The 144,179-nt window shown below is 35.2% G+C and overlaps 1 protein-coding gene and 1 non-coding gene across 2 annotated transcripts; one reads left to right on the top strand and one right to left on the bottom strand.

Annotated features, from left to right (window-relative positions):
* Positions 1–56,772: 56,772 nt before the first annotated feature.
* LOC139894741 (small nucleolar RNA R71) lies at positions 56,773–56,878 on the bottom strand. The gene has a single exon (XR_011775226.1). It is a non-coding gene; the product is annotated as a small nucleolar RNA R71 (small nucleolar RNA).
* A 13,631-nt stretch (positions 56,879–70,509) lies between these two features.
* Positions 70,510–137,751, top strand: LOC139887616 (uncharacterized). Its single transcript, XM_071870692.1, has 6 exons — positions 70,510–71,180; positions 127,146–127,347; positions 127,406–127,506; positions 136,142–136,278; positions 136,368–136,379; positions 137,384–137,751. Exons 1-6 carry the CDS (start codon positions 70,510–70,512, stop codon positions 137,749–137,751), a joined length of 1,491 nt encoding a protein of 496 aa, XP_071726793.1.
* The last annotated feature ends 6,428 nt before the right edge of the window (positions 137,752–144,179 follow it).

Raw genomic sequence — 144,179 nt, 5'->3', positions numbered from 1 at the left:
AACAAACCATAACCTTTATTTCATAAATAAAGGTTTAAAAAGCTTTACGTAGATTATCAAATAATGATAATCTAAAATATCCTGTTTACACACGACCATTACATAATGGTTTACAATACAAATATGTTACATCGAAATCAGTTTCTTGAATGCAGTTTTTACACAATATCATACAAACATGGACTCCAAATCTTGTCCTTATTTTAGTATGCAACAGCGGAAGCTCTTAGTATTCACCTGAGAATAAACATGCTTTAAACGTCAACAAAAAATGTTGGTGAGTTATAATTTTAACCTATATATATCAAATCGTAACAATAGACCACAAGATTTCATATTTCAATACACATCCCATACATAGAGATAAAAATCATTCATATGGTGAACACCTGGTAACCGACATTAACAAGATGCATATATATAAGAATATCCCCATCATTCCGGGACACCCTTCGGATATGATATAAATTTTGAAGTACTAAAGCATCCGGTACTTTGGATGGGGTTTGTTAGGCCCAATAGATCTATCTTTAGGATTCGCGTCAATTAGGGTGTCTATTCCCTAATTCTTAGATTACCAGACTTAATAAAAAGGGGCATATTCGATTTCGATAATTCAACCATAGAATGTAGTTTCACGTACTTGTGTCTATTTTGTAAATCATTTATAAAACCTGCATGTATTCTCATCCCAAAAATATTAGATTTTAAAAGTGGGACTATAACTCACTTTCACAGATTTTTACTTCGTCGGGAAGTAAGACTTGGCCACTGGTTGATTCACGAACCTATAACAATATATACATATATATCAAAGTATGTTCAAAATATATTTACAACACTTTTAATATATTTTGATGTTTTAAGTTTATTAAGTCAGCTGTCCTCGTTAGTAACCTACAACTAGTTGTCCACAGTTAGATGTACAGAAATAAATCGATAAATATTATCTTGAATCAATCCACGACCCAGTGTATACGTATCTCAGTATTGATCACAACTCAAACTATATATGTTTTGGAATCAACCTCAACCCTGTATAGCTAACTCCAACATTCACATATAGAGTGTCTATGGTTGTTCCGAAATATATATAGATGTGTCGACATGATAGGTCAAAACATTGTATACGTGTCTATGGTATCTCAAGATTACATAATATACAATACAAGTTGATTAAGTTATGGTTGGAATAGATTTGTTACCAATTTTCACGTAGCTAAAATGAGAAAAATTATCCAATCTTGTTTTACCCATAACTTCTTCATTTTAAATCCGTTTTGAGTGAATCAAATTGATATGGTTTCATATTGAACTCTATTTTATGAATCTAAACAGAAAAAGTATAGGTTTATAGTAGGAAAAATAAGTTACAAGTCATTTTTGTAAAGGTAGTCATTTCAGTCGAAAGAACGACGTCTAGATGACCATTTTAGAAAACATACTTCCACTTTGAGTTTAACCATAATTTTTGGATATAGTTTCATGTTCATAATAAAAATCATTTTCCCAGAATAAAAACTTTTAAATCAAAGTTTATCATAGTTTTTAATTAACTAACCCAAAATAGCCCGCGGTGTTACTACGACCGCGTAAATCCGGTTTTACGGTGTTTTTCGTGTTTCCAGGTTTTAAATCATTAAGTTAGTATATAATATAGATATATAACATGTGTTTAGTTGATTTTAAAAGTCAAGTTAGAAGGATTAACTTTTATTTGCGAACAAGTTTGGAATTAACTAAACTATGTTCTAGTGATTACAAGTTTAAACCTTCGAATAAGATAGCTTTATATGTATGAATCGAATGATGTTATGAACATCATTACTACCTCAAGTTACTTGGATAAACCTACTGGAAATGAGAAAAATGGATCTAGCTTCAAAGGATCCTTGGATGGCTTGAAAGTTCTTGATGCAGAATCATGACACGAAAACAATTTCAAGTAAGATTTCCACTCGAAATAAGATTGTTATAGTTATAGAAATTGAATTAAAGTTTGAATATGATTATTACCTTGTATTAGAAAGATAACCTACTGTGAGTAACAAAGGTTTCTTGATCTTGGATGATTACTTGGAATGGATTTAGAAAACTTGGAAGTAAACTTGCAATCTTGGAAGTATTCTTGATTTTATGAAACTAGAACTTTTGGAACTTATGAAGAACACTTAGAACTTGAAGATAGAACTTGAGAGAGATTAATTAGATGAAAAAAATTAAAGAATGAAAGTGTTTGTAGGTGTTTTTGGTCGTTGGTGTATGGATTAGATATAAAGGATATGTAATTTTGTTTTCATGTAAATAAGTCATGAATGATTACTCATATTTTTGTAATTTTATGAGATATTTCATGCTAGTTGCCAAATGATGGTTCCCACATGTGTTAGGTGACTCACATGGGCTGCTAATAGCTGATCATTGGAGTGTATATACCAATAGTACATACATCTAAAAGCTGTTTATTGTACGAGTATGAATACGGGTGCATACGAGTAGAATTGTTGATGAAACTGAACGAGGATGTAATTGTAAGCATTTTTGTTAAGTAGAAGTATTTTGATAAGTGTCTTGAAGTCTTTCAAAAGTGTATTAATACATATTAAAACACTACATGTATATACATTTTAACTGAGTCGTTAAGTCATCGTTAGTCGTTACATGTAAATGTTGTTTTGAAACCTTTAGGTTAACGATCTTGTTGAATGTTGTTAACCCATTGTTTATTATAACAAATGAGATGTTAAATTGTTATATTATCATGATATTATGATATATAATATATCTTAGTATGATATATATACAGTTAAATGTCGTTACAACGATAATCGTTACATATATGTCTCGTTTCGAAATCATTAAGTTAGTAGTCTTATTTTTACATATGTATTTCATTGTTAATACACTTAATAATATATTTACTTATCATTTAACATAATTAACCAAGTGTATCAATATCTTAATATGATTCATATGTACCTAGTAAGACGTTGTTATAACGATAATCGTTATATATATCGTTTTCGAGTTTCTTAAATTAATAGTCTCATTTTTATGTATATAACTCATTGTTAAAATACCTAATGAGATACATACTTATAATAAAATCATGTTAACTATATATATAACCATATATATGTCATCGTATAGTTTTTACAAGTTTTAACGTTCGTGAATCACCGGTCAACTTGGGTGGTCAATTGTCTATATGAAACCTATTTCAATTAATCAAGTCTTAACAAGTTTGATTGCTTAACATGTTGGAAATACTTAATCATGTAAATAACAATTTCATTTAATATATATATAAACATGGAAAAGTTCGGGTCACTACATATCGAGCACTGTAATGCTATGGATATTATGAGGAAATACAAGTGTTATTCTGCAAACATTACTCGGTAATATCTATCCTTTCTTTTATTAATTTATTATAATATTCTTGTTTGATGTTTATGATTTATTAATATTAGAAATGCTTGTTGCCATGATGTGTGAGTAATTGCTTAATTATTTGCCATGATTTAATAATGTTATTTAGGGATGATTATCGTTTCGTACTCGCTTTTTGTCTATGATATTAAACCTCGTTATTATTGTCCTTCCACCAATAAACGTGATTAAAACCTTTTATAAAGTCGATAATTATTAAGTAATTAATTATCCGTGTTTATACATTGGTCAATGTATGAACCCATCAGAAATACTATAAAGTACATGGGGAATTATCGTAGGACCAGATCAAGACACTGGTCAAGAGTATAAGACTCGAGAAAATACTGTTGCTACAGTAGAGTACAGTGTTGATGTACTATAGGACCACTTGAGCATGGTTAAGGTTAGAAGCTATGGAACCACTATAAGTCTAGTACATGGTGGATAACTAAGGGATTTATTGGGTAGATTTAAGTAAGGGATGGTTTAAGTCATAAATGGGAGTTTAACGCACTACAATACAAAGCTTATAAATCTTTAAGGATGACCGAGAACTATCAGATGTTCTAATTTGTCTACAAACCCTTAGATTTTACCAAACCATTGGCAGAAAGGAATTCGAAACACAATCATAGCCACTCATTTGGGTGATACACTAAGGTGTTAAGAAAGGTTGGATATTATCTATATAAGACTATGCTACTTTATTCGTGCTTCCAAGGTATGCATTGCATCCAAGATGGGCCGCTTATATCCTTAAACCGAATAAAGCGTCGGGAGTTGAGCATAGTCCATCCGATCAGAATCACGATAGCCTAGTTTCTCGTAACATGCTAATCGAGAAATCAATTAGTAGGGAATCTAGTGTTTACACCAAGGTATATCTAACCAATGAGTGTCTCGCAATCATCCCGACACTACGTTATCTTAAATCATGGTGAACCACGTCTTCTCTGTCCTTAGCTATTGCATGCTAGCTAGCTTATTTTAATTATATTGCTTTAATATCTTAATTACAATTATAAATCAAATCAACCCAACTATTGTCTTTACACAATTTGATATTCCGGATAAAGTGGTGTCTAGAATAAACCGGTTGGACTTGGTTGTTGGATTTTCCGAACAGTCGCCAATTTATTGGGACCAAAAGGATCATGCCTCTCCACACAAGGTGTACATGGCCACTAGTCTTGGATATTAAATTGTGTACAAACCAAATCTTAATTACTGAATTATCTGAATAAGCTCCGTTTCAAATTCGATCGCTCAAGGAACGACCCTAGGTCATATTTGCCTTTGCTAACCCATTGGAAGGAATAATAAATTTAGGCCCAGCATATATAAATTAAACAATCAACTTCTTCTGTTGATATCCTGAATTGACGTTTTGCGACCTAACGACACCGCATAAATAAACCGTCTGATTCGGGCATATCATAGGAGTAGTTAATTTTTGGCGCCGCTGCCGGGGAGCGGTAGTACGAATTGGAGCCTGTTTAGATTAGTTAGTTTTTAAGAGACCCTTTTCACTAAGACTAGCTTTGTCAGAAGTTCTTCCTTATTAGTAAGCCTTTAGGATGGTTTAACCTACTTAGACTTCTAAGAATTCTTCCGACACATCCTTTCTTCTATCCGATATCATATATTGTACCCATCCGATGAGATCCACACTTATCTGCCGATAGTTCGACGATGGCTACACGCATCACTCTCGTTGACATCACCAAACCCTCGTTAGAAGGACAAGGAGGACCAATACTCTCTCCAGAGGTTAACGGAGCATCTTTTGTGCTTAAGCATAGCATCATACAACTCATTCTGAATCACTGTCTATTCCATAGATTACCAATTGACGATCCCAACTCTCACTTAGATAGATTCCTCTCCTTATCCACCTCATATAAGCAAAACGGGGTTGAACAAGATGTATTTCGTCTGTGTAACACCGGCCATTTTTTTTTTAAACACACAGCGGAAGACTTTATTTACAAACACAATATATGTCACGTCATTACATTAATCATTGTAATTACGTTTAAGTTTACACAATGGTGTTACGTTATTACAAAACATTATTTATACAAAAGTCCACATCATAGTTGGGTTGTCAAACATGTCTTCTGCATCCGCACCCATCCCGACTAGCAGTACCTAAACCTGCAACGGGAGAATATGTGGGGGATTAGCGCACCGCTAAGTGAATGGAATCTATCTAATAGATATAGCTTAAGCCACACACAAGCTATATACTAACAACAACACTTGATAACTACCAACGAGCATACAATAAGACAATACGAGGATCGGTGGCTTGTACGAGCACACGACTCTCAGCTGATCGGGCCTGAGTCTACCGATAGTCCCTGCTACTCAATTCACAGTATAGTTATCCAGATGCAGGGGATGCATCATTCACACTATACTTCACAATCAGTAGCCTATGGACCCAACCTCTCCTAGGCACGATTGACCTCATACGGACTCTAACCTCTCCTAGGCACGGTCTCGAGTCCCCAGTCTCCCTAGGCCCGACTGGTGCCATTCACACAGTGTACACATAATTCACATACAACATTAGGCCTACTATATTATTACTACATGGCAATTTCTACACTATGCATGGTAAAGGAGTCAATCACAGTAGCATGATATGCTACTTAAACTCTATCCGGAGATAGACCCACTCACCAATTACCAGCAACTGCTCAGTTATTATTTCTGAGCTTCCTCCTTGTCCTTATCTCCTGAGAACAGCAAAAACCAAGTTAGAATAGTGTTCCCATCAAGATTAGACACACTGATAGAGAATTATAGCAAATTAGTAAAAAAAAAAATGCGTCCGCTAAAATTTTCATGCTTAACACTTGTGCACTTTCAAAATTTACAACTTTCAAAATTGACATCCTGAACACCAAAATATAAACGGGCAGCATAACGGCTAGAAAAAGGCACTTTGGTAAAACATTCTGCCCTGGACACACAGTCGGTCGACGGACACTGACAGTCGGTCGACTGTCGACACAACCGGTCGACTGACCTTACCAGTCGGTCGATTCACTTGGTATTACATCAATCGGCCGAAGGTAAATTTCAGTCGGTCGGTTCACTCAACCATCGGTCGGTTCACCCTCAGTTGGTCGACTGTCGACCGACAGTCGGCCGACTGTGTTCATCTTCCTCAGAAACTGAACAAAGGCTACGGACTTCACGATGAAATCCTAAAATCTCGATCTAGAGCTCGTTTTAAACACTAAAATCGACCACAACTTGTTCACTACTTGTTATAGACTCAAAACCCACAATAATTTGACCATAACAACACTTAAATCACTTGTTTTGACACAAATTCAAGCTTTTTACAAAACTCACATAAAACCATGAATTTAACAACAAATTGAACACAAAAACACATGTTACTTACCTTAATAGACTCAGTAATCTGTAAGAAACAAGATGGTATGAACAATTGAGCTCTAGAACACAATTTAGGAATCTAGGGTTAGAGATAGGAGATGAAGTGGGTACGGTTTGGTTTAGGAAATTTCTAGAGGGAGGAAGAAAATGAGAGGAAAGGGCAGCACAATACACTTATTTGGGGTTAAAACACCATACCCCACAACACACGGGTATTTATCAGTTATCTGATATCTTTTGCACAAGATTAGGTAACCCAAACGAGGTCCAATTAAAATAAACAAACCTGATCTGGGACCCTTGTCACAATCTGGTCACAACAAAAGTATAATAAAACACTGATAAAATAATTAAAATAAAAGCACTTAAAACTTAAGCACAAACCCTAAGGGCAAAATAGACAACTTACAACTAGCACGGGTTTCAGTCTGTTGCAAATCCACTCCCCTTAAGGAGATTCCGTCCTCGGAATCTGGTCTTGGTCAAACAAATGAGGGTAGCGGTTTCTCATCAACTCTTCCATTTCCCATGTAAGATTAGAACCCAAACTATGTTTCCACTCAATCAACACCATCGATATCTCTTTATTTCTCAACTTAGTCACCTTTCGTTCAACTACACGGACCGGCTCTTCCACCAATTTCTTATTCAAATCGACCCTTAAATCTTCTAAAGGAAGAAGTTGCATTTCATCATCGACTTTACACTTATGAAGATAACACACGTTAAATGTATTATGAATACCGGCTAACTCTGGCGGAAGATCTAACACCACAGTCTGATCATTCAACACTTCACTGATTGGAAATGGACCAATAAATCTTTGGTGCTAACTTACCACGTTTACCGAATCTGATAACCCCTTTCCACGGCGAAACTTTTAGATACACTCGTTCACCCACATGAAAGGTTACCGGACGTCTACGCGGATCAGCATACATTTTCTGCCTATCTCTAGCGGCTTTTAACTTTTCTCTCGCAATTGCAACTTTTTCAGCTATCATTTGAACAATTTCGGGACCTGCAAACTATTTCTCCCCGGCTTCTAACCAACAAGTTGGAGTTCTGCAACGACGACCGTACAACATTTCATAAGGCGGCATCCCTATACTCGAATGATATGAATTATTATACGCGAATTCGACCAACGGTAAATGTGTATCCCACGAACCACCGTATTCTAACACACAAGCCCTTAACATATCCTCCAAAGTCTGTATCGTTCTTTCACTCTGACCGTCTATCTGAGGATGATAATCTGTACTTAAATTCACACGTGTACCCACATTCTGTTGAAGACTATTCCGAAAGTTTGACACAAATCTGGAATCTCTGTCTGAAACGATCGATAACAGCACACCATGTCGACTAACTATTTCCTTCACATACAAATCGGCTAACTAACTTAACGAAGTTGTCTCACGAGTAGCAAGAAAATGAGCACTTTTAGTTAGACGATCTACTATTACCCAAATCATATCATGTCTTTTCTGAGTTCGAGGTAATTTGGTCACAAAATCCATCGTTATATGTTCCCATTTCCACTCTGGAATCTGTAACTGACGTAACAAACCATAAGGTTTCTAATGTTCTGCCTTCACTTGAGCACAAATGTGACACTTTTCGACATAACGGGGGATATCTGATTTCATTGTTGGCCACCAATACACTGTTTTCAAATCATGATACATCTTATTACTACCCGGATGTACTGTCAATCTGGATTTGTGAATTTCCGTCATGATTAAATCCCTCAAATCTCCAAGCTTAGGCACCCAAACACGATTGTTTAAGGTCTTTAGTCCACGTGAGTCATCAATTAAGTCCACTTTTCGTTTGATCATTTGTTCAGATTTAATATGTTCGTCCTTCAAAACACAGGCCTGAACGGTTCTTAAGCTGTTAATCAAATCTGGAGTTATATTCAAACGAAGGAATTTTATATTTTCACTTGACTTTTTACGACTTCGCGCATCTGCAACCACATTTGGCTTACCCGGATGGTATTTAATTTCACAATTGTAATCTTTGATCAACTCTTACCACCGTCTCTGACGCATATTCAATTCTTTCTGTGAGAAGATATATTGCAAACTCTTATGATCTGTACAAATAACACAATGAGTTCCATACAAATAATGTCTTCACAGTTTCAAAGCAAACACTACTGCAGCCATTTCAAGATCATGAACTGGATAATTCTTCTCATGAACTTTCAACTATCACGAGGCGTAGGCGATTACTTTATCTCTTTGCATTAATACACAACCCAATCCAGCATATGACGCATCACAATATATCACGAAGTTGTCTGAACCTTCTGGTAAAGCTAACACTGGTGCCTGACACAGTAGCTGTTTCAAAATCTGAAAAGCCTTTTCCTGTTCATCCGTCCATCGAAAGGCTACATCTTTACGAGTCAACTTAGTCAACGGACCCGCTATTTTAGAAAAATCTTTGATAAACCTGCGATAATAACCAGCCAATCCCAGAAAACTCTTAATCTCAATCGGAGTCTTCGGAGAATTCCAATTCATTACCGCTTCTATCTTTGTCGGATCAACTTTTATACCTTCAGCACAAATCACATGACCCAAAAACTGCACTTCACGTAACCAAAATTCACACTTTGAAAATTTTGCAAATAGTTGCTCACGTTTCAACAAGTTCAAAACCTGTCTCAGGTGTTCAGCATGTTCACTCTCTGTCTTTGAATACACTAGTATATCGTCTATGAACACAATCACAAACTTATCTAAGAACGGACGACACACTCTATTCATTAAATCCATGAAGACTGCTGGCGCATTCGTCAACCCAAACGGCATGACAAGAAATTCATAATGACCATACCTAGTACTGAACACTGTTTTCGGTATATCTGATTCAGCAACACGAACCTGATGATACCCGGATCGTAAATCTATCTTGGAAAAGAATGAAGCACCCTATAAGTTATCGAACAAATTGTCTATTCGAGGTAATGGATACTTATTTTTCACTGTTCTTTTGTTCAATTCACGATAATCAATACATATACGCATTAACCCATCTTTCTTTTTAACAAACAATACCGGAGCACCCCACGGTGAAGAACTCGGTCGGATAAACCCACGATCTAATAACTCTTGAATCTGTGACATCATTTCACGGATTTCAGACAGCGCTAATTGGTATGGAGCTTTTGCAACTGGAGTTGTTCCAGGAACCAACTCAATCTTATATTCAACTTCCCTTACCGGCGGCAGGCCTGGTAACTCATCTGGGAACACTTCGGGAAATTCTGATACTACTGGAATATCGGCCACTGTTCTCTTTTCTTTCTTCGCATCGATCACATACGCAAGAAACGAATCACAACCCTTTGCCATCGACTTTTTTGCTTTCATCACGGTTATCAACGAAAAATTATACCCGCCCCGCTCCCCCCGGGCCACAACACGGGTTCCATCGGTCGAACGAAAGGTAATCATTTTCCTATCACACTTAATATTAGCCCTAAGCGAGTTCAGCCAATCCATTCCTAATACTACATCAAAGCTAGGAATAGGTAACACTAAACAAGTCACCGGGAAAGACTTCCCTTCAATCTCTATACAAACCCCAGACACATATGTTGTGACGGGTGTGATCTTACCATCGGCTACTTCTACACTAACCGGCTTGGGTAACAGAGTAACTGGTAATTTCAACTTAGCACAGAAATCTAGGGACATAAAACATCTATTGGCACCACAATCAAACAATACGCGAGCAGGTATTGAGTTGATTAGAAACATACCGGTGATCACTTTGTCGGTTGCCACAGCATTCTCAACCCACATCTGAAAAGCTCTAGCCTCTGCTGTTGGAGGGTTCTTCCTCTTCTGCCCACTCGAGGCAGTTGACCCTCCGGCTGATGCCGAATGCGCCCCTGAACCTACCCCGGAACTACCACTCTTGGACGGACAACTAATTGCACGATGCCCTGGTTTGTGACAACTCCAACACACACTATTCGGATACGGGCACGCTGAAGACTCATGCCCAAAACACTACACTTTAAGCATCTTCTTGTAGCCTCAGAACACTGACCACTGTGAGAAGATCGACACGTGTGACACCAATTCCCTTTACCTGATCCAAACCCAGAACTACTCTGACCACTTTTACCCTTCGATTTAAACCCACTAGACTTCTTGGATTTAGATCCTGATTGACCAGATACTTGCCCACCTTGTTGTAGCACATTACCAAACATTCTGTTTCTGGCGGCCTGAACATCACTTTCTACCATCTTAGCCATCACAACCGCTTGAGACAACCATGTAGCCGTTCTAATAGTTGTTTGGTACTCTGGCAAAATGATATTAACAAAATGCTGTATACGAGACGCTTCGTCTGGCACCCACTGTTGTATAAACCTCAGTTTATCCATATACTTCTCTACTACCTCGTCGATCATCATTTGAGGTGTCATCTTCATTTCAAGAAACTCAGTCTTGATTCGGTTCATATCAAATGGATTACAATATTGTTCACACACCTTCCCATGAAACTGCTCCCATGTGATCATACTCACTTGCTCTTTTGGTATACTGGAAATCAAAGAATCCCACCAAATCATAGCCCTACCTTTCAACAATCGAATAGCATATGTCACTTTCAGCTCAGGTTCACACTGGCACGCTTCAAATACCCTTTCAATTTCTCGCAACCAATTGAGAGTTACAGTCGGATCAGTACTTCCAGAAAACTCGGAGGGTTTGCAATCACAGAAGTTCTTATAAATACACTTTTTAGGTGGTTGCATGTAATGTTGTTGAAACATTTGCATTTGGTACGGGTTCATCATCATGGGATTTTGGTAAGTAAAAGTGTTTTGTGGTGGCATATAGTATTGGTTAGGTATTTGATTCTGAAACTGGTTCTGGTGCACATTAGATATCGTTTGGGATTGCGCAGTTGGGAATCCAGGTGGTGTATCATCATTTCCAGAATGCCTCGCTAATTCAAGCTCATTAATTTTGTCTTCAGCCTCTTTTAGCTTACTTTCTAACTGAAGGATGTAACTATTCTGATCATCATCAGACTCAACACCCTCTTCTGGTCCTCTAAATGTTCTGGGGTTGGATGGGCCAGTTGCGTTTCTATCAGCCATACCTGTGCTACAAAACAGCTTACACAAAAGCTTAGTGGATAACAGTTAGTTCAATCACAACTAACACACGTATATCCTATTTTCACTTAGCCCCCACTCCCACTGACATTTTTGACTTGCCTCAGGGTTTGGGAACAAAACACGCGCACGTACTTGCTGCCAAACCATGCTCTGATACCAACTTGTAATACCGGCCATTTTTTTTAAACACACAGCGGAAGACTTTATTTACAAACACAATATATGTCACGTCATTACATTAATCCGTGTAATTACGTTTAAGTTTACACAATGGTGTTACGTTATTACAAAACATTATTTATACAAAAGTCCACATCAGAGTTGGGTTGTCAAACATGTCTTCTGCATCCGCACCCATCCCGACTAGCAGTACCTAAACCTGCAAGGGGAGAATATGTGGGGTATTAGCGCACCGCTAAGTGAATGGAATCTATCTAATAGATATAACTTAAGCCACACACAAGCTATATACTAACAACAACACTTGCTAACTACCAACTAGCATACAATAAGACAATACGAGGATCGGCGGCTTGTACGAGCACACGACTCTCAGCTGATCGGGCCTGAGTCTACCGATAGTCCCTGCTACTCAATTCACAGTATAGTTATCCAGATGCAGGGGATGCATCATTCACACTATACTTCACAATCAGTAGCCTATGGACCCAACCTCCCCTAGGCACGGTTGACCTCATACGGACTCTAACCTCTCCTAGGCACGGTCTCGAGTCCCCAGTCTCCCTAGGCCCGACTGGTGCCATTCACACAGTGTACACATAATTCACATACAACATTAGGCCTACTATATTATTACTACATGGCAATTTCTACACTATGCATGGTAAAGGAGTCAATCACAATAGCATGATATGCTACTTAAACTCTATCCGGAGATAGAACCACTCACCAATTACCAGCAACTGCTCAGTTATTATTTCTGAGCTTCCTCCTTGTCCTTATCTCCTGAGAACAGCAAAACCAAGTTAGAATAGTGTTCCCATCAAGATTAGACACACTAATAGAGAATTATAGCAAATTAGTAAAAAAAATGCGTCCGCTAAAATTTTCATGCTTAACACTTGTGCACTTTCAAAATTTACAACTTTCAAAATTTACATCCTGAACACCAAAATATAAACGGGCAGCATAACGGCTAGAAAAAGGCACTTTGGTAAAACATTCTGCCCTGGACACACAGTCGGTCGACTGACACTGACAGTCGGTCGACTGTCGACATAACTAGTCGACTGACCTTACCAGTCGGTCGATTCACTTGGTATTACATCAATCGGTCGGTGGTAAATCTCAGTCGGTTGGTTCACTCAACAATCGGTCGGTTCACCCTCAGTCGATCGACTGTCGACCGACAGTCAGCCGACTGTGTTCATCTTCCTCAGAAACTAAACAAAGGCTACGGACTTCACGATGAAATCCTCAAATCTCGATCTAGAGCTCATTTTAAACACCAAAATCAACCTCAACTTGTTCACTACTTGTTATAGACTCAAAACCCACAATAATTTGACCATAACAACACTTAAATCACTTGTTTTGACACAAATTCAAGATTTTTACAAAACTCACACAAAACCATGAATTTAACAACAAATTGAACACAAAAACACATGTTACTTACCTTGATAGACTCAGTAATCTGTAAGAAACAAGATAGTATGAACAATTGAGCTCTAGAACACAATTTAGGAATCTAGGGTTAGAGATAGGAGATGAACTGGGTACGGTTTGGTTTAGGAAATTTCTAGAGGGAGGAAGAAAATGAGAGGAAAGGGCAGCACAATACACTTATTTGGGGTTAAAACCCCATACCCCACAACACACGAGTATTTATCAGTTATCTGATATCTTTCGCACAAGATTAGGTAACCCAAACGAGGTCCATTTAAAATAAACAAACCTGATCTGGGACCCTTATCACAATCTGGTCACAACAAAAGTATAATAAAACACTGATAAAATAATTAAAATTAAAGCACTTAAAACTTAAGCACAAACCCTAAGGGCAAAATAGACAACTTACAACTAGCACGGGTTTCAGTCTGTTACAGTCTGTATCTGTTCCACTATTCCTTAACTCTTCATGCAAAAACCTGGTTCGAGGGGTTAGAACACAACTCTATCACCTCATGGGAGGAAATGGCAACAAATTTCTTAATCAAGTACTTTCCACCATCAAAACAAATCAGACTTAGGATTGATATCGTAAACTTTCAACAAGCACACGATGAATCACTCTACACTGCATGGGAAAGATTCAAACACTTGCTTCGAAGATGCCCAAACCACCTTCTTGAGAGCTCTGTTCAAATTTTGACCTTTGACGATGGTCTAAATCAGAACAACAAGTCTACTCTTGATGCTATTTCTCAAGGTAACTTCATGAAATTCACTGCTGACGAGGCCTGGAGATTGATCGAGGAGATGAGCATGCACCATCACAATTGGAACACGGAAGAGCACATTTCATTAGCAACACCGCTTTATGACTCTGATCCTATCGAAAATAAAACCATCAAATTTCTCTCGGACTAAATAGAAAACCTCACCAAAGAAGTTGGAGAGCTAAAGAAACTCCCGCAACATGTGTCTCAAGTGCAATTATGCCAGAATTGTACTAAACCACATCCGGCCAAGGTATACGAGGCTGAATGTGAGGACTCTGTTGTCTACTTCGATAAGATCCTAGCTCATCCACACAACCCACCCACTAAACCCACTACCCCACCAGAGACAATTCTAGACGATATCCTATTGCGAATCATCCACATGATCACAACAAGACAAGATGCAGCTGACTTAGTCATGACTAATCACTTGAATAGTCTTGAAAATCAAATAAGCCAGCTAAATCAATGTCTCGATTCTCTAGGTTGTCATAAAAATGACTCAAATGAGATGACCCATCCTAATCCATAAGGACGAATATAATAACATATGATTACATTGCGAGGTATTTGACCTCTAAATGATACATTTTTACAAACATTGCATTCGTTTTTAAAAGACAAACTTTCATTACAACGAAAGTTGACACGCATGCATACTATCTCATAATATATCCAAACTATGAATGACTTATTATTAGTCTTGATGAACTCAACAACTTGAATGCAACGTCAAATTACCAGAATACCTCTGAAAAGACCGAGTCATCAAGAAAAATATTCTCTTGATATGTTTAGAGTTTAAGTAGAATTCAAAAGTCGTGTAACATGGCACATGATGACGTTATGATATGTGAATCATTACGTTCCATTAGAACTCAGCATGACTTACTGTAATATAATCACGTTGATCAAGTGTCATTATATTATACTAAATCATGCTTCAGTTCCCAACACTGCTTCAAAACATTCATACTTTAAATCTCAAAAGTTTCAGAATTTAGAAACTAAAACAGTTTCTTTTATGATGTAACACAGATAGCGCGAAAAGATAAAAGATTTCAGATAAGAATAGTTATGTAAATATCTTCAAAAATATGGAGGATATTTATAATGAAAGATAAGATGATATCATAGAATATTTAAGATAAGAGGATGATGAAGAATATTGTACGTAAGGGTTTAGAGTCAGGAGCAAGGTATTCGTTAATGACTTCAGCAGATACTGAATCATTTAGATTATTTGAAGGTAGGTTTAATATTTGTGATTTATCCACAGCCTCCTTCATGGTCTGTTCAATCCGTTTTTCAGTTCCGAATCTTCTCTTTTTCTGAGCTTTTCTAACACATTATTCTTTATTATCAAACTTTTGACAGTTACGGTTATCTATAGTTTATGCTGCTTCATTCAGTTTTTTTTCTAAATTCGGAGAACTAGTTCGCAGTTTAGGGCATTTTTCAGAAACTTCACATTCAAAGTATGTAAGTCTTGGAGATAGATGTTATTTGTATATATATATATATATATATAACTGTTGGCGTGGAATTGCTGCGAAATTCGAGAATAATGATTCAAGATTTTTGGTATGGCAATTACCTTTACAAGATGCAGATGAGTACATGATAGGGTTTCAATGAATAAATATAGTGATTGTTCGGAGAGGCTTGAAGATCAATGTAGTTGTTGGTAAGTTTACTGCTAATGTGGCGAGATATAAAAGGTTCCATGGTAACGATGATGAAAGGGTAATCGTTATAATAAGGCTTATTCGAATGAACAATTGAAGTTGGTTTGCTCGAGCTGTGACAAAACTGTCTATTTTTTTTAGGAGGGATTGAAAAGTTATTTTAGCTAACAAATGCCAAAGGGTCTGACATGGATACGTGTTAAACTATGACTTTGGTTTCAAGAGTTTTTCAGGTACATAACTGTGGGTAACATGTGATTGGATCATCATCTCGATTGTTCATTATTTGAAGTGTCTTCAGGAATTTTGAAGGGTTTGAACATAGATTGTAATCATTAATATTCATATGATGTTCTAGGATGATACAAATTTTTTTTTCTGGGTTCTATGAATAGAATTGATGTTCTAGCACAGTTTTGAAGTCAAAGTATAGCTTTGAAAGATGTAGAAATCTAAGAGTGATGTCTTCTTGTTAAATCTTGACTTGGATTTTGATTTGTCAAAATCAGAGTATTTAATCAAATTTGGATGGATGTGGTTGTTTTGATTTCTATGAAAGAATGTACATTGTTGTGAAAGTAGTGAGTATAGTTGAAGATTTGCTGGATCAGAATCGGAGAATGTAACATATTAATTGTGAATTTTTATATATCTCTCGGGTATTACCTACCCGTTAAAAGTTTCAAAAGTAATGTTTTGTACAAGAGAATTTTATTACAGTATTTATGAAAATATATGTATATTCTCTTCAGATGTAATATAGATTTGATGAGTTAATTCCAAATTAAGCTCATTTGATCTTAGGCTGGAATTAGAAATGAATAATCTCTATCATTAGAGATTACATAATCTTCACAGAGTATTTCACTACTGTGATCAATACTTCATTATTTATTCTTATGAATATTTCCTTAGTGAATCATGTTGATGCTCATAGAACTCTTGCTAACTTCGCAAGGTACGAATGATGTTTTCTAGTAAGTTTGGAGTATATCGAAAGTGTAAAATCAAACATGTAATTGAATAATACACTTGGATTATTATGAAACGGAATTCATTGAGTTGAAATAGAGATTGTGGTTAATGATAGTTAAGTCATTAATCGAAGGATTATAGCATATTAGTATTATGAATTTAACTGGGTAGTACCTACCCTTTTTCAATTCATACATAATAGCTTAGTACGAAAAGATTTATGATGGTTTCAAAATTTATATATATAAGGTATACATATAAATTCTTCAGAGGAATTAAGTTAGTACTTCATAATTTGTTGATACAATATAATCGTTGTTGATTCGTAATGATGCCCACAGTGATTCTTGAACTGGCAGAGCTTGTGATGTTATAGGTGCTACTAGTGCTGATGATGCTGACGGTACTGCCGGTGCTGTTTGTATAACAAGTCTAGCTTTGTAAATCGCGCATCATTCTTTTGTGGGTTTATACTCTCCCTTCTATCATCATCATTCATTCACTCGTTTGATTTACGGTTAGAACTAGAATAAGTAATCTCTAAAACTTTTAGAAATTACATATTCTCTGCAGAGTATTTCCTCGATGAAGTTATGAATCAATACTTCATCGTTTGTTGTTGTTGGTACATCTTGGTATTTACGGTGCGTATGATGTTGATGCTTGAGGTACAGATTTATGATGTTGAGGTGTGGGATGCGGGTGTTGTTGGTGGTGGTAATGATTCTGTTGATGTTGATGATGGTGGTACTGTTGCTGCCGGTGCCGCTGCTGGTGTTTGTAACCTTTGCACCATATTCTCCAAAGCCAGTACCTGAGCGCGAAGCTCGTTGACTTCTTCTATTACTCCGGGATGATTGGTGGTTCGGACGAGAGGGTGAATAAGATCTAGAATGTGAGATAGTATATAATCGTGATGAGACACTCTGGAAATGAGAGAGAAAATGGTGCTTCGGACAAGTTCGCCGGCAAGCGCTTCAGGTTCTTCGCCAAGTGGGCAATGTGGTGAATGGAAGGGATCGCATTCTTCTTGTCTCCAATGATTAAGTAGACTACGAACCCATCCCCAATTCATCCAGAATAGATGATGGCTAATTGGTTGATCCATTCCAGTCACACTGCTTTCAGAGCTCGAGTGAAACTCCATATCGAAATCCGAGGAACTTGAACTAGTGGTGAGTTCCATTTCGTACGATTGAATAAAGGATTTTTCGATATGAACTGATTTCTGGCTATCGGATGGTATTCTAATTACATAGAATATCTATATGTATATAAAACAAAAGATTTCGTAGATTACGGAGGTATTTACGGAATATGTCAGGCAAAGTTTATAGTAACAGATACCCTAAGATATGAATTTTGTCTATACACTATTTATGCAATTAATGCAGTAAGATGTGTCTAGACTAAGAATGATAAGCATGTAATTTCCGACAAGAATGATAAGCAAAAATTTTTGACATGCAGACACGGTCGACGTCCAGACTCACTAATGCATCCTAACAACTATCGGTTAGACACACTAATGCAAGACCTGGTTCGCTAAGACCACCTCTCTGATACCACATGATACATGTGGGGACGCATCCCAATCAGTGCCTTCCCAGCTAACCGCCTGGTGACCACTGAGCGTACCTCAGACACTGATTTTACAGCCCTGCCTCTCGGCAAAGCCAACCATAATCGGACCGCGAGGAGTAAGAGCCAATGCTTCGTCACAGGTAACACTGTGAGAACCCCCTCTATGATTAAGCCGACGAGACAGCTTAAACCAGCTCTGATACCACATGAGACGACCCGTCCTAATCCATAAGGACAAATACATTAACATATGATTACATTGCGAGGTATTTGACCTCTAAATGATACATTTTTACAAACATTGCATTCGTTTTTAAAAGACAAACTCTCATTACAACGAAAGTTGACACGCATGCATACTATCTCATAATATATCCAAACTATGAATGACTTATTATTAGTCTTGATGAACTCAACGACTTGAATGCAACGTCTTTTGAAATATGCCATGAATGACTCCAAGTAATATCTTTAAAATGAGCTAATGCACAGCGGAAGATTTCTTTAATACCTGAGAATAAACATGCTTTAAAGTGTCAACCAAAAGGTTAGTGAGTTCATTAGTTTATCAAAAACAATCATTTCCAATAATATAATAGACCACAAGATACTCATATTTCGAAAATAATCTGTGGAGGTCTGCTCACTGCTGTAAAATCATTCATATGAAAAACACCGAAATCTCACCAACGGTAGCTAATGTATCGTGCAATGCAAAAATTTCTCATCGAGGGTAGCTAATGCAAAACAATCTCACCACAACGGTAGCTAATGCATCATGCAATGCAAAAATTTCTCACCGAGGGTAGCTAATGCAACCAAGATGCAAAACAATCTCACCAATCGATAGCTAATGCGTCGTGCAACGCAAAAATTTCTCATCGATGGTAGCTAATGCAATCTTTATAGAAATCGAACCAATAATCAAGATGCAAAATAATCTCACCAATCGGTAGCTAATGCGTCGTTCAATGCAAAAATTTCTCACCGATGGTAGCTAATGCAATCTTTATAGAAATCGAACCATTTCGGCAACTAATGCATCGTGCAATGCAAAAATATCTCACCGATGGTCGATAATGCAATCTTTATAGAAATTGAACCTCTGAATCCAAATAATTCTATCATAGAATGTAGTTTTGAATACTTGTGTCTATATCGTCAAACATTTATAGAAGTAGTTCATGTATTCTCAGTTCAAAAATATATCTCAAAAGCATTTAATAAAACATTTATAAAAGCAGCGCATGTATTCCTAGTCCCAAAAATGTAAAGAGTAAAAGGGAGTCAAATGAACTCACAATACTGTATTTAGTAGTAATTATGCATATGATGGCATTGAACAAGTGCAGGGTTGGCCTCAGATTCACGAACCTATATTAAGCATATATATTTATATGTTGGTCAATAACTGTCTAATAATTTAGGTCAAGTCGTAGTGTATCAAAATCCTAATGCTCGAGATTATCATGCAAAAGTCAACAAAAGTCAATTTGACCCAAAATAACTTTCAAAAACTACACATGTTTATTATATAACTTAAATATAGTCGTATATATATATATATATATATATATATATATATATATATATATATATATATATATATATATATATATATCAGATTTTATTATAATAAATAATACAAACCATTTATTAAAAAAATTTATATTAAAGTTTATATATGATAAAAATATACTTTTTATATATCTCAAATAATAAAATTTATACAGTTTACTCAAAATCATAAATATATAGTGGTATGTACTATTAATGTAATTATATTACGTATGGTAAGAATATCTCTGTATCACATATTTATAAAATAATATTGATAATAATAATAATAAGTAAAGTTGTATTATTTTATAATAATAATATTAATTATTTTTAATAATAATAATAATAATAATAATAATAATAATAATAATAATAATAATAATATCAATATTTATATTTACTAATGATAATAATAATAATCTTGATAATAAATAATAATCTTTTGTAGTAATACAAATGTTATAATAATAATAATAATAATATTTCTGATAAAAATATTATATTCATGTTAATGATAATAACAATAATAATAATATTGTTGTTATTAATAATATTAATAAAAATGATAATTTTAATAAAAATATAGGTTTTAAGATTTATAATGATATTTTCAAACAAACATGATAATTTTTATATTAATGATACTTTTAATAATAATAATGATAAAAATAATAAAATAATAGTTTTTATAAAAATGTTAAACTTTTAATAATAACTATTGTAATAATAACAATAACAATTTTTGTGATAATACCTATGTTGATAACGATAATAATAATAATAATAATAATAATAATAATAATAATAATAATAATAATAATAATAATAATAATCAGATAATAATAATGATGATAATAATGATGATGTAATAATAATAATAATAATAATAAAATTAATAATAATTCAGTTGGCTATAACTTTTAATCTATTCATCAAAACCATACGATATCTAAATGAAAAGTTTATAGTTTTTCGCCAGCTTTCCAACGACATGCATATCATATATCCTATCTCAGCAACATACGTATCAAATTCAGGTTTCATCATAAACTATCTAACGATGAAATTAAACATACAAGTATGCATAATCCTATATACTCGAGCACTAGTCAGGGATACACTATTAATATGTAAAAGATAAGATACGAGTGCTCAAGTATCAATATTGAGATTCAATATTGCAGGAAAATACGTAGACGCAACGGAGATGATAAACATTAGATTTGACTCAAGAGCATAACCCCCGAACTATACCTATAATCTCCTTAGCTATAACCCATAATTTCCTTAGCTCTAACCCGCTCGAAAACCCATTTTGAAATAACTTGTTCATAACCCCGTCGTAATATTTTATGTATAATATTTATTAATAATAATAATAATAATATAAATAATAATTATATACGAGTAATAGATAGATGAATGTATAAGTGTGTTTAGTAAACTGAATTGTTCGCGTTTTATAGATGTTTCCCACCAAACCTTCCCATGCGATCGCATGGGATTTAGGCTCCATGGCCATACAATCGCATGACCTCTTCTGCCAGCTCATTCCCACTTCTTGATGGCTGCCGACATCATTAAATAATATATATATTAATAATTTATATAATTATTTATATATTATATAATATTCATGTGCATGGTTAACTTGAAATTTTTGTTCCGAAATCTTGTACGTTGAAGCCCGACTTAGGTCCTAGCTCTGGTTTTTCGAACGACGTTTTGTACGCTGAGAAAACTAGTACTTTATGTTTCGTGACTCGTACCCTTGTCAAAATATAAACTTAGATTACTAATAACTATATCACTAAAGATGTATCTTAAACATTTGAGTGTTTTTTTTCATTTGCTTCTATAAATCAATGTCTCGTTGGTTATCAAAATATATATTTTAAATCAAACGTTTTATGACTAAGTTATTATTTTTATCATTTTTGTTATATATATATATATATATATATATATATATATATATATATATATATATATATATATATATATATATATATATATTCATTAAAAATATAAATTTGTACATATTGTACGTAATTGAAATATTTATTTAATAATATAATATTTAGTTTTTTTCAAAACTAATTATATTTTAAAGTTTGTTTTAAAATCGTTTAGAAAAATATCATAACACATAACGTTTACACTTTAAAACTTAATCTGATATTATTCATTTATGTGTTAGTTTTTATCTAAATATCAATTGAATCAAATAACCAATGTTACTATCATTTTCTTAACTAATTTGAAATCATATGCATAAACACGTTTTAATACACGTTGCAAGTTATTTACATAATTAGTTCTAACAAATAACATTCCGTCTTATGTATATATTCAAATTTATTCTTTAAAAGGTTTCATCTATATCATAAAACGTTTTCAATATTATGAAAACTAAATAATTATCTTATCAAAAGACACGAGGCAATTATTGCATTGAAAGTTAAGCAGGAATCTCCACTAACCTTTGTCCAGTTATCGTTAATTGACACATTTGTTCTTACATGTAAATTACTTCACCATTTATTCCAAATACCGTTAAAAAGGAAAGGTTTCCTAAATCAAAGTGGACCTCTCAACAGAGACTCGTAATCATACAATGTATCTGATAAATCAATCATTTGATATTATCTTCTAATTCCATCGATAATCATATTGAAACAAATACGTTCATGTAAAGTATTATACGTTTAATACTTTGTTAACATTCTCAAGTTATAATATATATACATATACATACATATACATATTCATATTCAATTATATAATGGTTCGTGAATCGTCAAAATTTGGTCGAGGTTAAATGAATGTATGCACACAGTTTAAAATTCTTGAGATTTAACTTAACAAACTTTGCTTATCGTGTCGGAATAATATATAGATAAAGTTTAAATTTGGTCGGAAATTTCCGGGTTGTCACATCAAAGGTGGCACATAGCCAACCTTCAGTTTCTTTTAAGGAGAAGAAACTAACTAATACCAGTTCGGTAGTAGTAATTTAGTCATCACCTAAACCTACTAGGAAAATACCCATTCCATTTTCGGGCCGTCTCAAGCAAAGACATAACAAGATGAAATCTTTCAAGCTTGATGGTAAATTTTTGGACACTGTGTCTAAAAATCCTCATAGTAAAAAGTATTTTAGGAAACTCCTATCAACCAAGGATAAGGTACCCGAAGTACCCAATGTCCCGCTGAACGCGGATTATTCAGCCATTCTCTTAAAATACACTTCCTGAAAAACTAGGGGATACTGAACGATTTACCTTTCCTTGTTCTATCTACCAATCTGGTATTATCTATTCTCTCACTGACCTTGGTGCCAGCATCAATCTCATGCCTTACTCACTTTTCAAGAGACTCGAAATTGGAAACCTTAACCCTACCAAAATGAGCATCCAGCTAGCAGACCAATCCACTAGATATCCTAAGGGAATAGCTGAGAACGTCATGGTTAAGGTCGACAAATTTCTCTTTCTGACTGACTTTGTGGTTATGGACTATAAAGAAGACATGAAAACCCCTATCATCTTAGGAAGGCCTTTCATGAATACAGCCAAACCGATCGCTGACGTATATTCACGGACTATCACCTTGAGAGCCCGTGGAGAAGAAGTCACTTTCACGATCAACGAGTCTGTATGTCCTTTTGATGGGAATGCCAAAGTAAATACCATCTCCACTAGGAAAGTCACATTCTATTCCGAGAATGAAGAGAAGAAGATAGAAGTAGAAGACAAGAAGAATAACCACTCCACACTAACCCAATCTTCACTCCCACTTTATTTTGATCTTTTAATGACTTGAGAGGATTTCGTTCTAGAAGAACTCTCTGAACCAATTATACTTGAAGCTCCCGACTGGAGTGACGAGGAGGTGGATGAAGAAATTGAAATACAAAGCCCGGATGAGAAGAAAGAGATGGAGGATTCTAGCACCGAAGTAGTGGTTAATATTGCTACCATATTGGAGACGTCAATGGACATCGTCCCACCTCCATCCTCAGAGTACAACATTACGACCAACCTGAAGTCACAAAGAAGAAAGACGGGTTTTGCGTCAGGTCTACCCTATAAACCATCACTCAAATACATAATGACATACACATCATGGAGTGATGAGGACCCGTTTGACCAACCCGCACCAATCAAGGAGGTAAAAGAAGTTGATAGCTTTGTTATACCTCAAGTTAAATAAAGCAATCACTTCAAACCACCCTCTCCTCTCATTGGACGTACCTTATTCTATGTCCGCTTCAATCTCATTGGTATGTTCCAATATTACCTCTTGTGTCTACTGATGGATGCAAGGGAGCCACCTAGATTTCCTGAGAAATAAGGCTAGAGTCAGGCTCGAGACTCGAACAAAAACAAGTTCTTCTCGGGAGGCAACCCGTGTGTTTATTTTTCTATAGCTTTAGTAGTAGTTAGATTAGGATAATAAAGGTTAATTGAATAAGTGAAAAGTGAAACTTAAAATATTATTTTCAACGTTTCTTAGGACGAATTCACTTCTCCTACTTGTCTTGAGCTTAAATGCACTATTTGCTACATTATTTCAAAAGTCTTAAAATTAAAGGCAGTCGACACTTTAAGTGTGGGATTAAGCTTTTTAGTCATACACTGATTTGTTGAATTTTCAAAACCTAATTTTGAAACCCTCAAGTTTTCAATTACTTTTTCATCAAAATGTAAATCAGTGAGTCTATGGCCTAAAAGCTTAATCACCTGTCTAGATTTGATCTTTTCCATTTTTACAAGTAACAGACAGTTATTGATGCTTGTGGTGGAGACTCTTTGAATAATGATGAAACGACAAGAAAACTCGTTGATTATTTCATTTCAAGTATTGGTGGATGTTGTATGGAGGATGAGAACACCCTAATGAGCTCGAGTACACTTCAAGAAGACCGATTTGAATCCAGCAGAAGATGGTTCCGACTCTGTCTATCTTCAGATCCTCAGCTCACAACCGCACCCAAAGGGAGTATTTTGTTTCTTTCTCTTCGTGTATTTTGCATCATTATATCCTTAAACTATACCCAATCCCAAACTTATCACTAAGTGTGGGATTCCAACCCAATATTGAGTTTAGATACATTTTCTGACATGTTCAAACTCTAAGTGTGGGATTTTAGGTTCCTAAAATCTAAGAATGAACATTAGGGACAATGTTCCTCAAAGTGTGGGATAGCGGTATAGTACACCGTAATTAGCTACGGGATGCTCGGAAAATGTTCTTAACTTAAAATTTTACTAAGATTTTCGAGTATACCTACTATTTAGATTCTTTGTCTTCAACGTAAATTTTTCAAAAATTTTGACTAAATGATACTTTCTGAAAAAGTACTTTCGTAAATCAAACGTGTTTGTTCTAAAATTAAGACAAATGAGGACATAAATTTTCTTAAGGATGAACAAATTCTATAAAGGAGCATTGCATGACTAAGCATTGTCGACCCAATATAATTGCTGTGAGGCACTCCAAAAATGGCCCAATAAGCATTCATTTTTAATATTTCACTATCTTTTCTGTTGAGAATGCCGATGTTAGCATTTAGAGTTAGAACTTGACCTTGACATACATTTCGAGGCCAATGGTTAGTAAGCATCATACGTGGTGTAGGTGCGATACTCCTTCTAAAATCATTCTGAATAGAGAAGACAAAAACCATCCGTTTCCACTCCACGCATTTAAACCGACCAACTCACACCAAAGAGTTGATGAATCAGAAAATACTCACCCCTAAAATCACTATCAAATACGTTAACCTTTCCACCCTCTTTCCTTTCTCATTTCCAAAATCTAAAAATTCAAAGATATAGATTGACCAAGTTTATTTCAAACACTTGTCGAAAAATTTCAAAATTCCATACTGTTTTTGATAGGTCAAAAAGACCAATTTCTGGTGAAATACCTTTCTCTCTAGGCACAAGAAGAAATAGACAAAGTTATAAAGATGGGATATAAAAAAATAAAAATAAAATATAAAAAAAATTGATGAGCAAAGTCTCAAAAATAAAGAAGAGAAAAATCTTCAAATAAAAGCATATATCCCCAAGAAAATGAAAATTGTGACCCAGGAGGATTGCAGAAAAAAAGTAAAGTCTTCAGCACCCTCTAAAGGAACTCTTCAACAAAAATAGAGTACTATCTTTCCTAGAAAAAGTATATCCTCATGAAACCAAAATTTATCAAATCTCTCTAAATTTCAATGATTCGAAATCACCCATTTCGCCATATCAAAACCTTCGCTTTTCTCCGCAAAAACCTTTAAAACCATTCTTCCTCTTGAAAGAATGATTAAGGAGAAGATCAGTGCCGTCCTTATCTAACCGGTGGAGATTTGATTCTTGGTCAAGCCTATGACAATACTTGCAACATGACTGGCTATGAGAGAATTCATTTCATAGATTGATAGGGAATCCCAAACACTTGAGTGATTTGAGTGACCCGTATAAGGAATTCAAGTCATGTAACCTCCCCTCATGCTTGCAGAGATAGTTTCTACCCTTTTAGAAGATGGTTTGTCTGATCTTGCTCTTATAATAAATGAAAAGCCACTTGAATAATAGAACGAAAACCTCAGAAGCACCCTTGAACTCAAAAAAAAAAAGAGGTTTGCTTGAGGACAAGCAAAGTCTAAGTGTGGGATATTTAATATCGGCTAAATAGTCACGTTTTTACCCCGATATTAGCCCCCATTTATGATAAAGTAATTGACTTTTTCATCTAAATAAGCATTTATTTGCTTCATTTGGTAGATTATGTCATTACAAAGGCTATGTTTCAAGAATCACTAAAAACGGATGAAAAACGAGGAAAAACAAGCAAAACTGGCTAAGACGATTAACTCGCGTTTAAATAACTTATTTTATAATTTTTGGAAAAGTTTATTTACTTAATCTCATGATTTAGGATATTTAATTACGAATGCGTGGGTGCAAGAATCGTCAAACACGGAGCTAAAACGAAGATTCTAGAGCGAAAACGGTGAAAGACAAGTTACGATCCAGCAAACGGCTTGCCATAAGGAAAAACGGCCTGTCAACAAACAGGCACAAAAAATGGCTTGCCTTAGAAAACGGGCATCGAAAACAGCCTTGGCAAACGGCTTGCCAAACGGTCTGCCAGGGGTTTTTCAGCCATTTAATTATAATTTTGCCACCAAGCATTTCCTATAAATGGGGTTTTTATCTCACCATTTCAACACACACCATTTTTCACTTCTCTCTCTAAAACATCTCTCTATAGTCGCTCTCTAGTGATCTATAGGAGATTAGTTCTCTCTCTACTTTCTCTCTCTAGTTTCTAGAGAGAAAAGTGCAGAGATTAGGAAAATAATTATCTCTCTATTATCGCTCTCTAGTGATCAATAGGAGATTAGTATGTAGTTAGTAGTAGAAGCTATCGAGCACTGTAACGCTATGGATATTATGAGAAAATACAAGTGTTATTCTGCCGACATTACTCGGTATTATCTATCCTTTCTTTAATTAATTTATTATAATATTCTTGTTTGATGTTTATGATTTATTAATATTAGAAATGCTTGTTGCCATGATGTGTGAGTAATTGCTTGATTGTTTGTCATGATTTAATAAAGTTAGTTAGGGATGATTATCGTTTTGTACTCACTTTCTGTCTATGATATTAAACCTCGTTATTATTGTCCTTCCACCAATAAACGTGATTAAAACCTTTTATAAAGTCGACAATTATTAAGTAATTAATTATCTGTGTTTATACATTGGTCAAGGTATGAACCATCAGAAATACTATAAAGTACATGGGGAATTATCGTAGGACCAGATAAAAACATTGGTCAAGAGTATAAGACTCGAGAAAATACTGTTGCTACATTAGAGTACAGTGTTGATGTACTATAGGACCACTTGAGCATGGTCAAGGTTAGAAGCTATGGAACCACTATAAGTCTAATACGTGGTAGATAACTAAGAGATTTATTGGGTAGATTTAAGTAAGGGCTGGTTTAAGTCATAAATGGGAGTTTAACGCACTACAATACAAACTAAGCTTATAAATCTTTAAGGATGACTGAGAACTATCAGATGTTCTAATTTGTCTACAAACCCTTAGATTTTACCAAACCATTGACAGAAAGGAATTCGAAACACAATCATAGCCACTCACTTGGGTGATACACTAAGGTGTTAAGAAAGGTTGTATATTATCTATATAAGACTATGCTACTTTATTCGTGCACCCAAGGTATGCATTGCATCCAAGATGGTTCGCTTATATCCTAAAACCGGATAAAGCGTCGGGAGTTGAGCATAGTCCATCCGATCAGAATCACGATAGCCTAGTTCCTCGTGACATGCTAATCGAGAAATCAATTAGTATGGAATCTAGTGTTTACACCAAGGTATATCTAACCAATGAGTGTCTCGCAATCATCCCGACACTACGTTATCTTAAATCATGGTGAACCACGTCTTCTCTGTCCTTAGCTGTTGCATGCTAGCTTGCTTATTTTAATTATATTGCTTTAATATCTTAATTACAATTATAAATCAAATCAACTCAACTATTTTCTTTACACAATTTGATATTCCGGATAAAGTGGTGTCTAGAATAAACCGGTTGGACTTGATTGTTGGATTTTCCGAACAGTCGCCAATTTATTGGGACCAAAAGGATCCTGCCTCTCCACACAAGGTGTACCTGGCCACTAGTCTTGGATATTAAATTGTGTACAAACCAAATCTTAATTACTGAATTATCTGAATAAGCTCCGTTTCAAATTCGACCGTAGGTCATATTTGCCCTTGCTAACCCATAGGAAGGAATAATAGATTTAAGCCTAGCATTTATAAATTAAATAATCAACTTCTTCTGTTGATATCCTGAATTGACGTTTTGCGACCTAACAACATCGCATAAATAAACCGTCCGATTCGGGCATATCAAGAGTGAATGCAGTTAGAGTTTTGCAAAAGTGAGTCTCCCTTGAGTGAATCTTGTAACCATCTATTTATAGGACCCTATCTCCATTTGTACGGACATGTTTCTTGTTCGTACGGATGTCTCACTCATCCATATAGATGAGAGTCATCCGTACATGTGAAAATCTCATCCTTACAGATGATGCGGAACATAGGTTTTTGAAATGTCCCGTTCATATTGATTATAAACGTTCCATATTAATTGATTTCGTCGCGAAATTTTAAGCAGTTGGAGGTGTTTACGTATCTTCTGGAAATAAGTGTGGGTATTTCTTCTTCATCTGATCTTCTCGTTCCCAGGTGAACTCGGGTCCTCTACTAGCATTCCATCGAACCTTAACAATTGGTATCTTATTTTGCTTAAGTCTTTTAACCTCACGATCCATTATTTCGACGGGTTCTTCGATGAATTGAAGTTTTTCGTTGATTTGGATTTCGTCTAACGGAATAGTGAGATCTTCTTTAGCAAAATATTTCTTCAAATTCGAGACATGGAAAGTGTTATGTACAGCCGCGAGTTATTGAGGTAACTCAAGTCGGTAAGCTACTGGTCCGACACGATCAATAATCTTGAATGGTCCAATATACCTAGGATTTAATTTTCCTCGTTTACAAAATCAAACAACGCCTTTCCAAGGTGCAAATTTAAGCATGACCATCTCTCCAATTTCAAATTCTATATCTTTTCTTTTAATGTCAGTGTAGCTCTTTTGTCGACTTTGGGCGGTTTTCAACCGTTGTTGAATTTGGATAATCTTCTCCGTAGTTTCTTGTATTATCTCCGGACCCGTAATTTGTCTATCCCCCACTTCACTCCAACAAATCGGAGACCTGCACTTTCTACAATAAAGTGCTTCAAACGGCGCCATCTCAATGCTTGAATGGTAGCTGGTGTTGTAGGAAAATTCTGCTAACAGAAGGTGTCTATCCCAACTGTTTCCGAAATCAATAACACATGCTCGTAGCATGTCTTCAAGCGTTTGTATCGTCCTTTCGCTCTGCCCATCAGTTTGTGGATGATAGGCAGTACTCATGTCTAGACGAGTTCCTAACGCTTGCTGTAATGTCTGCCAGAATATTGAAATAAATCTGTCATCCCTATCAGAGATAATAGAGATTGGTATTCCATGTCTGGAGACGACTTCCTTCAAATACAGTCGTGCTAACTTCTCCATCTTGTCATCTTCTCTTATTGGTAGGAAGTGTGCTGATTTGGTGAGACGATCAACTATTACCCAAATAGTATCAAAACCACTTGCAGTCCTTGGCAATTTAGTGATGAAATCCATGGTAATGTTTTCCCATTTCTATTCCGGGATTTCGGATTGTTGAAGTAGACCTGATGGTTTCTAATGCTCAGCTTTGACCTTAGAACACGTCAAACATTCTCCTACGTATTTAGCAACATCGGCTTTCATACCCGGTCACCAAAAATGTTTCTTAAGATCCTTGTACATCTTTCCCATTCCAGGATGTATTGAGTATCTGGTTTTATGAGCTTCTCTAAGTACCAATTCTCTCATATCTCTAAATTTTGGTACCCAAATTCTTTCAGCCCTATACCGGGTTTCATCTTTCTGAATATTAAGATGCTTCTCCGATCCTTTGGGTATTTCATCCCTTAAGTTTCCCTATTTTAAAACTCCTTGTTGCGCCTCCTTTATTTGAGTAGTAAGGTTAGTGTGAATCATTATATTCATAGCTTTTACTCGAATAGGCTCTCTGTCCTTTCTGCTCAAGGCGTCGGCTACCACATTTGCCTTCCCCGGGTGGTAACGAATCTCAAAGTCGTAATCATTCAACAATTCAATCCATCTGCGCTGCCTCATGTTCAGTTGTTTATGATTAAATATGTGTTGAAGACTTTTGTGGTCGGTATATATAATACTTTTGACCGCATATAAGTAGTGCCTCCAAGTCTTTAATGCAAAAAAAACCGCGCCTAATTCCAAATCATGCGTCGTATAATTCTGCTCATGAATCTTCAATTGTCTAGACGCATAAGCAATTACTTTCATTCGTTGCATTAATACACAACCGAGACCTTGCTTTAAGGCGTCACAATATATCACAAAATCATCATTCCCTTCAGGTAATGACAATATAGGTGCTGTAGTTAACTTTTTCTTCAATAATTGAAACGCTTTCTCTTGTTCATCCTTCCATTCAAATTTCTTCCCTTTATGCGTTAATGCAGTCAAGGGTTTTGCTATTTTGGAAAAATCTTGGATGAATCTTCTGTAATAACCAGCTAGCCCTAAAAATTGGCGTATGTGTTTCGGAGTTTTCGGGGTTTTCCACTTTTCAACAGTTTCAATCTTTGCTGGATCCATCTGAATACCTTCTTTGTTCACTATGTGACCGAGGAATTGAACTTCTTCCAACCAAAATGCACACTTTGAAAACTTAGCGTACAGTTTTTCCTTTCTTAACAACTCTAGCACTTTTCTCAAATGTTCTTCATGCTCTTGGTCATTCTTTGAGTAAATAAGTATGTCATCGATGAAAACAATGACAAACTTGTCAAGGTATGGTCCACACACTTGGTTCATGAGGTCCATGAACACAGCTGGTGCGTTAGTCAACCCAAACGGCATAACCATAAACTCGTAATGACCGTAACGCGTCCTAAAAGCAGTCTTTGGAATATCATCCTCCTTCACCCGCATTTGATGATGCCCAGAACGTAAATCAATCTTCGAATAAATCGACGAGCCTTGTAGTTGATCAAATAAGTCGTCGATTCTCGGTAGTGGGTAGCGGTTCTTGATGGTAAGTTTGTTCAACTCTCCATAGTCGATACATAACCTAAATGTATCATCCTTCTTCTTGACAAACAAAACAGGAGCTCCCCATGGTGATGTGCTTGGTCGAATGAAACCACGCTCTAAAAGTTCCTGTAACTGACTTTGTAATTCTTTCATTTCGCTGGGCGCGAGTCTGTATGGAGCACGAGCTATTGGTGCAGCTCCTGGTACAAGGTCTATTTGAAATTCAACGGAACGATGTGGGTGTAATCCCGGTAATTCTTTCGGAAATACATCGAGAAATTCTTTTGCGACGGGAACATCACTGATGTTCTTTTCTCCAGGTTTAACTTCCTTGATGTGTGCTAGAATGACGTAACAACCTTTTCTTATTAGTTTTTTCGCCTTCAAACTACTAATAAGATTTAATTTCGCATTGTTCTTTTCTCCGTACACCATTAAAGATTTTCCCTTTTCACGCATAATGCGAATCGCATTTTTGTAACAAACGACCTCTGCTCTCACCTTCTTTAACCAGTCCTTGCCAATTATTACATCAAAACTCCCTAACTCGACTGGTATTAAATCAATCTTAAACGTTTCATCACCCAGTTTAATTTCTCTATCCCGACATATATTATCTGCTGAAATTAATTTACCGTTTGCTAATTCGAGTAAAAATTTACTATCCAAAGGATTCAATGGGCAACTTAACTTAGCACAAAAATCTCTACTCATATAGCTTCTATCCGCACCCGAATCAAATAAAACATAAGCAGATTTATTATCAATAAGAAACGTACCCGTAACAAGCTCCGGGTCTTCCTGCGCTTCTGCCGTATTAATATTGAAAACTCTTCCGCGACCCTGCCCATTAGTATTCGCCTGATTCGGGCAATTACTTCTAATGTGGCCCGGTTTTCCACATCCATAACAAACAAAGGCGGCATTACTTGTTTCGCACTATTTGTTCCTTTAGTTCTGTTAAACTTTGGTCCGTAGACCTCACACTTTTTCGCACCATGGCTAGTTCTTTTACACTTGGTGCAAAATGTCGTGCAGAACCCATTCTGGTGGTACTCTTCACACCTTTGGCATTTTTAGTTTTTGTTGCCGTTGTTGTTATTGAGGTTGTTGTTGGGATTCTTATTGTTGTTGGAACGGTTGTTGTAGTTGTTGTTGTTGTTGGGACGTTTGTTGTAGTTATTGTTAGGATTGCGGTTATTGTTACGATTGTTGTTGCGGTTGTGGTTGTAATTGTTGTTGTTGTATTGGTGACCCTTGTCACTAGTTTCTTCCCACTTTCTCTTAAGTAGTTTCGTGTTGGCTTCTTCGGCCGCCTGCTCTTTAATTCTTCCCTCAATTTTCTTGAATCCTTACTGGTAACCCTTTTACAAATACGTCGATCTTCTCTTCTTCATCTTCGAAAGCTCCCGGACACAATAGGCACAACTCTGTGAATCGTCGTTCATACGTGGTAACGTCGAACCCATGTGTTCGTAACTCTCTAAGTTCTGCCTTGAGCTTATTGACTTCGTTTCTAGGACGGTACTGCTCGTTCATTAATTGCCCTTGAATGCCGACCACGGTAGTGCCAAAGCAGCATTTTGTCCTACCTGTTCAAGATAGGTGTTCCACAACGTTAACGCAGTACCTGTGAAGGTATGCGTAGCGTACTTAACTTTATCCTCTTCAGTACACTTACTTATGGCAAACACCGATTCGACTTTCTCGGTCCACCATTTCAATCCAATTGGTCCTTCAGTTCCATCAAATTCCAAAGGTTTGCAGGCAGTGAATTCTTTGTAAGAGCATCCTACACGATTTCTTGTGAAATTAGTTCCACTGCTAGATCCAGAGTTATTGTTATTTTGCATCGCAGCCTGTACTGCGGCTATGTTTGCTGCAAGGAAAACACGGAAGTCTTCTTCACTCATGTTCAAATTCTGACGAGTCGCCGGTGCTATTTCCTTCAAAAATAGCCAAAAGAATTGAGTTAATCATATAGAATTTAAGAGTAGTCAATAGTATTTCGTAGCATAATATGAACTCATTTATAAAAGTTTTTTCTTCATATTAGCGTTTTATAAGTTTAAATTCGGGTACTACCTACCCGTTAAGTTCATACTTTGTAGCTAATATACAATTCAACTACTACAATTCCATATGAAAAACGAATTATAATAATACATCACATATAAATATTCTTCAAACTTACAACATCACTATATTACATATAACATGAAATATAGTACACTTTGATACAGGACAATTTTGAAGATAAATCTAGTTAATACGCAAGTTGTTCAGCAAAGGAAATAAAGACACGTAATTCATAAGTCCAGAAACAAGTCATGCATTCTGGTTTTACTAAGACGACTTCCCATCCTTGGTCTTGTGAAAAATAACCGTTATGACCATTGGCTAGGCAGCATGTTGTAATGTCGTCAAAAGGACGAGGGTTTCGTAATGTCCAACAGCCCCGTAATAATCTAAAAACCTTGTTTCTCACCCCAACTACTGAATCCGTCACTTGTGGGAAGGTTTTATTTAAAAGCTGCAATCCGATGTTCTTTTTCTCACTTTGGTAAGAAACGAACATCACTAACCCGTAAGCATAACATGCTTCTTTATGTTGCATGTTAGAAGCTCTTTCTAATTCACGAAATCTTATGTTGGAATATGTTGAGTCAAAATAGGTTCTTAACCCGTAGCGTAAAATTGCATTTGCGTTCCCCGCATTTAACGCTTTAAAGAAAACACGGCGTAACTTACGGTCTCCCTAATGTGATATACCCCACCTATCAAAGGAAAGCCTTTTATAAACTAAGGCATTTCTGGAAAGTCTTTCAAATGTTTGACAAGTTAATTTCATAGTAACTAAATGTGCTGATGAATTCTGACTGACTCTAGACAAGATTTCCTCAATCATATCCTCTGGTAGGTCTTCTAAAATATTTGGTTGTCTACCCTTAATGTCCATTTTGTTTTTATACTGTAAAATAGACAAGGATTAGATTCGTAAAAGATAATTAACAAACAATACAAGCAATTTTTACATAGAACATAAAAGTACAAGCACACTACAATACATATAATACACAACATGATTACAACCCTCTAATCTGAATCACTGGTTTCTTCTTCTTCAGACTTGGTTCGTTTTCCTAATTTTCTAGGAATATATGGTGTTCCTCTAATACGAGCCGTCGTTTTCCACAATGGTTTAGAAAAACCTGATGGTTTAGAGGTTCCCGGGTCATTGTTACATTTTAGGAAATACGGATGTTGCCGATACATATAAAGTTCATCGGGGTTGGAATCGGGTTTATCTATTTTTATACCTTTTCCCTTATTATTTTCTTTCGCTTTATTAAATTGGGTCGAGGTAATTTCTATAACATCATCGAAATCCTCATCGGGATCCGATTCATCGAAAAATTGGTAATCTTCCCAATATTTTGCTTCCTTGGCGGAAACACCATTGACCATTATTAACTTTGGTCCGTTGGTTGAGGATTTTCTTTTATTTAATCGAATTACTGTAGGTATCGATATTTCTTCCTCCGGAACCTCTTCTTCTTCCGGTTCCTCCTCTTCCGGTTCTTCTTCTTCCGGTTCCTCCTCTTCCGATTCCTCCTCTTCCGGTTCTTCTTCGGGAATTTGTGAATCTTCGCAAAATATATTCGACTCTTCATTATTATTAGGTGAGTCGATGGGATTTGTACTAGTGGTAGACATCTATCACACAATATCAAACACATTAAGAGGTTAATATATCACATAATATTTACATGTTAATAATATATAGTTTCCAACAAAAGTGTTAAGCAATCGTTTTTAAAGAAAACACGGTCGAAGTCCAGACTCACTAATGTATCCTAACAAACTCGATAAGACACACTAACGCAAATTTCTGGTTCTCTAAGACCAACGCTCGGATACCAACTAAAATTTCCAATTCATATTGATTATAAACGTTCCATATTAATTAATTTCGTCACGAGGTTTTGACCTCTATATGAGACGTTTTTTAAAGACTGCATTCATTTTTAAAACAACCATAACCTTTATTTTATCGATAAAGGTTTAAAAAATATTACATAGATTATCAAATAATGATAATCTAAAATATACCGTTTACACACGACCATTACATAATGGTTTACATTAAGAATATATTACATCAAAAATAAGTTTCTTGAATGCAGTTTTTACACAATATCATACAAGCATGGACTCCAAATCTTGTCCTTATTTTAGTTTGCAACAGCGGAAGCTCTTAATAATCACCTGAGAATAAACATGCTTAAAACGTCAACAAAGATGTTGGTGAGTTATAGGTTTAACCTATATATTATCAAATCATAATAATAGACCACAAGATTTCATATCTCAATACATCCCATACATAGAGATAAAAATCATTCATACGGTGAACACCTGGTAACTGACATTAACAAGATGCATATAGAATATCCCCATCATTCCGGGACACCCATCGGACATGATAAAATCGAAGTACTAAAGCATTCCAAATACCAGAATGGGGCTTGTTGGGCCCGATAGATCTATCTTTAGGATTCGTGTCAATTTGGGGGTCTGTTCCCAAATTCTTAATCTACCAAGCTAAAAAGGGGCATATTCGGATTCGATCATTCACCCATATAAAGTAGTTTCATTTACTTGTGTCTATTTCGTAAAATATTTATAAAATTGCATGTATTCTCATCCCAAAATATTAGATTTTAAAAGTGGGACTATAACTCACTTTCACAGATTTTTACTTCGTCGGGAAGTAAGACTTGACCACTGGTCGATTCACGAACCTATAACACATATGTACATATATATCAAAGTATGTTCAAAATATATTTACAATATTTTTTAATACGTTTTAATGTTTTAAGCTTATTAAGTCAGCTGTCCTCGTTAATAACCTACAACTAGTTGTCCATAGTTAGATGTACAGAAATAAATCGATATATATTATCTTGGATCAATCCACGACCCAGTGTATACACGTCTCAGGCTAGATCATAACTCAAAGCATATATATTTTTGGAATCAACTTCAACCCTGTAGCTAACTCCAACATTACTGCATATAGAGTGTCTATGGTTGTTCCAAATAATATATATACATGGGTCGATATGATATGTCAAAATATTTGCATACGTGTCTATGGTATCCCAAGATTACATAATATATTAGAATACATGTATAATACAATATGAGTTAGCTAGGATATGATTAATATAGATTTGTTACCAATTTTCACGTAGCTACAACAAGTAAAAATATCCAATCTTGTTTTACCCATAACTTCTTCGTTTTAAATCCGTTTTGAGTGAATCCAATTGCTATGGTTTCATATTGAACTTAAGTTTATAAATATATACAGAAAAAATATAAGTTTATAGTCGGAAATACAGGTTACAAGTCATTTTTGTAAAGGTAGTCATTTCAGTCGAAAGAACGACGTCTAGATGACCATTTTGGAAAATATACTTCCACTTTGAGTTTAACCATGATTTTTGGATATAGTTTCATGTTCATAATAAAAATAATTTTCCCAGAAGAACAACTTTTAAATCAAAGTTTATCATAGTTTTTAATTATCAAACCCAAAACAGCCCGCGGTGTTACTACGACGGCGTATGTCCGGTTTTACGGTGTTTTTCGTGTTTTCAAGTTTTAAATCATTAAGTTAGCATATCATATAGATATAGAAAATGTGTTTAGTTGATTTTAAAAGTCAAGTTAGAAGGATTAACCTTATTTGTGAACAAGTTTAGAATTAACTAAACTATGTTCTAGTGATTACAAGTTTAAATCTTCGAATAAGATAGTTTTATATGTATGAATCGAATGATGTTATAAACATCATTACTACCTTAATTTTAGTAGGTAAACCTACTGGAAATTAGAAAAATAGATCTAGCTTCAAAGGATCCTTAGATGGCTTGAAAGTTCTTGAAGCAGAATCATGACACGAAAACAAGTTCAAGTAAGATTTCCACTCAAAATAAGATTGTTATAGTTATAGAAATTGAATCAAAATTTGAATATGAGTATTACCTTGTATTAGAAAGATATCTTACTGTAAATACGGAAGATTTCTTGAGGTTGGATGATCACTTTACCATATTGGAAGTAAGCTAGCAAACTTGGAAGTATTCTTGATTTTATGAAACTAGAACTTATAGAATTTATGAAGAACACTTAGAACTTGAAGATAGAACTTGAGAGAAATCAATTAGATGAAGAAAATTGAAGAATGAAAGTGTTTGTAGGTGTTTTTGGTCGTTGGTATATGGATTAGATATAAAGGATGGGTAATTTTGTTTACATGTAAATAAGTCATGAATGATTACTAATATTTTTGTAATTTTATGAGATATTTCATACTAGTTGCCAAATGATGGTTCCCACATATGTTAGGTGACTCACATGGGCTGCTAAGAGCTGATCATTGGAGTGTAAATACCAATAGTACATACATCTAAAAGCTGTGTACTGTAGAGTACGAATACGGGTGCATACGAGTAGAATTGTTGATGAAACTGAACGAGGATGTAATTGTAAGCATTTTTGTTAAGTAGAAGTATTTTGATAAGTGTCGTGAAGTCTTTCAAAAGTGTATGAATACATATTAAAACACTACATGTATATACATTTTAACTGAGTCGTTAAGTCATCGTTAGTCGTTACATGTAAATGTTGTTTTGAAGCCTTTAGGTTAACGATCATGTTAAGTGTTGTTAACCCATTATTTATTATATCTAAAGAGATGTTAAATTATTACATTATCATGATATTATAATGTATTAATATATCTTAATATGATATATATACAATTAAATGTCGTTACAACGATAATCGTTACATATATGCCTCGTTTCAAAATCATTAAGTTAGTAGTCTTGTTTTTACATATGTAGTTCATTGTTAATATACTTAATGATATTTTTACTTATCATAATATCATGTTAACTATATATATATCCATATATATGACATCATATAGTTTTTACAAGTTTTAACGTTCGTGAATCACCGGTCAACTTGGGTGGTCAATTGTCTATATGAAACCTATTTCAATTAATCAAGTCTTAACAAGTTTGATTGCTTAACATGTTGGAAACACTTAATCATGTAAATATCAATTTCATTTAATATATATAAACATGGAAAAGTTCGGGTCACTACAGTTTTAACTTTTACAAACTTAAACTTCATTAACTTGCAACACAATAGCCATGTAAAGCATTCAAGTCAATCAAACAAACAATAACCGATGTTCATTTATATACGAATACATATAATAAACTACTGACTTATACGTCATATGCATGATCACATTTAAAATAAAATAAGTTATTCACTAATTATCTATATATCTAATAGACAAAATCCTGTAGTACTATTCATCAATAGTAACTAGGAGTATTTTCGTCATTTCACTTTTTTTTTTATCTCCAACGATAAAAGAAGCAACTCTCATAAAAGAACCAACCATTCAATGTTACCAAAAGATGTCGAAAAAAATTCTTTTTTACCAAAAAAATCAACTAACCTTTTTATTTTTTATTTTTTTTATTTTCCTTTTCTTCCTCAACGATAAAGGAGACAACTTTCATAAAAGGAATAACCCTTCAATCCTACTAAAAGATGTCGAAAAACATTCTTTTTTACAAAATAGATCAACTAACTTTTAAAAAAAACAAAAAAAAAACGAACGCTAAAAGAAGTAACTTTCACAAAAGGAACAACCCTTCAATGTTAGATGTCGAAAAAAAATTCTTTTTTACAAAATAGATCAAGACTTTTCCTTTTTTAACTCGCATTCAAAACGGAGCCCTCAGCGCGAAGCGAGGGCTCCACAACTAGTTATTAACATATAACATATAACACATCCCAACATATATGTAAATTACCCCCTTCTTCTAAAACTCAAAGTTATGAATAATATACTTACAAACTTTTACAAATTGCCACATTTTCCCATTTTTCACTAATTAATCACGAAACTTTTCATTTACTAAATCAACCACAAAATTTTTCACTTACTAAAAATCAACCAATAACTTAAATAACTTTTTATTTACTAATCAACCACAAAAATTTTCGCTTATTACAAATTAACCACATAACTTAAATCAACACAAAAATTTTCGCTCTTTATAAATCAATCATAAAATTTTTCACACTTTTTGCAATTCAATCCGATAACTTTCCACTTTATCATTCATTAATCTTTTCACTTATTACAAAGCAACCGCATAACTTTTTACTTTTTAATAACCATTCATTCCAGTTATTATTATTATTATTATTATTATTATTATACAGTTTTTTATTAAATGATTTGTATCAATCTTCGTTGTACGCCTCACTTTATGGATGGGCATGTGGATCCTTCCTCTCGATAAAACAGAAAATAAAACAAAAAATTTGTGTATAATTACTTTATCACTTTTTACAAATCAACAACATAACTTTTTACTTATTATAAATCAAACACATAACTTTTCACTAATTACAAATCAACTATTAATATGTTGTTTTTATTATTAACTAGTTTTTTATTATTATTTATTATTATCATTCATTTATTATTATTATTATTATTATTATTATTATTATTATTATTATTATTATTATACAGTTTTTTATTAAATGATTTGTATCAATCTTCGTTGTACGCCTCACTTTATGGATGGGCATGTGGATCCTTCCTCTCGATAAAACAGAAAATAAAACAAAAAATTTGTGTATAATTACTTTATCACTTTTTACAAATCAACAACATAACTTTTTACTTATTATAAATCAAACACATAACTTTTCACTAATTACAAATCAACTATTAATATGTTGTTTTTATTATTAACTAGTTTTCGAACCCTCGCTTCGCGCTGGGGGTTCGGATTCCAATGTATTTTATTGTGTTTAGTTTGTAAAATTATTTCGTAGCTAACGATCATGTCGTTGAAGCACAACTCGAGTCGAACTAAAAGGTATAACTCGTCAAAGACTTAAATGTTATTTTAAAGATTTAAAAATTTAACGCAATTAACTCGTTATCTTATATTAACACTTCATATGATTTAAGAGTAAGAGATTTACTGAGATATATCCAAAAAAATACTAAATAATTAAAAAATAATAATAAAACCCATATGTGTTTGTTCTTAATAGATGAAAATAGTTATGGAGCCTGCGAGTGAAAAATCAACGTGTATGAAAAGTACCTCAAATATTTAGCGTTTTTAAAAAGTGTCCGTTTAGCGTATAGTTAGTGACATTGTGTTCGTAAAATTATTTCGAGTTTAACGATGGTGTCGGAAAAATTTAACTTGTTGCGAGCGAGAAGATATGACCCGTTGAATATTTGAGTAGAGTTTATTTATGATTTTTTATGAAAATGGTGATTTGACACTTTACCCCCTGTTTTGGGGTTGATTTTAATTTTTGAACAAAGTGTGGGGGTGTTTGTGGTGAAATGGAATTTAGCTAAAAGGGAAAGAAAAAAAAAAGGGTGAAAAGTTCAAAATACCCTTAGTAATATTCATCATTTTTGTCTAATAGATAGTAACGTAACATATATATATATATATATATATATATATATATATATATATATATATATATATATATATATATATATATATATATATATATATATATATATATATATATATATATAGTTTTTATTTATTTTATTAAATAGTTTTCTCAATCGTCGATGTATGTCTCATTTTATTGATGATGCATTTGATTCCTTTTCTCTCGACAAAACAATAAGTAAAACGAAAAATTGGTGAGTAGTTACTTTCTAACTTCTTACAAGTCAACCATATAACTTTTTACTTATTCAAAATCAAACAGATAACTTTTCACTTATTAGAAATCAAACTATAATTACTATCTATTAAAGATTTTCTTAAAAATACATTAATCAAAATGTGATTAAAACCCACAACCAAACTCCACTCCACAGTACACTCCCATCTACTTTTGCTCTAGTCTTAATATTTTGGTTATATTTCATTCTCGTGACCCTTTTTGGCCCAAACTGAACTAAAGGCCCTCATATAATATATACCAAAGAAAGATCAATTATTTAGTATTATCATTTGCAAAAATTGAGAGTAACGTTCAAAAATGATTTAGTAGATTTTAATATTTAAAGCTTACCAAAATCAATTTTAAAATTGAATTGCAATTGAATGTTACTGTCAGTGACGTTACCAGGATTTTTTTTACCGGAGGTAAAAAAATTTAAAACCGTAGCATTCTTTTTAGACAAGATATGGAGGTTTTGGGACAAAAAATGGAGGTTTTTAGGCAAATTATGGAGGTTTTGGGGCAAAATTTGAAGGTTTGTAGGCAAAATTTGAAGGTTTGTAGGCAAAATTCGAAGGTTTTGGGGTAATTTGGAGACTTTAGGCAAAATTTGAAGGATTTGGGGCAAAAAAAAAAAAAATTCCACCGGGGGCAAAGTCGAAAAATCCAAAATTTTTAAATTGAAAATTGCAAATCCACTGGGCGCGGCCGCCCCCGCTTGTCCCTTATAAAATCGCCTCTCGTTACTGTTCATAAAATTTCTAAATGAGTATATATAGAATATAGAATTTATTACAGTAAGAATTTCCAAACACAAAATAACACGACCAAACACCTATATATATAGATGCTTAAAATATGACTCAACTCTTATTTCTCAAGCACGCTCCCCACAAGTCCATCCACGAATCACGATGATTTTAAACCAAAAAGCTCAAAACAATGATTTTAACAAGACTGAGGGGTGCGCGCTACATGGCTTGAATTATTGATTGCTATTCTATAAAGATAACGATTGTCAAAGTATTATATAGTTCATCAATGACACCAGCTAAAAAAAACTTTTTTTGTAAAAGGGGATTAATTATTCCAAACGCCAATTGCAATAACATAAACATCAACGTTAATTTGCCTTACTTCTACAACTTCACCCTTCACCATTTACAAAGAGAACCAATTGATCACAATATGCGATTACAACCGTTATTGACTACACATCGAATGTTAATTCTATGCGATTACTATAGTTATTTACTGCACATCATATTTATATGACAAAGCAGTGCAGGGTGTAAAAGTTACCAAGAGTCAGCTGTTAGTTGCGAACATTATTTACATCCCAAAATATACAATTGTTACAAACATGCGATAATTTACACGTTAAATTGTTCTACGATCAGAAACTTACAAGTACAAACGTGCAATTATTTACACGCTAAATTGTTCTACGATCAGAAACTTACAAGTTCATAATTGGTACACATCAAAAGAGGAAGATGCCAAATTCATACATACACTAAACAACAATCAGAAAACCGGGTGTGTGTGATCAAGCATATGTAAATACCTGAGTTCTTCATGGATGAAGGAGCGTTTGATAAGCATGTGGATAGCCAAAAGCCTAAACATTAAAACATAAGCAAGAGTCACAAACATAGCAACAAATACAAAAACAGATTTTTTCTGTTATTTATTTCTAGAACTAAAACTATAACACGAACATTTTTAACTTGCAATGCATTCATATACATTGTATAATTTCTTTCTAAGTAATACAAAAAACTGAGTTGTATCCATGAAAAAAGTTGTACCATTAATCTAGTTTGTTGAAGCTTGGAAATAATATGATGTGCAGCATAGTTGTGAAACTTTCGACCCATGTTCTTGCTTCTGGAAGCCCACAAACTCAACTTTATTCATTTGAAATCAGTAAATAACACAAAGAAAGTAAAAAAACACTGTAGTTTTCAGAGACAGCCTAATGTAAAGGCCATGAGTGAAGAAGCTTGTGAGTCATTATGGTCGCATAAACAAATTAACCACAATTAAGGGCGTTAGAGAGGAATACAAAAAAATTCAAAGACAATAAGCAAACAAAATGTAAATTTAAAACTTTAAATTACCTGAAAACAACACAATAAATCGTAACAGGCTGCAAATGGAAAATTTCAAGGTTCAGATCTAGCAGTGTGTCTTCGAATTTTGTTGTGTACCTGTTATAAATTGTTGAAAAAATAGTTTAAAATTTTAACATACCTATAGTCTGCCCAATACTGATTACCTAACAATTTATTATAAGAAGTAGTAAAGTAAATATTAATAGACCTGGAAAATTCAGGCACATAAACATAAACAGTCACCAATGTCATTGTAAATTTGTAATACCCCGTTACTACTACAAAATGAAAATCAATATGAGAAACAGAAATAAACTACCAAGTAACATATTCAGAATATATAACATACACTACCGAAATAATATACAAACATGACATTACCTTCATTTATATGCAGTACTACACTAACATGTATTTCATTGCCAATCTAACCAAAAGATGAATCAGCACACATTCACTTCTTCATGGCTTTTTTTTTTTTAAAGTAACCAAGGTTAGGTTGTTCATACATAAACTTGATGACTCGAGCACACCTTTGCGTTGACAAGCGATTGAAGCACCATACTTTTGATACGCGTAGCTAAAGCGACCCAACATATATAGATCCCACTGAACACAACATCATTCATTGCTATCCATATCGCCTATAAGGTTGCTGACCTAACACTTGCTATCAAACATTTCATCCCTCGTAAACATCTAAAATCACTAATGACTTGTGAAAGCTACAGTTTTGACCTTTTTACATATAGTAGACAATCGAAAGTAATCATTCATCTCAAACAGGTAATGTTAAAAGTTCATTTTATATGCATAAACCTTATTATCTCTTTCAAATTAAACAATAAATTATGGTATTACTTTCCTAGTATAATGACTTAACTCTAAAGTTAGTTAAACACTTTAAGCAACAGATTGAATAAATTTTAAAACAGTTAACTCATAAATCAATGTACCTCACATTCAAATAAAAAAGATCAATTACCTGTAGCCATCTAATTAAAGGTTGAGGAACATAAGTTATTTCTCACCTTCAATTCAATTTCAGTTACCTGCCGCTCCTATAATTCCATTTCAACGTTGCTAAGACAGAATTTTCAATTATCAATAATCAAAACTTTATGAACAAACAAAAATCAGACAATTTCTATTAAATGCCAAAAAACTTATTGTTCAAAACAGTCATTAAACCTTATGAACGAATCACGAATTGGTATTCCCCATCGAAAACTGAAAAATTATACAACGCTGTACAAACAAATGTGAGATTTAAATCTTGATTCGTCATCTGATTTAAGAATCAATAATATGAACCCTAATTTCAGATTCAAGAATTAATCGATAGTTTGCCCATCGAATTGTTATCTGATATACGAATCGTTATTATGAACCCTAATTTCATATTCAAAAAATTAATCGATAGTTTCCAAACCTCATCTTCATGATGAAGAAATCGGATTCATGATAATGCCAAACCATAATCTGCAAAATCGAATATCAAAAAGTATAAAGACTTTTGATTTGAACGTTTATGAATAATGAATTAGATACAACATTGATATTGCTCCATTTATATACATTTCTTGTCGCATTATCGATCTCATTTTTCTATGTTTCATGCTTGTTTGAAGATTTGTTGCACGCATTTGGTGAAGATTGAGTTCTTTGAGTTCGTGAAGATGTATATTCAATTATTGAAGATTTTAGTGACCGGAGGATCATTTATGCTTTGAAGATATAGTTTGGAATGATTTTCGTGAAAGTTTGGTTGAAGATTATCGAGCTCGGTATAGGATAATTTGGATCTATTAAGCTTTTTGCGACATGTGGTGATTTATTGCGTAGAAGATTGAACTTTGTTCTTGTAACACTCTAATATTTATTGTACAGAGGTGTAAATAGAGTACATGAATGTGAGTGACATTGTGTAAAAAAATAGAGGTCAGAGACTGAGCAGAGCATTGTGCACTCAGTGCACACCTAAGGGTGCGCGTGGCGCACTGTTTACTGTAGCCGAAATCTGTTTCTTTTAATGAGATATTTTGGAAGGGCTTTTTGGTAAATTCACTTGGGGACAAGTTAAAGGCCACCAGATCAGTTTGTGGAGTGTCATAACTCCATTATCACCAACCTTATCCTATTCACTTCAATTTTAGAGAGAGAGTGAGATTCTTGTGTGAGAAAGCTCAAGCAAAGGAAGAAAGAGCTAGTTTTGGGTCTTAGCTCGAGTTATAAAGTTGTTCATCTCCTCTCTAGCTACATTTTGGTTGTAGTGATATGTTCTAACTTGGATTTCCTTACTTTGATTTATGTATGGGTTAGGGTTTGGGTAAATGGAGAACATAAAATCCATATTTGGTGATTTTGAGTGTTCTTGGGTAAGATCGAGTCATGAGGACTCAAGAATTGCTAACCTAGGGTTTTGAAATGATAAATGAGTTTATGAGTCATAATTGGTTAGTTAATTACTAGCACACCTAGTTAATAAAATGAATGGGTATTATGTGGGTTAGTGGATGACCCGAAATGGGTGTGTTGGCTTTAAAATGGTCAAAAGAGTAACGATTGACCTAGTGGGGAAAGAAGGGTGTGAAATACCCTAAATGTGTATTAGTTAGTGTGGTTGGACCTTAATCACTAGCTTTTAGTGACTTATGATGGTCTTGACCTTAAATGGTCGGTTTTGATGTAAATGGGGCATTTAATGCATTTAAGTCATTAAATGCACATGAGTTAGTTGTTGGTGATTATTCCAACCAGTGTGTGTTGATTGAATACTTATTGTATTAGGTACTCGGCTTTGAAGCATTCGAAAGTATAAAATTGTCACCAAATCGTTAAGGTGAGTGGAATAATTATATATGTATGTATATGATTTATTTATTTGTGGAGTATGGGTTAAAGTTCGATGTTGACGATACCATATCCTAGAGTATATTGTTTGATCGTTTTAGAGGAGGGTTAAAGTTCGATGTTGACGATACCTCAAGTATGGATTTAAAGTTCGATGTTGACGAAGCCATACCACTATTGTAGTGACATTGGATGAGGGTTTAAGTTTGATGTTGACGATACCTCATATGTGGGTTTAAGTTCGATGTTGACGATACTACATTAACTAGGACGGATGGGAATATAAGTTCGATGTTGACGATACCATTCGTTGGGCTAGCCTCGGAATTTGAATACTTGGATGTTGTGAACATCAATGTTTGTGTATTGTGGCGTAGCATATTATATTGTCTGTGTTATATGCTATTGTTATACTAGCTTGCGTTATCGGGGACTTAGTGTTATACATTATGTGGGTATGCTAATTATATTGCTAGTATGTATGCTGCAAGTAATTAAGTTATATATGTATATGTATAATTATTGCATTCACTAAGCTTTGCTTACCCTTTCGTTGTTTATCTTTTTATAGGCTCCGGCGGAGACAAGGGTAAGGGCATTCGTATGGATTAGAGATCCCGCTTTGTTTGTAGGGGACGCTTTTGGATGTTATAGCTTTTGCAGTTTGACCGAGATTTGGGTAGTTTAACCCCCAAACACCATGCTCATAGTGTCGTTTGGAATTTAAACTCTTATGGTCGAACTTGTATGTTTTGAACAAAACTCGTAAAACGGCCGATGTGGGCCCCGTTTTGCAAAACTTGTTTTTTGATTGAAATGGGTTAGTTTTACATATTATAACATGATGTGAAAAGCGTTTCGTCTAAATATGTCGGGAAGTGGAAGATCTTTAATCAAAAATTGAAACTTTTGGACAGCGGGCTGCCAGACTATGTGCGCGCCGCGCACATATGAGGTTGCGCGCCGCGCACCCCATCTGTATAAAAAAAATAATTCTTATTTCGCGTGTTCGATTGTATATTGGGTTGGGTTGTTACAAGTGGTATCAGAGCATGGTCTAAGGGATTTAGGCGACTTGAGATAGGTGCCTAGACTTAGACTTTATTGTGTATGCGCGTTATGTGGGACTTGTAGGAGACGGGTCGGACCTGGGATTGGTTAGTGCCTAGGTTTAGGTGAACTAAATATGCGCTAATTGTTTTGTGTTATGTTTTTGCAATCATCAAGCGAAATAGACGTTGTACTAGCGAGTTAATGCCACGTGCTCGCGTAACAATGATTAGCTATCATTGTTACGGGTTCAAATCGTGACAAGCAAGCGATGTACGACGATTGTTGAGCAAGATGGGGCGGTGAGGTGAATATGTATATGCGACATGTCTTTTCGTTCGTCGTTTAACCTATTTCCATTTTATAGAATGAAGATGAGAAATGGACACGACACCAATGAAGGAGGTACGAGCGAGGACCTCGAGTTTACGGCCAAGGTTGAGTTCATCATTAAAAAGCAAAGAGCGAAATTCCTTGACGATGTCCGAAAGGTTTTCCAAGAATCGGTTGATGGACAAGTAACCGAGCTAATCAATGAGCGAATGAATGCCGCAATTGAAGAGGCATTAGAGGCTAGAAACATTCATCCTCGGGGTGAAGGGGGTGATGGTAATGGTGGATATGGAAGGCGAGACTTCCATTACAAAAATTTCAAGGATGCTCAACCTCCTATGTTTAATGGAGTGAGGGATCCATTGAAAAGCACATGTTGGATCTCCGACATCGAGGGAGCTTTCCGTACCGCGGAGTGTCCTCCCGAGAAAAAGACGAGATACGGTTCTAGCATGTTACGTGAAGAGGCCAAGTTGTGGTGGGACGATAAAATTAAATTTTATGGTGAAGAGCAATGCATGAGTTTGACGTGGGAAGAGTTTAAAAAGGAATTTTTCAAAGAATACCGAACTCCTTCCTACCTTGATAAAATTCGGGACGAGTTGCACAATTTGCGACAAGGTTGAATGGACTTGGTTACCCTCAAGTCGACCTTTTTGGAAAAGACTCGTTTTTGTCCGGAGTATGTTGGCGATGATCACAAGTTGATGCTAGATTTTTATCGTACACTAAGCGATGAGTTAAAGCGTAAAATTAGTCGGGGAATGGCTAAGTCTTTTGAGGAATTGTTTGAGTTAGCCCGGGGCTTCGAACCGGAAGTACCAAAGCAAAGCGATTTCTCTTTCTCTAAGAGAAAATTTGAAGGTTCGAGTCATTCGAACTTTTCCAACAAGAAAAGCAAAAAGGGTTCCGAAAGTGTGAATAGTGCGAAGAAGGGTGGTTTCGGGAACTTTATCCCTACTTGCTACAATTGTGGGGTATGTGGTCATTTGTCTCGAGATTGTACAAAGCCTCCTTCGACAAACAAGCTCACTTGTTTTAATTGTAACAAAGAAGGACACCGAAAGTCGGAGTGTCCCGATTTGAACACCGATCAAGTCAAAAGGCTAGAGAAAGCGGAGGGTACGGCTCGGGGGCGAAACTATTTGATGACTAATGACGAAGCCAAGCAATCCAATGAAGTCGTCTCAGGTACTTTCATGGTTAACTCTAATCCGGCAAGGATCCTATTTGATAGTGGTGCTAACTTATCGTTTGTTTCTCCAAGATTTGTGTCTAAGATTGATAAACCGCTAGCTAAGTTAAGTCATCCGGTAGAAGTCGAAATAGCGGATGGTAAGACGGTGCTAGGGGTTGATGTTTGTAATGATTGTGAAATTGTGTTTGGTTTCGAAACGTTTAAAATCGATCTTATCCCGATGACCTTGGGTGAATTCGATATTGTCGTTGGTATGGATTGGCTCGATCGTCATAGAGCCGATATTGCATGCCATGAAAAATCTATTCGTGTGAAGACCCCAAGTGGGGGAGAGCTAATTATTCATGGAAAGAGACGGAGAAGACTTGTGCCATTATGCACTTATGCACGGGCACGTCGTTTTCTTGTTAGTGGTGGCATGGCTTTTCTTGCTCATGTAGTTGATACTCGTGAAGAGCCACCATCCATTCGTGAAATTCCGGTGGTTAGTGAATTCGAAGACGTTTTTTTGGATGAATTACCGGGTGTTCCGGCGGAAAGATAAGTTGAATTTCGCATTGAGTTGGTTCCGGGAGCTACTCCCATTGCTAAAACTCCTTATCGTTTAGCACCAATGGAAATGCAAGAGTTGTTAAATCAAACCCAAGAATTACTTGAAAAGGGTTTTATCCGACCGAGTGCTTCGCCATGGGGCGCTCCGGTTTTATTCGTGAAGAAGAAGGATGGTAGTATGCGGATGTGCATTGATTATCGTGAGTTGAGCAAGGTGACAATCAAGAATCGTTATCCATTGCCTCGGATTGACGATTTGTTTGATCAACTCCAAGGCGCGACATACTTTTCTAAAATCGACCTACGGTCCGGCTATCACCAAATGCGGGTCCATGAGGAAGATATTGAGAAAACGGCCTTTCGAACGCGTTACAGGCATTTTGAGTTTGTAGTTATGCCTTTTGGTCTTACGAATGCACCGGCTGCATTCATGGATCTTATGAATCGAGTGTGCCAACCTATGTTGGACAAGTCGGTAATTGTGTTCATTGATGACATACTTGTATTTTTGAAGAGTATGAAGGAACATGAACATCATTTGCGTGGTGTGTTGAAGACGTTGCGGAAGGAGAAATTGTATGCAAAATTCTCCAAATGTGAATTTTGGCTAAGGGAAGTTCAATTCCTTGGCCATATTGTGAACAAAGATGGTATTCAAGTAGATCCGGAGAAGATTGAGACGGTAAAGAGTTGGGGACTACCGACTACGCCTACGAAAATCCGAAGTTTTCTCGGATTGGCCGGTTATTATCGTCGGTTTATCCAAGACTTTTCTAAAATCGCTTCTCCTTTGACAAAGTTAACGAGAAAGAACGCGAGATTTAATTGGGAAAACGAGCAAGAAATTGCTTTCCTATTGTTAAAAGAGAAGTTATGTCAAGCTCCGGTTTTAGTGTTGCCGGAAGGTGTAGAAGACATGACGGCTTATTGTGATGCTTCTTTAAATGGGATCGGTTGTGTTCTAATGCAACGAGGTAAAGTCATCGCGTACGCCTCTCGACAATTAAAGGAACACGAAACGAGATATCCGACTCATGATCTTGAGTTGGCGGCGGTTGTTCATGTGTTGAAAATTTGGCGCCAATACTTGTATGGTGTCAAGTGTACGATTTATTCGGATCACAAGAGCTTAAAACATCTTTTCGATCAACGAGATTTGAATTATCGTCAACGTAGATGGATGGATGTGGTGAAAGACTATGATTGTGAAATACTTTATCATCCGGGAAAGGCGAATGTGGTCGCGGATGCGTTAAGTCGAAAGAGTCAACATCCGGCGATATGAGTAGGATCGTTACGCATGATTATTACTAACTATTTTCTTGTAAAGCTTGGCGAGACTCAAATCGAAGCTTTTGTTAACAATAAGCATGACGAACGAATCGTGGGACAAACGGAGTGTATTACCTTAGGTCCGCATGGTTTGTTATCTTTTCAAGGAAGAGTGTGGGTGCCTAAAATGAGTGATCATCGACGAGTGCTACTTGATGAAGCACATAAGTCAAGGTATTCCATTCACCAGGGCGCGATGAAAATGTATCTTGATTTGAAGAAAGAGTATTGGTGGCCGGGCATGAAACGTGATGTTGTAAAGTATGTTGAACAATGTGTCACGTGTTTGCAAGTTAAGGCCGAGCACCAAAAGTCGTATGGTAAGTTGCAACCGTTAGAAATTCTGAAATGGAAATGGGAGCACATTAGCATGAATTTCATTACAAAGTTACCAAAGACGTCGAGAACCCATTTTGATACGATTTGAGTGATAGTTGATCGTTTGACGAAAAGTGCTTTGTTTCTTCCCATTCGGGAAACGATATCGTCGGAGATTTTGGCTAAATTATTTATCAAGGAGGTGATATCGAGACACGGGGTTCCTATATCTATTATTTCGGATCGAGATACTCGTTTCACATCTCGATTTTGGAATAAGTTTCATGAAGATATGGGTACACAATTGAGAATGAGCACGGCGTACCATCCGCAAACGGACTGTCAAACCGAACGTACGAATCAAACATTAGAGGATATGTTACGGGCGTGTATTATTGATTTCGGTGGTAGTTGGGATGAGCATTTACCCTTGGTGGAATTCTCGTACAATAATAGTTATCATACTAGTATCGGGATGCCACCTTATGAGTTGCTTTATGGGCGGAGGTGTCGAAATCCGATTTGTTGGGGCGAAGTGGGTCAAAGAGAAATTGAGAGTACCGATTTGGTTTTAGAGACGAATAGCAAGATTGAGACGATTCGGACTCATTTGAAAGCGGCTCAAGATAGACAAAAGTCGTATGCCGACAAACGTAGGCGATTTATTGAGTTCCAAGAAGGCGACATGGTGATGCTTAAGGTTTCGCCATGGAAGGGTATTATTCGGTTTCGAAAACGGGGTAAGTTAGCTCCTCTGTTTATTGGGCCATTTAAGATTTTAGATCGTGTTGGTGAAGTTGCCTATCGTTTGGAATTACCCAAAGAGCTTGCAGGGATCCATAATACATTTCATGTTTCCCATCTCCGTAAGTGTCTTGCGGATGATTCTTCATGGATGCCATTAGACGAAATTGAGCTAACAACAAGTTAGAGTATGTTGAGGAGCCGATTGCTATACTCGATGAAAAGGTGAAAAGGTTGAGGAATAAAGTGGTGAGAACTTATAAAGTTTAATGGCGTCGTAGTAAAGGTTCCGAGTTTACATGGGAGCCCGAAGAGTTTGTATTGGTTTATCTTCCCTCTTGTCATGCGGCTTGGGTCGCGAGGACGCGCTCCGATTCATGTGAGGGAGAGTTGTAAGACCCTAATATTTATTGTACAGAAGTGTAAATAGAGTACATGAAGTGTGGGTGACATTGTGTAAACAAACAGAGGTCAGAGACTGAGCTGAGCATTGTTCGCTCAGCGCACACCTAAGGGTGCGCGTGGCGCACTGTTTACTGTAGCCGAAATCTGTTTCTTTTAATGAGATATTTTGGAAGGGCTTTTAGGTAAATTCACTTGGGGACGAGTTAAAGGCCACCAGATCAGTTTGTGGAGTGTCATAACTCCATTATCACCAACCTTATCCTATCCACTTCAATTTTAGAGAGAGAGAGTGAGATTCTTGTGTGAGAAAGCTCAAGCAAAGGAAGAAGGAGCTAGTTTTGGGTCTTAGCTCAAGTTATAAAGTTGTTCATCTCCTCTCTAGCTACGTTTTAGTTGTAGTGGTATGTTCTAACTTGGATTTCCTTACTTTGATTTATGTATGGGTTAGGGTTTGGGTAAATGAAGAACATAAAACCCATATTTGGTGATTTTGGGTGTTCTTGGGTAAGATCGAGTCATGAGGACACAAGAATTGCTAACCTAGGGTTTTGAAATGATAAATGAGTTTATGAGTCATAATTGGCTAGTTAATTACTAGCACACCTAGTTAATAAAATGAATGGGTATTATGTGGGTTAGTGGATGACCCGAAATGGGTGTGTTGGCTTTAAAATGGTCAAAAGAGTAACGATTGACCTAGTGGGGAAAGAAGGGTGTGAAATACCCTAAATGTGTATTAGTTACTGTGGTTAGACCTTAATCACTAGCTTTTAGTGACTTATGATGGTCTTGACCTTAAATGGTCGGTTTTGATGTAAATGGGGCATTTAATGCATTTAAGTCATTAAATGCACATGAGTAAGTTGTTGGTGATTAGTCCAACCAGTGTGTGTGTGTTGATTGAGTACTTATTTTATTAGGTACTCGGCTTTGAAGCATTCGGAAGTATAAAATCGTCACCAAATCATTAAGGTGAGTGAAATAATTATATATGTATGTATATGATTTATTTATTTGTGGGGTATGGGTTAAAGTTCAATGTTGATGATACCATATCCTAGAGTATATTGTTTGATCATTTTAGAGGAGGGTTAAAGTTTGATGTTGACGATACCTCAAGTATGGATTTAAAGTTCGATGTTGACGAAGCCATACCACTATTGTAGTGACATTAGATGAGGGTTTAAGTTCGATATTGACGATACCTCATATGCGGGTTTAAGTTCGATGTTGACGATACCACATTAACTAGGACGGATGAGAAAATAAGTTCGATGTTGACGATACCATTCGTTGGGCTAGCCTCGGAATTTGAATACTTGGATGTTGTGAACATCAATGTTTGTGTATTGTGGCGTAGCATATTATATTGTTTGTGTTATATGCTATTGTTATACTAGCTTGCTTTATCGGGGACTTAGCGTTATACATTATGTGGGTATGCTAATTATATTGCTAGTATGCATGCGGAATTGGGGTGAGTGATGCAAGTAAGTAACTTATATATGTATATGTATAATTATTGCATTCACTAAGCTTTGCTTACCCTCTCGTTGTTTATCTTTTTATAGGCTCCAGCGGAGACAAGGGTAAGGGAATTCGTATGGATTAGAGATCCCGCTTTGTTTGTAGGGGACGCTTTTGGATGTTATAGCTTTTAGAGTTTGACCGAGATTTGGGTAGTTTAACCCCCAAACACCATGCTCATAGTGTCGTTTGGAATTTAAACTCTTATGGTCGAACTTGTATGTTTTGAACGAAACTCGTAAAACGGCCGATGTGTGCCCCGTTTTGTAAAACTTGTTTTATGATTGAAATGGGTTAGTTTTACATATTATAACATGATGTGAAAAGCGATTCGTCTAAATATGTCAGGAAGTGGGAGATCTTTAATCGAAAATTGGAACTTTTGTACAGCGGGCTGCCAGACTATGTGCGCGCCGCGCACATATGGGGTTGCGCGCCGCACACCCCAACTGTATAAAAAAAAAATTCTTATTTTTCGTGTTCGATTGTATATTGGGTTGGGTTGTTACAGTTCTTTTGCGCTACCATGCTCCAGGAACCAATAGAACAGACTTGTAGACCGCCAGTCCACTGAGCAAAATCATTAACAGAAGTCACCTGGTCCGACGGTCCATTTTGGTCCGACGGTCCAGCATCAGCTTTTAGCTTCGATAGTCAAAATGTGGTCCGGCGGTCCACTTTGGTCCGGCGGTCCACTTTGGTCCAGCGGTCCACGACGGTTTCCAGCACTATTTAAAGCATTTTTTTTGGCCATTTGAAAGGACATCATCTCCACTTTTCATCTACACTTCGTGTTTCCAGCCATTTTTGGGCAATTTTTAGGGTTCATAACATATATCTTTCATCTTTAATTTGCAAGTACTCAAACAATTGTTGGATTGATTCATCTTTACAATTGGTATTGATCTTTATTACTCTTTATTTATTTAATCATGGTTTATGCATCTTTTGATTCCATGCTTGATTTATCTTTTGCTATGCTAGGCTAAAATCTTAGTGTGTTCACTTGATTGTAAACCTTTGATGGTGGATTGTTAATAATATGTAATATTGTTGCGTTATTTGACTTTTGATTGTGTGTTCAACCAAAGATCCATCGTTGCTAGGGTTTGATATTTTACTCCAATTACATGAGTTGTTGAGTGATTAACGAGAGTTATTTCACAATATATGACTTGTGCTTCAACACCACTGGTGATCTAGAGAATTATATGAATATTACCGAGAGATTGGTATATAAGTGTAATTGGTGATTGGTTGATATTGAAACCTTGCAATTGTGTAATTGTATACGGTAGCCCGTTGTGATTTATGGTTCTACGAGAGTAGAACTGGGTTGAGTCTCACAATCATTAGTCGGGTATAGTTTGACTAACAGGGAATGATCGACGAGAGTTGATTAATTCTTGTTGGTTGAAGTCGCGTGATTATTTGGCCAGTAGTCATAAGACTATATACCGTTAACAAAATAATCGATTTAATTCTTATACAATCCACGTCGAAGGGAATCATTCAAGTGGGCACCATTTCCTTATTATTGTTTATCGCTTTACTCACGTATTTTTATATTGTCAAAATCAATACAAAACTCCCCCTTTTCTACTACAGTAATATTACTTGATTATCGAATTCTGAATCACATTACTCCTTGTGGATCGACCGGAACTACTTTTAACTACCTACATATGACTGAGATTCGTTGCCCATTTGTGTGTTAGTAAATTAAAATGTTTTTGTCCCATCTTTATAAGTATAATAAACGCACATCAACTTTTGGCGCCACTGCCGGGGAGTTCGGTGTTTTTAGAATTTTATTATCTATTTTGTTACTAGATCCTTTCGTTGGGATTTATCCCACGAAAGTTACTTTTTCTGTTTACGGTTTTCTTGTTTGTGCTTGTGATCTTACAGTTAGGTGACAAGGTTTATGCCCCGTTTGCCTAGGGGGAACTGGTAGAACCTCATCCTGAGCCGGAGAGAAAGTTTCATAAGGATACCAAGAAGACCAAAGCTCAAAAGAAGAACCAACAACCAAAGGGAAGTCCTAGTGAACTAAAGAAAAGATTGAGACAGAATCGGAAACAAGCGGTCCCACTCCTGATTTGGAGCTAACAGTTCACGAAGAAACATTTGAAAAAGAAGAAGAGGAAATGGCAGAGAATCCATATGATCAACCGATGTGGACCACGCGACAAACTGCACCTCCGGCAATTTTACCCATCATTCGAAGGCCCGACATTACGGCCCAGACTTGGGAGGTTAAGAGTCAATTTTTTCGTATGTTGCGTGAGAAGTTGTTTGATGGAAGGACCAACAATAATCTGATTGAACACATGGAACAATTCGAGGATTTGTGTCAATTGTACAAGAATCAAGGAGTAACTGACGATGCTTTCAAATTGAGAACTTTCCCGTATTCCTTATCAGGTGATGCTAGTGCATGGTTGAAATCTTTGCAACCCGACTCCATTACTACATTTGCTCAATTGAGGGATAAGTTTATTTCGAGGTATATTCCACCGGCTAAGGCCAAAAAGTTACGAATGGATATTAATTCCTTTGCGCAGAAACATGATGAATCACTTTATGAAGCTTGGGAACGCTTAAAGCAAATGTTGAGAAATTGCCCGCAACACGGGTTACAAAAAGGGAAAATCGTCCAAACTTTTTATCGAGGGGTCGATGAACATACACGAGGTATTCTTGATTCTTCAACGGGTGGTGTGTTTTTGTATAAGTCTCCAAACCAAGCTTATCAATTGTTGAAAGACATTTCCGTTCATACATTTGAATGGACACCTTCGAGGGATACACCGGTTAGGAAAGCGATTGCTAATGTGGTTTCGGAGGATGATAGTGGTGAGACGATTGCTTCATTATCTAATCAATTCAAAAAGTTTGGAAAGGACATTGAGAAGTTAACTTCAACGGTTGTCGCTATGCAAGTGGGGTGCGAAACATGTAACGGGCCCCATCTCACTAAAGATTGTGATGTTAATGATCAACCGATGATGTCCGATGCAAATTTTCTTGGTTATTTGAAAAAGAGGGATGTGACATTTCAAGATTTTCCGGGTTATCAAGGTGGTAGCTCTAATTATCAATGTGGTAGCTCTAATTATCAAGGTGGTAGTTCAAATGCGAATCAAGCTACGAACACGGGGTTCCAAGGTAATCAAAAGACCTTTGCATTTCAAAGAGGTGGACCGCCAGGTTTCCAAAACTGAAACCAAAATCAACAACAATACCAACCACCCCGACAACACTATCAACCATCCGTAGCCCCAACCCAAAAACAATATCAACCACCTGTAGCCCAAACCCCGTATACTCAACCCGTTCAACCCCAAGCCCCGAAGAAGGATAGTTTAGAAGATTTGTTGAGAAGTTATATGATCAAGATGGATGAGAGGAATGAGTTGGTAAATCAACAAGTGTAACGACCCGACAAAATCGCCATTGACGGCACCGGCTACTTAGGTCCCATTACGTGGTCATAAGTCTTTAAAATGACGTTTGACCGAAAATATGTCGCATTCATTTCAAAAGTTAAGATTTGTTTCCAAGTTTACAAGAATCGTTCATCCAAAAGTTACGTTATAAAGTTATAAGTACAATTGAAATCTATGCGACACGATTTAAAAGTAGCCAAAAGATGCTCCATGTATGCATGTATATACTCGACATCCAAGCAAGTATCAAAAGAAATGAGCGGAAGCATGTATCACAAAACGTTCAAGGACCTGAGAAAAACATAGAAATCTGTCAACGAAAACGTTGGTGAAATCATAGGTTTAAGTAAGTAAGTACAAGTGAACCACAAGATTTATTACATTGATATAATAGTAATACATTCCAAAAGTTTGTTTCATGAGCACCCAATTATCAATGTTTAACATTCCTTCCATAGAACCCCATCACAATAGTGTTAGAACATACAATGTTTCTCGAAAATATATTTCATTCGTAAACGGTAGCGAACCGTTTGAATGAGGGTTTGTCAAACCCATATGGCCATATAACATAAGTTCTCGCTTACACCCGGCAAGTGTAACTAATGATAATCGAATTGAGGATTTTTGTTCAAACTCGTATGTAGAATGTTTGTTTTCCTGTACTTGTGTTCACTTAGTAAAAAGAAACGTTTATGTTTTCTCATCCCAAATGTAAGTTCAAAAGAGTAAAAGTGGGACTATGATCTCACCTTGAGTGCACGTATGAAAAGTACTTCACAAAGTAATGTGTGCAAAGAACAATGCTAGTCTTGACCTAAACAAATAGGTTGTATCAATAACGGTAAACGCGATAGGTCAAAGATGTTCAATAAGTCCTATGGCTCGTTACGACTCGATTATGTAGCATGTGGATCAAATTGTCAAGTTTCATGCAAGATACAAGTATAGAAACAAATTAGAAAGATTGCATAATCATTTGGTTAAGTTTGACAAGAAGTCAAACTTTAGTCGGTCAAAGTCAACACGTTCGGGTCGGGTCCCGAACTATTTTTCTGAGGTTTTTATTCATATATAAGCATGTTAGAACAAGTCTCATGTGAATCGGAGGTCCATAGCGTGCCAAACATTTTTTTTATTTTGACCAAGGAGGTCAGAACCTGGACACGCCTTATGTCGCGCCGCGACATAGGCTGACCGCGCCGCGGCACATAACGTGTGCTGGTGCCTGGTTAGTTTCAATTGTTCAAGTCTTTTTCCGAACTTCGATCAAACACAAATCACAAACCGTAAACACTTATGACACGCATTTTATATCGTTGGAAAGCTAATTTGACAAAGAACACAACTAAACACATTTCATCAACCAAAAATATCATTTGCAATAACCGAATTTCCAACATTTAATGCTCAATTAATGCTCAAGTTCATAAATGCACAAAATAGGATTCGGGAATTAAATGCATACATACGACACGCCATTTCGTAGGTAATCAAGCATACAATCTAACTAACCACTTACCAATCACAATTCATGGCATTCAATACATTAAATGTTCACATTCAATTCTATCAAACCCTAACCAACAACATCAAAATCACTAATCATGTTTATGAAGTTTTCTAAAATAACCTACACATCAAATTGAAGCTAGTGATGTTAGGAACACATTTAATACATGCATTTATGACATTTAACATCATCCACACAACCAAATCACCAAATCAAACACACTAAAATTTATGTTCAAGCTTATTACTTCAAATAACAAAATTGAACATATAAATCATATATTCATGTTAGACTTGAGCCGTAGACACTAATTAACAACTTTATAAGTTAAAAACATCAAGAACACAAAATCTAGTGATTTTAGAAAGTTACCCAAACGTAATGAAATCGATATGGAATCGAAGAGGAAGTTGCAAGGATTCCAAATATGTAATTTGTTTTGCAAGACACCCGCTAGCTTGGATTTAGATGATGATTCTTTGAAATGGGTAATTGAAAGAAAATGGAGAAGTAGTGAAAGAAAAGGAAAATGAAAATGAAAAAGAAAGGGGGTGGGGTTGACTAGTCAAATGCTAGTCACCTCTTTGGCTCTTTGGCGAAACTAGTCCCTCGAGTTCGGTTGCGGGTGCGTGAATTACCTAAACGAGATATTTTTAAAACGCGTAACAACAGGAGACGTTATAAACATATAACGGAATTTAAATAGTTAAACGGAAAAGTAAGCGGAAAAAGGTGGGATATTACATTACCTACTCCTTAAAAGAAATTTCGTCCCGAAATTTAAGTAGGCGTAGTAGTCGTTGTTTCTTCCTCGGGATCTTGCGTTTCCAGAATCGGGAATAAGTGAGGGTATTTCTTTTGCATTTGATCTTGCCTTTCCCAAGTAAACTCGGGTCCTCTTTTGGCATTCCAACGAACTTTGACAATCGGGATTCGGCTTTGTTTCAATGTCTTGACGGAGGTGTCCACAATTTCAACCGGTTCCTCCACAAAATGAAGTTTGTCATCAATAGTAAGTTCCTCGAGAGGGATGACGATAACAGGTTCGGCAAGACACTTTTTCAAGTTAGATACATGGAAGGTAGGATGAACGGAGCTCAATTGGGGCGGAAGATCTAAACGATACGCAACGGTTCCAATACTCTCCAAGATTTCAAAAGGACCAATATACCGAGGATTTAATTTCCCACGTTTTCCAAAATGAATGACACCTTTCCAAGGTGCAACTTTTAACATGATGCGGTCACCGACTTGAAATTCAAGGTCGTTGCATCTTTTATCGGTATAGCACTTTTGACGACTCCGGGCCGTCCGAAGCCTATCTCGGATTTGAACGATCTTCTCGGTGGTTTTGTGAATGAGTTCGGGTCCGGTGATTTGTACATCGCCTACTTCGGCCCAACAAAAAGGGGAACGGCATTTTCGGCCATATAACGCTTCGAATGGGGCGGCTTTTATACTCGCGTGATAACTATTGTTGTAGGAGAATTCGGCGAGAGGTAAGTGCTTGTCCCAAGCTTTTCCAAAATCAACAACACAAGCCCGTAACATGTCCTCTAAGGTTTGAATTGTGCATTCGCTTTGCCCATCGGTTTGAGGATGATATGCGGTGCTCATGTCTAAACGCGTTCCCAACGCTTCTTGCAAGGTACGCCAAAATCTAGAAACAAAACGGCCATCTCGGTCGGAGATAATCGATAAAGGTACACCGTGTCGGGCTACGATCTCCTTGATGTAAAGTTGTGAAAGTTTCTCCATTTTGTCGGTCTCCTTCATGGCGAGAAAGTGTGCGGATTTGGTGAGACGGTCAACAATAACCCAAATGGTATCATAACCGCCCGTTGTCTTTGGTAACTTGGTGATGAAGTCCATCGTTATTCTTTCCCACTTCCATTGCGGGATTTCGGGTTGTTGAAGTAACCCGGACGGTCTTTGGTGTTCAGCTTTGACTTTGGAACATGTTAAACACTTGGAAACATAAGTAGCTACGTCCCTTTTGATGTTTGGCCACCAATATTGTTGTTTAAGGTCGTGGTACATCTTATTGGAACCGGGGTGAATCGAGTATCGTGACTTATAGGCTTCATCTAAAATAAGACTTCGTAGGTCCCCATAACTAGGCACCCAAATCCTTCCGGCTAAATATCGGAGTTCGGTTTCCTTAGTTTCGAATCGAGAGATGAGAATGTTCAAGAGCTCGTGTGAAACGTTTTCATCCTTGAGAGCTTCATCTTGGGCTACCCGGATTTGGCTATTAAGGTTTGTGTGGATGGTGATGTTTAAGGCTCGGACACGAAGGGGCACCGCTCTTTCCTTTCGACTTAAGGCATCGGCTACTACATTTGCCTTTCCGGGATGATAACGAAGCTCGCAATCGTAATCGTTTAAGGTTTCAATCCACCTTCGTTGTCTCATGTTTAGTTGCTTTTGATTGAAGATGTGTTGGAGACTTTTGTGATCGGTAAAGATAGTACTCTTGGTTCCATAAAGATAGTGTCTCCACATTTTAAGTGCAAAGACAACGGCTTCGAGTTCAAGATCATGTGTCGTGTAGTTTCGTTCATGAATTTTGAGTTGTCGAGAAACATAAGAAATGACTTTCGTTCGTTGCATCAACACACACCCAAAACCATGTTTCGAGGCGTCGCAATACACAACAAAATCATCGTTGCCTTCGAGAAGTGACAAGATAGGAGCGGTGGTTAGCTTCGTTTTCAAGATTTGAAATGCGGATTCTTGTTCGGTTGCCCAAACGAATTTTCTTCCCTTATGAGTTAACGCGGTTAGAGGACGAGCGACCAAAGAGAAATCTTTGATGAATCTACGATAGTATCCGGCGAGACCCAAGAATTGACGAATGTGAGTAGGAGTAGTAGGAGTCTCCCATTTACTAACGGCTTCGATTTTCGTTGGATCGACTTTAATACCTTGGTCACTTACAACATGACCAAGAAATTGAACTTCCTTTAACCAAAATTCACACTTGGAGAATTTGGCATAGAGTCGTTCTTGTCTTAAAAGTTCAAGCACAAGTCGGAGATGTTCCTCGTGTTCTTCTTTGCTTTTAGAATAAACCAAAATATCATCAATGAACATGATAACGAATTTGTCAAGATACGGTTTGCACAGGCGGTTCATAAGATCCATGAACACCGCCGGTGCGTTAGTGAGACCAAATGGCATGACAAGGAATTCATAACTACCATAACGAGTTCGGAAAGCGGTTTTGGAGACATCTTCCCCCTTAACCCTTAATTGATGATAACTTGAGTGGAGATCGATTTTTGAATATACACAAGACCCTTGTAGTTGATCAAAGAGGTCATCGATGCGAGGAAGAGGATATCAGTTCTTAACCGTCAATTTGTTTAGTTCACGATAATCAATGCACATTCGTAGGGATCCGTCTTTCTTTTTAACAAACAAAATCGGAGCGCCCCAAGGTGAATGGCTAGGTTGGATAAAACCACGATCAAGTAGTTATTGGATTTCACTTTGCAATTCTTGCATTTCGGATGGAGCGAGTCTATATGGTGCACGTGCTACGGGTGCGGCTCCCTGAATAAGATCGATTTGGAATTCAACTGGTCGGTGAGGTGGAAGACCCGGCAATTCATCGGAAAATACACCGGAATAGTCACTAACAATTGGCACATCATCGATGTGCTTCTCATCAGACTCGACTTTCTTAACGTGAGCAAGGATCGCAAAACAACCCTTACGGAGTAGATTTCTAACTTTAATGCATGAAACGAGGTTGAGTCCGATGCAACTATTATCGCCATAGACGATCAAAGGTTCACCATTCTCGATAGGAATTCGAATTGCGTTAAGATCACAAAGGATGTGAGATTTCGTTTTGGCTAGCCAATTCATACCGATTATTACATCGAAGCTTCCTAGTTCCATGGGTATCAAGTCAATTTCAAACTCATTACCCAAAATATTTAACGTACACCCCCGGTAATATGTGTCGGCACTCAATAGTTTTCCGTTGGCCACTTCAATGGTATAAGTGGTATCTAGTGGAAGTGGTGGAGTGTTAAAAGAATGAATCAAAGTCTTGGATACAAAGCATTTATCGGCACCCGAATCGAATAAACAAGTAACATAAGTGTTGTTGAGAAGAAACGTACCTGTGACTAATTCATTGTCATCTCGGGCTTCCTCGGTGTTGATGTTGAAATCTCGGCCGCATGTGTTGGGGTTATCTTTCTTCTTCGGGCATGCATTTCTATAATGGCCCATTTGGCCACATTCGTAACAAGTGCCCGTTTTTGGTGCATTGGGCCCCTTTCGAGCGATGGGGGCGACACTTTTACACTCATTGGCCTTATGACTAACTCCTTGGCACCGATAGCAAATTAGCTTGCCACATTCGCCAAAGTGATGTTTGTTGCATTTGTTGCAAAGAGGTAGGTTTCCGGCATAACCCTTCTTGCCGTCGGAGGTGTAAGGCTTCTTGGCAAAGTTGTTGTTGCTTGATTGGGGGGTTTCCCACTTTATTTTGTTGTTACTCGACTTATCCTCAGCTTTAGGTGCCGGCACTACAATTTTGTCCACCGTTTCTATCAACTTGCAGGCCATGTTCAAAGCTTCTTGATGATTAGTGGGTTTGGATGACATTACCCCGTGTTTGATGCTCTTTGGGAGACCATCCATGTAAAGTTCAACCCTTAAAGCTTCGGGGTTCACAAGGTTTGGGCACATCAAGGCTAGTTCGGAAAATCGTTGATTATAAGCCTTGAGATCGTTTCCGATCGCTTTCAAAGTTCTTAGCTCTTGTTCGAGCCTTCGGGTTTCTTCACGAGGGAAATATTCGACGATCATCTTTTCCCTTAAGTCAGCCCAAGAGAGGGCGTGAGCTTCATCGGTACCCACCGATTGTACATACATGTTCCACCACGTGAGGGTGGCACCGGCGAAAGTGTGAGTGGAGTATTTGACCTTGTCTTGGTCCCGACAACCGCTTATGCTAAAAACAGCTTCCGTTTGTTCGAACCATCGAGTGAGTACAACCGGTCCCCCGGTTCCATCAAAAGTGTGAGGTTTGCACCCCATGAAGGCTTTGTAGGAGCACCCTTCGCTTGAGTTACCGGCTCCATTGTTGTTGTTGTTGTTATTGTTATTGTTGTTGGTGGAGTGATCGGCCATGGCCGCCTCTACGGCGGTGGCTACCATTTGTTGTAGAGCTTGTTCAGGAGTCTCATGGCATGGCACACGACGAGGAGGCATTGTTCCTTCAAAACACAAGAATACCGTTGATTAGTATTTTCAATAATACTAATCATGATATGGAATAAGGATAGAGAGAAATTTTCCTTGACTCGCCTTAAATTCTTTATGTCATAATGTCAGAATGTTCATATAGTCAAGATGGCGCGTCAACTAAATCAAGTAACGTGAGATTAAGGTTGAATAAGAATTAGATATGATAGAAGAGTTCGAGTATAATGCACAAGTAGTCAAGTAATTCCTACTTCAAGTCTATATGCCTGTTGTAGTCTAGACTCACTAATGTACCCTATAACTCGGGGTTGACACCAATGAACTCTAAATCCCTACAACCAACGCTCTGATACCATCTATAGTGACCCTACAAAATGGCCATTGACGGCGCCGGCTACTTAGGTCCCATTACGTGGTCATAAGTCTTTAAAATGACGTTTGACCGAAAATATGTCGCATTCATTTCAAAAGTTAAGATTTGTTTCCAAGTTTACAAGAATCATTCATCCAAAAGTTACGTTACAAAGTTATAAGTACAATTGAAATCTATGCGACACGATTTAAAAGTAGCCAAAAGATGCTCCATGTATGCATGTATATACTCGACATCCAAGCAAGTATCAAAAGAAATGAGCGGAAGCATGTATCACAAAACGTTCAAGGACCTGAGAAAAATATAGAAATCTGTCAACGAAAACGTTGGTGAAATCATAGATTTAAGTAAGTAAGTACAAGTGAACCACAAGATTTGTAACATTGATATAATAGTAATACATTCCAAAAATTTGTTTCACGAGCACCCAATTATCAATGCTTAACATTCCTTCCATAGAACCCCATCACAATAGTGTTAGAACATACACTGTTTGTCGAAAATATATTTCATTCGTAAACGGTAGCGAACCGTTTGAATGAGGGTTTGTCAAACCCATATGGCCATACAACATAAGTTCTCGCTTACACTCGGCAAGTGTAACTAATGATAATCGAATTGAGGATTTTTGTTCAAACTCGTATGTAGAATGTTTGTTTTCCTGTACTTGTGTTCACTTAGTAAAAAGAAACGTTTATGTTTTCTCATCCCAAATGTAAGTTCAAAAGAGTAAAAGTGGGACTATGATCTCACCTTGAGTGCACGTATGAAAAGTACTTCACAAAGTAACGTGTGCAAAGAACAATGCTAGTCTTGACCTAAACAAATAGGTTGTATCAATAACGGTAAACTCGATAGGTCAAAGATGTTCAATTAGTCCTATGGCTCGTTACGACTCGATTATGTAGCATGTGGATCAAATTGTCAAGTTTCATGCAAGATACACGTATAGAAACAAATTAGAAAGATTGCATAATCATTTGGTTAAGTTTGACAAAAAGTCAAACTTTGGTCGGTCAAAGTCAACAAAAAAGTCAACACGTTCGGGTCGGGTCCCGAACTATTTTTCTGAGGTTTTTATTCATATATAAGCATGTTAGAACAAGTCTCATGTGAATCAGAGGTCCATAGCGTGCCAAACATTTTTCTTATTTTGACCAAGGAGGTCAGAACCTGGACACGCCTTATGTCGCGCCGCGACATAGGCTGGCCGCGCCGCGGCACATAACGTGTGCTGGTGCCTGGTTAGTTTTAATTGTTCAAGTCTTTTTCCGAACTTCGATCAAACACAAATCACAAACCGTAAACACTTATGACACGCATTTTATATCGTTGGAAAGCTAATTTGACAAAGAACACAACTAAACATATTTCATTAACCAAAAACATCATTTGCAATAACCGACTTTCCAACATTTAATGCTCAATTAATGCTCAAGTTCATAAATGCACAAAATAGGATTCGGGAATTAAATGCATACATACGACACGCCGTTTCGTAGGTAATCAAGCATACAATCTAACTAACCACTTACCAACCACAATTCATGGCATTCAATACATTAAATGTTCACATTCAATTCTATTAAAGCCTAACCAATAACATCAAAATCACTAATCATGTTTATGAAGTTTTCTAAAACAACCTACACATCAAATTGAAGCTAGTGATGTTAGGAACACATTTAATACATGCATTTATGACATTTAACATCATCCACACAACCAAATTACCAAATCAAACACACCAAAGTTTATGTTCAAGCTTATTACTTCAAATAACAAAATCGAACATATAAATCATATATTCATGTTAGACTTGAGCCATAGACACTAATTAACAACTTTATAAGTTAAAAACATCAAGAACACAAAATCTAGTGATTTTAGAAAGTTACCCAAACGTAATGAAATCGGTATGGAATCGAAGAGGAAGTTGCAAGGATTCCAAATATGTAATTTGTTTTGCAAGACACCCGCTAGCTTGGATTTAGATGATGATTCTTTGAAATGGGTAATTGAAAGAAAATGGAGAAGTAGTGAAAGAAAAGGAAAATGAAAATGAAAAAGAAAGGGGGTGGGGTTGACTAGTCAAATGCTAGTTACCTCTTTGGCTCTTTGGCGAAACTAGTCCCTCGAGTTCGGTTGCGGGTGCGTGAATTACCTAAACGAGATATTTTTAAAACGCGTAACAACAGGAGACGTTATAAACATATAACGGAATTTAAATAGTTAAACGGAAAAGTAAGCGGAAAAAGGTGGGATGTTACAACAAGTGCGAAACCAACAAGCGTCAATTCAGAATCTTGAGAGAGACATGGGTAGTATCGTACAAATGTTATCGGAGAGACAACCAGGTTCCCTTCCGGTTAATACTCAAGCTAATCCGAATACCGGGCTAACGAGGAACGAGCATGTGAATGCTATTACCACGCGGAGTGGTTTGATTATTAACCCGGAGACTCCCAAGTCTCCGACTCTTGTTTCTCCTTCTATTTTGTAGGTACCCAACAAGGACGAGCTCGTAGTTATTGAGAAGGAAAAGGAGCCCGAAGCTCCGACCACTGTAAAAAGCTAAAGTGAGTCAAGAACCACTGGCGAGGGTGTACAAAGCACTAATTCCTTACCCTCAAAGGTTGAAGAAAGACAAGCTTGCAAGTCAATACAAGAAATTTTCCGACATGATCAAACAAATTAGCGTTAACATGCCATTGAAGGATGTTTTGTCGGGCATGCCAAATTATGGGAGGTTTATCAAGGACCTCATTTCTGATAAGGTTAAATATGAGGAGGTTTCTGCCACATTCCTCAATGAGGAGTGCTCGGCTATCTTGAAAAAGCAAAAGACACCCCCAAAGTTAGGTGACAAGGGTAGTTTTCTCATCCCATGCAAGATGGGAGATTCGGTGGTGTATGATGCACTCGCCGACCTGGGCGCAAGTATTAACTTAATGCCTTATTCCTTATATCTCAAACTTGGCCTAGGAGAGTTGACACCCACTAGGATGGGAATTAGATTAGCATACCGTTCATGTAAAGACCCAGAAAATTTCATATTAATAAATTAATTACAGGATTAAATGTTTCCGACACGATAAGTGAACCTATTATGCTGAATCTTAAAACTTTATTTTTATAATGTAAGTTTTTTTTTAAAATTTATAAGAAGAAACGCAAATAAATCAAAGATGCTACAGTAAAACACTATTTGCTACAGTAAAACACTATTTGCTACAGTAAAAAATGACTTTGCTACAGTAAAATACTATTTGCTACAGTAAAACACTATTTGCTACAGTACGACTTTGCTACAGTAAAAAACTATTTGCTACAGTAAACACTATTGCTACAGTGAATAATATGTCGACAAACTAGCAAACAAAAGGCCAGACTAGCCATGCGATCGCATGGCAGATACACCAAAAGCCCATGCGATCGCATGGGAACCAAAAACACTATTTGCTACAGTAAATATTATGTCGATGAACTAGCAAACAAAACAAAATGAGCTGTCAAGCCTAGCCATGCGATCGCATGGCAAAAGCACTGAAAATCCATGCGATCGCATGGGGACCAAATTCAGGAAATATGCCTATAAAAGGCAGTTTGCTCGACGAATTTATATACACATACTTTCTTTTCTTTTTCTGTGTTCTATATTTATATTTATAATTATAATTATAATTTTAAATTTAAGTGTAATAATAATAAGGTATATACGAGGGTGTTTTTAATTCGAGTTTCAAACCGTTTTAAACTAAGAAAATATTGGGTATTGTTCGGGGTATTGTTCTTGAATCCAAGGCCAACCAAACAGTCGTCTACCATCATTACGTCTACACAATTTGCCTACAATATTAAATCTCAATATTGAACAGTGAGTTTATAGATCCCTTTTTAAAATGCTTTAAATATTTTTGGGCTGAGAATACATGCAATTTATTTTAAACGCAATGGATACAAGTACATACTTAATTCTACACTGAGTTAAACCGAAAATCCCTTAGCTTTGGTAACTAGTAGCTGCCAGTACATGTGATATGGACTGGTGGGCGTGAATAATTGTATATGGATCCATAGGGCTTGACATCCCCGTCCGAGCTAGAGCGCTAGCCTTTTAACGAACGTATGTTATTTGAGTTTATGACACGTTGGTTTGCGTGTATTAAAATGAATAGGGTAATTATCATTAAAGCGTTAAGTTTAGTTACCAGGGTGCTCTGTTACGTAGAATCTATTGATAAACTTTTGATGAAATCTTGTGGTCCATCTTTATATATATTTATGACTTGAGCAATTAAACCTATAACTCATCGACATTCGTGTTGACTTTTTAGCATGTTTTATTCTCAGGTCCTTAGACTGCTCCGCTGTGATGTGCTTATTGCCTGCATGGAGTCTCTCATGCTTTGTATAAAGTTTATTGCATTCGAAACAAAACTATGTTGTGTAATTAATAATTTGACTGTGATGTTAACCTGTAAAATAAAGACTTATGTATTTTGGGGATTTGCTTATACCTAAGCACTCGCCCACATGCTTATAACTTTCTATGTTTAGAAAGTCACTTATTTTAATGAATGCAATATTTTATCAAAACGTATCATATAGAGGTCAAAACCTCATTGTGGAATCAATGATTAACGTGCCGCGTCAATAGCAATTTTGACGGGTCGTTACAGTTCATGTAGCTATCCGATCGGTATAGCCGAGGATTTACCCGTGCGTGTAAATTCATTCACCTTTCCTACTGATTTTATTGTCCTAGAAATGGAGGAGGATGCTAAGGTACCACTCATCTTGGGTCGTCCCTTCCTCAACACCGTTGATGCCATTATTTTTATCCAAAAGAAGCAATTGAGCATCGGTGTCGGTGACGAGAGGGTTACCTTTAGTGTAGATAAAGCCATGAAATACCCTAGTTCATCCGATGATTCATGTTTTAGGATTGATGTTATTGATAATTGTGTTGATGATGACTTGCAGGAACTCTTGGGAATTGATACTTCCGATGTCACCCCATTGGGTGAAAGTGATGAGTTTGATGTTGAGTCAGAACTAGAAGAATTGTTGAAGGTTGTTACCAATTTTGAGGATAAGGATGTTGAAAATTTTGATCCCAAGGAGGAGGAACTATTTGAAGAAATCAAGAATGAAGATCGGTTCCGAATTAAAAACTCCTTGGAAGAACCACCCACCTTAGATCTTAAGGAACTTCCAAGCCATTTGGAATATGCTTTTTTACAAGGTACGTCACAACTACCGGTTATTATTTCTTCTCGTCTAACCGGTGACGAAAGGGGTAGGTTATTAAATGTACTTAGGGACCATAAAAGGGCTATAGCGTGGAAGACGACCGATATTCCGGGTATTAATCCTTCTTTTTGCACTCACAAAATCCTCATGGAGGATGAGTATAAACTGGTTGTTCAAAGACAAAGAAGGTTAAACCCGAATATGAAGGAAGTTGTTAAGAAGGAGGTAGTCAAATTACTTGACGCCGGGTTGATATACCCTATCTCCGATAGCCCATGGGTGAGTCCCGTACAAGTTGTACCCAAAAAGGGGGTACCACCGTTGTGCTAAATGAAAGGAACGAACTTGTTCCAACACGTACGGTGACGAGGTGGAGAGTATGCATCGATTATCGTCGTTTGAACGACGCCACCAGGAAGGATCATTTCCCGCTACCATTCATTGACCAAATGCTTGAACGTTTGGCGGGGAAGGAATTCTATTGTTTCATGGATGGATTTTCTGGGTACTTTCAAATCCCCATTGACCCCAAGGATCAAGAGAAAACTACTTTCACTTATCCTTATGGTACATTTGCGTATAAGCGTATGCCATTCGGGTTGTGCAATGCACCCGGCACTTTCCAACGGTGCATGATGGCAATCTTCCATGACATGGTCGAGGAGTGTATGGAAGTGTTTATGGATGACTTTTCCATCTTTGGAGACTCCTTTGACCATTGTCTTTCTAATCTTGAGCGAATGCTCATCCGTTGCGAAAAGTCAAACCTTGTCTTGAATTGGGAGAAGTGCCACTTCATGGTGAAGGAAGGCATTGTTCTCGGTCATAAAATTTATCATGTGGGGATTGAGGTAGATCCGGCTAAAATTGATGTTATTCATAAGCTTCCTCATCCCACCAATGTTAAAGCAATCCGTAGTTTTCTTGGTCATGCGGGTTTTTATCAGCGGTTTATCAAAGATTTTTCCAAGATTGCCCGCCCCTTGACTAAACTACTTGAGAAGGATGTTCCATTCGATTTTAATGTTGATTGTGTGAACGCCTTTTCCATTCTCAAAGAGAAGCTAACACACGCTCCGATTATGGTTTCACCTGATTGGGCATTACCTTTCGAGCTTATGTGTGACGCGAGTAATGTCGCCTTAGGCGCGGTCTTAGGACAAAGGAAGATCAATCACTTCCAACCAATTTATTATGTAAGTAAGACGCTTACGGGAGCTCATATGAATTATACCACGACAGAAAAAGAGCTCCTAGCGGTTGTCTTTGCTTTTGATAAGTTTCGTTCTTATTTGGTTTTTGAAATGTCCCGTTCTTATTGATTAAAAACGTTCCATATTAATTGATTTCGTTGCGAGGTTTTGACCTCTATATGAGACGTTTTTCAAAGACTGCATTCATTTTAAAACAAACCATAACCTTTATTTCATCAATAAAGGTTTAAAAAGCTTTACGTAGATTATCAAATAATGATAATCTAAAATATCCTGTTTACACACGACCATTACATAATGGTTTACAATACAAATATGTTACAACAAAATAAGTTTCTTGAATGCAGTTTTTACACAATATCATACAAGCATGGACTCCAAATCTCGTCCTTATTTAAGTATGCGACAGCGGAAGCTCTTAATAATCACCTGAGAATAAACATGCTTAAAACGTCAACAAAAATGTTGGTGAGTTATAGGTTTAACCTATATATATCAAATCATAATAATAGACCACAAGATTTCATATTTCAATACACATCCCATACATAGAGATAAAAATCATTCATATGGTGAACACCTGGTAACCGACATTAACAAGATGCATATATAAGAATATCCCCATCATTCCGGGACACCCTTCGGATATGATATAAATTTCGAAGTACTAAAGCATCCGGTACTTTGGATGGGGTTTGTTAGGCCCAATAGATCTATCTTTAGGATTCGCGTCAATTAGGGTGTCTGTTCCCTAATTCTTAGATTACCAGACTTAATAAAAAGGGGCATATTCGATTTCGATAATTCAACCATAGAATGTAGTTTCACGTACTTGTGTCTATTTTGTAAATCATTTATAAAACCTGCATGTATTCTCATCCCAAAAATATTAGATTTTAAAAGTGGGACTATAACTCACTTTCACAGATTTTTACTTCGTCGGGAAGTAAGACTTGGCCACTGGTTGATTCACGAACCTATAACAATATATACATATATATCAAAGTATGTTCAAAATATATTTACAACACTTTTAATATATTTTGATGTTTTAAGTTTATTAAGTCAGCTGTCCTCGTTAGTAACCTACAACTAGTTGTCCACAGTTAGATGTACAGAAATAAATCGATAAATATTATCTTGAATCAATCCACGACTCAGTGTATACGTATCTCAGTATTGATCACAACTCAAACTATATATATTTTGGAATCAACCTCAACCCTGTATAGCTAACTCCAACATTCACATATAGAGTGTCTATGGTTGTTCCGAAATATATATAGATGTGTCGACATGATAGGTCGAAACATTGTATACGTGTCTATGGTATCTCAAGATTACATAATATACAATACAAGTTGATTAAGTTATGGTGGGAATAGATTTGTTACCAATTTTCACGTAGCTAAAATGAGAAAAATTATCCAATCTTGTTTTACCCATAACTTCTTCATTTTAAATCCGTTTTGAGTGAATCAAATTGCTATGGTTTCATATTGAACTCTATTTTATGAATCTAAACAGAAAAGTATAGGTTTATAGTCGGAAAAATAAGTTACAAGTCGTTTTTGTAAAGGTAGTCATTTCAGTCGAAAGAACGACGTCTAGATGACCATTTTAGAAAACATACTTCCACTTTGAGTTTAACCATAATTTTTGGATATAGTTTCATGTTCATAATAAAAATAATTTTCTCAGAATAACAACTTTTAAATCAAAGTTTATCATAGTTTTTAATTAACTAACCCAAAACAGCCCGCGGTGTTACTACGACGGCGTAAATCCGGTTTTACGGTGTTTTTCGTGTTTCCAGGTTTTAAATCATTAAGTTAGCATATCATATAGATATAGAACATGTGTTTAGTTGATTTTAAAAGTCAAGTTAGAAGGATTAACTTTTGTTTGCGAACAAGTTTAGAATTAACTAAACTATGTTCTAGTGATTACAAGTTTAAACCTTCGAATAAGATAGCTTTATATGTATGAATCGAATGATGTTATGAACATCATTACTACCTTAAGTTTCTTGGATAAACCTACTGGAAAAGAGAAAAATGGATCTAGCTTCAACGGATCCTTGGATGGCTCGAAGTTCTTGAAGCAGAATCATGACACGAAAACAAGTTCAAGTAAGATCATCACTTGAAATAAGATTGTTATAGTTATAGAAATTGAACCAAAGTTTGAATATGATTATTACCTTGTATTAGAATGATAACCTACTGTAAGAAACAAAGATTTCTTGAGGTTGGATGATCACCTTACAAGATTGGAAGTGAGCTAGCAAACTTGAAAGTATTCTTGATTTTATGTAACTAGAACTTGTAGAATTTATGAAGAACACTTAGAACTTGAAGATAGAACTTGAGAGAGATCAATTAGATGAAGAAAATTGAAGAATGAAAGTGTTTGTAGGTGTTTTTGGTCGTTGGTGTATGGATTAGATATAAAGGATATGCAATTTTGTTTTCATGTAAATAAGTCATGAATGATTACTCATATTTTTGTAATCTTATGAGATATTTCATGCTAGTTGCCAAATGATGGTTCCCACATGTGTTAGGTGACTCACATTGCTAAGAGCTGATCATTGGAGTGTATATACCAATAGTACATACATCTAAAAGCTGTGTATTGTACGAGTACGAATACGGGTGCATACGAGTAGAATTGTTGATGAAACTGAACGAGGATGTAATTGTAAGCATTTTTGTTAAGTAGAAGTATTTTGATAAGTGTATTGAAGTCTTTCAAAAGTGTATAAATACATATTAAAACACTACATGTATATACATTTTAACTGAGTCGTTAAGTCATCGTTAGTCGTTACATGTAAGTGTTGTTTTGAAACCTTTAGGTTAACGATCTTGTTAAATGTTGTTAACCCAATGTTTATAATATCAAATGAGATTTTAAATTATTATATTATCATGATATTATGATATATTAATATATCTTAATATGATATATATTCATTTAAATGTCGTTACAACGATAATCGTTACATATATGTCTCGTTTCGAAATCCTTAAGTTAGTAGTCTTGTTTATATGTATGTAACTCATTGTTAATATACTTATGGAGATACTTACTTATCATAATCTCATGTTAACCATATGTATATCCATATATATATCGTCATGTCGTTTTTACAAGTTTTAACGTTCGTGAATCGCCGGTCAACTTGGGTGGTCAATTGTCTATATGAAACATATTTCAATTAATCAAGTCTTAACAAGTTTAATTGCTTAACATGTTGGAAACATTTAATCATGTAAATATCAATCTCAATTAATATATATAAACATGGAAAAGTTTGGGTCACTACAGTACCTACCCGTTAAATAAATTTCGTCCCGAAATTTTAAGCTGTTGAAGGTGTTGACGAATCTTCTGGAAATAGATGCAGGTATTTCTTCTTCATCTGATCTTCACGCTCCCAGGTGAACTCAGGTCCTCTACGAGCATTCCATCGAACCTTAACAATTGGTATCTTTTTTTGCTTAAGTCTTTTAACCTCACGATCCATTATTTCGACGGGTTCTTCGATGAATTGGAGTTTTTCGTTGATTTGAATTTCATCTAATGGAATAGTGAGATCTTCTTTAGCAAAACATTTCTTCAAATTTGAGACGTGGAAAGTGTTATGTACAGCCGCGAGTTGTTGAGGTAACTCAAGTCGGTAAGCTACTGGTCCGACACGATCAATAATCTTGAATGGTCCAATATACCTTGGATTTAATTTCCCTCGTTTACCAAATCGAACAACTGTAGTGACCCGAACTTTTCCATGTTTATATATATTAATTGAGATTGATGTTTACATGATTAAATGTTTCCAACATGTTAAGCAATCAAACTTGTTAAGACTTGATTAATTGAAATAGGTTTCATATAGACAATTGACCACCCAAGTTGACCGGTGATTCACGAACGTTAAAACTTGTAAAAAAACTATATGATGACATATATATGGTTATATATATAGTTAAAATGATATTATGATAAGTAAACATATCATTAATTATATTAACAATGAACTACATATGTAAAAACAAGACTACTAACTTAATGATTTTGAAACGAGACATATATGTAACGTTTATCGTTGTAACGACATTTAATGTATATATATCATATTAAGAGATATTCGTACATCATAATATCATGATAATATAATAATTTAAAATCTCTTTTGTTATTATAAACATTGGGTTAACAACATTTAACAAGATCGTTAACCTAAAGGTTTCAAAACAACACTTACATGTAACGACTAACGATGACTTAACGACTCAGTTAAAATGTATATACATGTAGTGTTTTAATATGTATTTATACACTTTTGAAAGACTTCAATACACTTATCAAAATACTTCTACTTAACAAAAATGCTTACAATTACATTCTCGTTCAGTTTCATCAACAATTCTACTCGTATGCACCCGTATTCGTACTCGTACAATACACAGCTTTTAGATGTATGTACTATTGGTATATACACTCCAATGATCAGCTCTTAGCAGCCCATGTGAGTCACCTAACACATGTGGGAACCATCATTTGGCAACTAGCATGAAATATCTCATAAGATTACAAAAATATGAGTAATCATTCATGACTTATTTACATGAAAACAAAATTACATATCCTTTATATCTAATCCATACACCAACGACCAAAAACACCTACAAACACTTTCATTCTTCAATTTTCTTCATCTAATTGAACTCTCTCAAGTTCTATCTTCAAGTTCTAAGTGTTCTTCATAAATTCCAAAAGTTCTAGTTTCATAAAATCAAGAATACTTTCAAGTTTGCTAGCTCACTTCCAATCTTGTAAGGTGATCATCCAACCTCAAGAAATCTTTGTTTCTTACAGTAGGTTATCATTCTAATACCAGGTAATAATCATATTCAAACTTTGGTTCAATTTCTATAACTATAACAATCTTATTTCAAATGATGATCTTACTTGAACTTGTTTTCGTGTCATGATTTTGCTTCAAGAACTTTGAGCCATCCAAGGATCCATTGAAGCTAGATCCATTTTTCTCTTTTCCAGTAGGTTCATCCAAGGAACTTAAGGTAGTAATGATGTTCATAACATCATTCGATTCATACATATAAAGCTATCTTATTCGAAGGTTTAAACTTGTAATCACTAGAACATAGTTTAGTTAATTCTAAACTTGTTCGCAAACAAAAGTTAATCCTTCTAACTTGACTTTTAAAATCAACTAAACACATGTTCTATATCTATATGATATGCTAACTTAATGATTTAAAACCTGGAAACACGAAAAACACCGTAAAACCGGATTTACGCCGTCGTAGTAACACCGCGGGCTGTTTTGGGTTAGTTAATTAAAAACTATGATAAACTTTGATTTAAAAGTTGTTATTCTGAGAAAATGATTTTTATTATGAACATGAAACTATATCCAAAAATTATGGTTAAACTCAAAGTGGAAGTATGTTTTCTAAAATGGTCATCTAGACGTCGTTCTTTCGACTGAAATGACTACCTTTACAAAAACGACTTGTAACTTATTTTTCCGACTAGAAACCTATACTTTTTTTGTTTAGATTCATAAAATAGAGTTCAATATGAAACCATAGCAATTTGATTCACTCAAAACGGATTTAAAATGAAGAAGTTATGGGTAAAACAAGATTGGATAATTTTTCTCATTTTAGCTACGTGAAAATTGGTAACAAATCTATTCCAACCATAACTTAATCAACTTGTATTATATATTATGTAATCTTGAGATACCATAGACACGTATACAATGTTTCGACCTATCATGTCGACACATCTATATATATTTCGGAACAACCATAGACACTCTATATGTGAATGTTGGAGTTAGCTATACAGGGTTGAGGTTGATTCCAAAATATATATAGTTTGAGTTGTGATCAATACTGAGATACGTATACACTGGGTCGTGGATTGATTCAAGATAATATTTATCGATTTATTTCTGTACATCTAACTGTGGACAACTAGTTGTAGGTTACTAACGAGGACAGCTGACTTAATAAACTTAAAACATCAAAATATATTAAAAGTGTTGTAAATATATTTTGAACATACTTTGATATATATGTATATATTGTTATAGGTTCGTGAATCAACCAGTGGCCAAGTCTTACTTCCCGACGAAGTAAAAAATCTGTGAAAGTGAGTTATAGTCCCACTTTTAAAATCTAATATTTTTGGGATGAGAATACATGCAGGTTTTATAAATGATTTACAAAATAGACACAAGTACGTGAAACTACATTCTATGGTTGAATTATCGAAATCGAATATGCCCCTTTTTATTAAGTCTGGTAATCTAAGAATTAGGGAACAGACACCCTAATTGACGCGAATCCTAAAGATAGATCTATTGGGCCTAACAAACCCCATCCAAAGTACCGGATGCTTTAGTACTTCGAAATTTATATCATATCCGAAGGGTGTCCCGGAATGATGGGGATATTCTTATATATGCATCTTGTTATTGTCGGTTACCAGGTGTTCACCATATGAATGATTTTTATCTCTATGTATGGGATGTGTATTGAAATATGAAATCTTGTGGTCTATTGTTACGATTTGATATATATAGGTTAAACCTATAACTCACCAACATTTTTGTTGACGTTTAAAGCATGTTTATTCTCAGGTGAATATTAAGAGCTTCCGCTGTTGCATACTAAAATAAGGACAAGATTTGGAGTCCATGTTTGTATGATATTGTGTAAAAACTGCATTCAAGAAACTGATTTCGATGTAACATATTTGTATTGTAAACCATTATGTAATGGTCGTGTGTAAACAGGATATTTTAGATTATCATTATTTGATAATCTACGTAAAGCTTTTTAAACCTTTATTTATGAAATAAAGGTTATGGTTTTTTTTAAAAATGAATGCAGTCTTTGAAAAACGTCTCATATAGAGGTCAAAACCTCGCAACGAAATCAATTAATATGGAACGTTTTTAATCAATAAGAACGGGACATTTCAGTTGGTATCCGAGCGTTGGTCTTAGAGAACCAGAAAATTTGCATTAGTGTGTCTTATCGAGTTTGTTAGGATGCATTAGTGAGTCTGGACTTCGACCGTGTTTTCTTTAAAAATGATTGCTTAACATTTTTGTTGGAAACTATATATTTTTAACATATGAATATTATGTGATATATTAATCTCTTAACGTGTTTGATATTATGTGATAGATGTCTACCTCTAGAACAAGTCCCATTGACTCACCTAATAATAATGAAGAGTCAAATGTAAATTGGAATAATTTGTGGACTGATTCACAAGTTCCCGAAGAGGAACCGGAAGAAGAGTCGGAACCGGAAGAAGAATCGGAACCGGAAGAAGAATCGGAACCGGATGAAGAAATAGAACCGGTGGGGGAAATAATAAAACGGTTAAGTAAAAGAAAATCCTCAACCAACCGACCAAAGTTAATTATGGTCAATGGTGTTTCCGCCAAGGAAGCAAAATATTGGGAGGATTACCAATTCTCCGATGAATCGGATTCCGACGAGAATTCCGATGATGTTATAGAAATTACCCCAACTGAATTTAAAAAGGCAAAACAAAATAATAAGGGAAAGGGCATAAAAATAGAGAAATCTAATTCCAACCCCGATGAACTTTATATGTATCGTCAACCCCCGAAGTCCTTAAGTTGTAACAATGACCCGGGAACCTCTAAACCACCAGGTTTTTCTAAACCAATGTGGACAACGACGGTTCGTATTAGGGGAACATCGTATATCCCTAGAAACTTGGCAAAACGAACCAAAACCGAAGAAGAAGAAACGAGCGAGTCGGAATAAGATAGTTGTATTCGTGTGGTGTAATATATGGAATATAGTGTTCTTATGCTTTATGATATATGTAAAAATTGCTTGTATTAATAAGTATTTTTTTATGAATCTAACTCTTGTCTATTTTACAGTTTAAAAATACAAAATGGATAGACAACCCAATATTTTAAGAGACCTACCCGGAGACATGATTGATGAAATCTTGTCTAGAGTCGGCCAGAATTCTTCGGCACAACTATTTAAGGCGAGATCAGTTTGTAAGACATTCGAAGAACGTTCCAAGAATGTCTTGGTTTATAAGAGACTTTCGTTTGAAAGATGGGGGATATCACATTGGGAAACCCATAAGTTACGATGTGTTTACTTTGACGCATATATTGCGGGGAACCCAAATGCTATTTTACGCAACGGGTTAAGAAATTATTTTGACTCAATATATCCGAATATTGGACTTCGTGATTTAGAAAAAGCGGCTAACATGCAACATAAAGAAGCATGTTATGCTTACGGATTAGTAATGTTCGCTTCTCACCAAAGTGAGAACAAGAACATCGGGCTACAACTATTAAACAAAACGTTTCCACAAGTGACGGAGTCGGTAATTGGGGTAAGAAATGAGGTTTTTAGATTATTACGGGACTGTTGGACATTACGTAACCCTCGTCCCTTTGATGACGTTACAACACGCTGTCTTATCAACGGCCATAACGGTTATGTTGCACAAGACCAAGGATGGGAAGTAGTCCTAGTAAAACCAGAATGCATGACTTGTTTCTGGACGTATGAATTACGTGTATTTATTGCCTTTGCTGAACGACTTGTGTACTAGCTAGAATTGTCTTCACAACTATCTTGTATCAAAGTTATTGTGTGCTATATTTCATGCTTTATGTAAAATAAGCGGTATTGTAAGTTTGTAAAATATTGTATAAAAGTTTGAACGCGAAATATTATTATAATCAGTTTTTCATATAGAATTGTAGTAGTTGAATTGTATATTAGCTACTAAGTATGAACTTAACGGGTAGGTACTACCCGAATTTAAACTTATAAAACGCTAATATGAAGAAAAAGCTTTTATAAATGAGTTCATATTATGCTACGAAATACTATTAACTACTCTTAATATTCTGTATGATTAACTTGTTCCATTTAACTATTTTGAAGGAAATGGCACCGACTACTCGACACACCGTGAATATGAATGAAGAGGAATTCCGTACTTTTCTAGCTTCAAACATAGCCGCAGTACAGGCTGCGCTACATACCAACAATAACCTTGGATCTAGCAGTACAGGAAATCGTGTAGGATGCACCTACAAAGAATTCACTGCCTGCAAACCTTTGGAATTTGATGGAACCGAAGGACCGATCGGATTGAAACGGTGGACCGAGAAGGTTGAATCGGTGTTTGCCATAAGTAAGTGTACTGAAGAGGACAAAGTGAAGTACGCTACGCATACCTTCACAGGTTCTGCGTTAACATGGTGGAATACCTATCTAGAGCAAGTGGGACAAGATGATGCGTACGCACTACCGTGGTCAGCATTCAAGCACTTGATGAACGAGAAGTACCGTCCCAGAACCGAGGTCAATAAGCTCAAGACAGAACTTAGAGGGTTACGAACCCAAGGATTTGATATTACCACGTACGAAAGACGATTCACAGAATTGTGCCTATTGTGTCCGGGAGCATTCGAAGATAAGGAAGAGAAGATCGACGCGTTTGTGAAAGGATTACCGGAAAGAATCCAAGAAGATATAAGTTCACACGAGCCCGCCTCCATACAACAGGCATGTAGAATGGCTCACAAACTAGTGAACCAGATTGAAGAAAGAATTAAAGAACAGACTGCTGAAGAGGCCAATGTGAAGCAAGTCAAAAGAAAGTGGGAGGAAAACGGTGATAAGAATCACCAATACAACAACAACAGCAATTACAACAATAATCGCAACAATTATCCCAACAATCGCAACATCAATCGCAACTACAACAAACGGCCCAACAACAACAACAACAACAACAACAACAGCAACTACAACAATCATCCCAACAACAATAATAACCGCAACAACAACAACAATCAGAAGCAACTATGCCAAAGGTGTGAAAAGAATCACTCGGGGTTCTGCACCAAATTTTGCAACAAGTGTAAAAGAAATGGTCATAGCGCGGCGAAGTGTGAGGTCTACGGACCAGGGGTTAATAGAACGAAAGGAACAAATGGTGTCGGAACGAGTAATGGCGGAGCAAGTAGTGTCGGAGCAAGTTATGCCAATGTAGTTTGTTATAAATGTGGAAAACCAGGCCACATTATTAGAAATTGCCCGAACCAGGAGAACACGAATGGACAAGGCCGTGGAAGAGTTTTCAATATTAATGCGGTAGAGGCACAGGAAGACCCGGAGCTTGTTACGGGTATGTTTCTTATTGACAATAAATCTGCTTACGTTTTATTTGATTCGGGTGCGGATAGAAGCTATATGAGTAGAGATTTTTGTGCTAAATTAAGTTGTCCATTGACGCCTTTGGATAGTAAATTTTTACTCGAATTAGCAAATGGTAAATTAATTTCAGCAGATAATATATGTCGGAATCGAGAAATTAAACTGGTTAGCGAAACATTTAAGATTGATTTGATACCAGTAGAGTTAGGGAGTTTTGATGTGATAATCGGTATGGACTGGTTGAAAGAAGTGAAAGCGGAGATCGTTTGTTACAAAAATGCAATTCGCATTATACGAGAAAAAGGAAAACCCTTAATGGTGTACGGAGAAAAGGGCAACACGAAGCTACATCTTATTAGTAATTTGAAGGCACAAAAACTAATAAGAAAAGGTTGCTATGCTGTTCTAGCACACGTTGAGAAAGTACAAACTGAAGAAAAGAGCATCAATGATGTTCCCATTGCAAAAGAATTTCCCGATGTATTTCCGAAAGAATTACCGGGATTACCCCCACATCGATCCGTTGAATTTCAAATAGATCTTGTACCAGGAGCTGCACCAATAGCTCGTGCTCCTTACAGACTCGCACCCAGCGAGATGAAAGAACTGCAAAGCCAATTACAAGAACTTTTAGAGCGTGGTTTCATTCGACCAAGCACATCACCGTGGGGAGCTCCTGTTTTGTTTGTCAAGAAGAAAGATGGTACATACAGGTTGTGTATCGACTACCGAGAGTTGAACAAACTTACCATCAAGAACCGCTACCCACTACCGAGAATCGACGACTTATTTGATCAACTACAAGGCTCGTCTGTTTATTCAAAGATTGACTTACGTTCCGGGTATCATCAAATGCGGGTGAAAGAAGATGATATTCCAAAGACTGCTTTCAGAACACGTTACGGTCATTACGAGTTTATGGTCATGCCGTTTGGTTTAACTAATGCACCAGCTGTGTTCATGGACCTTATGAACCGAGTGTGTGGACCATACCTTGACAAGTTTGTCATTGTTTTCATTGATGACATACTTATTTACTCAAAGAATGACCAAGAACACGGTGAACATTTGAGAAAAGTGTTAGAAGTATTGAGGAAGGAAGAATTGTACGCTAAGTTTTCAAAGTGTGCATTTTGGTTGGAAGAAGTTCAATTCCTCGGTCACATAGTAAACAAAGAAGGTATTAAGGTGGATCCGGCAAAGATAGAAACTGTTGAAAAGTGGGAAACCCCGAAAACTCCGAAACACATACGCCAGTTTTTAGGACTAGCTGGTTACTACAGAAGGTTCATCCAAGACTTTTCCAGAATAGCAAAACCCTTGACTGCATTAACGCATAAAGGGAAGAAATTTGAATGGAATGATGAACAAGAGAAAGCGTTTCAGTTATTGAAGAAAAAGCTAACTACGGCACCTATATTGTCATTGCCTGAAGGGAATGATGATTTTGTGATTTATTGTGACGCATCAAAGCAAGGTCTCGGTTGTGTATTAATGCAACGAACGAAAGTGATTGCTTATGCGTCTAGACAATTGAAGATTCACGAACAAAATTATACGACGCATGATTTGGAATTAGGCGCGGTTGTTTTTGCATTAAAGACTTGGAGGCACTACTTATATGGGGTCAAAAGTATTATATATACCGACCACAAAAGTCTTCAACACATATTTAATCAGAAACAACTGAATATGAGGCAGCGTAGGTGGATTGAATTATTGAATGATTACGACTTTGAGATTCATTACCACCCGGGGAAGGCAAATGTGGTAGCCGATGCCTTGAGCAGGAAGGACAGAGAACCCATTCGAGTAAAATCTATGAATATAATGATTCATAATAACATTACTACTCAAATAAAGGAGGCGCAACAAGGAGTTTTAAAAGAGGGAAATTTAAAGGATGAAATACCCAAAGGATCGGAGAAGCATCTTAATATTCGGGAAGACGGAACCCGGTATAGGGCTGAAAGGATTTGGGTACCAAAATTTGGAGATATGAGAGAAATGGTACTTAGAGAAGCTCATAAAACCAGATACTCAATACATCCTGGAACGGGGAAGATGTACAAGGATCTCAAGAAACATTTTTGGTGGCCGGGTATGAAAGCCGATGTTGCTAAATACGTAGGAGAATGTTTGACGTGTTCTAAGGTTAAAGCTGAGCATCAGAAACCATCAGGTCTACTTCAACAACCCGAAATCCCGGAATGGAAATGGGAAAACATTACCATGGATTTCATCACTAAATTGCCAAGGACTGCAAGTGGTTTTGATACTATTTGGGTAATAGTTGATCGTCTCACCAAATCAGCACACTTCCTACCAATAAGAGAAGATGACAAGATGGAGAAGTTAGCACGACTGTATTTGAAGGAAGTCGTCTCCAGACATGGAATACCAATCGCTATTATCTCTGATAGGGATGGCAGATTTATTTCAAGATTCTGGCAGACATTACAGCAAGCATTAGGAACTCGTCTAGACATGAGTACTGCCTATCATCCACAAACTGATGGGCAGAGCGAAAGGACGATACAAACGCTTGAAGACATGCTACGAGCATGTGTTATTGATTTCGGAAACAGTTGGGATCGACATCTACCGTTAGCAGAATTTTCCTACAACAACAGCTACCATTCAAGCATTGAGATGGCGCCGTTTGAAGCACTTTATGGTAGAAAGTGCAGGTCTCCGATTTGTTGGAGTGAGGTTGGGGATAGACAGATTACGGGTCCGGAGATTATACAAGAAACTACCGAGAAGATCATCCAAATTCAACAACGGTTGAAAACCGCCCAAAGTCGACAAAAGAGCTACGCTGACATTAAAAGAAAAGATATAGAATTTGAAATTGGAGAGATGGTCATGCTTAAAGTTTCACCTTGGAAAGGCGTTGTTCGATTTGGTAAACGAGGGAAATTAAATCCAAGGTATATTGGACCATTCAAGATTATTGATCGTGTCGGACCAGTAGCTTACCGACTTGAGTTACCTCAACAACTCGCGGCTGTACATAACACTTTCCACGTCTCGAATTTGAAGAAATGTTTTGCTAAAGAAGATCTCACTATTCCGTTAGATGAAATCCAAATCAACGAAAAACTCCAATTCATCGAAGAACCCGTCGAAATAATGGATCGTGAGGTTAAAAGACTTAAGCAAAACAAGATACCAATTGTTAAGGTTCGATGGAATGCTCGTAGAGGACCCGAGTTCACCTGGGAGCGTGAAGATCAGATGAAGAAGAAATACCCGCATCTATTTCCAGAAGATTCGTCAACACCTTCAACAGCTTAAAATTTCGGGACGAAATTTATTTAACGGGTAGGTACTGTAGTGACCCGAACTTTTCCATGTTTATATATATTAATTGAGATTGATGTTTACATGATTAAATGTTTCCAACATGTTAAGCAATCAAACTTGTTAAGACTTGATTAATTGAAATAGGTTTCATATAGACAATTGACCACCCAAGTTGACCGGTGATTCACGAACGTTAAAACTTGTAAAAAAACTATATGATGACATATATATGGTTATATATATAGTTAAAATGATATTATGATAAGTAAACATATCATTAATTATATTAACAATGAACTACATATGTAAAAACAAGACTACTAACTTAATGATTTTGAAACGAGACATATATGTAACGTTTATCGTTGTAACGACATTTAATGTATATATATCATATTAAGAGATATTCGTACATCATAATATCATGATAATATAATAATTTAAAATCTCTTTTGTTATTATAAACATTGGGTTAACAACATTTAACAAGATCGTTAACCTAAAGGTTTCAAAACAACACTTACATGTAACGACTAACGATGACTTAACGACTCAGTTAAAATGTATATACATGTAGTGTTTTAATATGTATTTATACACTTTTGAAAGACTTCAATACACTTATCAAAATACTTCTACTTAACAAAAATGCTTACAATTACATTCTCGTTCAGTTTCATCAACAATTCTACTCGTATGCACCCGTATTCGTACTCGTACAATACACAGCTTTTAGATGTATGTACTATTGGTATATACACTCCAATGATCAGCTCTTAGCAGCCCATGTGAGTCACCTAACACATGTGGGAACCATCATTTGGCAACTAGCATGAAATATCTCATAAGATTACAAAAATATGAGTAATCATTCATGACTTATTTACATGAAAACAAAATTACATATCCTTTATATCTAATCCATACACCAACGACCAAAAACACCTACAAACACTTTCATTCTTCAATTTTCTTCATCTAATTGAACTCTCTCAAGTTCTATCTTCAAGTTCTAAGTGTTCTTCATAAATTCCAAAAGTTCTAGTTTCATAAAATCAAGAATACTTTCAAGTTTGCTAGCTCACTTCCAATCTTGTAAGGTGATCATCCAACCTCAAGAAATCTTTGTTTCTTACAGTAGGTTATCATTCTAATACCAGGTAATAATCATATTCAAACTTTGGTTCAATTTCTATAACTATAACAATCTTATTTCAAATGATGATCTTACTTGAACTTGTTTTCGTGTCATGATTTTGCTTCAAGAACTTTGAGCCATCCAAGGATCCATTGAAGCTAGATCCATTTTTCTCTTTTCCAGTAGGTTCATCCAAGGAACTTAAGGTAGTAATGATGTTCATAACATCATTCGATTCATACATATAAAGCTATCTTATTCGAAGGTTTAAACTTGTAATCACTAGAACATAGTTTAGTTAATTCTAAACTTGTTCGCAAACAAAAGTTAATCCTTCTAACTTGACTTTTAAAATCAACTAAACACATGTTCTATATCTATATGATATGCTAACTTAATGATTTAAAACCTGGAAACACGAAAAACACCGTAAAACCGGATTTACGCCGTCGTAGTAACACCGCGGGCTGTTTTGGGTTAGTTAATTAAAAACTATGATAAACTTTGATTTAAAAGTTGTTATTCTGAGAAAATGATTTTTATTATGAACATGAAACTATATCCAAAAATTATGGTTAAACTCAAAGTGGAAGTATGTTTTCTAAAATGGTCATCTAGACGTCGTTCTTTCGACTGAAATGACTACCTTTACAAAAACGACTTGTAACTTATTTTTCCGACTAGAAACCTATACTTTTTTTGTTTAGATTCATAAAATAGAGTTCAATATGAAACCATAGCAATTTGATTCACTCAAAACGGATTTAAAATGAAGAAGTTATGGGTAAAACAAGATTGGATAATTTTTCTCATTTTAGCTACGTGAAAATTGGTAACAAATCTATTCCAACCATAACTTAATCAACTTGTATTATATATTATGTAATCTTGAGATACCATAGACACGTATACAATGTTTCGACCTATCATGTCGACACATCTATATATATTTCGGAACAACCATAGACACTCTATATGTGAATGTTGGAGTTAGCTATACAGGGTTGAGGTTGATTCCAAAATATATATAGTTTGAGTTGTGATCAATACTGAGATACGTATACACTGGGTCGTGGATTGATTCAAGATAATATTTATCGATTTATTTCTGTACATCTAACTGTGGACAACTAGTTGTAGGTTACTAACGAGGACAGCTGACTTAATAAACTTAAAACATCAAAATATATTAAAAGTGTTGTAAATATATTTTGAACATACTTTGATATATATGTATATATTGTTATAGGTTCGTGAATCAACCAGTGGCCAAGTCTTACTTCCCGACGAAGTAAAAAATCTGTGAAAGTGAGTTATAGTCCCACTTTTAAAATCTAATATTTTTGGGATGAGAATACATGCAGGTTTTATAAATGATTTACAAAATAGACACAAGTACGTGAAACTACATTCTATGGTTGAATTATCGAAATCGAATATGCCCCTTTTTATTAAGTCTGGTAATCTAAGAATTAGGGAACAGACACCCTAATTGACGCGAATCCTAAAGATAGATCTATTGGGCCTAACAAACCCCATCCAAAGTACCGGATGCTTTAGTACTTCGAAATTTATATCATATCCGAAGGGTGTCCCGGAATGATGGGGATATTCTTATATATGCATCTTGTTATTGTCGGTTACCAGGTGTTCACCATATGAATGATTTTTATCTCTATGTATGGGATGTGTATTGAAATATGAAATCTTGTGGTCTATTGTTACGATTTGATATATATAGGTTAAACCTATAACTCACCAACATTTTTGTTGACGTTTAAAGCATGTTTATTCTCAGGTGAATATTAAGAGCTTCCGCTGTTGCATACTAAAATAAGGACAAGATTTGGAGTCCATGTTTGTATGATATTGTGTAAAAACTGCATTCAAGAAACTGATTTCGATGTAACATATTTGTATTGTAAACCATTATGTAATGGTCGTGTGTAAACAGGATATTTTAGATTATCATTATTTGATAATCTACGTAAAGCTTTTTAAACCTTTATTTATGAAATAAAGGTTATGGTTTTTTTTAAAAATGAATGCAGTCTTTGAAAAACGTCTCATATAGAGGTCAAAACCTCGCAACGAAATCAATTAATATGGAACGTTTTTAATCAATAAGAACGGGACATTTCAACAACGCCTTTCCAAGGTGCAACTTTAAGCATGACCATCTCTCCAATTTCAAATTCTATATCTTTTCTTTTAATGTCAGCGTAGCTCTTTTGTCGACTTTGGGCGGTTTTCAACCGTTGTTGAATTTGGATGATCTTCTCGGTAGTTTCTTGTATAATCTCCGGACCCGTAATCTGTCTATCCCCCACTTCACTCCAACAAATCGGAGACCTGCACTTTCTACCATAAAGTGCTTCAAACGGCGCCATCTCAATGCTTGAATGGTAGCTGTTGTTGTAGGAAAATTCTGCTAACGGTAGATGTCGATCCCAACTGTTTCCGAAATCAATAACACATGCTCGTAGCATGTCTTCAAGCGTTTGTATCGTCCTTTCGCTCTGCCCATCAGTTTGTGGATGATAGGCAGTACTCATGTCTAGACGAGTTCCTAATGCTTGCTGTAATGTCTGTCAGAATCTTGAAATAAATCTGCCATCCCTATCAGAGATAATAGAGATTGGTATTCCATGTCTGGAGACGACTTCCTTCAAATACAGTCGTGCTAACTTCTCCATCTTGTCATCTTCTCTTATTGTTAGGAAGTGTGCTGATTTGGTGAGACGATCAACTATTACCCAAATAGTATCAAAACCACTTGCAGTCCTTGGCAATTTAGTGATGAAATCCATTGTAATGTTTTCCCATTTCCATTCCGGGATTTCGGGTTGTTGAAGTAGACCTGATGGTTTCTGATGCTCAGCTTTGACCTTAGAACACGTCAAACATTCTCCTACGTATTTAGCAACATCGGCTTTCATACCCGGCCACCAAAAATGTTTCTTGAGATCCTTGTACATCTTCCCCGTTCCAGGATGTATTGAGTATCTGGTTTTATGAGCTTCTCTAAGTACCATTTCTCTCATATCTCCAAATTTTGGTACCCAAATCCTTTCAGCCCTATACCGGGTTCCGTCTTCCCGAATATTAAGATGCTTCTCCGATCCTTTGGGTATTTCATCCTTTAAATTTCCCTCTTTTAAAACTCCTTGTTGCGCCTCCTTTATTTGAGTAGTAAGGTTATTATGAATCATTATATTCATAGATTTTACTCGAATGGGTTCTCTGTCCTTCCTGCTCAAGGCATCGGCTACCACATTTGCCTTCCCCGGGTGGTAACGAATCTCAAAGTCGTAATCATTCAACAATTCAATCCACCTACGCTGCCTCATATTCAGTTGTTTCTGATTAAATATGTGTTGAAGACTTTTGTGGTCAGTATATATAATACTTTTGACCCCATATAAGTAGTGCCTCCAAGTCTTTAATACAAAAACAACCGCGCCTAATTCCAAATCATGCGTCGTATAATTTTGTTCGTGAATCTTCAATTGTCTAGATGCATAAGCAATCACCTTCGTTCGTTGCATTAATACACAACCGAGACCTTGCTTTGATGCGTCACAATAAATCACAAAATCATCATTCCCTTCAGGCAATGACAATATAGGTGCCGTAGTTAGCTTTTTCTTCAATAACTGAAACGCTTTCTCTTGTTCATCCTTCCATTCAAATTTCTTCCCTTTATGCGTTAATGCAGTCAAGGGTTTTGCTATTCTGGAAAAGTCTTGGATGAACCTTCTGTAGTAACCAGCTAGTCCTAAAAACTGGCGTATGTGTTTCGGAGTTTTCGGGGTTTCCCACTTTTCAACAGTTTCTATCTTTGCCGGATCCACCTTAATACCTTCTTTGTTCACTATGTGACCGAGGAATTGAACTTCTTCTAACCAAAATGCACACTTTGAAAACTTAGCGTACAGTTTTTCCTTCCTCAATACTTCTAACACCTTTCTCAAATGTTCACCGTGTTCTTGGTCATTCTTTGAGTAAATAAGTATGTCATCAATGAAAACAATGACAAACTTGTCAAGGTATGGTCCACACACTCGGTTCATAAGGTCCATGAACACAGCTGGTGCATTAGTTAAACCAAACGGCATGACCATAAATTCGTAATGACCGTAACGTGTTCTGAAAGCAGTCTTTGGAATATCATCTTCTTTCACCCGCATTTGATGATACCCAGAACGTAAGTCAATCTTTGAATAAACAGACGAGCCTTGTAGTTGATCAAATAAGTCGTCGATTCTCGGTAGTGGGTAGCGGTTCTTGATGGTAAGTTTGTTCAACTCTCGGTAGTCGATACACAACCTGAATGTACCATCTTTCTTCTTGACAAACAAAACAGGAGCTCCCCACGGTGATGTGCTTGGTCGAATGAAACCACGCTCTAATAGTTCTTGTAATTGGCTTTGCAGTTCTTTCATCTTGCTGGGTGCGAGTCTGTAAGGAGCACGAGCTATTGGTGCAGCTCCTGGTACAAGATCTATTTGAAATTCAACGGATCGATGTGGGGGTAATCCCGGTAATTCTTTCGGAAATACATCGGGAAATTCTTTTGCAATGGGAACATCATTGATGCTCTTTTCTTCAGTTTGTACTTTCTCGACGTGTGCTAGAACAGCATAGCAACCTTTTCTTATTAGTTTTTGTGCCTTCAAATTACTAATAAGATGTAGCTTCGTGTTGCCCTTTTCTCCGTACACCATTAAGGGTTTTCCTTTTTCTCGTATAATGCGAATTGCATTTTTGTAACAAATGATCTCTGCTTTCACTTCTTTCAACCAGTCCATACCGATTATCACATCAAAACTCCCTAACTCTACTGGTATCAAATCAATCTTAAATGTTTCGCTAACCAGTTTAATTTCTCGATTCCGACATATATTATCTGCTGAAATTAATTTACCATTTGCTAATTCGAGTAAAAATTTACTATCCAAAGGCGTCAATGGACAACTTAATTTAGCACAAAAATCTCTACTCATATAGCTTCTATCCGCACCCGAATCAAATAAAACGTAAGCAGATTTATTGTCAATAAGAAACGTACCCGTAACAAGCTCCGGGTCTTCCTGTGCCTCTGCCGCATTAATATTGAAAACTCTTCCGCGGCCTTGTCCATTCGTGTTCTCCTGGTTCGGGCAATTTCTAATAATGTGGCCCGGTTTTCCACATTTATAACAAACTACATTTGCATAACTTGCTCCGACACTACTTGCTCCGCCATTACTCGTTCCGACACCATTTGTTCCTTTCGTTCTATTAACCCCTGGTCCGTAGACATCACACTTCGCCGCGCTATGACCATTTCTTTTACACTTGTTGCAAAATTTGGTGCAGAACCCCGAGTGATACTTTTCACACCTTTGGCATAGCTGCTTCTGATTGTTGTTGTTGTTGCGGTTATTATTGTTGTTGGGATGATTGTTGTAGCTGCTGTTGTTGTTGTTGTTGTTGTTGTTGTTGTTGGGCCGTTTGTTGTAGTTGCGATTGATGTTGCGATTGTTGGGATAATTGTTGCGATTATTGTTGTAATTACTGTTGTTGTTGTATTGGTGATTCTTATCACCGTTTTCCTCCCACTTTCTTTTGACTTGCTTCACATTGGCCTCTTCAGCAGTCTGTTCTTTAATTCTTTCTTCAATCTGGTTCACTAGTTTGTGAGCCATTCTACATGCCTGTTGTATGGAGGCGGGCTCGTGTGAACTTATATCTTCTTGGATTCTTTCCGGTAATCCTTTCACAAACGCGTCGATCTTCTCTTCCTCATCTTCGAATGCTCCCGGACACAATAGGCACAATTCTGTGAATCGTCTTTCGTACGTGGTAATATCAAATCCTTGGGTTCGTAACCCTATAAGTTCTGTCTTGAACTTATTGACCTCGGTTCTGGGACGGTACTTCTCGTTCATCAAGTGCTTGAATGCTGACCACGGTAGTGCGTACGCATCGTCTTGTCCCACTTGCTCTAGATAGGTATTCCACCATGTTAACGCAGAACCTGTGAAGGTATGCGTAGCGTACTTCACTTTATCCTCTTCAGTACACTTACTTATGGCAAACACCGATTCGACCTTCTCGGTCCACCGTTTCAACCCGATCGGTCCTTCGGTTCCATCAAATTCTAAAGGTTTGCAGGCAGTGAATTCTTTGTTGGTGCATCCTACACGATTTCCTGTACTGCTAGATCCAAGGTTATTGTTGGTATGTAGCGCAGCCTGTACTGCGGCTATGTTTGAAGCTAGAAAAGTACGGAATTCCTCTTCATTCATATTCACGGTGTGTCGAGTAGTCGGTGCCATTTCCTTCAAAATAGTCAAATGGAACAAGTTAATCATACAGAATATTAAGAGTAGTTAATAGTATTTCGTAGCATAATATGAACTCATTTATAAAAGCTTTTTCTTCATATTAGCGTTTTATAAGTTTAAATTCGGGTAGTACCTACCCGTTAAGTTCATACTTAGTAGCTAATATACAATTCAACTACTACAATTCTATATGAAAAACTGATTATAATAATATTTCGCGTTCAAACTTTTTCACAATATTTACAAACTTACAATACCGCTTATTTTACATAAAGCATGAAATATAGCACACAATAACTTTGATACAAGATAGTTGTGAAGATAATTCTAGCTAGTACACAAGTCGTTCAGCAAAGGCAATAAAGACACGTAATTCATACGTCCAGAAACAAGTCATGCATTCTGGTTTTACTAGGACTACTTCCCATCCTTGGTCTTGTGGAACATAACCGTTATGGCCGTTGATAAGACAGCGTGTTGTAACATCGTCAAAGGGACGAGGGTTACGTAATGTCCAACAGTCCCGTAACAATCTAAAAACCTCATTTCTTACCCCAATTACCGACTCCGTCACTTGTGGAAACGTTTTGTTTAATAGTTGTAGCCCGATGTTCTTGTTCTCACTTTGGTGAGAAGCGAACATTACTAATCCGTAAGCATAACATGCTTCTTTATGTTGCATGTTAGCCGCTTTTTCTAAATCACGAAGTCCAATATTCGGATATATTGAGTCAAAATAATTTCTTAACCCGTTGCGTAAAATAGCATTTGGGTTCCCCGCAATATATGCGTCAAAGTAAACACATCGTAACTTATGGGTTTCCCAATGTGATATCCCCCATCTTTCAAATGAAAGTCTCTTATAAACCAAGACATTCTTGGAACGTTCTTCGAATGTCTTACAAACTGATCTCGCCTTAAATAGTTGTGCCGAAGAATTCTGACCGACTTTAGACAAGATTTCATCAATCATGTCTCCGGGTAGGTCTCTTAAAATATTGGGTTGTCTATCCATTTTGTGTTTTTATACTGTAAAATAGACAAGAGTTAGATTCATAAAAAAAAATACTTATTAATACAAGCAATTTTTACATATATCATAAAGCATAAGCACACTATATTACATATATTACACCACACGAATACAACTATCTTATTCCGACTCGCTTGTTTCTTCTTCTTCGGTTTTGGTTCGTTTTGCCAAGTTTCTAGGGATATATGATGTTCCCCTAATACGAGTCGTCGTTATCCACATTGGTTTAGAAAAACCTGGTGGTTTAGAGGTTCCCGGGTCATTGTTACAACTTAAGGACTTCGGGGGTTGACGATACATATAAAGTTCATCGGGGTTGGAATTAGATTTCTCTATTTTTATGCCCTTTCCCTTATTATTTTCTTTTGCCTTTTTAAATTCAGTTGGGGTAATTTCTATAACATCATCGGAATTCTCGTCGGAATCCGATTCATCAGAGAATTGGTAATCCTCCCAATATTTTGCTTCCTTGGCGGAAACACCGTTGACCATAATTAACTTTGGTCGGTTGGTTGAGGATTTTCTTTTACTTAACCGTTTTATTATTTCCCCCACCGGTTCTATTTCTTCATCCGGTTCCGATTCTTCTTCCGGTTCCGATTCTTCTTCCGGTTCCGACTCTTCTTCCGGTTCCGACTCTTCTTCCGGTTCTTCTTCGGGAACTTGTGAATCAGTCCACGAATCATTCCAATTTACATTTGACTCTTCATTATTATTAGGTGAGTCAATGGGACTTGTTCTAGAGGTAGACATCTATCACATAATATCAAACGCGTTAAGAGATTAATATATCACATAATATTCATATGTTAAAAATATATAGTTTCCAACAAAATTTGTTAAGCAATCATTTTTCAAGTAAACACGGTCGAAGTCCAGACTCACTAATGCATCCTAACAAACTCGATAAGACACACTAATGCAAAATTCTGGTTCTCTAAGACCAACGCTCTGATACCAACTGAAATGTCCCGTTCTTATTGATTAAAAACGTTCCATATTAATTGATTTCGTTGCGAGGTTTTGACCTCTATATGAGACGTTTTTCAAAGACTGCATTCATTTTTAAAACAAACCATAACCTTTATTTCATCAATAAAGGTTTAAAAAGCTTTACGTAGATTATCAAATAATGATAATCTAAAATATCCTGTTTACACACGACCATTACATAATGGTTTACAATACAAATATGTTACATCGAAATCAGTTTCTTGAATGCAGTTTTTACACAATATCATACAAACATGGACTCCAAATCTTGTCCTTATTTTAGTATGCAACAGCGGAAGCTCTTAATATTCACCTGAGAATAAACATGCTTTAAACGTCAACAAAAATGTTGGTGAGTTATAGGTTTAACCTATATATATCAAATCGTAACAATAGACCACAAGATTTCATATTTCAATACACATCCCATACATAGAGATAAAAATCATTCATATGGTGAACACCTGGTAACCGACATTAACAAGATGCATATATAAGAATATCCCCATCATTCCGGGACACCCTTCGGATATGATATAAATTTCGAAGTACTAAAGCATCCGGTACTTTGGATGGGGTTTGTTAAGCCCAATAGATCTATCTTTAGGATTCGCGTCAATTAGGGTGTCTGTTCCCAAATTCTTAGATTACCAGACTTAATAAAAAGGGGCATATTCGATTTCGATAATTCAACCATAGAATGTAGTTTCACGTACTTGTGTCTATTTTGTAAATCATTTATAAAACCTGCATGTATTCTCATCCCAAAAATATTAGATTTTAAAAGTGGGACTATAACTCACTTTCACAGATTTTTACTTCGTCGGGAAGTAAGACTTGGCCACTGGTTGATTCACGAACCTATAACAATATATACATATATATCAAAGTATGTTCAAAATATATTTACAACACTTTTAATATATTTTGATGTTTTAAGTTTATTAAGTCAGCTGTCCTCGTTAGTAACCTACAACTAGTTGTCCACAGTTAGATGTACAGAAATAAATCGATAAATATTATCTTGAATCAATCCACGACCCAGTGTATACGTATCTCAGTATTGATCACAACTCAAACTATATATATTTTGGAATCAACCTCAACCCTGTATAGCTAACTCCAACATTCACATATAGAGTGTCTATGGTTGTTCCGAAATATATATAGATGTGTCGACATGATAGGTCGAAACATTGTATACGTGTCTATGGTATCTCAAGATTACATAATATACAATACAAGTTGATTAAGTTATGGTGGGAATAGATTTGTTACCAATTTTCACGTAGCTAAAATGAGAAAAATTATCCAATCTTGTTTTACCCATAACTTCTTCATTTTAAATCCGTTTTGAGTGAATCAAATTGCTATGGTTTCATATTGAACTCTATTTTATGAATCTAAACAGAAAAGTATAGGTTTATAGTCGGAAAAATAAGTTACAAGTCGTTTTTGTAAAGGTAGTCATTTCAGTCGAAAGAACGACGTCTAGATGACCATTTTAGAAAACATACTTCCACTTTGAGTTTAACCATAATTTTTGGATATAGTTTCATGTTCATAATAAAAATCATTTTCTCAGAATAACAACTTTTAAATCAAATTTTATCATAGTTTTTAATTAACTAACCCAAAACAGCCCGCGGTGTTACTACGACGGCGTAAATCCGGTTTTACGGTGTTTTTCGTGTTTCCAGGTTTTAAATCATTAAGTTAGCATATCATATAGATATAGAACATGTGTTTAGTTGATTTTAAAAGTTAAGTTATAAGGATTAACTTTTGTTTGCGAACAAGTTTAGAATTAACTAAACTATGTTCTAGTGATTACAAGTTTAAACCTTCGAATAAGATAGCTTTATATGTATGAATCGAATGATGTTATGAACATCATTACTACCTTAAGTTTCTTGGATAAACCTACTGGAAAAGAGAAAAATGGATCTAGCTTCAACGGATCCTTGGATGGCTCGAAGTTCTTGAAGCAGAATCATGACACGAAAACAAGTTCAAGTAAGATCATCACTTGAAATAAGATTGTTATAGTTATAGAAATTGAACCAAAGTTTGAATATGATTATTACCTTGTATTAGAATGATAACCTACTGTAAGAAACAAAGATTTCTTGAGGTTGGATGATCACCTTACAAGATTGGAAGTGAGCTAGCAAACTTGAAAGTATTCTTGATTTTATGTAACTAGAACTTGTAGAATTTATGAAGAACACTTAGAACTTGAAGATAGAACTTGAGAGAGATCAATTAGATGAAGAAAATTGAAGAATGAAAGTGTTTGTAGGTGTTTTTGGTCGTTGGTGTATGGATTAGATATAAAGGATATGTAATTTTGTTTTCATGTAAATAAGTCATGAATGATTACTCATATTTTTGTAATCTTATGAGATATTTCATGCTAGTTGCCAAATGATGGTTCCCACATGTGTTAGGTGACTCACATGGGCTGCTAAGAGCTGATCATTGGAGTGTATATACCAATAGTACATACATCTAAAAGCTGTGTATTGTACGAGTACGAATACGGGTGCATACGAGTAGAATTGTTGATGAAACTGAACGAGGATGTAATTGTAAGCATTTTTGTTAAGTAGAAGTATTTTGATAAGTGTATTGAAGTCTTTCAAAAGTGTATAAATACATATTAAAACACTACATGTATATACATTTTAACTGAGTCGTTAAGTCATCGTTAGTCGTTACATGTAAGTGTTGTTTTGAAACCTTTAGGTTAACGATCTTGTTAAATGTTGTTAACCCAATGTTTATAATATCAAATGAGATTTTAAATTATTATATTATCATGATATTATGATATATTAATATATCTTAATATGATATATATTCATTTAAATGTCGTTACAACGATAATCGTTACATATATGTCTCGTTTCGAAATCCTTAAGTTAGTAGTCTTGTTTATATGTATGTAACTCATTGTTAATATACTTATGGAGATACTTACTTATCATAATCGCATGTTAACCATATGTATATCCATATATATATCGTCATGTCGTTTTTACAAGTTTTAACGTTCGTGAATCGCCGGTCAACTTGGGTGGTCAATTGTCTATATGAAACATATTTCAATTAATCAAGTCTTAACAAGTTTAATTGCTTAACATGTTGGAAACATTTAATCATGTAAATATCAATCTCAATTAATATATATAAACATGGAAAAGTTCGGGTCACTACAGTTTTGTCCAAAACCGTGGTCTACACAGATCACTCGGCTCTAAAATACCTCTTTGCTAATGAGACGACCCGTCCTAACTAAAATGTCCCGTTCATATTGATTATAAACGTTCCATATTAATTGATTTCGTTGTGAGGTTTTGACCTCTATATGAGACGTTTTTCAAAGACCGCATTCATTTTTAAAACAACCATAACCTTTATTTTATCAATAAAGGTTTAAAAACATTACGTAGATTATCAAATAATGATAATCTAAAATATACTGTTTACACACGACCATTACATAATGGTTTACAATAGAAATATATTACATCGACATATGTTTCTTGAATACAGTTTTTACACAATATCATACAAACATGGACACCAAATCTTGTCCTTATTTTAGTATGCAACAGCGGAAGATCTTAGTATTCACCTGAGAATAAACATGCTTTAAACGTCAACAAAAATGTTGGTGAGTTATAGGTTTAACCTATATATATCAAATCGTAACAATAGACCATAAGATTTCATATTTCAATACACATCCCATACATAGAGATAAAAATCATTCATATGGTGAACACCTGGTAACCGACATTAACAAGATGCATATATAAGAATATCCTCATCATTCCGGGACACCCTTCGGATATGATATAAATTTCGAAGTACTAAAGCATCCGGTACTTTGGATGGGGTTTGTTAGGCCCAATAGATCTATCTTTAGGATTCGCGTCAATTAGGGTGTCTGTTCCCGAATTCTTAGATTACCAGACTTAATAAAAAGGGGCATATTCGATTTCGATAATTCAACCATAGAATGTAGTTTCACGTACTTGTATCTATTTTGTAAATCATTTATAAAACCTGCATGAATTCTCATCCCAAAAATATTAGTTTTTAAAGTGGGACTATAACTCACTTTCACAGATATTTCCTTCCTCGGAAATAAGACTTGGCCACGGATCGATTCACGAACCTATACAAATATGTACATATATATTAAAGTATGATCAAAATATAATTACAACCATTTTTATTATGTTTTAAATATTTGAGTGTATTAAGTCAGCTGTCCTCGTTAGTAACCTACAACTAGTTGTCCACAGTTAGATGTACATAAATAAATCGATATATATTATCTTGAATCATTCCACGACCCAGTGTATACACGTCTCAGGCTAAATCATAACTCAAAGTATATATATTTTTGGAATCAACCTCAACCCTGTATAGCTAACTCCAACATTACTGCATATAGAGTGTCTATGGTTGTTCCAAATAATATATATACATGGGTCGATATGATATGTCAAAACATTTGCATACGTGTCTATGGTATCCCAAGATTACATAATATATTAGAATACATGTATAATACAATATAAGTTAGCTAGGATATGATTTGTATAGATTTGTTAAACATTTCCCGTAGCTAAAAAGATCAAAAATATCCAATCTTGTTTTACCCATAACTTCTTCATTTTAAATCCGTTTTGAGTGAATCAAATTGCTATGGTTTTATATTGAACTCTAATTTAAGAATCCAAACAGAAAAAGTATAGGTTTATTGTTGGAAATTTAAGTTACATGTCAATTACTAAAGAGGTAGTCATTTCCGTCGAAAGAACGACATCTTGATGACCATTTTGAAAAATATACTTTCACTTTGAGTTTAACCAAGATTTTTGGATATAGTTTCATGTTCATATGAAAAATCATTTTCCCAGAAGAACAACTTTTAAATCAAAGTTTATCATAGTATTTAATTATCCAAACCAAAACAGCCCCCGGTTTCACTACGACGGCGTATATCCGATTTTATGGTGTTCATCGTGTTTCCAGGTTTTAAATCATTAAGTTAGCATATCATATAGATATAGAACATGTGTTTAGTTGATTTTAAAAGTCAAGTTATAAGGATTAACTTTTGTTTGCGAACAAGTTTAGAATTAACTAAACTATGTTCTAGTGATTACAAGTTTAAACCTTCGAATAAGATAGCTTTATATGTATGAATCGAATGATGTTATGAACATCATTACTACCTCAAGTTTTCTGGATAAAACTATTGGAAATGAGAAAAATGGATCTAGCTTCAAAGGATCCTTGGATGGCTTGAAAGTTCTTGAAGTAGAATCATGACACGAAAACAGTTCAAGTAAGATTTTCACTCGAAATAAGATTGTTATAGTTCTAGAAATTGAATCAAAGTTTGAATATGAATATTACCTTGAATTATAAAGATAACCTACTGTAAATAACAAAGGTTCCTTGATCTTAGATGATTACTTGGAATGGATTAGAAAGCTTGGAAGTAGACTTGCAAACTTGGAAGTATTCTTGATTTTTATGAAACTATACTTATGGAATTTATGAAGAACACTTAGAACTTGAAGATGGAACTTGAGAGAGATCAATTAGATGAAGAAAATTGAAGAATGAAAGTTTTTGTAGGTGTTTTTGGTCATTGGTATATGGATTAGATATAAAGGATATGTAATTTTGTTTTCATGTAAATAAGTCATGAATGATTACTAATATTTTTGTAATTTTATGAGATATTTCATGCTAGTTACCAAATGATGGTTCTCACATGTGTTAGGTGACTCACATGAGCTGCTAAGAGCTGATCATTGGAGTGTATATACCAACAGTACATACATCTAAAAGCTGTGTATTGTACGAGTACGAATACAGGTGCATACGAGTAGAATTGTTGATGAAACTGAACGAGGATGTAATTGTAAGCATTTTTGTTAAGTAGAAGTAATTTGATATGTATCTTGAAGTCTTTCAAAACTGTAAGAATACATATCAAAACACAACATGTATATACATTCTAATGGAGTCGTTAAGTCTTCGTTAGTCGTTACATGTAAGTGTTGTTTTGAAACCTTTAAGTTAACGATCTCAATTAATGTTGTTAACCCAATGTTTATTATATCAAATGAGATGTTAAATTATTATATTATCATAATATTATGATGTATGAATATCTCTTAATATGATATATACGTTAAAATATCGTTACAACGATAATCGTTACTTATAAGTCTCGTTTCGTAATTCTTGAGTTAGTAGTCTTGTTTTTACATATGTAGTTCATTGTTAACACACTTAATGATATATTTAAATATCATTTTATCATGTTAAATATAGTGTATCAAAATCTTAATATGATACATATATATTTAGTAGACGTTATCATAACGATAATCGTTATATATATCATTTCGAGTTTCTTAACTTAGTAATCTCATTTCTTATGTATATCACACATTGTTAATATACTTAGTGAGATACTTACTCATCATAATCTCATGTAAACCATATATATATGTCTATATATACCACACTATGTAGTTTTTACAATTTTGTAACGTTCGTGAATCGCCGGTCAACTTGGGTGATCAATTGTCTATATGAAACTTACTTCATTTAATCAAGTCTTAACAAGTTTGATTGCTAAACACATTGGAAACATTTAGTCATGTAAATATCAATCTCAATTAATATATATAAACATGGAAAAGTTCGGGTCACTACAGTACCTACCCGTTAAATAAATTTCGTCCCGAAATTTTAAGCTGTTGAAGGTGTTGACGAATCTTCTGGAAATAGATGCGGGTATTTCTTCTTCATCCGTTCTTCACACTCCCAGGTGAACTCGGGTCCTCTATGAGCATTCAATCGAACCTTAACCATCGGTATTTTGTTTTGCTTAAGTCTCTTAACCTCACGATCCATTATTTCGACGGGTTCTTCAATGAATTGAAGTTTTTCATTGATTTGGATTTCGTCCAACGGAATAGTGAGATCTTCTTTAGCAAAACATTTCTTCAAATTCGAGACGTGGAAAGTGTTATGTATAGCCGCGAGTTATTGAGGTAGCTCCAGTTGGTAACCTACTGGTCCGACATGATCTATAATCTTGAATGGTCCAATGTACCTTGGATTTAGTTTCCCCCGTTTACCAAATCGAACAACGCCTTTCCAAGGTGAAACCTTAAGCATGACCAATTCTCCAATTTCAAACTCTATATCTTTTCTTTTACTGTCCGCGTAGCTCTTTTGTCGACTCTGGGCGGTTTTCAATCGTTGTTGAATTTGGATGATTTTCTCGGTAGTTTCTTGTATTATCTCCGGACCCGTAATCTATCTATCCCCCACTTCATTTCAACAAATCGGAGACCTGCACTTTCTACCATAAAGTGCCTCAAACGGCACCATCTCAATACTAGAATGATAACTGTTGTTGTAGGAAAATTCTGCTAACGGTAGGTGTCGATCCCAAATGTTTCCGAAATCAATAACACATGCTCGTAGCATGTCTTCAAGCGTTTGTATCGTCCTTTCGCTCTACCCATCAGTTTGTGGATGATAGGCAGTACTCATGTCTAGACGAGTCCCCAATTCTTGTTGCAACGTCTGGCAGAACCTTGAAACAAATCTACCTTCCCTATCAGAGATAATAGAGACGGGTATTTCATGTCTGGAGACAACCTCCTTCAAATACAATCGCGTCAACTTCTCCATTTTGTCATCTTCTCTCATTGGCAGGAAGTGTGCTGACTTGGTGAGACGATCAACTATTACCCAATAGTATCATAACCACTTGCAGTCCTTGGCAATTTAGTAATGAAATCCATGGTAATATTTTCCCATTTCCATTCCGGGATTTCAGGTTGTTGTAGTAGACCTGAGGGTTTCTGATGTTCAGCTTTGACCTTAGAACACGTTAAACATTCTCCTACATATTTAGCAATATCGGCTTTCATACCCGGCCACCAAAAGTGTTTCTTGAGATCTTTATATATCTTCCCCGCTCCGGGATGTATTGAATATCTGGTTTTATGTGCTTCTTTAAGTACCATTTCTCTCACATCTCCAAACCTTGGTACCCAAATTCGATCAGCCCTATATCGGGTTTCGTCTTCTCGAATATTAAGATGTTTCTCTGATCCTTTGGGTATCTCATTCTTCAACTTTCCTTCTTTTACAACCCCCTGTTGCGCCTCCTTTATTTGAGTAGTAAGGTTAGTACGAATAATTATATTCATAGCTTTTACCCGTATAGGTTCTCTGACCTTTCTACTCAAAGCGTCGGCTACCACATTCGCCTTCCCCGGGTGGTATCGAATCTCAAAATCATAATCATTCAACAGTTCAATCCACCTGCGTTGTCTCATATTCAGTTGCTTCTGATTAAATATATGTTGGAGACTTTTGTGGTCGGTATATATAATACTTTTGACTCCATATAAATAATGCCTCCAAGTCTTTAATGCAAAAACAACAGCACCCAATTCCAAATCGTGAGTTGTATAATTTTGCTCGTGAATCTTCAATTGTCTAGACGCATAAGCAATCACCTTCGTTCGTTGCATTAATACACAACCGAGACCTTGCTTTGATGCGTCACAATAAATCACAAAATCATCATTCCCTTCAGGCAATGACAATATAGGTGCCGTAGTTAGCTTTTTCTTCAATAACTGAAACGCCTTCTCTTGTTCTTCCTTCCATTCAAATTTCTTCCCTTTATGCGTTAATGCAGTCAAGGGTTTTGCTATTTTGGAGAAATCTTGGATGAATCTTCTGTAGTAACCAGCCAATCCTAAAGATTGACGTATATGCTTCGTAGTTTTTGGGGTTTCTCACTTTTCAGCGGTTTCGATCTTTGCCGGGTCCACCTGGATACCTTCTTTGTTCACTATGTGACCGAGGAATTGAACTTCTTCCAACCAAAATGCACACTTTGAAAACTTAGCGTACAGTTTTTCTTTCCTCAATACTTCTAGCACTTTTCTCAAATGTTCTTCGTGCTCTTGATCATTCTTTGAGTAAATAAGTATGTCATCGATGAAAACAATGACAAACTTGTTAAGATATGGCCCACACACTCGGTTCATAATGTCCATGAACACAGCTGGTGCGTTAGTCAATCCAAACGGCATAACTATAAACTCGTAATGACCATAACGTGTCCTAAAAGTAGTTTTTGGAATATCATCCTCCTTTACTCGCATTTGATGATATCCAGAACATAAATCGATTTTCGAATAAACCGACGAGCCTTGTAGTTGATCAAATAAGTCTTCAATTCTCGGCAGTGGATAACGGTTTTTGATGGTAAGTTTATTCAACTCTCTGTAGTCAATACACAACCTAAATGTACCATCCTTCTTCTTGAAAAACAAAACAGGAGCTCCCCATGGTGATGTGCTTGGTCGAATGAAACCACGTTCTAATAGTTCTTGCAGTTGGCTTTGCAGTTCTTTCATCTCGCTGGGTGCGAGTCTGTAAGGAGCACGAGCTATTGGTGCAGCTCCTGGTACAAGATCTATTTGAAATTCAACAGATCGGTGTGGAGGTAGTCCCGGTAATTCTTTCGAAAATACATCGGGAAATTCTTTTGCAACGGGAACATCATTGATGCTCTTTTCTTCAGTTTGTACTTTCTCGACGTGTGCTAGAATAGCATAGCAACCTTTTCTTATTTGTTTTTATGCCTTCAAATTACTAATAAGATGTAGCTTCGTGTTGCCCTTTTCTCCGTACACCATTAAGGGTTCTCATTCTTCTCGTACAATGCGAATTGCATTTTTGTAACATACTGAAATGTCCCGTTCTTATTGATTAAAAACGTTCCATATTAATTGATTTCGTTGCGAGGTTTTGACCTCTATATGAGACGTTTTTCAAAGACTGCATTCATTTTTAAAACAAACCATAACCTTTATTTCATAAATAAAGGTTTAAAAAGCTTTACGTAGATTATCAAATAATGATAATCTAAAATATCCTGTTTACACACGACCATTACATAATGGTTTACAATACAAATATGTTACATCGAAATCAGTTTCTTGAATGCAGTTTTTACACAATATCATACAAACATGGACTCCAAATCTTGTCCTTATTTTAGTATGCAACAGCGGAAGCTCTTAATATTCACCTGAGAATAAACATGCTTTAAACGTCAACAAAAATGTTGGTGAGTTATAGGTTTAACCTATATATATCAAATCGTAACAATAGACCACAAGATTTCATATTTCAATACACATCCCATACATAGAGATAAAAATCATTCATATGGTGAACACCTGGTAACCGACATTAACAAGATGCATATATAAGAATATCCCCATCATTCCGGGACACCCTTCGGATATGATATAAATTTCGAAGTACTAAAGCATCCGGTACTTTGGATGGGGTTTGTTAAGCCCAATAGATCTATCTTTAGGATTCGCGTCAATTAGGGTGTCTGTTCCCAAATTCTTAGATTACCAGACTTAATAAAAAGGGGCATATTCGATTTCGATAATTCAACCATAGAATGTAGTTTCACGTACTTGTGTCTATTTTGTAAATCATTTATAAAACCTGCATGTATTCTCATCCCAAAAATATTAGATTTTAAAAGTGGGACTATAACTCACTTTCACAGATTTTTACTTCGTCGGGAAGTAAGACTTGGCCACTGGTTGATTCACGAACCTATAACAATATATACATATATATCAAAGTATGTTCAAAATATATTTACAACACTTTTAATATATTTTGATGTTTTAAGTTTATTAAGTCAGCTGTCCTCGTTAGTAACCTACAACTAGTTGTCCACAGTTAGATGTACAGAAATAAATCGATAAATATTATCTTGAATCAATCCACGACCCAGTGTATACGTATCTCAGTATTGATCACAACTCAAACTATATATATTTTGGAATCAACCTCAACCCTGTATAGCTAACTCCAACATTCACATATAGAGTGTCTATGGTTGTTCCGAAATATATATAGATGTGTCGACATGATAGGTCGAAACATTGTATACGTGTCTATGGTATCTCAAGATTACATAATATAGAATACAAGTTGATTAAGTTATGGTTGGAATAGATTTGTTACCAATTTTCACGTAGCTAAAATGAGAAAAATTATCCAATCTTGTTTTACCCATAACTTCTTCATTTTAAATCCGTTTTGAGTGATTCAAATTGCTATGGTTTCATATTGAACTCTATTTTATGAATCTAAATAGAAAAGTATAGGTTTATAGTCGGAAAAATAAGTTACAAGTCGTTTTTGTAAAGGTAGTCATTTCAGTCGAAAGAACGACGTCTAGATGACCATTTTAGAAAACATACTTCCACTTTGAGTTTAATCATAATTTTTGGATATAGTTTCATGTTCATAATAAAAATCATTTTCTCATAATAACAACTTTAAAATCAAAGTTTATCATAGTTTTTAATTAACTAACCCAAAACAGCCCGCGGTGTTACTACGACGGCGTAAATCCGGTTTTACGGTGTTTTTCGTGTTTCCAGGTTTTAAATCATTAAGTTAGCATATCATATAGATATAGAACATGTGTTTAGTTGATTTTAAAAGTCAAGTTAGAAGGATTAACTTTTGTTTGCGAACAAGTTTAGAATTAACTAAACTATGTTCTAGTGATTACAAGTTTAAACCTTCGAATAAGATAGCTTTATATGTATGAATCGAATGATGTTATGAACATCATTACTACCTTAAGTTCCTTGGATAAACCTACTGGAAAAGAGAAAAATGGATCTAGCTTCAATGGATCCTTGGATGGCTCGAAGTTCTTGAAGCAGAATCATGACACGAAAACAAGTTCAAGTAAGATCATCACTTGAAATAAGATTGTTATAGTTATAGAAATTGAACCAAAGTTTGAATATGATTATTACCTTGTATTAGAATGATAAACTACTGTAAGAAACAAAGATTTCTTGAGGTTGGATGATCACCTTACAAGATTGGAAGTGAGCTAGCAAACTTGAAAGTATTCTTGATTTTATGAAACTAGAACTTTTGGAATTTATGAAGAACACTTAGAACTTGAAGATAGAACTTGAGAGAGATCAATTAGATGAAGAAAATTGAAGAATGAAAGTGTTTGTAGGTGTTTTTGGTCGTTGGTGTATGGATTAGATATAAAGGATATGTAATTTTGTTTTCATGTAAATAAGTCATGAATGATTACTCATATTTTTGTAATTTTATGAGATATTTCATGCTAGTTGCCAAATGATGGTTCCCACATGTGTTAGGTGACTCACATGGGCTGCTAAGAGCTGATCATTGGAGTGTATATACCAATAGTACATACATCTAAAAGCTGTGTATTGTACGAGTACGAATACGGGTGCATACGAGTAGAATTGTTGATGAAACTGAATGAGGATCTAATTGTAAGCATTTTTGTTAAGTAGAAGTATTTTGATAAGTGTCTTGAAGTCTTTCAAAAGTGTATGAATACATATTAAAACACTACATGTATATACATTTTAACTGAGTCGTTAAGTCATCGTTAGTCGTTACATGTTAATGTTGTTTTGAAACCTTTAGGTTAACGATCTTGTTAAATGTTGTTAACCCAACATTTATAATATCAAAAGAGATTTTAAATTATTATATTATCATGATATTATGATGTACGAATATCTCTTAATATGATATATATACATTAAATGTCGTTACAACGATAAACGTTACATATATGTCTCGTTTCAAAATCATTAAGTTAGTAGTCTTGTTTTTACATATGTAGTTCATTGTTAATATAATTAATGATATGTTTACTTATCATAATATCATGTTAACTATATATATAACCATATATATGTCATCATATAGTTTTTTACAAGTTTTAACGTTCGTGAATCACCGGTCAACTTGGGTGGTCAATTGTCTATATGAAACATATTTCAATTAATCAAGTCTTAACAAGTTTGATTGCTTAACATGTTGGAAACATTTAATCATGTAAATATCAATCTCAATTAATATATATAAACATGGAAAAGTTCGGGTCACTACAGTACCTACCCGTTAAATAAATTTCGTCCCGAAATTTTAAGCTGTTGAAGGTGTTGACGAATCTTCTGGAAATAGATGCGGGTATTTCTTCTTCATCTGATCTTCACGCTCCCAGGTGAACTCGGGTCCTCTACGAGCATTCCATCGAACCTTAACAATTGGTATCTTGTTTTGCTTAAGTCTTTTAACCTCACGATCCATTATTTCGACGGGTTCTTCGATGAATTGAAGTTTTTCGTTGATTTGGATTTCATCTAACGGAATAGTGAGATCTTCTTTAGCAAAACATTTCTTTAAATTCGAGACGTGGAAAGTGTTATGTACAGCCGCGAGTTGTTGAGGTAACTCTAGTCGGTAAGCTACTGGTCCGACACGATCAATAATCTTGAATGGTCCAATATACCTTGGATTTAATTTCCCTCGTTTACCAAATCGAACAACGCCTTTCCAAGGTGCAACTTTAAGCATGACCATCTCTCCAATTTCAAATTCTATATCTTTTCTTTTAATGTCAGCGTAGCTCTTTTGTCGACTTTGGGCGGTTTTCAACCGTTGTTGAATTTGGATGATCTTCTCGGTAGTTTCTTGTATAATCTCCGGACCCGTAATCTGTCTATCCCCCACTTCACTCCAACAAATCGGAGACCTGCACTTTCTACCATAAAGTGCTTCAAACGGCGCCATCTCAATGCTTGAATGGTAGCTGTTGTTGTAGGAAAATTCTGCTAATGGTAGATGTCGATCCCAACTGTTTCCGAAATCAATAACACATGCTCGTAGCATGTCTTCAAGCGTTTGTATCATCCTTTCGCTCTGCCCATCAGTTTGTGGATGATAGGCAGTACTCATGTCTAGACGAGTTCCTAATGCTTGCTGTAATGTCTGCCAGAATCTTGAAATAAATCTGCCATCCCTATCAGAGATAATAGAGATTGGTATTCCATGTCTGGAGACGACTTCCTTCAAATACAGTCGTGCTAACTTCTCCATCTTGTCATCTTCTCTTATTGGTAGGAAGTGTGCTGATTTGGTGAGACGATCAACTATTACCCAAATAGTATCAAAACCACTTGCAGTCCTTGGCAATTTAGTGATGAAATCCATGGTAATGTTTTCCCATTTCCATTCCGGGATTTCGGGTTGTTGAAGTAGACCTGATGGTTTCTGATGCTCAGCTTTGACCTTAGAACACGTCAAATATTCTCCTACGTATTTAGCAACATCGGCTTTCATACCCGGCCACCAAAAATGTTTCTTGAGATCCTTGTACATCTTTCCCGTTCCAGGATGTATTGAGTATCTGGTTTTATGAGCTTCTCTAAGTACCATTTCTCTCATATCTCCAAATTTTGGTACCCAAATCCTTTCAGCCCTATACCGGGTTCCGTCTTCCCGAATATTAAGATGCTTCTCCGATCCTTTGGGTATTTCATCCTTTAAATTTCCCTCTTTTAAAACTCCTTGTTGCGCCTCCTTTATTTGAGTAGTAAGGTTATTATGAATCATTATATTCATAGATTTTACTCGAATGGGTTCTCTGTCCTTCCTGCTCAAGGCATCGGCTACCACATTTGCCTTCCCCGGGTGGTAACGAATCTCAAAGTCGTAATCATTCAATAATTCAATCCACCTACGCTGCCTCATATTCAGTTGTTTCTGATTAAATATGTGTTGAAGACTTTTGTGGTCGGTATATATAATACTTTTGACCCCATATAAGTAGTGCCTCCAAGTCTTTAATGCAAAAACAACCGCGCCTAATTCCAAATCATGCGTCGTATAATTTTGTTCGTGAATCTTCAATTGTCTAGACGCATAAGCAATCACCTTCATTCGTTGCATTAATACACAACCGAGACCTTGCTTTGATGCGTCATAATAAATCACAAAATCATCATTCCTTTCAGGCAATGACAATATAGGTGCCGTAGTTAGCTTTTTCTTCAATAACTGAAACGCTTTCTCTTGTTCATCATTCCATTCAAATTTCTTCCCTTTATGCGTTAATGCAGTCAAGGGTTTTGCTATTCTGGAAAAGTCTTGGATGAACCTTCTGTAGTAACCAGCTAGTCCTAAAAACTGGCGTATGTGTTTCGGAGTTTTCGGGGTTTCCCACTTTTCAACAGTTTCTATCTTTGCCGGATCCACCTTAATACCTTCTTTGTTCACTATGTGACCGAGGAATTAAACTTCTTCCAACCAAAATGCACACTTTGAAAACTTAGCGTACAATTCTTCCTTCCTCAATACTTCTAACACCTTTCTCAAATGTTCACCGTGTTCTTGGTCATTCTTTAAGTAAATATGTATGTCATCAATGAAAACAATGACAAACTTGTCAAGGTATGGTCCACACACTCGGTTCATAAGGTCCATGAACACAGCTGGTGCATTAGTTAAACTAAACGGCATGACCATAAACTCATAATGACCGTAACGTGTTCTGAAAGCAGTCTTTGGAATATCATCTTCTTTCACCCGCATTTGATGATACCCGGAACGTAAGTCAATCTTTGAATAAACAGACGAGCCTTGTAGTTGATCAAATAAGTCATCGATTCTCGGTAGTGGGTAGCGGTTCTTGATGGTAAGTTTGTTCAACTCTCGGTAGTCGATACACAACCTGAATGTACCATCTTTCTTCTTGACAAACAAAACAGGAGCTCCCCACGGTGATGTGCTTGGTCGAATGAAACCACGCTCTAAAAGTTCTTATAATTGGCTTTGTAGTTCTTTCATCTCGCTGGGTGCGAGTCTGTAAGGAGCACGAGCTATTGGTGCAGCTCCTGGTACAAGATCTATTTGAAATTCAACGGATCGATGTGGGGGTAATCCCGGTAATTCTTTCGGAAATACATCAGGAAATTCTTTTGCGACGGGAACATCATTGATGCTCTTTTCTTCAGTTTATACTTTCTCGACATGTGCTAGAACAGCATAGCAACCTTTTCTTATTAGTTTTTGTGCCTTCAAATTACTAATAAGATGTAGCTTCGTGTTGCCCTTTTCTCCGTACACCATTAAGGGTTTTCCTTTTTCTCGTATAATGCGAATTGCATTTTTGTAACAAACGATCTCCGCTTTCACTTCTTTCAACCAGTCCATACCGATTATCACATCAAAACTCCCTAACTCTACTGGTATCAAATCAATCTTAAATGTTTCGCTAACCAGTTTAATTTCTCGATTCCGACATATATTATCTGCTGAAATTAATTTACCATTTGCTAATTCGAGTAAAAATTTACTATCCAAAGGCGTCAATGGACAACTTAATTTAGCACAAAAATCTCTACTCATATAGCTTCTATCCGCACCCGAATCAAATAAAACGTAAGCAGATTTATTGTCAATAAGAAATGTACCCGTAACAAGCTCCGGGTCTTCCTGTGCCTCTGCCGCATTAATATTGAAAACTCTTCCACGGCCTTGTCCATTCGTGTTCTCCTGGTTTGGGCAATTTCTATTAATGTGGCCCGGTTTTCCACATTTATAACAAACTACATTGGCATAACTTGCTCCGACACTACTTGCTCCGCCATTACTCGTTCCGACACCATTTGTTCCTTTCGTTCTATTAACCCCTGGTCCGTAGACCTCACACTTCGCCGCGCTATGACCATTTCTTTTACACTTGTTGCAAAATTTGGTGCAGAACCCCGAGTGATTCTTTTCACACCTTTGGCATAGCTGCTTCTGATTGTTGTTGTTGTTGCGGTTATTATTGTTGTTGGGATGATTGTTGTAGTTGTTGTTGTTGTTGTTGTTGTTGTTGTTGGGCCGTTTGTTGTAGTTGCGATTGATGTTGCGATTGTTGGGATAATTGTTGCGATTAATGTTGTAATTGCTGTTGTTGTTGTATTGGTGATTCTTATCACCGTTTTCCTCCCACTTTCTTTTGACTTGCTTCACATTGGCCTCTTCAGCAGTCTGTTCTTTAATTCTTTCTTCAATCTGGTTCACGAGTTTGTGAGCCATTCTACATGCCTGTTGTATGGAGGCGGGCTCGTGTGAACTTATATCTTCTTGGATTCTTTCCGGTAATCCTTTCACAAACGCGTCGATCTTCTCTTCCTCATCTTCGAATGCTCCCGGACACAATAGGCACAATTCTGTGAATCGTCTTTCGTATGTGGTAATATCAAATCCTTGGGTTCGTAACCCTCTAAGTTCTGTCTTGAGCTTATTGACCTCGGTTCTGGGACGGTACTTCTCGTTCATCAGGTGCTTGAATGCTGACCACGATAGTGCATACGCATCGTCTTGTCCCACTTGCTCTAGATACGTATTCCACCATGTTAACGCAGAACCTGTGAAGGTATGCGTAGCGTACTTCACTTTGTCCTCTTCAGTACACTTACTTATGGCAAACACCGATTCAACCTTCTCGGTCCACCGTTTCAATCCGATCGGTCCTTCGGTTCCATCAAATTCCAAAGGTTTGCAGGCAGTGAATTCTTTGTAGGTGCATCCTACACGATTTCCTGTACTGCTAGATCCAAGGTTATTGTTGGTATGTAGCGCAGCCTGTACTGCGGCTATGTTTGAAGCTAGAAAAGTACGGAATTCCTCTTCATTCATATTCACGGTGTGTCGAGTAGTCGGTGCCATTTCCTTCAAAATAGTTAAATGGAACAAGTTAATCATACAGAATATTAAGAGTAGTTAATAGTATTTCGTAGCATAATATGAACTCATTTATAAAATCTTTTTCTTCATATTAGCGTTTTATAAGTTTAAATTCGGGTAGTACCTACCCGTTAAGTTCATACTTAGTAGCTAATATACAATTCAACTACTACAATTCTATATGAAAAACTGATTGTAATAATATTTCGCGTTCAAACTTTTATACAATATTTTACAAACTTACAATACCGCTTATTTTACATAAAGCATGAAATATAGCACACAATAACTTCGATACAAGATAGTTGTGAAGATAATTCTAGCTAGTACACAAGTCGTTCAGCAAAGGCAATAAAGACACGTAATTCATACGTCCAGAAACAAGTCATGCATTCTGGTTTTACTAGGACTACTTCCCATCCTTGGTCTTGTGGAACATAACCGTTATGGCCATTGATAAGACAGCGTGTTGTAACATCATCAAAGGGACGAGGGTTACATAATGACCAACAGTCTCGTAATAACCTAAAAACCTCATTTCTTACCCCAATTACCGACTCCGTCACTTGTGGGAACGTTTTGTTTAATAGTTGTAGCCCGATGTTCTTGTTCTCACTTTGGTGAGAAGCGAACATTACTAACCCGTAAGCATAACATGCTTCTTTATGTTGCATGTTAGCAGCTTTTTCTAAATCACGAAGTCCTATATTCGGATATACTGAGTCAAAATAATTTCTTAACCCGTTGCGTAAAATAGCATTTGGGTTCCCCGCAATATATGCGTCAAAGTAAACACATCGTAACTTATGGATTTCCCAATGTGATATCCCCCATCTTTCAAACGAAAGTCTCTTATAAACCAAGACATTCTTGGAACGTTCTTCGAATGTCTTACAAACTGATCTCGCCTTAAATAGTTGTGCCGAAGAATTCTGGCCGACTCTAGACAAGATTTCATCAATCATGTCTCCGGGTAGGTCTCTTAAAATATTGGGTTGTCTATCCATTTTGTGTTTTTAAACTGTAAAATAGACAAGAGTTAGTTTCATAAAAAAATACTTATTAATACAAGCAATTTTTACATATATCATAAAGCATAAGAACACTATATTACATATATTACACCACACGAATACAACTATCTTATTCCGACTCGCTCGTTTCTTCTTCTTCGGTTTTGGTTGGTTTTGCCAAGTTTCTAGGGATATATGATGTTCCCCTAATACGAGCCGTCGTTGTCCACATTGGTTTAGAAAAACCTGGTGGTTTAGAGGTTCCCGGGTCATTGTTACAACTTAAGGACTTTGGGGGTTGACGATACATATAAAGTTCATCGGGGTTGGAATTAGATTTCTCTATTTTTATGCCCTTTCCCTTATTATTTTCTTTTTCCTTTTTAAATTCAGTTGGGGTAATTTCTATAACATCATCGGAATTCTCGTCGGAATCCGATTCATCGGAGAATTGGTAATCCTCCCAATATTTTGCTTCCTTGGTGGAAACACCATTAACCATGATTAACCTTGGTCGGTTGGTTGAGGATTCTCTTTTACTTAACCGTTTTATTATTTCCCCCACCGATTCTATTTCTTCTTCCGGTTCCGATTCTTCTTCCGGTTCCGATTCTTCTTCCGGTTCCGACTCTTCTTCCGGTTCCTCTTCGGGAACTTGTGAATCAGTCCACGAATCATTCCAATTTATATTTAACTCTTCATTATTATTAGGTGAGTCAATGGGACTTGTTCTAGAGGTAGACATCTATCACATAATATCAAACGCGTTAAGAGATTAATATATCACATAATATTCACATGTTAAAAATATATAGTTTCCAACAAAATTTGTTAAGCAATCATTTTTCAAGTAAACACGGTCGAAGTCCAGACTCACTAATGCATCCTAACAAACTCGATAAGACACACTAATGCAAAATTCTGGTTCTCTAAGACCAACGCTCGGATACCAACTGAAATGTCCCGTTCTTATTGATTAAAAACGTTCCATATTAATTGATTTCGTTGCGAGGTTTTGACCTCTATATGAGACGTTTTTCAAAGACTGCATTCATTTTTAAAACAAACCATAACCTTTATTTCATAAATAAAGATTTAAAAAGCTTTACGTAGATTATCAAATAATGATAATCTAAAATATCATGTTTACACACGACCATTACATAATGGTTTACAATACAAATATGTTACATCGAAATCAGTTTCTTGAATGCAGTTTTTACACAATATCATACAAACATGGACTCCAAATCTTGTCCTTATTTTAGTATGCAACAGCGGAAGCTCTTAATATTCACCTGAGAATAAACATGCTTTAAACGTCAACAAAAATGTTGGTGAGTTATAGGTTTAACCTATATATATCAAATCGTAACAATAGACCACAAGATTTCATATTTCAATACACATCCCATACATAGAGATAAAAATCATTCATATGGTGAACACCTGGTAACCGACATTAACAAGATGCATATATAAGAATATCCCCATCATTCCGGGACACCCTTCGGATATGATATAAATTTCGAAGTACTAAAGCATCCGGTACTTTGGATGGGGTTTGTTAAGCCCAATAGATCTATCTTTAGGATTCGCGTCAATTAGGGTGTCTGTTCCCAAATTCTTAGATTACCAGACTTAATAAAAAGGGGCATATTCGATTTCGATAATTCAACCATAGAATGTAGTTTCACGTACTTGTGTCTATTTTGTAAATCATTTATAAAACCTGCATGTATTCTCATCCCAAAAATATTAGATTTTAAAAGTGGGACTATAACTCACTTTCACAGATTTTTACTTCGTCGGGAAGTAAGACTTGGCCACTGGTTGATTCACGAACCTATAACAATATATACATATATATCAAAGTATGTTCAAAATATATTTACAACACTTTTAATATATTTTGATGTTTTAAGTTTATTAAGTCAGCTGTCCTCGTTAGTAACCTACAACTAGTTGTCCACAGTTAGATGTACAGAAATAAATCGATAAATATTATCTTGAATCAATCCACGACCCAGTGTATACGTATCTCAGTATTGATCACAACTCAAACTATATATATTTTGGAATCAACCTCAACCCTGTATAGCTAACTCCAACATTCACATATAGAGTGTCTATGGTTGTTCCGAAATATATATAGATGTGTCGACATGATAGGTCGAAACATTGTATACGTGTCTATGGTATCTCAAGATTACATAATATATAATACAAGTTGATTAAGTTATGGTTGGAATAGATTTGTTACCAATTTTCACGTAGCTAAAATGAGAAAAATTATCCAATCTTGTTTTACCCATAACTTCTTCATTTTAAATCCGTTTTGAGTGAATCAAATTGCTATGGTTTCATATTGAACTCTATTTTATGAATCTAAACAGAAAAGTATAGGTTTATAGTCGGAAAAATAAGTTACAAGTCGTTTTTGTAAAGGTAGTCATTTCAGTCGAAAGAACGACGTCTAGATGACCATTTTAGAAAACATACTTCCACTTTGAGTTTAATCATAATTTTTGGATATAGTTTCATGTTCATAATAAAAATCATTTTCTCATAATAACAACTTTAAAATCAAAGTTTATCATAGTTTTTAATTAACTAACCCAAAACAGCCCGCGGTGTTACTACGACGGCGTAAATCCGGTTTTACGGTGTTTTTCGTGTTTCCAGGTTTTAAATCATTAAGTTAGCATATCATATAGATATAGAACATGTGTTTAGTTGATTTTAAAAGTCAAGTTAGAAGGATTAACTTTTGTTTGCGAACAAGTTTAGAATTAACTAAACTATGTTCTAGTGATTACAAGTTTAAACCTTCGAATAAGATAGCTTTATATGTATGAATCGAATGATGTTATGAACATCATTACTACCTTAAGTTCCTTGGATAAACCTACTGGAAAATAGAAAAATGGATCTAGCTTCAATGGATCCTTGGATGGCTCGAAGTTCTTGAAGCAGAATCATGACACGAAAATAAGTTCAAGTAAGATCATCACTTGAAATAAGATTGTTATAGTTATAGAAATTGAACCAAAGTTTGAATATGATTATTACCTTGTATTAGAATGATAACCTACTGTAAGAAACAAAGATTTCTTGAGGTTGGATGATCACCTTACAAGATTGGAAGTGAGCTAGCAAACTTGAAAGTATTCTTGATTTTATGAAACTAGAACTTTTGGAATTTATGAAGAACACTTAGAACTTGAAGATAGAACTTGAGAGAGATCAATTAGATGAAGAAAATTGAAGAATGAAAGTGTTTGTAGGTGTTTTTGGTCGTTGGTGTATGGATTAGATATAAAGGATATGTAATTTTGTTTTCATGTAAATAAGTCATGAATGATTACTCATATTTTTGTAATTTTATGAGATATTTCATGCTAGTTGCCAAATGATGGTTCCCACATATGTTAGGTGACTCACATGGGCTGCTAAGAGCTGATCATTGGAGTGTATATACCAATAGTACATACATCTAAAAGCTGTGTATTGTACGAGTACGAATACGGGTGCATACGAGTAGAATTGTTGATGAAACTGAACGAGGATCTAATTGTAAGCATTTTTGTTAAGTAGAAGTATTTTGATAAGTGTCTTGAAGTCTTTCAAAAGTGTATGAATACATATTAAAACACTACATGTATATACATTTTAACTGAGTCGTTAAGTCATCGTTAGTCGTTACATGTAAATGTTGTTTTGAAACCTTTAGGTTAACGATCTTGTTAAATGTTGTTAACCCAATGTTTATAATATCAAAAGAGATTTTAAATTATTATATTATCATGATATTATGATGTACGAATATCTCTTAATATGATATATATACATTAAATGTCGTTACAACGATAAACGTTACATATATGTCTCGTTTCAAAATCATTAAGTTAGTAGTCTTGTTTTTACATATGTAGTTCATTGTTAATATAATTAATGATATGTTTACTTATCATAATATCATGTTAACTATATATATAACCATATATATGTCATCATATAGTTTTTTACAAGTTTTAACGTTCGTGAATCACCGGTCAACTTGGGTGGTCAATTGTCTATATGAAACATATTTCAATTAATCAAGTCTTAACAAGTTTGATTGCTTAACATGTTGGAAACATTTAATCATGTAAATATCAATCTCAATTAATATATATAAACATGGAAAAGTTCGGGTCACTACACATACGATCTCTGCTTTCATCTCCTTCAGCCAGTCCATGCCAACTATTACATCAAAACTCCCTAACTCTACTGGTATCAAATCAATCTTAAATATTTCGCTACCCAGTTTAATTTCTCGATTCCGGCATATATAATCTGCAGAAATTAATTTACCGTTTGCTAATTCGAGTAAAAATTTACTATCCAACGGCGTCAATGGACAACTTAATTTAGCACAAAAATATCTACTCATATAGCTTCTATCCGCACCCGAATCAAATAAAACGTAAGCAGATTTATTATCAATAAGAAACGTACCTGTAACAAGCTCCGAGTCTTCATGTGCCTCTGCCGCATTAATATTGAAAACTCTTCCGTAACCTTGTCCATTCGTGTTCTCCTGGTTCGGGCAATTTCTAATAATATGGCCCTGTTTTCCACATTTATAACAAACTACATTGGCATAACTTGCTCTGACACTACTTGCTCCGCCATTACTCGTTCCGACACCATTTGTTCCTTTCGTTCTGTTAACCCCTGGTCCGCAGACCTCACACTTCACCGCGCTATGACCATTTCTTTTACACTTGTTGCAAAATTTGGTGCAGAACCCCGAGTGATACTTTTCACACCTTTGGCATAGCTGCTTCTGATTGTTGTTGTTGTTGCGGTTGTTATTGTTGTTGCGGTTGTTATTGTTGTTGGGATGATTGTTGTAGTTGTTGTTGTTGTTGTTGTTGTGCCATTTGTTGTAGTTGTGATTGATGTTGCGATTGTTGGGATAGTTGTTGTTGTTTTGGTGACTCTTATCACCGTTTTCCTCCCACTTTATTTTAACTAGCTTCACGTTGGCCTCTTCGGCCGCCTGTTCTTTAATTCTTCCCTCAATCTGGTTTACTAGTTTGTGAGCCATTCTACATGCCTTTTGTATGGAGGCAGGCTCGTGTGAACTTATATCTTCTTGGATTCTCTCAGGTAACCCTTTCACAAACGCGTCGATCTTCTCTTCCTCATCTTCGAACGCTCTCGGACACAATAGGCACAATTCTGTAAATCATCTTTCGTACGAAGTAATATCGAATCCCTGTGTTCGTAACCCTCTAAGTTCTGACTTGAGCTTATTGACCTCGGTTCTGGGACGGTACTTCTCGTTCATCAAGTGCTTGAATGCTGACCACGGTAGCGCGTAAGCAGCATCTTGTCCCACTTGCTCTAGATAGGTATTCCACCATGTTAACGCAATACCTGTGAAGGTATGCGTAGTGTACTTCACTTTGTCTCCTTCAGTACACTTACTTATGGCAAACACCGATTCAACTTTCTCGGTCCACTGTTTCAATCCGATTGGTCCTTCAGTCCCATCAAATTCTGAAGGTTTGCAGGCAGTGAATTCCTTGTAGGAGCATCCTACACGATTTCTTGCGCCGTTAGCTGTATTGCTAGATTCAAAGTTATTGTTGGTATGTAGCGCGGCCTGTACTGTGGCTATGTTTGAAGCAAGAAAGGCACGAAATTCCTCTTCGCTCATATTCAAGGTGTGTCGAGTAGTCGGTGCCATTTTCTTCAAAATAGTCAAACGAAATAAGTTAATCATACAGAATATTAAGAGTAGTCAATAGTATCTCGTAACATAATATGAACTCATTTATAAAAGCTTTTTCTTCATATTAGCGTTTTATAAGTTTAAATTCGGGTACTACCTACCCGTTAAGTGCATACTTAGTAGCTAATATACAATTCAACTACTACAATTCCATATGAAAAACTGATTATAATAATATATCACATACAAATATTCTTCAAACTTACAACTTCGCTATATTACATATAACATGAAATATAGTACACTATGAAACAGGACAGTTTTGAAGATAAATCTAGTTAATACGCAAGTTGTTCAGCAAAGGAAATAAAGACACGTAATTCATAAGTCCAGAAACAAGTCATGCATTCTGGTTTTACTAAGACGACTTCCCATCCTTGGTCTTGTGGAAAATAACCGTTATGACCATTGGCTAGGCAGCAGTTGTAATGTCTTCAAAAGGTCGAGGGTTTCGTAATGTCCAACAGCCCCGTAATAATCTAAAAACCTTGTTTCTCACCCCAACTACTGAATCCGTCACTTGTGGGAAAGTTTTATTTAAAAGCTGCAATCCGATGTTCTTTTTCTCACTTTGGTAAGAAGCGAACATCACTAACCCGTAAGCATAACATGCTTCTTTATGTTGCATGTTAGAAGCTCTTTCTAATTCACGAAATCCTATGTTGGGATATGTTGAGTCAAAATAGGTTCTTAACCCGTAGCGTAAAATTGCATTTGGGTTCTTCGCATTTAACGCTTAAAAGAAAACACGACGTAACTTAAAGTCTCCCCAATGTGATATACCCCACCTATCAAAGGAAAGCCTTTTATAAACTAAGGCATTTCTGGAAAGTCTTTCAAATGTTTGACAAGTTAATTTCGCCATAACTAAATGTGCTGATGAATTCTGACCGACTCTAGACAAGATTTCCTCAATCATATCCTCTGGTAGGTCTTCTAAAATATTCGGTTGTCTACCCTTAACGTCCATTTTGTTTTTATACTGTAAAATAGACAAGGATTAGATTCGTAATAACAAACAATACAAGCAATTTTTACATAGAACATAAAAGTACAAGCACACTACAATACATTTATTACACAACATGCTCACACCCCTCTAATCTGAATCACTGGTTTCTTCTTCTTCAGACTTGGTTCTTTTTCCGAATCTTCTAGGGATATATGATGTTCCTCTAATACAAGTCATCGTTTTCCACATTGGTTTAGAAAAACCTGGTGGTTTAGAGGTTCCCGGGTTATTGTCACGATATTGAAAATAAGGGTGTTGACGGTACATATAAAGTTCATCGGGGTCGGAATCAAATTTCTCTATTTTGATGCCTTTTCCCTTATTATTTTTTTTGCCTCATTAAATTGGGTCGGGGTAATTTCTATAACATCATCGGAATCCTCATCAGGATCCGATTCACCGAAAATTTGGTAATTTTCCCAATATTTTGCTTCCTTAGCGGAAACACCATTGACCATTATTAACTTTGGTCCATTGGTTGAGGATTTTCTTTTATTTGACCGGTTTTCTGTGGTTCCTACTATTCCCCCCTCCAGAACCTCTTCTTCTTCCGGTTCCTCTTCTTCTGGTTCCTCTTCTTCCGGTTCCTCTTCTTCCGGTTCCGTTTCCTCTTCTTCCGGTTCTTCGAGAACTTGTGAATCTTGCCAATATATATTCGACTCTTCGTTATTATTAGGTGAGTCAATGGGATTTGTGCTAGAGGTAGACATCTATCACACAATATCAAACATGTTAAGAGATTAATATATCACATAATATTTACATGTTAATAATATATAGTTTCCAACAAAAATGTTAAGCAATCATTTTTAAAGAAAACACGGTCGAAGTCCAGACTCACTAATGCATCCTAACAAACTCGATAAGACACACTAATACAAATTTTCTGGTTCTCTAAGACCAACGCTCGGATACCATCTGAAATGTCCCATTCATATTGATTATAAACGTTCCATATTAATTGATTTCGTTGCGAGGTTTTGACCTCTATATGAGACGTTTTTCAAAGACTGCATTCATTTTTAAAACAACCATAACCTTTATTTTATCATTAAAGGTTTAAAAACATTACGTAGATTATCAAATAATGATAATCTAAAATATACTGTTTACACACGACCATTACATAATGGTTTACAATAGAAATATATTACATCGACATATGTTTCTTGAATGTAGTTTTTACACAATATCATACAAACATGGACTCCAAATCTTGTCCTTATTTTAGTATGCAACAGCAGAAGCTCTTAGTATTTACCTGAGAATAAACATGCTTTAAACGTCAACAAAAATGTTGGTGAGCTATAGGTTTAACCTATATATATCAAATCGTAACAATAGACCACAAGATTTCATATTTCAATACACATCCCATACATAGAGATAAAAATTATTCATATGGTGAACACCTGGTAACCGACATTAACAAGATGCATATATAAGAATATCCCCATCATTCTGGGACACCCTTCGAATATGATATAAATTTCGAAGTACTAAAGCATCCGGTACTTTGGATGGAGTTTGTTAGGCCCAATAGATCTATCTTTAGGATTCGTGTCAATTAGGGTGTCTGTTCCCTAATTCTTAGATTACCAGACTTAATAAAAAGGGGCATATTTGATTTCGCTAATTCAACCATACAATGTAGTTTCACGTACTTGTGTCTATTTTGTAAATCATTTATAAAACCTGCATGTATTCTCATCTCAAAAATATTAGATTTTAAAAGTGGGACTATAACTCACTTTCACAGATATTTCCTTCCTCGGAAATAAGACTTAGCCACGGATCGATTCACTAACCTATACAAATATGTACATATATATCAAAGTATGATCAAAATATAATTACAACCATTTTTATTATGTTTTAAAGATTTGAGTGTATTAAGTCAGCTGTCCTTGTTAGTAACCTACAACTAGTTGTCCACAGTTAGATGTACAGAAATAAATCGATATATATTATCTTGAATCAATCCACGACCCAGTGTATAGATGTCTCAGGCTAAATCACAACTCAAAGTATATATATTTTTGGAATCAACCTCAACCCTGTATAGTTAACTCCAACATTACTGCATATAGAGTGTCTATGGTTGTTCCAAATAATATGTATACATGGGTCGATATGATATGTCAAAACATTTGCATACGTGTCTATGGTATCCCAAGATTACATAATATATTAGAATACATGTATAATATAATATAAGTTAGCTAGGATATGATTTGTATAGATTTGTTAAACATTTCCCGTAGCTAAAAAGATCAAAAATATCCAATCTTGTTTTACCCATAACTTCTTCATTTTAAATCCGTTTTGAGTGAATAAAATTGCTATGGTTTCATATTGAACTCTAATTTAAGAATCTAAATAGAAAAAGTATATGTTTATAGTCAAAAATTTAAGTTACATGTCAATTACTAAAGAGGTAGTCATTTCCATCGAAAGAACGACATCTTGATGACCATTTTGAAAAACATACTTTCACTTTGAGTTTAACCAAGATTTTTGGATATAGTTTCATGTTCATATGAAAAATCATTTTCCCAGAAGAACAACTTTTAAATCAAAGTTTATCATAGTTTTTAATTATCCAAACCAAAACAGCCCACGGTTTCACTACGACGGCGTATATCCGATTTTATGGTGTTCATCGTGTTTTCAGGTTTTAAATCATTAAGTTAGCATATCATATAGATATAGAACATGTGTTTAGTTGATTTTAAAAGTCAAGTTAGAAGGATTAACTTTTGTTTGTGAACAAGTTTAGAATTAACTAAACTATGTTCTAGTGATTACAAGTTTAAACCTTCGAATAAGATAGCTTTATATGTATGAATCGAATGATGTTATGAACATCATTACTACCTCAAGTTTTCTGGATAAAACTACTGGAAATGATAAAAATGGATCTAGCTTCAAAGGATCCTTGGATGGCTTGAAAGTTCTTGAAGCAGAATCATGACACGAAAACAGTTCAAGTAAGATTTTCACTCGAAATAAGATTGTTATAGTTCTAGAAATTGAATCAAAGTTTGAATATGAATATTACCTTGAATTAGAAAGATAACCTACTGCAAATAACAAAGGTTCCTTGATCTTAGATGATTACTTGGAATGGATTAGAAAGCTTGGAAGTAGACTTGCAAACTTGGAAGTATTCTTGATTTTTATGAAACTATACTTATGGAATTTATGAAGAACACTTAGAACCTGAAGATGGAGCTTGAGAGAGATCAATTAGATGAAGAAAATTGAAGAATGAAAGTGTTTATAGGTGTTTTTGGTCGTTGGTATATGGATTAGATATAAAGGATATGTAATTTTGTTTTCATGTAAATAAGTCATGAATGATTACTAATATTTTTGTAATTTTATGAGATATTTCATGCTAGTTGCCAAATGATGGTTCCCACATATGTTAGGTAACTCACGTGGGCTGCCAAGAGCTAATCATTGGAGTGTATATACTAATAGTACATACATCTAAAAGCTGTGTATTGTACGAGTACGAATACGGGTGCATACGAGTAGAATTGTTGATGAAACTAAACGAGGATGTAATTGTAAGCATTTTTGTTAATTAGAAGTACTTTGATATGTGTCTTGAAGTCTTTCAAAAGTGTAAGAATACATATCAAAACACAACATGTATATACATTCTAATGGAGTCGTTAAGTCTTCGTTAGTCGTTACATGTAAGTGTTGTTTTGAAACCTTTAAGTTAACGATCTCAATTAATGTTGTTAACCCAATGTTTATTATATCAAATGAGATGTTAAATTATTATATTATCATGATATTATGATGTATGAATATCTCTTAATATGATATATACATTAAAATATCGTTACAACGATAATCGTTACATATAAGTCTCGTTTCGTAATTCTTGAGTTAGTAGTCTTATTTTTACATATGTAGTTCATTGTTAACACACTTAATAATATATTTAAATATTATTTTATCATGTTAAATATAGTGTATCAATATCTTAATATGATACATATATATTTAGTAGACGTTATCATAACGATAATCGTTATATATATCATTTCGAGTTTCTTAACTTAGTAATTTCATTTCTTATGTATATCACACATTTTTAATATACTTAGTGAGATACTTACTCATCATAATTTCATGTCAACCATATATATATGTCTATATATACCACAACATGTAGTTTTTACAATTTTGTAACGTTCGTGAATCGCCGGTCAACTTGGGTGATCAATTGTCTATATGAAACTTATTTCATTTAATCAAGTCTTAACAAGTTTGATTGCTAAACACGTTGGAAACATTTAGTCATGTAAATATCAATCTCAATTAATATATATAAATATGTAAAAGTTCGGGTCACTACACTAATCCATCTGGACGAATACATTACATTTGGTTACATCGCGAGGTACTTGACCTCTATATGATACATTTTACAAACATTGCATTCATTTTTAAAAAGACAAACTTTCATTACATCTAAAGTCGACGGCATGCATACCATTTCATAATATACCCAACTATAATTGACTTAATAATAATCTTGATGAACTCAACGACTCGAATGCAACGTCTTTTGAAATATGTCATGAATGACTCCAAGTAATATCTTTAAAATGAGCAAATGCATGGAGGAAGATTTCTTTCATACCTGAGAATAAACATGCTTTCAAGTGTCAACCAAAAGGTTGGCGAGTTCATAAGTTTATCTTAAACAATAAAATTCATCATTTTAATAGACCACAAGATTTAAATACAGTACACCTATCTCATGTACAAAATCATATTACATAATGCTTAGCAGAGTAGGTTCGTATCCTTTTCTCCCACGTAGGTTGCCTCGCGATTTTTAATATCATTCATAAATATAATCTCATATCAGGCATTTCGCATGACATAGAGATAAAAGTCATTCATACGAACTACAAACACCTGGTAATCGACCTTAACAAAATGCATCTAGAATATCCCCCCGCATACCAGCATTCCGCACGGTCATGCAAAAAGCATACAATCAGGCCACTCTTTTAAATATGATGGTTATGTACACCTCACAAACAGATCATATCTTTTAAAGCTGGCGGTTGTATTACCTATTTCGAAGTACTAAAGCAGTTCAAATTCTCTGACTGGGGCTTGTAAGTGCCCATAGATCTATCTTTAGGATTCGCGTCAATTTGGAGATCGGTTTCCAAATTCTCAGATTACTAGACTAAAAGGGGTGATATCCGGTGTACTCATAATAACTCATTCGTAGAATGTTTTTAAGTACTTGTCTCTATCTCGTCAAACATTTATAAAAGCATTTCATGCATTCGCAGTTCAAAATATATCTCAAAAGCATTTAAATAAGCAGTTGTAAAAACAGCGCATGTATTCTCAGTCCCAAAAATGTAAAGAGTAAAAGGGAATCAAATGAACTCACCATAATGTATTTTGTAGTAAAAATACATATGACGACATTGAACAAGTGTAGGTTTGGCCTCGGATTCACGAACCTATATTAAGTATATATATATTAACAATTATACTTATAATCGAACAACTAAAGTTTTAAGTTATGTTAATTATTGATTTGAATATATTTATTTTTATATATTACATATTACAATGTATAAATGTGTTCATACATAATTATATTAATATCTTATAATATATATATTCCTAGAGATGTTTATTTGTTATGATAACATAAAATAATAATATTAAAAATGATAATACTTATAATAGTAAAAATAATGATACTACTAATAATGGTAATAATAATAATAATAAAAATGATAAAATTAATAATAATAATAATAATAATAATAATAATAATAATAATAATAATAATAATAATAATAATAATAACAACAATAATAATAAATATAATAATAATTTTAATGAAATTTATATCCTTTAATCATCATCATCTTTATGTTATTCCATCATTAACATCATAAACTATCATGTTCATTCTATATTCATCTCATACTCAATCGTGTATCATAATCTTCATATTATAATTATAACTATATTCCTAATTATACTTATCATGTTTTAAATAATAATAATAATAATAATAATAATAATAATAATAATAATAATAATAATAATAATAATAATAATAATACTATTAATAATAATATCAATAATAATAATAATAAAAATAAAATGGTACAACCTTTGAAGAAAGGGGCTTTAAAAAATAAAATGCCGCTCCCCGGGCTCGAACCCACGACCTCTCGTCAAACCCCAATACTCCAAACCAACGAACTGTTGATATCTTTCAGTAATAATTGGTTCATTTAATTACTTAAACTATTATAACTGGTTATCATCTTCTAAACATCATCAACATCTCCATTAACCTATTATCTAATCATCATACGTGTATCATCATGGATCATTATTTACAACATCAATAACGGGTTTCATCATCTTCACCATATCCTTAACATCACGACATCACGTTTTCTTTATCATCATCATCATCATCGAGTACATCATCACTCCATCTTTATCATCATAGTTCTCATCATCATCGTGCTCATCAAACATCATAATCATATGATCTTCATCATCTATCATATATCATTGTCACAATCATCACAACAGTGTTCGGTTTGTTTGTTCGTTGAATAAGAATTACTAAACAGGAAAATCGTAACTTTGCTAGTAGTGGCCCAATAGCAATTAGAATTATAGATTGGTAGTGAGGTTTAAGGGAATGCAGCAGCCCAACGGTCCATAACAGGCCAAGTAACAATTTGAAAAGTATCACGACTCAAAATAAAACAGCCCATAGCCACAATCGGTTGAAATTAGGTTTCGACCAGAAAGAATAAACCGTCCCTATCTATATAACTTTATTATCCGACTAACTTTAACTCATGTGTTTGATGATTAAAGTCTGTCGGCAAGAAAAAAGAAAACAAAAGAGGGAACGTACAGGTAATTAAAATAAACGCAGAAGTCAAAAGCAGGTTGCAGGTTCCTCTTAATCCTCATCGTATCATCTTCTTTATTGCATCATCATTAAATTTTTATCATCAACGTTAATCTTCTATAGGTGGTGAAAAGAAGCACAACAATAATTAAAAAGGTGTTTGATTTGAGTTTTCTTCGTACAGGAACAGAAGGAACGATGGTGGTTTGATATGAAACATAAACAAAGAGAGCTGTAGCTGTAGTTGTTGTTTGAATGAAAGTAAGAAGATATAGAAGTTGTAGGTGATGGCGTTTTGTGGTGTTTCAACAGAAAAAAAAAATATAGAAAGAGAAGAGGGAAAGGAGTGAGCAATGTGGTGTCTGTTTTTAATGAGATAAAGAAACAGAAAAGCACGATATTAGTAGCAGCAGCTATAGGTGTGCAGGAGTGGAATTCATTGCAGTTGAAGTGGCGATTCAAGGTGATTGAAGTGGTTATTTGTGATGGTGGTTCACGTAGGTTGATGATCAAGGTGGTAGCACAAAAATAGAAAGCAAATACTTAGTAATAGAAATCATTTGATGTTGCAGCGTTTAAGATGGGATCGTGATGGTGTTGTTGATCATTTTTGGATAGGAAAGGGAGATGGGAATTGTGAAGGAATTGGAGGTTTCAAGGTTGAAGTGAGATGGTGATTGTGACAATCGCTCCAAATCCATATGGACGAACACGTCATTCATCGATTACATTGCGAGGTATTTGACCTCTATATGATACGTTTTGTAAACATTGCATTCTTTTGAAAAGGCACACCATAAATGAATATTTAAATCAAAGGTTTTCGATATCTGATGATTTCTACATATAGACAATCACCGTAATATAATGGTTTACAATAATACTTCCGTTGACAATGCAGTCAAAATAAGATAGATGGTGATGAATTTGTGAATGCAACATTTTCTTGAATAAAACATGTATGACTCCATGCACATAGTTTGTCTAACATATAAGCAAACAGCGGAAGACTTCTAGGAAACCTGAGAATAAACATGCTTGAAAGTGTCAACACAAAGGTTGGTGAGTTCATAGTTTTAGTGTTTCGCATAATCTGTGTATAAAGGTGGACCACAAGATTTCAGTTGTTTCATCCAGAAATGTTTATCAAATTATTCTACAAGATTGAGCACCCTGGTAACTAAGCTTTAACATCTATATAATAAGTACCCCTGTTTTAACATACATGCAACCAACATGTACAATACACGTAATCCAACGTATATTAACTCAAATAGAATACGTCTGTTTTATAGTTCAGGCTAGGGTTTCTATACCTGGAACAGACGGGGATGTCAAGCCCTATGGATCCATATACCACTACTCGCGCCCACCAGTTCTTATAACTGGCAGTTACTAGTTACCAAAGCTAAGGGATTTTCGGTTCAAACTCGGTGTAGAATTTAGTATGTACTTGTGTCCATTGCGTTTAAAATAAATTGCATGTATTCTCAGCCCAAAAATATATTGCAAAAGCAATTAAAAAGGGATCATATGAAACTCACCTTAGCAGCACATAAAGTCATTCACCGAAATGTGACCGAAACTTGAAATACCAAATAACTTTAGATCTCAACCTAGAGAACATATGTTGGTCAATAATTGTCTATCAAGCTAGGTTAGGTCATAGTGTATCATAATCCTAATGCTCGAGATCGACATACAAAAGTTATCCAAAGTCGTTTCAAAAAGTCAATTTTGACAGTTGTTTAACAAAACGAGACGGGCCTTATATAAGGATTCATTTACTCGGCTGGTAATATTCAAAAATCCAATTTATCAATCTTACAAACAAGTTGTTTAAATATCAATTGCAGATTCAAAAGCAATTTCAATTAATGTCAATCATAATTCAGTTGATCATATCTTTTAATTCGTTCACCGAAATTACGCGATTTCTAAATGAAAAGTTATTGATTTTTCGCCAGCTTTCCAAAAACATACATATCATATACCTTTTATCAGTAATATATGTATTTAATTCGTGATTTATTATAAACTATCAAATGACAAAATTAAAGCATACAAGTATGCATAAACATATATATTCGAGCACTAGACATGGATACACTATTAATATACAAAAGATAAGATATGAATGCTCACGTATCAATATTGTGATTCAATATTACAGGAAAGTACGTAGATGCAACGGAGATGATAAACACTAAGTTTGACTTGAGAACAATACCCACGAACATTACCCATAACCTCCAAAGCTATAACCCATAATTTCCCTAGCTTTAAACCATTTGAAAATCCATTTTGAAATCACTTGAGCATAACCTTGTCGTAATATTTTATGTATATTACTAATACTAATTTGGAAATGTAAATAGAAATTGGACAGAGTAATATGAAATCATGAGTGTGTGTTATCGATCGATCGACGTTCATATATATAGTTAGAAAATAATATTATAATAATAAAAGGAATCAAACGTGTTTAATTATAATAATATAATAATATAATAAAGTAATAAAATAATAATATAAAAATAAAAGGATTCATTCGTTTATAATTATAATAATATAATAATATAATAAAGTAAAATATAATAATATAATAATAAAATCGAATCGAATAATATTTTAAAAGTCATATTTTTAAAATACTTCAAGGGTATTTTATGTAACTTATAATTAATAATTTCAATCATGTCGCTTTCATGTGAATAGTAAATGAATTAATTTCGTTTCATTTACTATTCAATGAATAGTAAATGAATTAATTTAAATTCAACTATTTAAGCTACACGTTGTTGTACGTTGTGCTTTACAAATTGTACATTTTTAATTTAACTTTGTTTCTTAAAAAAATTTATAAAAATTATATCATAAAAATAAAATGACTTAATACGTAAAAATTTTAATTTGAAATAGCATCGTTTAATAGTAAATTTTTAATTATTTCGTATATAAATATTATAAAATTTAGTTTTCTAGAACTAATTATATTCAAAATTATTTTATTAAGAGGTAATAATAATAGAAATTATTATATCATAAAACGTCTTCGTTTAAGAAAGTAAAATCATATATAAATCATGACGGGTTCGAGTTTTAAATTATAGGTTGTTCGTGAATCGTAGGGTAAAGTCCAAAGGTTAATTAAATGTATGAAAATATTTTAATGCAACACATCAATTTGCTTATCTTGTCGGAGTTATCAGAGTTTAAATTTGACCAAAATTTCCGGGTCGTGACAATACCTACCCGTTAAAAGAAATTTCTTCTCGAAATTTGATGAGGTCGTCATGGCTAACAATAAAAATGTTTTCATGACGAATATGAGTTGATAAATAGAGTTTTATCATTATTGATTAATATAGATAAAACAATCCGATTACTCGAAGCGTATGAAAGAAGTTATCGTAAAAGAGTGAAATGGAGAATAAAGATTAGTCTGAACTCTTGACGTAGTAACGATTGATTTTCGGAATTTAAGGAATAGAAAATCTTCATAATCTAAATAAGATTTGATTCTTCGGGAATTAAGGAGATTAAGATCTTCTTTAATTAAATGCGGTCATCTGCCTCGATTGCTCTGTCTGTTATTTCGCTATAAATTGACCACTTCCGTTCCATTATTTTCATCACTCCTACATCTTCTCCCTCATTTCATACTTCCAAAAGATTGTGAAAATGCTTCATCCAGTTCTGATTCTCGATATACTCCTAACTTTCTTATCTCTCATTCTTCTTTTTCATTTACCACCAGAGGAAGTTATTTTCTTCTACTATTACCTTGGGGTTATAGTGTTTTTCATTCTCCCGTGTCTTTATATTGCTATACGCATTGATATACACGGTTTGTAATTTCGGGGTTGTTATCGGGCTTTATATTCTCCATTATATTTCGGAGCTTCATGCTTTCGTTTTCTCTTCCCGACCTTAAGTCAAGCGGATAATGGTCCAGAATTCGTAGGTATGAAGTTTTGGATGAACATAACTAATGTTCTAAGAAAGAAATTGTAATGGCACGATCTGATTGGTTAAATTACCAGAAATTCACGGAAAAGACCGAATCATCAAGAAAAATATTTTCTTGATATGTTTAGAGGTTAAATAGAATGAAAGAGTTATGTAACATGGTTCATGATGAGGGTGTAATCTGTGAACCTTTATCACGTTCCATTAGAAACTCAGCATGACTTACTGTAATATAATCACGTTGATCAAGTGTCATTATATTATACTAACTCATGCTTCAGTTCCCAACACTACTTCAAAACATTCATATTTTAAATTCGAATTTTTTTTTCCAGAATTTCAAAAACTAAAATAGGTTCTTTTATGATGTAACACAGATAGCGCGAAGAGATAAATAATTTCGGATAATAATAGTTATGAAGATATCTTCAGAAATATCGAAGATATTTATAATGAAAGATATGATAATATCTTAGAATTTCTAATATCGAAGGATGATGAAGAAGATTTGTTCGTAAAAGTTTAGAGTGAGGAGCAAAGTATTCATTAATGACTTCAGCAGATACTGAATCATTTGGATTCTTTGAAGGCAGGTTTAGTCTTTGTGATTTGTCCACAGCCTCCTTCGTGATTTGCTCAATCTGTTTTCCAGTTCCAAACCTTCTCTTTTTCTGAGCTTTGCCAACACACAATTCTTTATCATCAAACTTTTGGCTGTTAAAGTCATTTACAGTTTTTGCTGCTTCATCAGCTTTTTCAACATTCAGGGTATTGATTCGTAGACTGGTTGCTTTTCAGAATTTCAGAATGAAAGCTCATAATTATAAGAGATGAATGTTATATGTATACATATGATGTTCTAGTACAGTTTTGAATTCAAAGTATGGCATTTGAAAGATGTAAGAATCTAAGAATGATGTCACCGGTTCAGAGTTATGACTTGGATTCTGATCCGTCAATCTCAGAATATGTAATTGAATTTGTATGAAAACGATTGTATATCGTTGTGAGTATTGTTAATAATTTTTTTGAATCAAAGTTGAAGAATGTACAGTGTAACATATTAATTGCGAACTTAAATATTTCCCGGGTATTACCTACCCGTTAAAGATTTCACAATTAATATTTTGTACAAAAGAATTTTTATTACCGTCTTTATGAAAATATATGTATGTATATTTTCTTCAGATGTAATACAGATTTAATGAGTTAATATCATATTAAGCTCATTTGATTTTCGGCTTGAACTAGAAATGAATAATCTCTAAAACATTAGAGATCACATAATCTTCGTGGAGTATTTCACTAATGAAATCAATACTTCATTATTTATTCTTATTGATATTCCTCGGTGAAGGAAGTTGGTGCTCGTGGAATTTTTGTGAACCTTACAAGGCACAGATGATGTTTTCTGGAAAGTTTCGAGTACATCGAAAATGAAAATGTAAAATCAATTATGTAATTGAATAATACACTTGGTTTATTATGAAATGGAATTCATTAAGTTGAAACAAAGATTGTAGTTATCAATGGTTAATTTGTTATGGAAGGATGTACATCATTGCATATTAGTAATATGAACTAATCGAGTAGTACCTACCAGTTAAGATTCACACGTAATAGCTTAGTACGAAAAAATTTATTTTGATTTCAAAATTCATATATATTAAATATACATAAAATTTCTTCAGGGAAAATGAGTTAATACTTCATCGGTTATTGTTGCTGGTATTTCTTGGTAACTACGGTGCGTATGACGTTGATGCTCGTGGAACAGATTGTGAAGTTGAGGTTTGCGATACGGTTGTTGTTGTTGGTGGTGGTGATGGTACTGTTGGTGTTGTTGTCGGTGGTACTATTGATGCCGGTGATGCTGCTGGTGCTTGTAACTTTTGCACCATATTCTCCAAAGCCACTACCCGAGCGTGAAGCTCGTTGACTTCTTCTATTACACCGGGATGATTGTCGGTTCGGACGAGCGGATGAATAAGATTCAGAATTTGAGATAGTATATTATCGTGATGAGATACTCTAGAAATGAGAGAGAAAATGGTATCTCGAACAGGTTCGCCGGTGAGTGCTTCAGGTTCTTCGCCAAGAGGTGAATGTGGTGGATGGAAAGGATCGCCTTCTTCTTGTCTCCAATGATTAAGTAGGCTACGAACCCATCCCCAATTCATCCAGAAAAGATGATGGCTAATTGGTTGATCCATTCCGGTCACACTGCTTTCGGAGCTCGAGTGGAAATCCATATCGGAATAGCTGTCGGAATCTGAGGAATTCGAACTAGAGGCGGAATTCATCTTACACAGTTAGATAAAGGATATTCGATATGAAATGATTTTTGGATATCAGATGATATTCTAATTACATAGAATACCTATATATAATACAAGGGATCCGTAAATTACGGAGGAACTTTCAAAAGCTGTCAGGAAAAGTTTACAGTAACATATACGCTAAGATATGAATTAGCAGATACGCTAAGATACGAATTTTGTCTATACACTATTCATGCAATCAATGCAGTAAGACGTGTCTAGACTAAGAATGGTAAGCAGGTAATTTCCGACAAGAAATGATAAGCAAAACTTTTGACATGCAGACACGGTCGAAGTCCAGACTCACTAATGCATCTTAATAACTATCAGTTAGACACACTAATGCAAGACCTGGTTCGCTAAGACCAACGCTCTGATACCAACTGTGACGATCGCTCCAAATCCATATGGACAAACACATCATTCATCGATTACATTGCGAGGTATTTGACCTCTATATGATACGTTTTGTAAACATTGCATTCTTTTGAAAAGGCACACCATAAATGAATATTTAAATCAAAGGTTTTCGATATCTGATGATTTCTACATATAGACAATCACCGTAATATAATGGTTTACAATAATACTTCCATTGACAATGCAGTCAAAATAAGATAGATGGTGATGAATTTGTGAATGCAACATTTTCTTGAATAAAACATGTATGACTCCATGCACATAGCTTGTCTAACATATAAGCAAACAGCGGAAGACTTCTAGGAAACCTGAGAATAAACATGCTTGAAAGTGTCAACATAAAGGTTGGTGAGTTCATAGTTTTAGTGTTTCGCATAATCTGTATATAAAGGTGGACCACAAGATTTCAGTTGTTTCATCCAGAAACGTTTATCAAATTATTCTACAAGATTGAGCACCCTGGTAACTAAGCTTTAACATCTATATAATAAGTACCCCTGTTTTAACATACATGCAACCAACATGTACAATACACGCAATCCAACGTATATTAACTCAAATAGAATACGTCTGTTTTATAGTTCAGGCTAGGGTTTCTATACCTGGAACAGACGGGGATGTCAAGCCCTATGGATCCATATACCACTACTCGCGCCCACCAGTTCTTATAACTGGCAGTTACTAGTTACCAAAGCTAAGGGATTTTCGGTTCAAACTCGGTGTAGAATTTAGTATGTACTTGTGTCCATTGCGTTTAAAATAAATTGCATGTATTCTCAGCCCAAAAATATATTGCAAAAGCAATTTAAAAGGGATCATATGAAACTCACCTTAGCAGCACATAAAGTCGTTCACCGAAATGTGATCGAAACTTGGAATACCAAATAACTGTAGATCTCAACCTAGAGAACATATGTTGGTCAATAATTGTCTATCAAGCTAGGTCAGGTCATAGTGTATCATAATCCTAATGCTCGAGATCGACATACAAAAGTTATCCAAAGTCGTTTCAAAAAGTCAATTTTGACAGTTGTTTAACAAAACGAGACGGGCCTTATATAAGGATTCATTTACTCGGCTGGTAATATTCAAAAATCCAATTTATCAATCTTACAAACAAGTTGTTTAAATATCAATTGCAGATTCAAAAGCAATTTCAATTAATGTCAATCATAATTTAGTTGATCATATCTTTTAATTCGTTCACCGAAATTACGCGATTTCTAAATGAAAAGTTATTGATTTTTCGCCAGCTTTCCAAAAACATACATATCATATACCTTTTATCAGTAATATATGTATTTAATTCGTGATTTATTATAAACTATCAAATGACAAAATTAAAGCATACAAGTATGCATAAACATATATATTCGAGCACTAGACATGGATACACTATTAATATACAAAAGATAAGATATGAATGCTCACGTATCAATATTGTGATTCAATATTGCAGGAAAGTACGTAGACGCAACGGAGATGATAAACACTAAGTTTGACTTGAGAACAATACCCACGAACATTACCCATAACCTCCAAAGCTATAACCCATAATTTCCCTAGCTTTAAACCATTAGAAAATCCATTTTGAAATCACTTGAGCATAACCTTGTCGTAATATTTTATGTATACTACTAATACTAATTTGGAAATGTAACTAGAAATTGGACAGAGTAATATGAAATCATGAGTGTGTGTTATCGATCGATCGACGTTCATATATATAGTTAGAAAATAATATTATAATAATAAAAGGAATCAAACGTGTTTAATTATAATAATATAATAAAGTAATAAAATAATAATATAAAAATAAAAGGATTCATTCGTTTATAATTATAATAATATAATAATATAATAATATAATAATAAAATCGAATCGAATAATATTTTAAAAGTCGTATTTTTAAAATACTTCAAGGGTATTTTATGTAACTTATAATTAATAATTTCAATCATGTTTCTTTCATGTGAATAGTAAATGAATTAATTTCGTTTCATTTACTATTCAATGAATAGTAAATGAATTAATTTAAATTCAACTATTTAAGCTACACGTTGTTGTACGTTGTGCTTTACAAATTGTACATTTTTAATTTAACTTTGTTTCTTAAAAAAATTTACAAAAATTATATCATAAAAATAAAATGACTTAATACGTAAAATTTTTAATTTGAAATAGCATCGTTTAATAGTAAATTTTTAATCATTTCGTATATAAATATTATAAAATTTAGTTTTCTAGAACTAATTATATTCAAAATTATTTTATTAAGAGGTAATAATAATAGAAATTATTATATCATAAAACGTCTTCGTTTAAGAAAGTAAAATCATATATAAATCATGACGGGTTCGAGTTTTAAATTATAGGTTGTTCGTGAATCGTAGGGTAAAGTCCAAAGGTTAATTAAATGTATGAAAATATTTTAATGCAACACATCAATTTGCTTATCTTGTCGAAGTTATCAGAGTTTAAATTTGACCAAAATTTCCGGGTCGTAACAGTGATTGTCATGGTTCTTCATTGAATCAAAAGAAAGAAAAAAAATAAGTATTGCAAGTTGTTGATAATGATCGATGAGTGTCAAGGGTGGTGATGATTGGTCGATGGTGGTGGTTTGTAGTTCCATGTGATGGTAATCGGCTGTTAGTAGAGAGGGACCAACGGCAGCAGCTTAACGAAGCAAGTGAAGTTGTTTTGGGTCTTGGTTGTAGCACAAAGATGGGTTGAAGAAATTACAATTTATATTGATAATGATGATGAAACACTCGAATTGTTTGTCTAATACTATGAGTAAATTTTATTGTTTTGTAGCAAAGGAACTCGGTAGGTGGATTCAATTTGGAACAGAGATGAAAAAAATAATAATAAAGTTGATGTTGATTTAAAACCAAATTTGTTTGATTATCAGACAATTGCAATCGATCGTACGATTTAGTAGACAAAAACAAAAAAAATAACACAGTAAGACTACAACGTGAAACTGAATTGATCACTTTCTGTGATTTTATGAATATAATATATATAATTAATATTAATAGTTAGTAAATATAATTATATAAATAATAATAATACTTTTAATAATAATTAATAAACATAATTATATTAATAATAATAAATATACTAATAATAATAATAGAATGAATGATAGTAATAATATTAATAATAATAATAACAAAATAATACTAAAAATCATTAAATTAATAATATTATTATTAATGATAATAATAATAACTTGTGTTATTATTTTCTATTAATTATGATAATAATTTATAATAATAATAATACTAATATTAGCTACTATAATTAAAATTATAACTTTAATTCTAGTTATAATATTATTGATATTAACATTGATAATAATAATGTAACAAGTCACATGTACCAACTTTTATAAAATAATAACACCTATAATACTAATATTATTATTATTATTAATATTTATTTTAATGATAATAAAAGTTATAATAACTATATTTTAACTTGTATTTACATATATTAATATTACATTCGATTTACTTTTTCATTTTTAATTATCAGTTTTAAATATATGTTTAAGTTTTCCTTCAATATAATTAAATCACATAATATTTCATTTATATAATTATTTTATAATATATAATTATTTATATGTATAGTTATTTATATATCTTTCTATTTTCGATTAAAGGTTCGTGAATCGTCAAAAATAGTCAAAGGTTAAATGAATTCATGTAAACCGTTCAAAAATTTTAAGACTCGGTTTAACAGACTTTGCTTATCGTGTCAAAAATACAAAATCGTATCGAGAGTTTGGTTAAAATTAGTCGAAATTTTTCGGATCGTCACAGCTAAGACAGATTCTAAGCCACATCTCATTCGTTGGGTTCTTCTTTTGCAAGAATTTGACATCGAGATAAAGGATAAGAGAGGAGCCGAGAATCTTGCGGCGGATCATTTATCAAGGTTAGAGAACCCGGAATTGGAGATACTTGTCGAATCGGTTATTCGTGATACATTCCCCGATGAGTCTCTCTTGAGGGTTGATGATGCATCTGATGTCCCTTGGTTTGCGAATTTCGCGAACTATCTCGCTTCGGGTGTTCTAGTGTCAGGAATGACTCATCAACAAAAGAAGAAATTCTTTTCTGATTTGAGATATTATTTTTGGGAACACCCGGATCTATTTCGTGTAGGGGCGGACCAAGTGGTTCGCTGATGTGTGTTTGGTAAAGAGGCTCGACAAATTCTCGAGCATTGTCACTTAGGACCTACGGGTGGGCATTTTGGGCCGAGCTACACCGCTAAAAAGGTTTTTGACTCGGGTTTCTATTGGCCCACGATCTTCAAAGACGCCCATGCCATGGTCCGAACTTGTGATGCTTGCCAACGGTCAGGGAATATATCCAAAAGGGATGAAATGCCCCAACAAGGCATCCAAGTTTGTGAAGTGTTTGATATTTGGGGAATTGATTTTATGGGTCCCTTTCCTACTTCGAATAAATGCAAGTATATTCTCGTTGCGGTTGATTATGTCTCTAAGTGGGCCGAAGCAAAGGCTTTACCCATGAATGATGTGCGAGTTGTTGTGAGTTTCTTGAAGAATTTGTTCTCACGCTTCGAGATTCCGAGAGCGTTAATTTCTGACCGTGGCACTCATTTTGCCAATTCTCTACTTGAGAAGGTGCTCAAGAAGTATGGAGTAAATCATCGCTTCTCGACTCCTTACCACCCACAAACTAGTGGGCAAGTAGAGAATACCAATCGCGGTCTCAAACGTATTCTTGAAAGAACGGTGAATGATAATCCTAAGATTTGGCACCGGAAGTTGGATGATGCCTTGTGGGCGTTCCGAACCGCGTTCAAGACGCCCATTGGAACAACACCTTTTCGATTAGTTTATGGAAAGGCATGCCACCTTCCGGTTGAAGTTGAACATAGAGCTTATTGGGCGCTTGCAACACCGATTTAGCCAAAGCGGGTGAATTGAGGTTTTTACAATTGCACGAATTAGAGGAGTTAAGATTAGAGGCTTATGAAAATTCCATCTCTTATAAAGAGAAAACTAAGCGATGGCATGATGCCCGCTTGAAAAGGAGAAAAGAGTTTAAGGAGGGTGACAGAGTGTTAATGTTCTTGTCGCGTTACAAGTTTTCACCGGGAAAACTTAGGTCCCGATGGTCGGGATCGTATGTGATCAAACACGTTTTTCCCTCTGGTTATGTCGAATTGATTGGAAACGATGGTAATAATTTCAAGGTGAATGGACACTGATTGAAGCTTTATTATGATGGTGTCGATGTCACGGAGCGTGAGGATCTCACGTTTTACCCCAAGGCTAACTAAGCTTGGGGTGAGTCGCGTGACCGACTCGAAGAAAAATGTTCACACAATTTGTATAGTTTGTATATTTCATCATTTGCATGTTTACTGTAGTCATTTGCATGATTTTAATGTTCGTTACTACCGTTGCTATATTTGTTTGGATGTTTTTTTAGTGGTCTACTTGCTATTTGTATGCTTGATCATGTCAAGGTTTTAACAGAGCAACAGTGGGCCAACGGTCCAACATAGACCTCCGGGACAATTTATACTTTTTTGTTTACAGTCAGCATTTGGCCCGTCGTCCCACCTTGGTCCGTCGGTCTACACTTTAAAGGGAAATTTTAACAGGTCACCTCCAGAACGTCGGTCCTCCTTGGTCCGTCGGTCCAATTTTGACAGAAAGCATTTGGACCGTTGGTCCTTCTTATTCCGTCGGTCCACACAAAAAAAATAATTAAAAAAAATAAAAAAAAATAAAAAATTGAAAAATGATGTAGAAAAAAAAGAAAAAAAAAAGTGAATTGTTATGCTATTTTTGTTTTCATTGTAATTGTAATTGTAATGATAGTATCGAATAAGGCTATGAAGGAAGACTCCCGTGTGTGAATCCCGATCCGGTTAAGTGTAGTCACGCTTGAATAAACCGTAGTGACTTGTCAATCGATTGGTAATAACGTGTTAGCTTCGCCTTTACACCATTTTATACCTGTGTCATGACTACCCTATTCACCTAATCCGTATAGCTTGACCCGTATTGTATTCCCTTTTGATATTATGCTTGGTGCTCACGCCGGTTTGGACATAAGTTTTGTGACCTCGACTTGATTGGCTCACCTCTTGACCCAATGTCTTACCTAGTTTGGGAGTTGAGTGAATTTTTAGGTTTTACCCATTTGGTGAGGTACTTTGTCATGCTATCTCGGTCCTAATTGTGATTTATAGAGACGATTGCTTAATTGCGATTGCTAGGCATCTAGTAGTTTTGAGAAATTAAAGTTGTATGATATGCGGGATTGCTTGGGTGACTTACGTTACTTAAGTCCTAGCCTTTTTCGTACATTTCTCTTTACACTTGCCTTAAATTGCCAGAGAAGTATTTTTAACTTAATTGTGATTTATATTTTGCTTGAGGGCAAGCAAAGGTCAAGTGTGGGGGGATTTGATATTTCTCCATTTATATACATTTCTTGTCGCATTATCGATCTCATTTGTCTATGTTTCATGCTTGTTTGAAGATTTGTTGCACGCATTTGGTGAAGATTGAGTTCTTTGCGATTATTATGCTACGTGAAGATTTATATTCAATTATTGAAGATTTTAATGACCGGAGGATCATTTATGCTTTGAAGATATAGTTTGGAATGATTTTCGTGAAAGTTTGGTTGAAGATTATCGAGCTCGGTACAGGATAATTTGGATCTATTAAGCTTGTTGCGACATGTGGTGATTTATTGTGTGGAAGATTGAACTTTGTTCTTATGCGCTACCATGCTCCAGGAACCAACAGAACAGACCTGTGGACCGCCGGTCCACTGAGCAAAATCATTAACAGAAGTCACCTGGTCCGACGGTCCATTTTGGTCCGGCGGTCCAGCATCAGCTTTTAGCTTCGATAGTTAAAATGTGGTCCGGCGGTCCACGACGGTTTCCAGCACTATTTAAAGCATTTTTTGGCCATTTGAAAGGACATCATCTCCACTTTTCATCTACACTTCGTGTTTCCAGCCATTTTTGGGCAATTTTTAGGGTTCATAACATATATCTTTCATCTTTAATTTGCAAGTACTCAAACAATTGTTGGATTGATTCATCTTTACAATTGGTATTGATCTTTATTACTCTTTATTTATTTAATCATGGTTTATGCTTCTTTTGATTACATGCTTGATTTATCTTTTGCTATGCTAGGCTAAAATCTTAGTGTGTTCACTTGATTGTGAACCTTTGATGGTGGATTGTTAATAATATGTAATATTGTTGCGTTATTTGACTTTTGATTATGTTGTGATGACCCGGAAATTTCGACTAAATTTAAACTTAATCTTAAATGATTAATGATTTCGACACGATAAGCAAAGCCTATGAAGTTGAATCTCAAAATTTTGAACTATTCAATTACCCTTCGGTTGTTCTCAACGATTCGCGAACCATTATATGTAAATAGATACATATATATACTATAACTTGAAAACGTAACAAAGTTTTAATTGCATGATACCATACATTAAACTTATTGGTTTATATATCTATTTGAATATATATGATTTCAAGTTATTTAGTAAACGATAGTAACATTCGTTTATTGATTCGATTGATATTTAGATAAGTTAACTAAAGCGTTTAAGATGAACCAGTAAAACACTAATTTGCTACAGTGTTTTCAAATTGCCACATTACTCAAAATGTAACAGTGTTTTCGAAAATCACTATATACTACAGTGAAATTGACTTTGCTACAGTGAATTGCTACAGTAAAACACTATTTTAAAATGTATTTTAACAAATAGCGAGACGATGATTTATAGAAGTAAATGACCAAAACACTTAAATGTATAAGTTATAATTTGAGTGATATAATTTAGGGATAATTTAAGTTTATATTGTGACAAAGGTACGAGTCACAAAACGAAAAGTACTAGTTTTCTAAGCGTACGAAAATGCGTTCGAGAAACCGGAACCGGGACATAAGTCGAGTGATGACGTACGACTTATCGGAACGAAAATTTCAAATCAACTATGCACGTGAATTTAATATAATATATAATTAATTATATAAATTATATATATTATATTAATATTTAATTATGTCGACGAACTACAAAACAAATCAAATTTGATCTGTCATTTAAGCTCATGCGATCGCATGAGCATACCAAAGAAACTCCATGCGATCGCATGGAGGCTGGATCCAGAAAACATCTATAAATTCAGTCGAATTCGTTCCATTTTTTTTACATATATTACTCCGTATAATATTTATTATTATTATTATTATTATTATTATTATTATTATTATTATTATTATTATTATTATTATTATTAATCTTATTATTTTTATTATTAGTGTTATTATTTTTGCGATACAAAAATAATAATGTACATAAAATATTACGACGGAGTGCTGTCCAAGTAATTTTCAAAACGAGTTTCCAAGCGAGCTAGAGCTAGGGAAAATATGGGTTATTACCAAGGAGGTTATGGGTAATGTTCGGGGGTATTTTTGTGAAGCAAACCTCGTGTTTATCATCTCCGATGCATCTACGTGCTTTCCTACAATATTGTATATCAATATTAAACAGTGAGTTTCATTGATCCCTTTTTATACATATTTTTGGGCTGAGAATACATGCGCTGTTTTATGAAATGAATACAAAAACTAAAACTGATTTGTGTGAGTTTATAGTATCCCTTTTTAAATACTTTAAATATTTTTGGACTGAGAATACATGCAAATGCTTTATTAACCGATATACAATATTTATATGCGTGAGTTTCATAAGATCCCTTTTACTCTCTACATTTTTGAGCTGAGAATACATGCAAATGCTTTATTAACCGATATACAATATTTATATGTGTGAGTTTCATTTGCTCCCTTTTTAAATGCTTTTGCAATATATATTTTTGGGCTGAGAATACATGCACTTTATTTTAAACAATGGACACAAGTACATACTAAATTCTATACTGAGTTTGAACCGAAAATTCCTTAGCTTTGGTAACTAGTAACTGCCGGTTATAAGAACTGGTGGGCGCGAGTAGTAGTATATGGATCCATAGGGCTTGATATCCCCGTCCGAGCTAGAGCACTAGCCTTTTAACGGACGTATGCTATTTGAGAAGCGTACACATTGGTTTGCGTGTATTATTAAGATGATTATACAAAGGGTACAAATTATATATACGTTAAGTTTAGTTACCAGGGTGCTCAATTTCGTAGAATATTTTGATAAACGTTTCTGGATGAAACAACTGAAATCTTGTTATCCACTTTTATATGCAGATTATGCGAAACACTAAAACTATGAACTCACCAACCTTTGTGTTGACACTTGTTAGCATGTTTATTCTCAGGTTCCCTAGAAGTCTTCCGCTGTTTGCTTATATGATAGACAAGCTATGTGCATGGAGTCTTACATGGCATATTTTTCAAGAAAACGTTGCATTCACCAATTCATCATCATGTACCTTATTTAGACTGCATTGTCAACGGAAGTACTGTTGTAAACTATTATATAAGGTAATTGTTTATATGTAGAAATCATCAGATGTCGAAAACCTTTGATTTAATATTCATTTATGGTGTGCCTTTTCAAAAGAATGCAATGTTTATAAAACGTATCATATAGAGGTCAAATACCTCGCAATGAAATCAATGAATGACGTATTCGGCCAAATGGATTTGGAGCGATCGTCACATATGTGTTCAACCAAAGATCCATCGTTGCTAGGGTTTGATATTTTACTCCAATTACATGAGTTGTTGAGTGATTAACGAGAGTTATTTCACAATATATGACTTGTGCTTCAACACCACTGGTGATCTAGACAATTATATGAATATTACCGAGAGATTGGTATATAAGTGTAATTGGTGATTGGTTGATATTGAAACCTTGCAATTGTGTAATTGTATACGGTAGCCCGTTGTGATTTGTGGTTCTACGAGAGTAGAACTGGGTTGAGTCTCACAATCATTAGTCGGATATAGTTTGACTAACAGGGAAAGATCGACGAGAGTTGATTAATTCTTGTTGGTTGAAGTCGCGTGATTATTTGGCCAGTAGTCATAAGACTATATACCGTTAACAAAATAATCGATTTAATTCTTATACAATCCACGTCGAATGGAATCATTCAAGTGGGCACCATTTCCTTATTATTGTTTATCGCTTTACTCACGTATTTTTATATTGTCAAAATCAAAACAAAACTCCCTTTTTTCTACTACAGTAATATTACTTGATTATCGAATTCTGAATCACATTACTCCCTGTGGATCGACTGGAACTACTTTTAACTACCTACATATGACTGGGATTCGTTGCCCATTTGTGTGTTAGTAAATTAAAACGTTTTTGTCCCATCTTTATAAGTATAATAAACGCACATCAAACATACCTCGTGTTTTGATTTGATAGGGGATTAGTTAATTTTGATTGAAGAGGAAAAAAGGCTTCATGGTTTCTGTTTGATTTTATCTATACGAATCATATATGTTGATCATGGTGTCATGGATGATTAGTGAGAGCAGTTAGGTGGATCAAAGGGATGGGTTGAAGAAGATGGGGGGCATGGGCTGAAGAGGAACAGATGGAACTG

The sequence above is a fragment of the Rutidosis leptorrhynchoides genome, chromosome 2 (assembly GCF_046630445.1).
Source record: "Rutidosis leptorrhynchoides isolate AG116_Rl617_1_P2 chromosome 2, CSIRO_AGI_Rlap_v1, whole genome shotgun sequence".
Lineage (NCBI taxonomy): Eukaryota > Viridiplantae > Streptophyta > Magnoliopsida > Asterales > Asteraceae > Rutidosis > Rutidosis leptorrhynchoides.
Note: the sequence above shows the minus strand (reverse complement) of the source record. Positions and strands in the feature narration are given on the sequence as shown.

What these genes read in the sequence shown, in the direction of transcription:
- LOC139887616 (XM_071870692.1), top strand. Translation starts at nt 70,510, where the DNA reads ATGCTTGAACGTTTGGCGGGGAAGGAATTCTATTGTTTCATGGATGGA. An exon ending in CACGTAGGTTGATGATCAAG is followed by an intron (nt 127,348 to 127,405) that starts GTGGTAGCACAA and finishes TTGATGTTGCAG; the next exon opens with CGTTTAAGATGGGATCGTGA. An exon ending in TTCAAGGTTGAAGTGAGATG is followed by an intron (nt 127,507 to 136,141) that starts GTGATTGTGACA and finishes ATGAGTGTCAAG; the next exon opens with GGTGGTGATGATTGGTCGAT.